At 39.1% G+C, this 114,447-nt stretch overlaps 5 protein-coding genes across 6 annotated transcripts; 3 read left to right on the top strand and 2 right to left on the bottom strand.

Annotated features, from left to right (window-relative positions):
* The first annotated feature begins 971 nt into the window (after positions 1 to 971).
* On the top strand, positions 972 to 12,950 carry stam (signal transducing adaptor molecule (SH3 domain and ITAM motif) 1). Its single transcript, XM_085438026.1, has 14 exons — positions 972 to 1,346; positions 4,110 to 4,194; positions 4,359 to 4,434; positions 4,630 to 4,725; positions 4,851 to 4,997; positions 5,675 to 5,765; positions 6,028 to 6,223; positions 6,552 to 6,646; positions 7,377 to 7,465; positions 7,640 to 7,727; positions 7,883 to 7,937; positions 8,062 to 8,215; positions 8,458 to 8,579; positions 9,063 to 12,950. The coding sequence occupies exons 1-14, from the start codon at positions 1,307 to 1,309 to the stop codon at positions 9,292 to 9,294; spliced, it is 1,566 nt and encodes a 521-aa protein (XP_085294152.1). The 5' UTR covers positions 972 to 1,306; the 3' UTR covers positions 9,295 to 12,950.
* A 1,939-nt stretch (positions 12,951 to 14,889) lies between these two features.
* Positions 14,890 to 21,592, top strand: tmem236 (transmembrane protein 236). The gene is made up of 4 exons (XM_085438024.1): positions 14,890 to 16,736; positions 17,324 to 17,396; positions 18,258 to 18,381; positions 20,618 to 21,592. Exons 1-4 carry the CDS (start codon positions 16,483 to 16,485, stop codon positions 21,244 to 21,246), a joined length of 1,080 nt encoding a protein of 359 aa, XP_085294150.1. The 5' UTR covers positions 14,890 to 16,482; the 3' UTR covers positions 21,247 to 21,592.
* An 8,170-nt stretch (positions 21,593 to 29,762) lies between these two features.
* cacnb2b (calcium channel, voltage-dependent, beta 2b) lies at positions 29,763 to 68,114 on the top strand. 2 transcript variants are annotated; one of them, XM_085438706.1, is made up of 13 exons: positions 29,763 to 30,856; positions 55,127 to 55,192; positions 57,181 to 57,303; positions 58,069 to 58,208; positions 59,080 to 59,141; positions 59,240 to 59,265; positions 60,486 to 60,566; positions 60,654 to 60,712; positions 60,845 to 60,954; positions 63,115 to 63,266; positions 63,440 to 63,535; positions 63,783 to 63,956; positions 65,928 to 68,114. In XM_085438706.1, the coding sequence occupies exons 1-13, from the start codon at positions 30,809 to 30,811 to the stop codon at positions 66,690 to 66,692; spliced, it is 1,902 nt and encodes a 633-aa protein (XP_085294832.1). In that variant the 5' UTR covers positions 29,763 to 30,808; the 3' UTR covers positions 66,693 to 68,114. The 2 variants fall into 2 exon arrangements, with proteins under 2 accessions (XP_085294832.1, XP_085294834.1); XM_085438708.1 differs by lacking the exon at positions 29,763 to 30,856 and adding an exon at positions 40,156 to 40,965.
* Positions 68,115 to 70,627: 2,513 nt separating this feature from the next.
* On the bottom strand, positions 70,628 to 87,538 carry LOC146687493 (macrophage mannose receptor 1-like). The gene is made up of 32 exons (XM_085438793.1): positions 87,423 to 87,538; positions 86,844 to 87,200; positions 86,511 to 86,681; positions 85,774 to 85,929; positions 84,866 to 84,976; positions 84,485 to 84,622; positions 84,218 to 84,394; positions 83,788 to 83,942; positions 82,822 to 82,935; positions 82,287 to 82,402; positions 82,003 to 82,151; positions 81,715 to 81,914; positions 80,755 to 80,876; positions 80,506 to 80,578; positions 80,275 to 80,428; positions 79,912 to 79,950; positions 79,502 to 79,665; positions 79,320 to 79,384; positions 78,074 to 78,174; positions 77,796 to 77,938; positions 77,546 to 77,651; positions 76,326 to 76,450; positions 76,113 to 76,160; positions 75,891 to 75,926; positions 74,461 to 74,563; positions 73,653 to 73,885; positions 73,288 to 73,453; positions 72,942 to 73,109; positions 72,738 to 72,854; positions 71,776 to 71,937; positions 71,386 to 71,409; positions 70,628 to 71,309 (listed from the first exon to the last, which is right to left on the bottom strand). The coding sequence occupies exons 1-32, from the start codon at positions 87,484 to 87,486 to the stop codon at positions 71,095 to 71,097; spliced, it is 4,272 nt and encodes a 1,423-aa protein (XP_085294919.1). The 5' UTR covers positions 87,487 to 87,538; the 3' UTR covers positions 70,628 to 71,094.
* Positions 87,539 to 89,091: 1,553 nt separating this feature from the next.
* On the bottom strand, positions 89,092 to 107,537 carry LOC146687492 (macrophage mannose receptor 1-like). The gene is made up of 31 exons (XM_085439533.1): positions 107,461 to 107,537; positions 106,220 to 106,551; positions 105,812 to 105,982; positions 105,515 to 105,670; positions 104,646 to 104,768; positions 104,066 to 104,203; positions 103,791 to 103,973; positions 102,600 to 102,754; positions 101,840 to 101,953; positions 101,092 to 101,207; positions 99,406 to 99,554; positions 99,117 to 99,316; positions 98,803 to 98,939; positions 98,475 to 98,547; positions 98,165 to 98,318; positions 97,980 to 98,018; positions 97,254 to 97,417; positions 97,082 to 97,143; positions 96,509 to 96,609; positions 96,127 to 96,272; positions 95,912 to 96,020; positions 94,695 to 94,819; positions 94,110 to 94,133; positions 93,685 to 93,787; positions 93,189 to 93,421; positions 91,927 to 92,092; positions 91,659 to 91,826; positions 91,461 to 91,580; positions 91,196 to 91,366; positions 90,879 to 90,908; positions 89,092 to 90,785 (listed from the first exon to the last, which is right to left on the bottom strand). Exons 1-31 carry the CDS (start codon positions 107,535 to 107,537, stop codon positions 90,535 to 90,537), a joined length of 4,290 nt encoding a protein of 1,429 aa, XP_085295659.1. The 3' UTR covers positions 89,092 to 90,534.
* Between the last annotated feature and the right edge of the window lie 6,910 nt (positions 107,538 to 114,447).

The following is a 114,447-nucleotide window of genomic DNA, read 5'->3' as shown; positions in this document are numbered from 1 at the left end:
TGTTTGTTTGTTTGTTTTTTGATATGTATGCTTTGTCTAAAAAGTGAAAAATGCATAAAATAATAAATACTGACAATAATACCTTTTTTAAGATTATATACTTGTTCTAAGCACTAACAAAATTCTTAAAATGTATAATTTTTTCAAAAATATACTTGAATTATATATATGCTAATATTGGTGCCAGTTTTATTTATATATATATACATATATATATACACATATATACACTTTTAATTAAACTCAGTGTGCTTTCCATACATTATAAAAACATTTTTAAACTGTATCTCGGTAATGTCCTAAAGCAATTAACAACTAATTATCAACTAAACAGAACTTTAACATAGACACAGTTGTGTCTTGACTTTAGGCATCTTGGTCCAAAGGACAAGACAACAGTGATGCAAAGCACCCTCAGCGCATTTAGGTCCAACTCAGGGAATAGTTAAAAGATTTGCACCTCTCTAGAGAGGTCCACTTGGTCTTACTGAGCAAGTCAGAGATGTACTTGAAGAGCAAACCACTGAGAGTTGTATGAACTAACAGAGATTTTAAACGTAATCCTGGGTGGAACCAGGACCCAGTGAAGACTTCAATATTGGGGTAATTTGATAAAGTTTCTGTTTCTGTGTAGGGATTCTGGATGCCGCTGCTTTAAACTGATAATATATCCAGTAATATAACTGGATAAATATCTCAAATATTTCTTTCTTGTCTCTGTTCAATTTTAAAAGGTTTGTAGACATCAAGCAGTTAATGTCATCTGTGCTAGAATTACATATTGGTTAATGTAGTTTAGTTTAGACCACTGTTAATTACTTAAATTAGTAATTACTCATTTATTGCTTCACTTACGCCACACAAATCCTCTTAACTACAAGATTAAAGTCTTTATGTGTTACTCATTTTCACGCGCTGCAGCCTCACAGTCACATTTTGTCACGTGATCGACATCACCTGACGATGACATGTTATTTTTTTCTATGCCAAGGACAATTGGTGACTTATGATTCATTCTCTCTAGTTTGCAGACAGCACACAGGGATGAACAGTAGTCCGACAGGGAGTGTTAAACTGTAGAAGCTTATAACCGTTTATTAAATACAGTGAGGGCTCCTTCGATTACCCAGAATGCCCTGCTTGTTGCCGTCTGGCGAAGGAGTGACTGTGTGAAAAGAATCAGTTAGCTGCCTTTGATACCCATTAGGTTGTCGTTACTATGCATTTGTATTGTATGAAATAAGAAAAAAGAGGGAAAGAAAATATCTGGGAAAGGCGAAATCTGTTGTCGTCTATACACCAAGCGATGCCTCTCTTCACGACTAACCCCTTTGACCAAGATGTTGGTGAGTAATCACAACTGGAGGCTGTTATTAGCAGGCTAGCTAAGTAGCTGTGACCAAACAGCTTTGTTTGTGTTCTCCAGCTGTGGGCAACATTTCACTTAGCCACTGGATATATATTATTGGTATATGGGTAACGTTTGGTACATACTGTAGGTTGTGTAAACTGACAACCTGAAGCCCATGATATTAATTTTGATGTCTGTTTTGCTTGTTTTTGAGGAGCATAGATGGCTAGCTTGCTCCCCTATCCTATGTGTATATTTAGCTAGCAAACAGCAAGTGACCGTTTGGCGAAAGCATCCTAAACTGGTGATGTTATTCTCGAGATGTATTACGTGTATTATTTAAGTCAGGCCAACTCTTAATGAAGGCGGAGACACAGGCTTGTCATCGGATCACTGAATTGAGTTAGCAAGCCATATCACTGGCTACCTTTATGTATCCCATCTTCTGTTAACTAACCACAATTATGTGCTTGACCTCTCACAGTGAGTGGAAGTGAAAGAGGATGCGGAGCTATGGGAAACCACAGAGTATCGCTGTATTTCCTGTCGTCTCTTTGATCTTTGTCGAGTGGTTAGCCACCTAATTTTCATGTAGAGCGTGTAGTTTTCATATAGATGAAAAATACACAACACCGTTCACTTGCACAGCCCCATACACAGCCTCAAGCCCAAACCCAGCAGTAAATGCTGTTTTGATCAAACAAACCAGCCTTTAACTGATCGTGCTCTTCTGTTCCTGGCTTTTACTACTGTTGTGAGCATCTGTTACTTCACTATACTGTTTTGTATGACATGACAGCAGCCAAAGTGCTTTACAGGCTCACATAGTCAGTCAACATAATGAAAAATAATAAGTGGAAAAAAACGTCAGAAATAAGAATAAAAAACATTACTAGTCAACTAAAACGGGTGGAAAAAAGACATTTGCAGTGAGTGTGATCAAACCATGAGGGACCTCAGACTTAATTAAAGCAAGTGTAAATAAATCTTTAGAGCTGATTTAAATCATCAGCTGTTGATCAGATTCTTATTTGGGGAAGCAGATTATTCCAGAGCCAGTGGCAGTAACCACATTTGCCTGGTTGCCTTTAGCTTTCAGTCAAGTAAGGGGCACTGAGAGAAGTTGTTGGGATAATGAGTTGGTGACCTACAGACAAAAAAAATATCTGTTGTGAAACTCATTTATTGGAAACTTCACAGACAGCCAATGCAGTTCAACTAAAACAGGAGCGATGAGCTATCTTTTCTTTGTACAAGAGTCAATCAGCTGCGTTTTGAACCAACTGGAAAGCGTGGAATTGGGCAATCCTATATACAGAGAATTGCATTAGACCAGGTGAGATTTGGTAAAGGCTTGGATAACAGAACTGGCTCTAGCAGTGGTTTTCACTTGGTAAAAGCTCTCCTTCACAACATTCCTTTGATTGCTAAAATTCACGGAATGTCTCATAAAAACACAAAGATTGTCTGGTTAAAGGACTATCTGCCTCACTGAGGATGGTTGTGTAGCTTGGGGGTCTGAATAAAATAACTTCAGTTTTTCTTAGTTTCTTTCTTTAGTTTAAGGGTTTGTTTTTGTTTTTTACATCTGTGATTCCAGATCTTCCAAACATTCAAAGAGGTTCTTTATGGTTTGAACACAGTCAGGTGTGGCAGGTAGATAAAACTGGGTGCCACATAACAAGGATAATGAATTTTGGCTTTCTGTCCATCTCTAATACTTCCAATCTTGTTTAGGGTATATTTAGGGTATATTTTTCTAATGCTTCTTTTGTCAAGAGCAAAAGAAGCAAAAAAAAAAAAAAAAAACACTTTTTAATGTACTTATTACTTCCCAATTATTTCTTCTACTTCCCAGTAACAGCAACTGATGACTCATGTTAGAAAGCAATGTCAGCTATTTACACATCTTATTTCCATTCCTATGTTTATACTTGGAATACACTTAGCTCTGTAATAGACTGGGACCCTGTCCAGGGCTAACTTAGACTCTTGCTCTATGACAGCTGGGATAGACTCCAGCCCAACTGCAACCCTGAAAAATCAGCGCTGTTGATTGCTATGTGATGCCACTGACTGATGTTTATTATTGGCTAAATATTATTGGCACAACATTCAAGAAGATGTTAAAATGTTGTCAGACAAAGCATTTTAACATCTGTTTAATCTAAATCTAAAATGTTCTTGTTAAACACCTTATCTGCTCAAAATTGCACAAGTGGTACTTGGTAAAACATGAAGCTGCTTCCAAGACCAGAGGAGTCAAACACACAGAGTAGATGCAAGACTAACCATTTCATTTGGAAGGAAAACCCCAAAAACACAATTCTTAAGTGGCAAATAGAACCCACTGCTGATTGAAATGCACTGATCCTTAGATAAACTTCAGGTGAAGTCTTCGCAGATCATGAGCTGTTAGATTGTGTTCACTGTAGTGCGGTAGTGTTGATGGGGCACTTCTCATATATTGTCAGCCCTTTGTATCTCATCATGTTTATGCTTATGTGTAGAGGAACATAGTAATCTTGTTGTTTTGATTTCTCAATACCAAACATGATCATGAAAAGAGGATTCTCACGGACCGTTTACAACAGTGATTCTTTTTTTTTTTTTTTTGTAGGATTACAGTAGCTTTATTACTCCTCTACAGAATTCCCATGTCTCTTCTTTCCCATCTCTAAATACAGTCATGCAGAAAAAATATGCTTTTGCTGTAAAGACTTCTTCTCACGCCGGTTGGTGTTCTTCTTTCCTGCAGAGAAAGCAACCAGTGAGATGAACACTGCTGAGGACTGGGGCCTCATTCTGGACATATGTGACAAGATAGGGCAGTCACGCACTGGGTCAGTTAACTTTCCTCATTCTGAGGCATACCAACACATTTCTTTTATATTTTTGAGTTTTGGATCATTAGAATATATATTCAAGGAAGTCTAAAGAAGTTTAAAAGAAGAGCTTAATATAGCTTAACCTTCTCAAACCTTTGAGTTGTGCTGTTCTGTTCCAGGCCCAAAGAATGCCTCCGCTCTATAATGAGAAGAGTGAACCACAAGGACCCTCACGTAGCCATGCAGGCACTGACTGTAAGCAGACTCTTAACAAACAGCCATGTTTTGTTTATGTTTGATAACTTATTTCTTAAATGACACTAAGCTATAAGCTAATAAAGTAACCACATTTACTCTTTTATAAGTGATAAATTACGTATGTCAAAAGTATTTCAGGTGTTTACTTACTTCATGAGGTTCATGAAGAGGATGTACACTTTGTCTTCGCAGCTTCTCGGTGCCTGTGTCTCAAACTGTGGGAAAATTTTCCACTTGGAGGTGTGCTCCAGAGAGTTTGCCAGTGAAGTCAGTAATGTCTTAAACAAGGTGTGTGGTAAATTTCACTTTCTTGTGTGTTGTCCAAATAAGCCACATTAACTATGTGGGATTTCTTCAAAAAGGTTCACTTTTGATCCGTGTTGGCATAAAATGCTTTAATGTGTGTTCTCCAGGGCCACCCCAAAGTCTGCGAGAAGCTGAAGGCCCTGATGGTGGAGTGGGCGGAAGACTTCCGCAATGATCCGCAGCTCAGCCTGATCTCAGCAATGATCAAGAATTTACGGGAACAGGGTGTCACGTTCCCTGCTGTGGGCTCCCAGGTTGGTATATGAGTATGGTGGTTTATACCCCACCCCCACAATTGCAGTGGATACATACCTGACGTAAGTTGGAAAATGTTTACTGTTCAGAATAAACGCTAATATTAATGTGAGAAAAACAAAAACTAGGAAACAGTGTAGCGACTCCTGTTTAATGCTTTACTATCGCATTTCACTCATTAGCTAACAAAACTGAAATGATGTTCGCTCAACAAGCATCATCTTTACCTTACGACAGGTAAGCTAACATAAACATTCCTGTAAAAACATTAATATAAACAAGGTATCAAAGCGACACACTAACTTAACTCTCTAAAACTGACCCACTCAGAGTTGACGTCACAGCTCCAGATTGCTGACGTTTTACATTCTGGTGCACTGCAGTCGTGCTGCTGTGGAAGGAAAAGCTCTGCTTTGACAGTCTGCATTCAACTTTGTTTTCTGGGAAATCCTTTAAAATTCCACGTCGACGTGTTTTTATAGTCTATGTCATCAATTATGCCGACGAATCGTTGCAGCGCTAGTGGTTAAGATCAGAATTTTAAGTTCTGGCTCATTCTATTTGTAATGCTAGTATCTCTCTTGGTTTGCTCAAAATCCATCCCCGTTCTTTTATTCTTTTGAGTCATGAGTGTAAGTCATTATTTATGTGAAGCACATGATTATTGTCTTCACAGGCTGCTGAGCAAGCAAAAGCAAGCCCAGCTTTAGTGGCAAAGGATCCCTCCACATCAACAAACAAAAAAGAAGAGGAGGATTTGGCCAAAGGTAAAGAGGACTCTATCAGATAATCAGAGCAGTGCACAGTTTTTGTAAAGGACTCTTGTATAAAGACTCTTTTTAGTATTCAGACACACATAGAAGTGCATTAGAAGCATGTTCATTAAACACATTTTAACTGTTGTTTATTGGCTTTGAAAAACTCCCCCTGTTATTGTGGATTAATGAATTGCAGATGTTCCACAAGGTTTTCAAGGGCAAACACACAATCACACTCTTGTGATTATCTTATTATCTCTCTTGTGTGCAGCTATCGAGTTGTCTCTGAAGGAGCAGCGTCAGCAACCGCAGACCTCAATGTCGAGTCTTTACCCAAACACCTCCACCCTGCTCTCCTCACACAAGTCTGACGGCAGAAAAGTCCGTGCCATCTACGATTTTGAGGCTGCAGAGGACAATGAGCTCACCTTTAAGTCGGGAGAAATCATCACTATCCTGGACGATAGGTGAACATTTACACAAATATAATCAAGAGCACACAACAAACCAGGACTTTCAGTATATAATAGTGAGCAGATTTCCCGGGCCTATGTTGCGTTCTAATTTGGATGGCTGTTCTCTTTGAAGCCTTTTTGAAATGCTCTTTAGAAAAGCACAGAATCCATGAACTCAAAAGAAAAATACGTTTTAAACATCACATCTATGTATTCATGCTTTAAAGAGGTCTGGAAATGACTTTGTAAAATGCCAATGAAATTATTAAGGATTAAATTCAATTACTAAAGGCAACATTTTTCTCATAATTGAATGGGCTTTTTGTTTTCTTTCTCCCAGTGACCCAAACTGGTGGAAAGGGGAAACATATCAGGGGGTGGGGCTGTTTCCCTCCAACTTTGTCACTGCTGATCTCACTGCAGAGCCTGAGATGAGTGAGTACACACACTTGAATCATTGCTGTTTCTTTGGGAGCCCATTTAGTCCATTAGCAGCATTGCTTTATAGATCTGGGAGTGTGATATCCAGAGAGCAGAGTGCAGTAAGAGACACAAAATAGGTACTGAAAAAATAACACTGCCTAAATTTCTGGGAAGGAGTTCAAGCAGTGTGTGATCAGCACTTTCTCCTGCTGATAATCTTTTCTTATGTACCAAATCTTTTTCTGGTATAATTACAGAGCCCTCTGAAATGCAACATTCATATTCATATGTTGGTATCTTGATGCTCTGTTCTATCTAATTCATTGTTTCCACAGAAATGTGTAGTCTTAAAAATTTATTCTTGGGAGTTTTCTGGCTTTTTCATCACATCCACTTTTTGTTGGTTAAGATAACCTTTGTTGTTATTGCTTGATGATTGTATGGCTTTGTCATATTGTTGATTCTGTGGGTTTGCATACTGGGTATGTACATCATGCTGTTGCACTTCTACTGCCTTCATGCTGTGTGCCACCGTTTCTTGTAATTCGAGTTAAAGAAAAACTTTTATCAGCTCGTAACTTCTATTTTTATCTGATATCTGTTCCTGTGCTGCATGCTTCTATCAGAGCATTACAGGCGATCAAGTTAGTTTGTTCTTATCTCTTACGTTTGCGTTGCTGACCACTGCCACTGTTGTGTTGTTTTTCTCCTGCTGCATCTACGGCTACTTGAAAACCCACAGTGAAGACGGAGAAAAAGACAGTACAGTTCAGTGAGGACATTCAGGTAGAGACCATAGAGCCCGAACAGGAGCCAGTGTACATAGATGAGGTGAGTGCTCTGCTGTGTGCGCTTTCTTACTCAGATCATTCAGATTTATTAAGGTCACAAGTTTCTACAGTAAATAAAAAAATCTCTTCCAGTATAAGATAAAAAACTTTATTACTTCTGGATTAAGTTGTGAAATGATCTCACATCTATCCGATACTTATCACATCTTCTCAGGACAAAATGGACCAGTTACTGCAAATGATTCAAAGTGCGGATCCAACAGACAACCAGTCTGACAGTGTTGAATTATTACAGCTTGAAGGTAATTTTCATTCACTTATTTATTAATTTCTTATGCAAAATATGAGTATATGGAAGTGAAAGAAAACTATTTAATAACATTGTACACATGCTGCATTTTGGAAAAGGTGGATTTCTGTCAGCCAAAGAAAGAGATTTAAACAATTTTTTCATCAGGTGCCTGCAATCAAATGGGGCCCCTCATTGATCAGAAGTTGGAGGATATTGACAGGTACATTGTGTTGATGTGGCGTGCTTTATTCATAGAAATTCAGAACATTGTAAGCTCAGCAGAAGCGAATAACATGCAGAAGGTGTTTGACAAGATATGGATTGCTGATTGTTTGTATCACCAGGAAGCACTCGGAACTGTCAGAGCTGAACGTGAAGGTGATGGAAGCGCTGTCTTTATATGCCAAGCTGATGAATGAAGATCCCGTCTATGCCATGTATGCCAAGCTGCAGAGCCAACAGTATTACATGCAGCAGCCTGCCAGCGCCGCACAACAGGTGAAGTCAATACAAACTTCTTTTTTTTTTTTTTTTTTTTTTTAAATTTGAGAAGCAGCTACATTCTGAAAGGGAAGTACCAACACTGGGAAGTCTAAGACGCTTGGAAAGAAAAGATAGATTACCATGAACCTGAATGATTGAGAATCTACACAGACAACATTAGGTGTTGTCATTTTTTCAAGGACTTTAAAGCTGATTGAATATTAATATTTACTTTATGTTTATATTTGTCACCACAGGTCTACCCTGGTCAGCCTGCATCAGGTTCATATGCCATGAGCAGTGCTGGGGTGCAAGGCTATACCGTTCCTATGGAGCAACTTCCTCCTGGAACTCCCATTCCTGGTCAACCAGTTCCCAGGTGAGTTTGAGGTTACCCACGGTCCTGCTACAGCACACAGTACAAATACTAAGATTATCAGTTTCCGCTGTTTATCTCCTCTCTTTTATGTGAGATGAAAAATGGCAAATACATTTAAATGCTTAATTAAATTCACGTTTCACTTATTCTTTAAGTTATTTTTACATATGGTAAATTTTCCGCTGGTATCAGAGGCTGTTACTCAGCTGCAGAACCAGGCTTTCACTTGTTCCAGCGTTATAGACGAAGCCTTCTTAAATACCTGAACAACTTCTGGTTTTTCCTCATTGAAATTGAATCTTGGTTTCCACATTTTAAATCAAAGTATTTGCTGTACTTGAAATTGAAAGCAGTAATTTCTCACCATTGAGCAATTCCTTACACACCACAACAGTTCTACTCTTAAACAGACAGAGGTTTACTAGTGTTAAAATAACTTGATGTAGTATAATATTCACTTTTTCCCCATCATTCTTTTCACAGTGACGTTCATATGTACATGGGCCAGCCGCCTGTGTACACTGCAGCTCCAGGCGGCATGGCACCAGCAGATGTTCAGTCCTACCAGAATCCAGCCAGCAACCCTGGCCCAGCACCATGCACAACTCCCGCAGGCATGACGCAGACCGCAAACTACAGCGCTGCCTCTGGCGTGAGCATAGCACCCTCCACAGATGTCCCACAGGCCCCCTTCTCAGAGAAAGCATTGTTATAGGGCCACCGGAGCTCACTGATATCCTCACAGGCACATATGCACTCTTACATACAGACACAACCACACACTCACAAAAAAACAGACCTGATCAAATAGTTATAGTTGAAAATGTGTTTTTATTGCATAAGTTGACACCAGATCAATTAAAACACAATTTAAACAGAGTAAACTAACATTGGCATGTTTTCTGTTGTATTCAGCCGATATACAGTCAAAGCTGCAGTGCAGAACTTTAATTTCCTTCCTCTGGCAGTCAGAGTAATTAAACAAAAATATTATTTGATTTTCACTGGAAAGCATTAACCTGTTATTTGAAGATTCATGCTGCTGTCAAATGACTGCGCATATGTCTAGCAGACGTTTGACATACTACTTTTATATGGCGGAGTTTACACTGGACTTCCATTTATTTTTTGAAGGAGTTGGAGAGTGTTCATTGTTGTTGGCTTTCCGTGTTTCTCTTGTTTATACAAGCATCAAATCTCACAATACGAAACGCTCTACAAGCCTGATGCCAACTAGATGCGAGTCTTTATTCTTCTGTTTTTGTTTGATTTTGTTGGTTATGTGATTTTTGGCTTGCAAACAGTTTCTAGGTGCAGTCCCATCATCTTCTGGTGGTAGTAGACACTACATCCTACCAGGTGCTAGTAAAATAAGGGAACAATGTATTTTAGGAAAAGAAATAGTTGGATAAACTTTCTTTTCTTTTTAAACAACTATTCAGATAGCCAGAAAGATCGCATCTTTCTTTTTTAGATCTTAGTCTCTCATCTGACTGGTGAACTCTTTTCTTTTTTTCATCCAGAGTATTCAAAGAAATTAGAAGCGTAAATCTACTAAGGATTCAGTTTCTATCTGCCATACGTCTAGCCCAACTCCAACTGCATAGCTCCCAAAGTTTAGCTCTGGCTATTTCGCCACACATCTCACATTTCAAACTTCAATAAACTGCAAAGTTTAGAGAGTTTTATCAGGTGCTAATAGCCTTGACTATAGCAGACATTCATTTTTATGCAAAGGTCCCACACTCCAGCTTTAAATACACAGTTCTGCTTCTCTTACCAGTAAAGAAGTGATCATGGGGATTTATTTAAAGAGCTCACACTACACTGAGTCACAGATATAAAAGTATGGAGCGGCTTTCAGTTTCCATCTCTCAAGCCCGATCACTTCAAATCTAGATTTGATAGCAATACATGCATTCAAATATTTTCTTGTCACATGCAAAACCATTATGGCATTAATTGCTTTGTATTTATTTCAGACTATTGAACAATTATGGCAACACTGAGTTACAAAACATTTTTTTCCAATTAGTTCCTAGAAGAAAAACTAAAACTTTGGTGCTAAGAAGTTGTTTTTTAGTACATATGGAGTTAAATTTGCATGCATAAAAGGGTTGTTTTTCAGCAAAACAAATACTCTTTAAATATTAGATTCTCTCTTCCAATATTTAATGCTGAAGCTTGACTTCAGAATATGCCATTAGTTTTGTTTTTTTTCCTGTATTATTAAATTTAATAGTTCTTACACAACAACTTAAAAATAAGAAGAAGAAATGTCAGTTTCCCACTTCTAGCTAGCTATTTAAAAAAATGCAATTACTATTTGATCAAGTGTGAAATATATGCACACACACACAAACACACAGCTTCACACCACCCTCAGTACACACACTGAGACTGCACACACACGATGCACACTACAGGCTGGCATACAGCAGCGAATGCACATACAGACACAGCTGCACTACTTGGTTCACGTATCCTGTAGTAGTGTGTGATCATTTTCCTTCATTCACACACTGACATAGAAATAAAATGACAGTGTCCCACAGCTTTCTCACCCACTTAAACAAACTATAGTTCTAATCATGTCTCAGAAAGGGGTGTCAACTTTTTTTCTTCTTCTTCTTCTTTTTTTTTAATTAAAGGACTTTTGGTCTGCTGAAAACATCAGGATACTCTTACATTCTGTATATGTTGTCAAATTTTAGAAGTACTGAAAACTGAAGCCACTTTGTTTTTGGAGAGAAAAGAAAGTAGAGGAACTGAAGCATGCACATAACTCTTGTATATACTGTACTGAACTAGTAGTGAAGCCACATGATGACCTCATGGGTGGAGCTGTATGCTAGCACAGCTCCGGCTGTTTCTCTCAGCCTTAAAGGCGAACTCTGCAGTCGGGATTTTCCAGATGTGTTGAAAGGTGTCGAGCCAAAGAGCACAAAGTGGTTGCAGGGAAAAAGTGTCTGAAAACAAAATGGTATATTTCTTTATTTCTATTCTTTTTGCATTGTTTTTTTTTCCTCTCAAAGAAACAAGACTGACTGCTTAATTCATACTGCAGAGTTTTCCTTTTAAATCGGGCGGTTACGCATCTTTTTTGATGGCTTTGCTTTGTACCCATCAGGGGCTGTGTTAGCAAACCCGCACCACAGACTTGGCTACTAAGTGGGAGAGCCCCAGTGTCTCCCCAGTGTCTTTAAAGCATTTCTTTAGTTAGTGTTGGAAAAATAAATGCTTATTTTTTTCTTTTTGTAGTACGTTTTAATTCATGTTTTGATTATTGTTAAGATATTTTAAATGGAGAAGCAGTGAAGGATGTATGTATTCAGAGAATAGATCAGGATATGTAATATTCTGTCTAACTTAGTTGTATATTTAATTGCTTACACAAGAACATGGACATTTCTCTCTGTGTTTGATACATGCTTGATGTACTGTAGGCTCAAATGATAATGTAAAAGCTGACTGAACCCCTCCATGCTTTTCAAACCTGTCCGTTAACACTAATACAGATTCTACCTGAAGGTGTCTCTGATTCTGAATATTCAGAGTCAGGATTTGTAAACGGCTCTTTACCAAAGTCTCCCTAAGCTAAACAGTTAGCGCTATGTAAGTCATTCAAGATCAAATGTACAGGTCTGCTCCTCATATCCTACCGTATTCACCTTATTCTTCATATTTATGTAATTTATATTGCTTCTACTCGGACAAAGCCTTTGGGAAAGAGTTCATGTTTACAAAAACTGACTGGACTATAAAAAAGGAAACTAATTTATCTGTTGTATTTGACATCAAATGATGTTACATGAAGGAATTATTAAGAATTGTTCAATTTCTGGTGAAATTAGTGTGTTGATCTAACAAATTGGTGTCGTTTAAGTTTTTCAGGAGGTACTATGTTTCAAACTTCCTACTTCTCGACACCACTGTGAGATTACAAAGCGACTTGTTTTAAGCTCTGTACCTCCAGTTCCTTAATTGAGCGCTAGAAAGATGAGGAATATTTTTTGTTTCTTTGTTTTGTTGCCTTCAACTAAAATCAGGAGCGAAATGGAAAATTAATCTGTTTGTTCAAAGAGGGTTAAAAATATCAAAGTAGCAGCTGTTCTGGGACCATAGGAGCCAGTTTATTGTCACGTATCATCCAAATGTCACATCTTGTTGCACCCCCAGAGTTGGACTGTAACCTGATGTGTTTTTTTTTGTTTTGTACAGGACTGAGATGCTGCCATTTTTTTTTTTAGTTTTAAAGCAACATTATTGTAAAGGTTCCGTCTAAAGGTGTACCCTGCTGTTTGTATGTATTCTTTTAACCATACTTATTAATTGGTATTCACAATAAAACCAGGCCAAATGTACAGAATACTAATGACTTCACTTGGCTTGATATTGTGTTCATATATTTATGCAAGTAAGAGTAGTCCTGATTATCACAGTATGACACACACAGTCTGCGTTATTTATAGGATGATCCGTCCGTCATGTTAAGAAGTATAAACCACCATGAATCAGTTTCACCTGCTTTGGTGTGACTCAGTGTGACAACAGGTGCAGTGATTAGGCAACGACCAAATAACCCCTCCAAAACAGCAAAGACTGTGCAGGTGGTCGATGCAGACTGTTGCTCTCTCCCTGCTGACTGATTTTTCTCTGGTTTTGCTGCAGCTGGTTCAGGTTGCACAGGTAGTCTCCCAGCGCACTGCTGTGTCTCCCAGCGCAATTCCCAGAGTGTGGAGGACAAACCAGGAAATGGGCCTGCAACTGCAAAGAGAGCTTAACAGGGAAGGAGAGGGGGTGTAAACCCAGCAGCAGGACTGGTATTTGTTTGTGTGAAAAAGAGCGCTGCCAGAGTTCTAGAAAATGACCTCAAACAGGTTTATGAAAGAGACTCCATCAGGGTGTCATATTAGAGATGGACCGATCCGATATTACGTATCGGTATCGGTCCGATACTGACCTAAATTACTGGATCGGATATCGGAGAAAAATAAAAAATGTAATCCGATCCATTAAATATCACGAAAGCACCTCGCAAAACTTGCAACACGCCGTAACTCACCTCAGGTTAGCACGTCGGAGCAGTATGCATCACGTGATAGAGCAGCTGTGGCATGCCGGACCTGTCGGTGGTCTGGATAGCATTTGGAGCTTCGCTAGCAACCTGGCATTTCATCTCTGACAAAGTTATCCCGAGAGAAGTACAGCAAGTGTGTAAGTCCATCTCTGAATGTTTGTAAAGCATTCCCACGTTAAGCTTAACAAGCGACTGCCTCTCGCTCTCCGGCTGCTACTTCAATCGTGAAACTGCTTAAATGATCAGCTGATCGGCTTTTCTGTCGCGAGTCCGTGTCTCTTGTTTGTTTTTGGCCCACTTTGCACCAGAAAGAGGAAACCAGCGGCTGAACAACAGCAGAACGTTTAAGCTTGATAAGCTGTTGTTAGAATGTATTTAATATTACTTTCTACACCAGGATCTTTTTCTACGTAGCTGACGCTGGTAACTGTGCAGGGGCGGATCTAGCAAAGTTTAGCCAGGGGGGCCGATAGGGCATGAACAGGGAAAAGGGGGCACAAAGACATACTTTTCTTTCTTATTCTCATTTAAAATGTCGAGCTTTTAATAAATAATTATCTGACACCCAAAGTTTTAATTTGATGTAAAATGAATAGAAGTCAATTACTGTATATAGTGACTATTAAGTCTAATATATACCCTAGTAAGCTATAGTACTTTTTACTTTGGGAAGGTACCATCTGTGCAGTCTGCAATTTTGTTGAAGAAAGATGTTGAATCTATTTAATATTTCTTGAAAAATAATTGATTTCTGTGCATTTTTTTTCACACTGCATCAAATTAAGGTTGATTACGTCGATTAAGCATCATGAGGTGGCGCGTGAGGGGTGGTTCCTTATTTTTTATTTATTTCTTTTTGTTGTTGCTGGGAGTTGGAACCCTATTAGTTAGGTTGCTTAATATTTACGCTAAGTACTCTTTAAAATACCAGAATAGGGAGGATGGTGTAGGTCTAAGTTTATTAGATTGATCAGTATTGCTGAACTATGAAATATTTTTTTTGTATACAGGTATAACAGAATAGCTTTAGTGTAGTTGTTGTTTTAAACTTGAGTATGAACTTGCAGACTTGCAAAATGCAGCAAGATATTTTAAAAAACAGTTTTGTTGATTAAAAAACACTATATCGGATTCATATCGGTATCGGCAGATATCCAAATTTATGATATCGGTATCGGTATCGGACATAAAAAAGTGGTATCGTGCCATCTCTATGTCATATAGGTCAATGCTCACAGCTCAGCATCATGCAGCTTGACTGGTGTTTACCACTGACACCCTGTTCTCTTCACAGATGAGAGCAGGTTCATGCTAAGCAGATGTGCCAGATCTGAAAAAGAAACAACACGTTATGCTTTCTAACTGGACAGAAGAACTTTTATACTGTGATGATTGATGCTTTAATGGTTAAGTTTTTGAGCAATTTTGTTTAATTGTTTACTGTTTGTGAGACTTAAGTTTTCCTCATGCAGAAATACCTATTTGGTTGATATAAATTAGACATAATGGACATATCTGTTACAACAGGTAAGACAATATTTTACAGTCTCTGTCCTACATGCCCTCTGCCTTTAACATAACACAATGCAAGGAAGTTCTCCCAAAATTACACAAGCACCCAGGATATTATATTCATATCATACTCACCAGTCAAAGACAGGCCAGCCAAACTTAAACTCCTTAAGCTCCCCCCAAACCCCTCCTACAATCATCCCTACATGATTGAGAAACTTGGAAAAACTAAATGATTATATAGTTTGATTTCCTTTCAGTAAGAAACTAGAAAATTGTCCTCTTCCCTGCCACTAGGTGGAGTTTGGTGTATGTGTAAGCAAGGCTGTAAGCGTGTCACTGTGATTTTAAATTGAATTCAGTTTTATTTATACAGCGCCAAATCACAACAACTGGCTTCTTTAAATGCAGTAGGAAGTAATTAAGTTTTATCTGGTTGGGAATTTAGCGATGGAAAGGTATACCTCCGTTTCAGCTACACACACACACACACACACACACACACACACACACACACACACACACACACACACACACAAATCCATCCATGGTTTTCCAAATGTTAATGCTTTATATATCAAGAATGTATTTCATAACTAAGTAATTTTTCTTTAGAGAAAAGCAAGAACCTAGAAAATCCTTCTTCTTGCCACCAGGTGGAGATCTGAGCATGTCTGAGCAAAGCTGCATGTAGCCTTGCTGCATGTAGCCTTTCAGCATGTCACTGTGATTGTAACTGCAGTAGGAAACTATTAAGAATAGTTTATGCTCACTATAAAGGTTTATCTGGTTGAAATTTTAACATCAACTCACTGTAAAATTATATCTGCAAACAATGTGTGTATTACTGTAAAAAAACAACAACACATGGGTCAAACAACCAAATATCTTAAGATAACACTTTTAGGATCCCACCTACATCTCCTCTTCGCATAAGGGAATGCAGTGAGGTTCTCCAAAACTACACAAGTATCCAGGATGACACATTCCTAAAAATCCTCCATATTCACCTGCGATGGGCATTTAAAAACAAATGTCACTATTCCTTTTTGGAAGGTGTGTACAATTATAGCTCGGTGTAATCTGCCCCTGTGATATTATAGGATGGGAGATCTCTTCTTTGTCACCCCCCATAAAAAAAAAAGACAAGCATGATCACCTCATTACCTCAGCAATAAAATAATACAGCCTCCAGTGCAGTGTAAGCAATGTCAGTGTGCAGAGTCCAGCGTCTCCACTGGCTCGTTTTTAGGAGATGATTGTTAAAGTCTTAAGCTCTGAGTTCAGATCAGCGACTGGTAATCCAGCACCATGCCCTCGGGGAAGAAAGTCAAGCTCATCCTGTATGAGATGCTGCAGTTTGCAGCACTGATTGTACCCATCTTTGTAATCATGGAGAGATTTGCCAGCCTCATATACAACGTGAAAGGACGGGATCAGACAGCATACTGGCTCGTTGTGGCGGCTTCTATCGCCTATGTGACCTCTGTGACCTTGCTGGTGTGGGCTCCTGTCAGATATATGACTATTAAGCAGCGGCGATTCATCAGAGAGGTCACGCAGTGGTGAGTTGAGGCTTTTGGAACGTGATAAGTGACAAGCTTATCGTTTTGTGTGTATAAACATAAACCGAGTCTGTGTTACCTTAAAAAAAAAAAGAATAAATCACATCTTAAATGTGAAAAGTCGAGTTTACTGAGTAAACTTTAGTTCAGTTCTGTGATTTGCTGCTACAGTCTTAAATTGTCTGGTATTACAGCTCATCATTTGGTAGTATTTATTGCAACTGAAATTACAGATCAACTATTTTAACTATTAATTATTAGTTTAATGACTCTTCTCTACTAAGTGCTACCCCTAATAATACAACCTTTTAGATCATGTAAGTATATTTATGCCTTAGAAATGAAGTCTTCCCTTACTCTCAAAAGGGAATATAAACCAAGTGAGCATAGATAACAACTGTAATTGAGTGTAGCTGCTGTGTTATAGATTAGAATTATTAAGCTGCATAAAACTGAAAGACTGCTTCAAAGTCTTTTCAAACACAAATTAAAAATCTAAATATAAACTCATGCACTTGTTAAAAAAAGAACAGTTACTCTTCATTATGGGATGATCATTATGTAAATGTAAGCTGTGTTTTTTTCAGGAGACCAACAGCAATGGCATATCTCATCCTGTGCACATTACCGTGCTTTGCTATCCTAATAGCCAGCTCCAAGGTAATGTCACCAAGACTGATTGATCTTGTCACTGAGGAGCACTTGTTGATGTTTTGTTCAGTCATGCTCTGACAGGGTCCTTGAAGAGGCATACAGAATTTGTTGTAAACAGTCCATTAGAGGCCACAGTATTAAGACACTATAATTATTCACTGAGTGAACAGCGACATGCTACACTGCACCACAGAGAAAGAAAAGCATCCCTTCTCACGGACTCACCATGATCTCTTGAGGTTTACTTATTCAATGTCAATCTACAGGTAGCAAGAAGTTGTACTCTTGTACAGTTGTATTGTATTCTTTATTAGGTAATAATATAGTAATGAAGTAAATACTACATGTTTGTACACCTATTGTTTTTGCCATATTGTCAAAGAATTTGTGAGAAGGACTTTGGCAGGGAAAATAGGTCCCCAGTCACAAGACTGCCCTCCCTCTGAGCTATTCAGTAACCTATAGTGAAAACAACAGGTTGTCCATTAACTTAAGGTTTGATGCTATCCCCGACCCTAAAAAGAAAAGATTTTTTATTCCTACATTACACTGTGTCACTTAGTATTTTATTGCTGTTCCAACAAGAACATAAATAAGCACAAAGATGTTTCTCATATTTATTCACCCAGTGTTTCTTATTTTACGGGCGTAAAGATGTAAATCTGCAAGGATAGGGAAGTAAATCCTAATGGGTTCATAAAACTTGGAATGTAGGCGCTTCTTTCTCATTGGAGACAAATGTTACAAAGACTCTCAGTTTCATTTTTTTCCCTCACTTTATCCTTTACCATCCTTTACCAGTGGAACAATGAATGAATACATTCATTGTTCCACTTATGAGTATTTTCTATTATTGTGAAAACACAGGTGCAGGTGGACAGAGGACAGACACTGGACAGTTTCTCTGAGTTGCCAGTTTCCCTGGTGCTTTTCTTCCTCATCTGGGTGGATATCATTGAGAGGATTCGACCCTGCAAACTCATGGGAAAATGTAAGGCTTGAATTCTTCCAAATCTTTTATGATTATTGAATATTTTTGCGTCACATTTCATCTTCTGCGGGAGTGGTTATTTAACTGAATCCATAGACCTTTTGCGCTTATTTGTAACACTTTATTTTATTGGTTTGTTATTTCATTAAAGCAGCACAGACTGCAAGCTAGTTCAGAGAAATATCAGTCACTTCACTCACATCAGATTTCAAATCAGAATCAGAATCAGAATACTTTATTAATCCCGAAGGAAATTAGGGTTACAGCAGGCAGCACGCTAATGGCGCATGCGCACTTACAAAGGAACCTTCTGACCAAACTTTACACAAACATCACATTGGGAAGACATGTCAGAGAGGTAGGCTGATAGGAAAAAAAACAACAAAAATACATAACATGAGGTGAGAGGAGGAGAAAAAAAACTCCACTCAGACTGAGCTCCTAGTGGGAGAACAGTTTGATAACAGAAAAAAACACCTCAGCACAAAAGCACATGACTATCAATACACCATAGAAACACAAGACAAGCAACAGGGGCGGGTAAAGGGTAAGAGAGAGCCAGTGTAGACAGCGCATCCGGTCCTGCAGCATGTCTGCGCTGGTCCAGTCGACCGCCATCTTCCCCGGGAGGGGACAAGCATCGAAGGCGTTTGGAAAGGGAGGGGGAATGAGTGTGTATCAGTGTGTATGGGTGTGTGTGTGTGTGTGTGTGTCCAGAGTTCAGCTGAGACAGTGTCCTTCGCCCTGCTAGGCTAAGTAAACAGTCTTCCAGCCAACCCAGGTGGCCTTGTGTAGGATAGGAAGAACAGTCTAAGCACAGTCTGTTATCAGGGTGTTTTTGTTCAGCTCCAGCCTTGAGATCACAGCTGGCGCCGAAGTGGTAGCCGCATGAAGTGATGGTGGTTTTTACTTTAGTGCGAACAACTCATGTGAATTTCAAAGCAGTTCTAACAGTCCGACACTGGTCTCTCAATCTCCTGTTGGAGAGCCGTGAGCTTCTCCATGATGTTATCAAACTTGCGCTCCGTGATGTTGTCATTCTTGTGCTCAAAGAGCAGATTCTGAGAACTTCTCCAAGATGTAATCCAATTTTCGCTCAGAGGTCTTATTCTGAGTGTTCACGGCAGCCGTAAGCTTCTCCAAGATCTTATCCGTGCTGCGCTCAATGAGCCAATTTTGAGAACTCACCATTAGTCCCATTGATTCAATCCCAGCGGGCAGCCTTGTGGGGTTTTGAACAGCCGATTCCACTTGCTTTAATCTTCGATAAGTCAGGGCCAAGCCAGCTCCGATCAGCAAGAACCCTGTTATCATGGTTCCGAATAGGTAGATATCTTCAGCACTCAGGCTCACCCGAGCCCAGACTTCTCGTTGAGAGAAGGGTGTCAATTGCATTCAGGGACCAGATGATCAAATCCATAATTCCTCTTTAGGTTTTTGAGAACAGACTGTGAGAGAGTGTTCCAGGGAAAAGTAATACAAAAATACACAAGACTAGACAAGGATACAAGAGGCTAAGCAGGGAAGATAAGGGGGAGAGGAGAGGAGAAAAAGTCCAACCGCCTTGGCCAAGAGCCAAAGAGGATGATAATAAACACACCCTTCCTAATTTAGCTGTTTAGTCAGCTGCAAAATTTTCCAGCTCTCCCTAATACATCCCTGTACCACTGCTACATTGCGTCAGTGCCTGATTCTGTTTATCTAGACATAGCATTTTCAGTGGGAGAAATGTTTCGTCACCAAGTGACTTGACTCGATTTATAAGGTTGGGGAAACCTGCAGTCAGCTGAGACAGAAGAAACACTTGAATGAGTGATACTTGAAAATGTTTCTACCACTGAAAACTCTACATCCAGATGAACAGAGTCAAGTTTTTGGGACTTTGGTCATAGACTTCCTGTGCATTTTCTAACCAGTGAATACAACCCACCTAAACAGCTGGAGAACACAAGAGCACAAAACATTGACCAAGATGACAAATTCTCCAAATTCAAATCATGTATCTGCTAAATGTACAGTAAGAAGCCTGATTCATGGAAGCTGGACCTTACAGTCTACAGTAAAACCTAACACTAACCACCTTACCCCGTCACATGATTGTCGTTACCTATGCTAAAGATGATTTTTCTTCTCTTATTTTTAAAAAATGATTTAAAAAAAGACAAGTTCTCTTGTTATTAGCTAGTCTTTCGGATAACCTAACTTATACAGAAAAATTTGGTTTTGTCATTTATAGCAGACAGCTTAGATTCAGACTTTGACATATCCGGCCCTGTCCTCACCCACATGGAACCAGTGACCACCGTATCAAGCCAGATGAATCCTGAAGAAGGCCAGAACGGTGTGACCCAAGGCCAACCAGAGGCCAAAAATGGCAGTCCCTCTAACAGATTCCACGATGTTGCCAACTCACCACCAAGAACACGAATCACCAGCACTGCCTACTTGTACTCCTCAACCTCACGCCCTCTGTCGTACTCGGGTCGCCCGAGCATCCTGTGGAAAAGGGACGGAAGGTCAGAAATATTTGTGGATAGTTTCCTTTTCTGGTTTGACACTGTGGAGATGGTGAGAGTGGCAGGACTGCCCTCAGTGTTCTACTCAGGCTGGGTGTTCCCAGTCTACATCCTCGCCTTCCTCTCTACTCTTCGTATGATTATCACACCTCACAACCCCTTGTTGTCTTCTGCTGGATTTGCTCTTCAGGACTTCCCTTTCTTTGTTTTGCGGGTTGCTCTGATTGCTGTGTTTGGCTTTGTAACACCCTTCTTATACCCATTAAAAAATGTCCTGGTAAGCCTAGCTTTTATCTATTTCACATTTCTGACCAGGCTGAAAATTTTTAGACATCACAGCCTGTTTTGAGGAGGAGTGGCACATTCTGTTGTTGATGAAAAAGCCACTTGGACTGTGAGTATTTCGACAGTTGGTCTTCATGTGTGGAGAGCAGCATCAAATCAACAAGATGCTGGTGCTGATGATGGCGAGCAGCATGTTTGAATTTTTCTGGCTTCTAATGCATTAAAAGGACATTCAAACCAAAGTGCAAAAATCATTCCGAATTTTGTTTAAAAAACAGGTGTACAGATGGAAGTATAAAGTAAGCCAACTCTCATATTGATTAAAATATATTTATTGGTGCAAATGTTTATCTGCTTAGTTTTGTATTTTAACTCTAAATTTGTTTACATTTCTTTTGAATAAAACCTTGAAAAACAATCCTTTATGTTGACACTGGTGTATATTCTGTAAATACTTCAAAGCTAATCTGATTTTATTTATTTGTTAAAGGAGACAAAGTTAGGTGGATTGACAGTGGTTTGATGCGCTATATCAGATGAAGAACACATGATTCTGAAGTGAATTCAAAGTGTAATTTTCATTGTGAGGCCCAAAGAGATTCATTTCAATTCAAATTTACTCATATAGTCCCAATTCCCAAAACAGTCAACCCAAGGTACTTTATATTGTAAAGTAAAGACCAATATTATAGAAAAAACCCCAACAAATATATGACCCCTTATGAACAAGGACTTGGCGACAGTGGGAAGATAAAACTCCCTTTTAACAGGAAGAAACCTCCAGCAGAACCAGGCTCAGGGCGGGGCGGCCATCTGCCTGGTTGGAGGTGAGGAGAAAGAGAAGAGAGCAAAGTGAAACAGGACAAAAAGCAAACTATGGAGAGAGCACCAGAGTGTAATAACTGCTAATCATTAAATACAGTAGTGGTATATAAAAGTGAAAATAGAGTTAAAATAGACAAGTAAAGAAGTTCATCATGGGAAGCCCCCAAGCTGCCCAAGCCTATTGGTTCAGTCCAGCTCTAACTATAATGACATTTTTAAGCATAAGCTTAAGAGAGTGTTTATCTCCCAAATTTAAACTAGGAGCTGGTTTTATAGCTGCTTAATTGGTGATCCTAAAGTGACTACTGGTGTGAACATGGGCATGACTGACTGTCTGTATGGTGTTAGCCCTGCGACAGATTGGTGACTTGTCCAGGTGTATTTGGCCCTGCTACAAGTGAGATATTCTTCAGCTCCCCTCACAACCCAGAATTAGATTAGTGCAAGAACATGGATGGACAACCCACTCAAAAATGCAACAAATAAACAAATGAAGGTAAGTTAACTTAGAAATAAATAACTGTTCGGTAAACTTTCTGGGTGTGTCAAGTAGGTGATAAGCATGATGATTTCAGACAAGGTAATTAAACTTGTGATTTAAGAGCTGATGCTTTGTCTTTGCTCGATAAGTACAGTTTTATTATACAGCATACTCACCTGGACATCCTTTATAAAATATCTTGTTTGTTCAGATGAAGTGGCTTACTGCTCAATCTTTGGGAATTTGTCTCAAGAAATTGTGTGGCAGTAATGGTCAGATAATTAGTGCCACAGGGCATCCAATCAAGAATTCTCATAAACAGATGGTTAGTTTGTTAAAGGCAAAAAGTAAAACATCTTAACAAGTATCTGGGCTATCAAGAGCTTCCAAAAAGATAAACACCATTCTTCCAAAAGATATGCTGTGCTTCTAAACATTGTTTGAGCATTTGATTTTGTTGGGATTTAATAATCGTGGAGATCACAGCATGTGATAATCATTTTCATGGTCCACAAAATCTTTGATGAGTCCTTCTAGGCTACAGCTATTATCCTCATCTGGCAGAAATATCCACACAGACCACACAGATTAACTTCCTCCTGAAGAACGTCTTGCCACTTGGCAGCCATTTCAATATGCCTGTGGGTAATTATTTGCACACTTATTTGAAGCGTTATCTAAAACAGCTTTGAATTCAAAAAGGGCCAAAGAATATTTTACCATAAGTTTTGGGAATCATCAATATGGTTCTTGGCAAATGTTACACAAGCCTTTGTGTTCTTTTTAGTCAGCAACAGTTTTCTCCTTGGAACTCTCCTATTGGAGAGTTGGCAAAGTACTTAAATAGAAGTATAAATACTGCTGTTAAAAAACACTCCAGTAAAAGTTAAAGTACTGATTCAACTTATTTACTCAAGTAAAAAAGTACTAAAATGTACTCAGAGTAAGAAAGTAAAAATGAGCTCTTTCGAGGATGTTTCTATTTTTGTGCAAAGCTAACTGTGAACCTAGTTGCTATATTAGCATAATGAGAAAATAATATCACTGGACTCTGTGGAAGAGTTCCATGAGGAGGCTGTGCATTGGTGGCATTTATGAAAGAACCATAACATCCATTACAATAACAATAACATTGGATGAAAGGGAACAACGATGGCTACCTTTTGAGAGTAAAATGATGGCTGTACACCAAACACTGTGGACACAGCAGCAGCAGTTTAAACTTTTAAGATCAATTTTTCCCCTGCTCCCACTCAAGCAGTTGAGCTGTCTCACTCTAACCTCCAACATTGCGTCCCATACACACCCATTATAAACTCAGAAACGGTGACTGGAACTGAAGAAAAAGTATAAAAGATATTAAAAAGATAAATACAACCTGAATAGTTCAATGTCGTGGCTTCATTTTACAGTTTGAATGGTGTCTGTCGGTCAATGTATGTGGAAGTAGTTAGAGTTGAAAGAGGAGTAAGTTGAATGAGAATTTGAATTCTCCCATTGAAAATACACTGTAAATTTTTGTTGAATAAAGTTGAATAATTTAAAAAATATATAAAAGTTAAAAATGAGAAAAATACAAGCACACATGTCTAAAAGAAGAGGAATCTAATGGTGGTTGAATGTTTTTTCTAAGTTGAACAGTGTTAAAGGAGATAGCGTACAAGAAATGTACTGAAGATGAGAAGTAGAAGAACAATACTGTGGATGTTTAATCAGCATCCATACTAATTGTATTGGAGTGGATCTTAGCATCATGGGCTAAAATTCAAATGAATCTCTGCTACACTTACCTAACTCTGACAATGAAACCACAGCCACTGTGCACAACTCACACACTATTCTTTACTTTAAATTTATCACAGCTGAGCAAACTAATGTGTTTATCCTGCACTAACCTACAGAGGATTTTAATGCAACCTTTAAGTAGCAGTTAGTCTACTTCAGTTTGATTTGCAGCATGTTTCACAATATGAAAAAATGACATTTAAACATTTAAAAGCATGAGGACTTACACATAAGCTTTAAATTTCCAAGTTTATCAAATCTCACTGAGCATCCTTACCTTTAAATCTAGCCTTTCTTCTTCCTCTTCTGTCCTCTTTCTTATCTTTCTCCATCTCTGAGTGAAGCTCTTTCTTTTCTCTCCCTGTGAAATACAGCAGCTGGACCTTTAGCTAGCAACACACTGTGTAACAAGCTACACACAAACAGTTTGTGTGTTTGCTGATGGTTGTTGAGCTGATAGAAACGTTACATTTGAAATTACCGGCCACTTAAAAAAGTCACTCCCTTTAAAAAAGTCAGGACTAGCTAGATGCTGAATTACCGCAACGTACAGACACCTGCAATAATTCGGGTGTTGTGGCAAAAACAACAACCCCCCCCCCCCATTCCTCTTTTAGCCTCCGACTATGCACCATCCTCTGGTGATAAAGAAATGAACAGGATTGCCTTTCATGTGTTTCTGTTTAGGCTTGGTTTGATGTTTGGAGGCTCGACCCAAATGCGTTAAAGCAAAAGAAACAAGCCTGTTTTAAAAATACAGATATTTGTTTAAAAATGTAGGAAGTAAAAGTAAAAAAGTACTCAAGTTGAGTACAGATACCTGGAAATTATGCTTAAGTACGGTAAGGAGGTATTTGCACTTTGTTACTTCCCACCTCTGTCTATGGATCCCATTTTTGTTCAGCCTTTTTATATATTGAATCATGAACTCTGACCTTAACTGAGGCAAGGCAGGCAAGGGCGTCCTTCTGGGCCTATTTAAGTGATCTGGCAGCTATCAGGCCTGGGTGTGGCTAGTACATTTAACAGTGGAGGTGGGGATAGCTTTTTCCATTAATAAATAAAATTCTGATTTTAAAAAATGCATTTTGTATTTACTCAAGTTATCTTTGGATAACATAAATGTATTTGATGATCTGAAACAATTAAGTGTGGAAAAAAATGCAAAAAAACTAAGAAGTCGAAAAGTCTTGGATTTTATGTGCTGCCTCTTCTGTCCTTGGATGTCACAAATTAGCATTTCCCCTCTTCTTTTGTTTATAGCATGAAGGCATAGCGGTAGTTTATATGGTTCTATGGCTGTATAACTCAGTGGACTGGAACCTTGATATGCATGTGTGCATGTTTCTGTGTGTATCTGTTGTTGTGACACAACAGAGAGCTGTTGTTGGTGTTTACTGTAATCGGCAGTCCTCCAACCGGACAAACCTGACAGAATTATACCCATGGTGCATTTGGTCTTTGTTCCTCTGATGCATGAGCCGGGGCTGCAGGACTAATTGTTTAAGGGAATTTTCAAACCAGCAACTATTCTCGAGTGAAGAAAGGAAGAAATGAATGGATTCAGCTGAATTGCTGCTGATAAATCTGAGCTGTAAATCTGTTGCCACACTAAGAGAGAAGATTTGTTGAAGGTGTTATTAATGATGTACAAATGACAGGGCAATAGACAAGCAGCTTGGATTCACAGTGAGGGACCATAGCTGGCCTGCTTTCATTTACCGGTATGGAAACTAAAATTATCTTCCCTTAATTTCCCCATAGCCACCATCAGCCTACTCTTTAATGATTCATATTATAATCTGCAAGAAGGCATTAGTGCAGCTCGAGTGATTATGACCATGTTGCAATACGTCATGTTGGCAGGATGGAGAGCACTTTTTCTTTCCCTTGTGACATTGGTTAAATGCTCGAAATGATCAAAGCAAAAACACAACAGCCTTGCAATAAGAGACTAAGATCCACATTCATGGATGGAGAGTTCTCTGAGGCAGGCTTTCATTTATTTATTTATTTATCTGCCATCAAATTAACCCATCAAGTCTGCTGAGAGAGAGGCTTTGCAATAATTCTGGCATTTTAAAATTCATATTCAGCACAGTGAAAATAGTTTTTGTTAAGTAGTTTTGTCTGGCTTGAAAGTCCAATTTCCTTATAACAGGAGGAAATAATCTTCTGCTCGAAGAAATATGTGGTCCAGATAGTATACATGGAAAGTTTTTTTTCATACTGCCTCTAAAATGGTGATTTTTTTGGTTGTACAATGTAAAGACATATTCATTTATGATTTTTAATTATGTTTAATTTAATTTTATAGATGCATTTAGAGGATGAATCACAGTTACTTTGACGCCACAGGTCTATACAGTTTCTCTGTGCCTGTGGGTTCTTAATCCAGTGTCCAGAAACATACATATCAGGTTAACTGGTGAGCCTAAAGTATCAAAAGATGTTAATGTGAGGGTGTGATAGACTGGTGACGTGTCCAGTTTGTACCCTGCCTCTTACCCAGTAATATAGGCTCCAGCTAGTATAGGTGCCATCCCTCTGAAACCCTGAACTGAATAAGTCGCTAAGAAAATGGACACAAAGATTCAGAGAATCCTCGCTGTGCCAAAACAGCCAAGCAATGAAGCAATCAAGAAAAACTGGAATTTCAAATAGTTCCATTCATATCTTACTTTACTATCTGCAAATGTCTCTCAAAACTATATCCAAAGACTTTCCTTTATTGACTAGTTTCTGATGCACAAACTGCAAATAAAGAAGTTCCTATTTTACCCTAAATCTTTGTTGAAGCTGTGGAAAGAAAAATCCTGCTCAGCGCAGCTACACAACAAGGGCGTAAGCTAGCTGCATAGCCAGTTATATTTCCTCCCTTTCTGATGCTGACCACTTTTCCATCTTTAGCCCGTGGCGATTACACTGTGTGGATTGTGTTAAACTGCATTAATTTTACCATTGTTAAATGTGCTATGAGTGAGTATTTATCAATTTCCTTTTTTTTTTAATTATATTTTTATTGAAGAAAAAAAAGGGACTTGTTACAATAGAGTGCATTGACATTATTTAGTCAAAAAAAGAGAAAAGGAAAATAAAAAAAAACAAAAAAAAACCAAAACCCTTTTTCTTAGTCCTTTTGTTTTACATTCTGATAGCAAAAAAATAAAATTAACTCATTGGCTTGACAATGTGTTACATAATGCAGCATGTTTAACTTATTTACAAAAACTACATTAGGTACATATAAAGTGGTTAAATCCAACTCCGCCAACACTTGAGGATTGGTTTAATGTGGTTTTTGAAATATTTAAAATGGAAAAATTGACATTCTTTTTAAAAATTCGGAAAGACAAATTCTACAAAATATGGAATAAATGGATTAGTTTTGTGTCCCCCATCTGCCCTGAATTTAGGTAAGACCAGCCCTGAATTGGTGTATCTTGGTGTATCTCCCATGTATCGTACAATGTCAGGTTGATTATTTATCAATTTCCACTGCTGCTAAACCAAAATAATTCAAAGAATGGATCAACACAGTTTGTCATTTTCAAGTTAACAATTAAGACTGTAAACTAAGAGCGATGAATCTGCTCTTTGCATTTTAATCTCAAAGAATGAATGAAAACTTTGGACTTTAGCCTGGCTTTTGCGTGAAGCCTGGTAAATGTCTAATAAGCTCTGACTTTGGACACTCACGTTAAATCTCTGGTTTGCTCATTGAGAAATATTGCTGAGTCCCATTGTGTCACGCTTTGAACTGGAAATTGTTACATGCATTTGTTTCATCTCATTTGGACTATTGTAATTCTTTGTTTTCTTGTTTATGTAAGGCCTCCTTGGAATGTCTGCAGGTTGTCCAGAATGCTGGTGCTGGGCTTCTGACCAAGTCTTCCAAGTACTCGCATATCACACCTCTGCTGATCAAGCTGCACTGGCTCCCTATTAAATTCAGAGTCCACTTTAAGATCATGACTTTGACATTCAGTGCTCTGCATGGTAAAGCACCACCATACATCAGAGATCTTTTACATCCGTTAATCCCCAACAGGTCCCTGAGGTCATGTGATCAGGGCTTGCTGGCTGTCCATCATATGAGGCTGAAAACGAAAGGTGACAGAGGCCCCCAGACTCCCCTTTGAGTTTGAGATCTCTGGACTGGTCTCATCCTTTTAAACTTGCTTTTGGTTATTTTTTTGTTTTTATTGTTTAATGTTTTAGCTTCTGTGAAGCACTTTGTGATTTTTTTCTTGAAAGGTACTATACAAATAAAATTGCACTTGCTTACTCATATGGAGTAATTCCCAGTCATGAGGGCTGGGTTATCTTGTGATTCTTAGCTGTAGTTTAATTAACACATTACAAAACTTGTGATAGTACCCCAAACTATTCCTGCTTATATCTGTAAGCAGTCAAAATTATTTGCAGTATATAACCAACCAACAAACCAACAGTCTTGAGAGACGCAAGCAGCTAACCTTAGTATTTAGTCATATCACCCACTGTTAGACTGCCTGAGGTTAAAAACTGGCAGGAACAAACTGATCAAACTGTGCCCGACTGTTCACATGTTAAATATAAAGCTCAGACTCAAAAATACTTCTGACTAAACCGACTCTTTCAAAACAAAATGTTCTAAATATGATTATTCTGTTTTTGTTTTTTGTCGTTGTGATTTTAATTAAAAATATAAGTCTTGATATTTCATCAGGTAGAGTCCAAGATCAAAATGAAACATGTCAGTGTGCAGTGTTTTTTCTGCCTTTTGGGTTTTTTGCTCCCACAATGCAATGGGTTGTTAGAAAACATGGATAAATACCTGTATAAAGATGTATTTATATTAGCATGGTACACTGTTTTGCATTTTTACTGGCTTAACTCACATTCATTAGTAAATCATAAAAGATTTAAATCTTTTAAGTTTGGGGGGGTTTTGTCTATATTTGGACTGTACCATCAGCAGTAAGTTTTATTTATGAGTTTATGCAAATGTTGCAGTTCCCATCAAGGATCTTCCACACTTGTTTTTGCATGCTGATGTCACTTGAGCACTTGACACTTGCTAAAATCTTGTCTAAAGTGGAAATGGATGGTAATAGTACGGATAAATACACAGATTTTCCTCTCTTGATTTCAGTGAGTTTTTTTAAAACTTAATTGTAAAGTCTTCATATTTTGTCACAAATGGAAACAGAGTAATTTCCTGTACCTTCTAAGCCCAGTCTCAAGATAACATGGAAAAACCCTGACATCGGAGGGAAAATGACACAAAAGGAAGCAATGGCAAAGAAAGAGAGACAGAGAGAGGATATTGTGGAAAGAAAAGAGGATAATACGATAGAGTGAGAGGAAAAAAACAGATAACAGAGAGAGATGGCGGGGAGGAGGAAAGTTGGGGGGTGGTGTTTAGGGAGGGGTGAGGTTTTGTAAATCGGAGAGGCTGGAAGCGCATTTGAATTCAGGCTGTGTGTCTCCTGCGCTAGCCGAATGTTACCTGCTCTAGCATGGCAACAGAGAGAGGGAGAGTGGTGAGCTTCAGCTGCAGCCTCCACACACACACGCACACACACAAACACACGCACACACACACACACACACACACGTGCATGCACAGCAACAACAGGAGTGCGAAGAGTGACTCAGGTAAGCAGGAACGCCCCTGATGGAAGACGACCCTCGAGAGAGCAAAGCAGCGTGTGCAGTGAGAGGGAGAGATACTGAAGGAGGAGCCATAGAGCTGGCATTTCTTTGAGGAGGGAGAAAAGAGGAATCACGCTGAAGCTAAAAATCTCTGAATCTGCACTCCCAGGGTGGGCTTACATTGAAGGATAGACAGGAAAAAAAAGAAAGATGGATGTGGAGCGATGCAAGTGCTCTTATTGGACAATTTTGTGAGGCTGCAAAGCACTAAGGGACACAGCAGAAAATGATATTTAGTTTTTATAGCAAGACCATTCGGAGGGCTTAAGCCGGGGGGAGGCTGAATGGGAGGTTTTTAATTTTTTTGGACAGGGTGAGCTGGGACAAAAAAATGGTTCAGGTTTGGTAAACACACACAGGATGGGAAAAGAACCACCTGTCCTTCTTAAGATGAGGTGAGCGCACATTAACAGAAGCACACACAGAAACCTCGCACACACTCTGCACATCACACCGAGTCTTCAGGACAGTTTCGCAGGATTCACGATAGATTGGATCCTTGCTCCTCGCAAAGTGCGTGACTTTGAAAATGCTTTAAGACGTCTGCCGTCGGGATCCCCTGGATTCATCTGAGGACTCAACTTGTGAATAGAACCAGCCACTAAACTCCCAGGTGACTCTCTCCTGCGACAACCTGTGGACACAGAAGCTCGGCTTTTTTTTTCTTTTGTGGGATCCCTCCCCCTAAGAAAAAAAAAAGAAGCAAAACAAAAAAACTCCCTGATGAGCTTGCAATTAGGTGGATCACCTGTCTCATGAAGATCCTGTCCTGAAACGACCCATCCCGGAGGCTTCATCAGCCTGTCCCCTTTTCTCCCCCCAACTAGATGTCTTGATGTATTGCTGTGGGCTGGGACACTGGCGGAGAGTGCAGTCCACCTATGTAAGTGACCATTACAGCATCCATCCCATCTTTTTGATCTCATAGCAACATTGGAGTTGTTTGGTGGTGTGTGGATTTATCGTATACTTTTGCAAAAAGAAATGCCGATGATGCATTCATATTTATATCCAGGGTTGTCATTCATATGCAACGAATAAGCATGACAGAATTACTGCCTGCAAGCAGCTGTGAGCATGAGTCTTGCAACCTTTTATTTGCTAAGCTGTTCATTTCTCAGTAACAATAAGTTTTCACCTGGGCTGCATTTTACCAGATGGTGAAAATGTCAAACAGCTCAGCGTATTGACTCCAGTACAGGACTTAATAGCACCGTACCAAAAGATGGAATATCAGGTAATGGAGAGTTTCCTTTTTTTCCCACCCAGGCAACAGTTTGGTCACTGAGCAAGTAAAGTAAACAATGTGTGAAAATTGTCTTCAAAATTAAGATGATTAAGTGATACAACATGACAGTTCCCGTCTTCCTCACATCGTATGTCCTGGCTGAGAAGCGGAGGAGGACAGAGAGGTGCTGTTATCTAATTGCAAGTCAATTTTACTGTCCTCTCAATGACAGAGATGAGAAGGGAGGACAGTTTCCAGCCTCTACAGCGCTCTAATCCACCTGTTTTTCTTTCTCGTGCTTTTGCCTGTCATCTAACTCTCTCTTCACTTGCCCTCCTATCTCCTTCTATCCAGTCTCTGTGTATCCTCTGTTTAGTTGTGTTGTAGTCGATGGAGTGAGAGTTGTGCATTGTGCGATGGCGCTGACTGCAGAGCACCCTAACCACATTCCTACATGAAACAGGCTTACTGTCAGCCCTCAGCACTCAATAGGCTGTCAGCGCAGAGCCGCGCAGATTACCACGTACTGTAGTGCTGCATGTAATGTGTGCCCACCTCAGCAACGAGCCAGGAAAGGAGCTTACAGACTCGAAAGGCATGGCTGGGTAAAAGCAGTGACACATCCTCCCGACATTCAGCGTAGTTTCATTGACATGTGTGTGTGTTTGCAGGCTTAGTTTAGCACCTAGTGTTAAATAAGTGCGTGCAAATATAACGAACTAAGACACAGTTCTACAAAATCTCTTCTGTAGATGCACTCACTCTTTCTAATTTCTGTGCAGAAACTACATTACTCATGCATTATCTTTACTCATGTTGCTATGATACATTATGTGTCAGGGTGCTAATTACACTTGAGTGAGTGAGATATAAATACTTTTATAATAAATAAACAGGCCGGAGGCTGCTGGGCCAATAAAGGTTGGAGAATAAATCACAGAAGTCACCACCTCAATAATCAGATCGATAAATAACCAAATAAACATGTTCTAATATACAATTTCCATAATCGAATGTTCTTTGTTATTACATTTGTCATAGTATACATACAGTAGCATAGATTTCTGATTTAACACAGAATATACATTCTGACCCAAAGGATTCTGAGCGTTATATGTTGCTATCCCCAAATGCATGTTTCAGGGAAGGCCTTACTTATTTTAGCAAGATAATGCAATATCTTGCATTATTTTTAAGAAATTTGAACTGTTGTAAACTGTTTTAAAAGCTAAGTTAAGATGAAACATCCAAATTCTACTAACAAGGCTTTGGAAATATTAAGTGGTCGATTTTTTATATTTTGTCTTTGCAGTCACCGTTTTAAATAAATATATATAGCAAAGAAACTGAATCATTAGTCAATTTAAATTCTTATTTTCACTGTGTTGTAGAATAAAGCTGGATTGTTTTAAGTGCTCATCTGGCTCTAAGAAGGAGGTTATGGGCATCTTTAGATATCAAACAATTCTCTCTGTAGTGGCTGCCATTTTTTACACTGAGAGTCACAACAGCTTAGCCAATAGGTGAAGGGCAAGGCATGCTTATCCCCATTACGCAAATGTGATAAAACCTTAAAAACACAAAATAAATTTCAGGAATCGGTTTGTATGTTACCTAAAATTCCCTATTCTTCCCTCTCCACTTAAAGTTGGTTTTTTTTAGAAATAAAAGCATTAATTTAAAAGTATATATAATCAAAACAACGATACATACAAAGAAATGAAGGGAACATTTGATCATCAGTGTAACATAACGTCAGTTAAACTTCAGGTATTTCTGTCTAGGAACCACTTCAATCCACAGCTGCTTTGGTGCAAATGGAAGTGACAACAGGTGCACAGCAGAGGCAACAAAAAGACAATCCCCCACAAAGGAATGGTTTCTGTTTTTTTCCCTTATTTCCTCATCCCTCCTGACTGATTTTTCTCTAGTTTTGTGTTTTGCTCGGGTTCTTGTCAACACTGGTAGCATGAGACGGTAGCTGTATCCCATTCAGGTTGCACAGATATGGTAGCTACTCCAGGTTGGCAGAACCACACGTCCATTTCCAAGGATTTCTGTGTCTCCCAGCAGAGTCTTATAACTTTCATTTCATTTATTTATTTATTTCACACTTGGTACAACAGTTTCCACAGTTAGTTCTTTCAGACAAACCAACCACACTTTTTATCAGTAAAGCACTGCAACTGTGGGGGAGATACCAGGAAATTGGCTGTTACACAGGAGGCACACTGCTAGACCTAGAGAATTACTTGCAGGAGGGTACTCATGCATGTTCCTGCCCAAACTGTTAGAAACCAACTCCCGATGTCCTTTAATGAGACCTGTGCTCACAGCCCAGTATCGTGCCCATTCACTTACATTGACATTACTTTTTTCATTACTGTACATTATCTGAATGTTAGCACGACATGAGCATAATATTTTGTTGTTTGGCTGCTTTAACCAACCAAATGTCATTTACCAAAAAAAGGAACCCATTAACAAATGAAACCTTGAAAGTAAATGTAAATAAAAACACATTTAAATAATAATTCCACTAGGGCTTGTTTAATGCAAGGACACATCATCATTCATTCATTATCACATTGGTGAAATTTTAAACTGAGGGTTGTGGAACAGGCAAAACGAATGCATGTTAAAGTCATTTTTACATTTGAGCTGACTCGTGTGGGTTTTGATATTCAAAACAAGGGGAATTTAAAACCAGCTCTGGCAGAGAATCAAAGCTTTAAATGATAGATGTAGCAGCCGTGCTTTTTGCCTGGATACTCCTGCTGTAAACTTGAACACTCACATGTTTGGGGCTCGCTTTTTTCACTTTATGAGATCTGTTTGAACAAACAGATAAAGTCACTTTTTTTTATCTGTGACACAGAAGTTTCTGTTTTTATTTCTTCTTGTTCACAAGTTCTTAAGTGGGACTCTTCCTCATGCTAATATAATCAAAACAGATCACAATAACAGTGCATATTTACCGGCTCTCACACATGCCAAGATATGGTTTTGTTACAGCATGTTTCCCCTTTTTTAGTCCAACAGCATTTCTGAACATTTCAAATTATATTTTTACCTTTAGGTTTATTTTCTGCACAGAATCCAACATTAAACATGAACTCTTGGCTTCTTTTTTATATTGCAGAAGTGACTCTATAAGGACCACAGATCTATACTGTGCTAGGGTGGGCATTGATTATAACGTTCAATCAAAACCTTTTGGATTTGGTGAACACGCTGCAAGCCGTGGTTGGTATTGACTTGTTTCTTCACTCATGCTGCTATATCCTCCTTCACTGGAGGCGATGGCATTGTGATTCATACTCGAGTATCTCTTCAGGCCAAAAAAACCCTTCAGCTCAAATATAGTTCTTTTTTTTATGTATTTAAACATAGATGCACTGTTCACTGAAGGAGAGTTATAATGAATAAATTATTCGAGGTCATTTGGTCAAATCAATACAATATTTTTTTTAATAAAAATATGAAATTATTTTTGACGATTGTTTGTTTTTTTAAGAATGGGTGTTACACACAGAGTCTTACACAAGAGTCTAATAGCTTAGTGGACCATAAATTACTAAAGACAGAAGGAAGCAGTTTTCTCCCAAACATGCATCTCTGATGTACACAGGCTAGAATGCAAAAAATGCTATTTGATGTTGTTAGGTGGTGTCCTCAGTAAAGGCCCTTGGATACCACTATGACTTCCTGCTACCTGGGTAATTTCAGATTTAACGCTGAAGTTGTCTGCAGCATGAAGTTAGTTCAGTTGTTACAGGGAATATCACCACAGTAATGTAACACGCCCCCTAGTGGCAGGTCGACTGACAGATTATATTTGGTCCTGAACAGACCAGTTAAATGATAGTGACGACAGGTAGTGTGGTAGGATCGCGCTATATGTTGGCTCTTCAACAAAAATCATAAAATTACAGTCTTTCTTTAACAAAATTGCGTATGAAAACTTACACAATATACAAAATTAAATCACATAATGTGGCCAAGCATGATGGTGCGTCACACACGGACCCATACTGTGAACATGACCTGCTCCAGAGCAGGTTAGAGTAGGAGGTTCTTAAGCTTTTTAATACCATCAATTGTTGGACTATCAATGAGAAATATAATTCTTTTTAAAATTTGACCACAGTTGTATTTTCAGCTATTAATATATGACCCAAATTCTGGGCATCTATTTGTACTTGCTGATCTCGTTTCAGATTTGCACATAGTGGCCGAAGTTTGACCTCAGCTTTTATATTCTTTCTTTCTTTTCTCTCAAACAAGTCTGCAGCTGAAAGCATAAAAACTACAACTGTTTTTTACACATTAACTTAATGAAATACTAAAATATTATCCATCAGGTTCTCCTGTGTCTTAATTGACAGAGCTGTATTGCTTTCAGTGATACTACCTGTTAAACCTCTTCATGCCTATTATCTGAGCTGTACTCTGAGGGTCACTGGGTCGCGGTATCCTTGTATGCGGGATTTTTAAATGATCTTTTCAGCCACAGTCAGAAAAAAACGATGTTTTCTACTTATCACAGATTCCCCAGCATACAAAGAGAGTTTAAACTGAGTTTCAGTTTACCAGAAAGAGTTCTTTTTAAAATATAAAGTAAAATAAATGAAAGGTCTGGAGGTCTGGCAAAGATGAACTAACAAATAAAGCAACAAAAACACCAGGATCAGCATTCCAAAAGGGAAAGAGCAGGGATCTGAGGTTGCTGGAGATAGCCTCCTTTAAATGTGGGGTTACACCACCACCCTAAGAAAGACAGAGGAGATGAGCGAGGGAGGAGCGAGGGAAACAGAAGAGAAGAAAGAAGGACAGAAGAAGCAAACACAAGGGGAGGCTGCATATCACTGTTATCACTAATAATTGTGGATACTACTAAAAATCCTGTGAATGTTTAGTAGTATCCACTACTATCCCCATAGTATCCCGGAATTACGAATGTTTTCAACATTCTTAAGTTGTTGTAATTCCAGGGAGCAGAAAAACAAATGTTTAAAATCCAAACTGCTCGCCTTAAACAAATAGGTTTGCTGACTTTTACTTAGACTACAGTTGAGTGCTTACCTGCACATGTATTACATGTATTTTTAATGCACTTGACTGAGTTCAGCATGTGCTGTGGATCATATTGTGCTGTGTGTATCCAGTAAATGTAGCCAGATTATTCACACAATGCATGATTCAATACAGCAGTGTGAATGAACTGCAGAGTCTCAAAATAAGCAGCAGTCAGCAGGTTAATGGTCTGACAGTGAGCATCGGTGCGCGCTGCCTGTAGTCCTCTCTCTGCATTAGGTGTTCAGCGCAGTGTGAGCAGTGGAATTTTCATCTCAAGATTTCAAGACTCCCGATGAACTTTACTTTCTTATAGTACTCTCACTGCTGCCTGCTTTAGCAGGTTATGAAGAAAAATGAGATATTTCACAGCAGCCAATTTAATGTTTCCTCTTTAATCTCACACGAGGGATCAGTAACCGACTCTCACATCTGTGTCTTTGCAGTTCTTTGTACTACTTCCTCCACTTCATAACCTTCTCCTTCCTAACTCACTCTCCCTCCATCTTAAAACACTCACTGCCCTATCCCTCGTATTCCATTGTCAGTCTCTTCTTTCCCAGTTGTAAGAAGGGTGGGATTGGCATCAGCATCCAACCACCAGCATCGCAAGGATGGGGGCATCAGTCCCTCCTAAGTTATTCATACAGGTTTCATGAAGATGAAGCCACTGATAAAGAGAAGGAGCAGTGAGACTCAGGTGGACGAATGAAAGAACGTTCTCCATGTGCTATTTCTGCCTCTGAAGGGCACTTTTGGAGTCATCCTATCTTTGTTTCTGTCTCACTCCCACGCCTCCTCCTCCTTCTTGACTGAGTTTTGGAGCATGTTCTGCCGGGTGTGATTGGAGGGCAACGCTCCAGGCAGAAGTAAATCTGGTGAGGGTTGTTGGCGCAGGGGGAAACAGAGGATGTCAAATGAAAATCCTGTCTCCATCTCCAAACGGGCTATCGCGCTTGAAGGTGGACTGAGATCTGGGTCTTTGTGGATGCTAAGCTTATCACGAGCCGGGTTCTTGACCTTTTCACCTGCAAGTCATGTCAAAATTGCTCAAGAACAAAAATGTGTCCTGGGTGAGTACTGCCTGTCTGGTAGGCTGATGGGGGGAGGCAGATTATTTCAGCTCAATGTTTAATGCTTCTCAATTCTGTCAGGCTTATCTGCTTTGAAATTTGTCGTCTACGGTTGCATTTTCTAAGGAATGATGCGTGTAGAAGTTTCAGTATATCAGAGTTTGGTTTGTATATTCAAAAGACAAACTCACTGTCGGTGATGCTTCTTCTGCACATCTGCTTTGGTTTGTCCAACAGCTGTGTGGTGATAAAAGGCTCAGCTCTTCTTCAGCTTGCTTTGCACCATCCTGCCGTGTCAGTCGTACACCGTCAGAGCATCAACTGACAAAAACGTATGAAAAGACACTGACTGGGCTGAAATCGATGAATGGAAATAACTGTAAAGTTCACTCTGGGCTAACTTGTGTTCACCAGGCTTCCAGTATTGATGATTAAAAATTTTGGTTGTGTTCACTTGTTACCAAAAATAAAATTTTCAGTCTTTTCTTATCTATTTATTTATTATTTTAGTTCAGGGGAGGTGTGTGGGTTTGTGGACATTGGGGAGGGTGGAGTGTCTAGTCTTGCCTGAAAATTATGCATGCTGTCCATCTCTGGCTCAGCAGTCCCACAGTACCGGCCCCAGATTGACAGAACACACACACACAAAGGTTAAAAGAAGCTTATTGACAGGTCTCTGTTTATGTATGTGTAAAAGCACATGTGCACATGAACTTATGTGTGGAGGAGTGGATGACAAGTGAGATGAAAGATGTGTGCTTTATATTTCTGCATTTTAACACTAAAAAAAAAATAATCTGTGACTATATATATATATATATATATATATATATATATATATATATATGGAGAGAGAGAGAGAGAGAGAGAGAGAGAGAGAGAGAGATAACTGAGTGAAGAAGTCTACAAAATTGTTTCTGTCCAATGTCTCAGATTAAGTTAGAGTAGTGAGTTCTGTCAACTACTTTTTCTATAGTGAATATTTTGATAAGTACATTTGTTTGAATATATGTTTTTACATATGTTTTTACTGGGTATATGGCAGCAGCAGAATAAACTAGTTTTTATCTCTTTTAATCTGCCAAACATTATTCTAAAGGCTTTGATAGTTCAGGGAAAAAACAAGAAAAGGTTAACGTTATCCTTGTCTGTAAGTCCAAAAAATATTGCGGTATTATAGAGAGTATAGACATGTTGCACGTAGCTTTTGTGTCTGATAAGTGAAACCAGTGTATGCTGTAGAGACTGTTATCTGTCTAATGGCCAAAATTCTGGCCAATTCTTTTGAAGAAATCTGGTTGTATAAAAAGTTCTGGGAAAAATAGCTCGTGTCACTTGATCTTTGACCGCTGTGGGTTCAGTTTCTATTTTCAGTTCTTACTTAATACAACATGATTTTCATTTTGTAAATTATGGTCCCGATTAATGTGCAGACAGAAAGTAGTGTTTATATAGAGCTACAGTATGGTACACAAGTCTTGAGCTCATTTCTTTATATTTTACTAGGAAAATGGGAAATCGGTGCAGATTGAACGGCAATGTTTGGTGTGACTAGCTTTATTCTTCATCACAGCTTGAAGTCTCTTAGGCAACTTTCTTGTCATTTCTTGAAGTAGTCTGCAGGAATCGTTCTCCATGCTTCTTGAAGGACATTCAAAACTTTTTTGGGGATGTTGGCTGCCTTTTGTTCCCACTCTGCTTTACTAGTGTACAGTCTGGACTTTGGGGAGGCAAATCCATGTCTAAAAGTGCTGCACATTGTCTTTTTCTGTCTAATTTATTGCATTAACAGCGCATTTGAATCATTGTGATGCTGAAAATTGAAACTGTTGCCATTCGGACGCTTTCGAGATGTTATTGCATGGTGGCTCAAAATCCATCTGTTGTTTTCTGAATTTAAAATTCCATCTTGCCAAAATTCCATTTGGCAAGATCCCCCAAACTACTGGCTTAAATGCAGCACCAAACCAGGATGGAGCCTCCAAAGTGTTTTGCAGATGTCTGTCAACACTCACTGTCATATCGCTTTCCTGACCCCCTCTGTACTGATGATGATTTCAGCCAAAATTTTCACTTTGTTGGAGTGTTTCATTGGCTCTGCAGGGGAACCTCCTCTTGCTTGAGGAGATTTAAGGTGTCACAGATCAGAGTTTAGTAAAGGCCAAAGTCTGTTAGACCTCAGGTGACTGCAGCTGTCTGACCTCTGATCAGCAGCATAGATATTGACAAGGACAAGAGCTGTGTGTGTTTATGTGTGTATAGAGCCCAGATGTACATCTGACCCAGGATTTATTATCATCTCTCCATAGAGTCACAACCTGGATCAGCTGACTACAGGTCTGCATTTTCTTTTCTATTCTCAGTTTTATGTAACACTCCCATCTTTGTCCCTCTTCTCCTTATAAGCTCTCCCTGGAGATTTTGGTACCACATGCCCATCTGCTCATGTCCCCTGTCCAGCTGTCCAGGTCGCAAGCCATGGTGACAAATGGGCCAAACACTGTTACTTACCTTTAAACAGTGGAAGAGGAAGTATACATTTTTTTTGTTTGTTTTTAGGTCCTATGCAATGCGTAAAGACAGAATGATAAAATTAAATTATAAACCTTTTCAAATCAGAGGTATTATCAGCAAAATAGTTAAGCAATAAAAGTAAATTGGCATTGTGTTCAATGATCTTTAATAAACAGCTATTACACTATTTAAAATGACGAAATAATATGGATAATATACAAGATAGTTAATAACTGGTTTGCAAACCTTCTGTCGATTTAGCTTCAAAAGAAGCAGCGTCTGTGTGTGGCTGATACTTGGCATCGAGTTTTAGTGGTGACATAATGACACCGAACCAATGTGATGAAAGAGTCTCTCTGCGCTCTCTGGATGATGAATTCTGTTTGTCTGTAATTCCATGCTGTAAATCGGGCGCACAATGGAATTATGGTCTGCGTGTTTTTTTTAAATTTCCATCTTTCTATTTTGGAGCCATGCCATTATAACACTCCAATTCTTGTTTTTTTTTTCTTTTTTTTCTTTTTTGCACACAAACCCTAGGAACACACGCACACACTAATCAGGGACAGCACGCACACAGGATGGATCCTGTTCTTTAATAAAAGGGGGAAAAAAGAAAGTAAGACTTTCCTCACTTTCCGTTATTTAGAACTCATAGAAAGCTCGGGTGGGTTGGAGACTTTCCTGGTGTGTTTGGTGCCCGAGGTCAGAGTGAGCGGTGTGCCGCGTAACAGATGCCGCACGGAGAAATAAGCCTTTAATACCCACAGGACTCGGGAAGGGGCAACTACACTCAACTCACATCAGCGACTTAAGTGAAACCCTTCACGCAACTCTCGCAGTCTCCGGTGGTGTCCTCGGCGTCGCGGTTCTGAGAAGAAATTGCATCCTCACGCTCAAACTGGCGCGCAGGGAACACGCGTATCTGTTGCACTGAAGAGCATCTTTGGAGTTATCCACCTGAGTGGAGGGAGAACCACTCTCATGGCATCCTTGCCCATTTGTTTACTGGAGCCAGGTGAATGGTGATTTGAAGTGGTCGTTACAGCCTTGGAATAGCGCTACAGGACACCTTTAACTGCCATGCCGCCCAAAAAGAAGGTAACATTTCAGATATTTCTTTTTCGTGCATATCTGTGCGCGTGCGCGTGTGCTGAACAGGAAGGGTTGGAGAATACGCCATCTGTTGCACTGGGCGTTAATCCTTGTGTGAGGCCTTTCCACATCGTTGCACTCGCTATGTAACAGCGCGCAGGGCAGATAGAGATGCATATCCGCATGCTTGTATCATGTCATATGTCCAGCTGAAAAACAGACTTCAGATAGGGTTGCAATAGTCTGTGAAAATCGAATGGATTAAATCTCTTCTCGAGCTTTTTCCTCTCATTTATGACTCTTGTACTCGCGGTGAACTTTGTGGCATGTGGTATTAAACCCCAAACTATGTGCTGCACCTGTTTGGCTTTCTTTTCACTTCACGTGTTGTAGCTGTAGAGCACGCCATCAGCAGCATGGTTTTGTGTTTCTTGCACATGCTGTGCAGTCCATGCATTGTTTTGTTTTAGTTATGAAACCAAGCTCCAGTTTGCAGTATTCAGGTAAACTTCACAGAGTGAGGCACCCACTTCTCAGTCTTTTAAACAGCTTGAGAGTGATGTAACATTAATTAACGATGTTAGGGGGTATTCGTTTAATATACGTTTAATCATTAGTCATATTGGTCTCTGTTTATTTATTTTCTAATATCTCATATTACAAAATACAGTGCCAGTATTGTCTGTCACATTTCCAGAAGCAACTATAAGAATTTCTTCTATATTTTGGTCTTTAGGTTCATTGTTTTTGTGACATACAGCTTTTCCTTTTTGTTTTAAACTGTGCTACTACCTAACAAAACACAAAGTTAGAGAAACAGAGTGGGCAGGGAGTGTGAGAGACAGTAGTTGCCGGAAAACAAAAATGGCTATAGGAAAGTGAATACCATTTGCATGGTGGCTAGAAACATTACTTCAAATACTAATGTTCCTCTGTAGCTGCAGAATATGTAAAATGAAGTATAGTTTAACACGCTAGCTGTAGTGGCCAAAATAATTGGAAATATACCTTCAAAGGTTCATGGATACCTTTAGAACAGGAGGAAGTGTTTGGACATACGCTTCTTGGTTTAACAAAGCTGATATTTTTCTACTTTTTTGGAGATGTAATACTAACACATCGCAGGAAGACTTTGGCTGGCCTACTCTCTTGGATTGCAGTGCTAGTTAGTGCTGGCCCACTGCTTGTTACTTAGAATAGGAAAAGCCTCTTAGTAGTTGTTACTGGGGCATTACATGCTGATACCTGCTCTCCTTCCAGGCAGGAAGGGGAGTAATAAGATGTGGAGCTGTGTGGAAAGTTCCAGAAGTATCAGTAAACCTGTTTCCTGTGAAATTGGGGCTGTTTCCAAATTTAAAATGTTATTGTTTGCATCAAACTTTTTGCAGTTTAAAAATAAAACAAAAACGACTCTATATTTATTTTATTTTGTGTTTAGCTTGATGTCAGGTTTTTGTGCTCATAGAGTGACGTTCCAGTGATAGTGGTTGCTCAGTACTTGTGCAATAACTAAGTGAGAAATGATCAGAACACCAGTGGCTGGCAAAATGATATTTTATAATCCCCACACATGCGCACACCTCTCGGCACGCCAGTTCTAATCACGTTGCATCACAGCGTTGTGCAGAGCAGAAGAGCAGAGAGATTTCTGTGAACTATAGATGAAATGTATCTATTACGGGGGCCCGGCAAGCCAGGATTTAAGTGATATAGATACGACAAATGCTTCTATTTTATGTATATCTGATGACTGTCAGGGAGCACTTGAGCACATCCAGTCGAAGCTGCAGTGTTGGCTGTCTGTGAGGAGTTTGCATTTGTCTCTCTGCCTCTAAATCCTGGATTGACGCATGCTATCTTAATCTCCTTACTCAAAGACAATCATGACCCAAAGAGAGAGAGAGACAGAGATAGAAAAGGATCCAAATACACATTGCGTCTTATGCTTATAACCCCCCCCCCCCCCCCACACACACACACACACACTCAATATGAGCAAATATCTTTTTTGTCTTTTTGTACTTCTTGATGAATGAGTAATCATTAACTGCAAAGTGATGAGACGGAGTGATGAGATGTTACTCTTTAAAGACTAACCAATATTGGATTAATGAGGATGATACAGACACAGATTTTTGAGGAAAAGAAATTTGATATTGATGTGTTGGTGGTAGAGGAGCTTCACAAACCGGTTAGCAGCTTAATATTAGGACACAACTGTGGTCCAGCTGTGATGCATGCTCTGCTACATGTGCTGCACACAGTGCTGATAGAGTTAAGAGTATTGCAAGCAGTGGAATCAGAACTGTTGTAATGCCACCTTTTCTAAATCACTCCAAGAGTATTTTTTCTGCAGTATGTTTTAATGTTTCCCACAGATTTAAGCAGCTACAATGTGTTTCTTGCAGGATGACTTCTAATTTCATGCCCAGGCATAGCAGAGCAGCGACCTGTTCTTCTTCATACGTTTAAAAAAAAAATTAATCAAATAATGTTTGTTAATTTCTTTAGTTGCAATTACAAACTGTAATTAGACACTGCAGGGTGATGAAATCAGAAAAAAAAGAATACATGAATGAAATGAAATCCTGCCATTAAATGTAGTTTGGAACATTGCTAATAAAGCAGGGAGTTTAGGGGTAATCCCAAAATCTTCCATACGAAACTGCAAGCCCATCTTAAACTGTTCAGTGATATTTCTTCTTTGTTGGTCTTTTTCTTTCTCTCAGCATGACATGTTGATGGCACTGACTACTACTATAAGTTCCCTATGTTTATTTGTTGTCCAGTGATTCAAGACTCTTTCAGCACTTTATACTAGAGCCTGAACAATTTGTTAGTGGGCTCATACTATTGGTCATATCGATCTATTTGTGTCATCATTAGTAATGACTGATAAATGATCTTGAAACACCCTTCAACAGTGAGTGTTGGCATTACATAGATTGTCCACCAGAGGGCGCTCTGCAACTTTGTTGTTCATGAAATGTGTTTGACTCTTCACAGCTACCAGCTGATCTTAGCAGAACCAAAGAATAACTACGCAAAAAATTAGAAGCATGACATATCCCATACTTACTGTACTGTTTGTTATTTCAGATTTTTTTATTATTATATTCTTTACTTTTGTGTGAATCCGCCCGCTCAATCTGCCTGTCACTTTGCTGCTGCAACACTTGAATTTCCTTCAGTGAGGGAAAATAAAGAATATGTCTATTCTATTCTATATTGGGTTTTCTCCACACATCAGATATCTTAAAAAATCCAATGTCAGTTGGAATCTAATTTATAAATTTTTTGCGTGTGAATCCTTTTTTTTTTTTACCCTCTTTTAACAGATTCTCCAGGAAATTAAAAAATCATGCTCCTATTCTTCTGGTTTCTAGAAATTATGTCCTAACAGAATTTCTAGAAGTATGGTTAAGTTGTGGGCTTGCATTAAAAAAGCTGTTGCCACCACGTGTTGCCAGAAACTTGAGTGTGCCTTTAAAAGTTTCAGAAATTTAGATGACGGTGGTGAAGAGCTTTATCTAACAGATGTCCATCCATTTCCCTCCATTTATCCAATTCAGAGTCACAGGGGCTGGAGGCTATCCCAGCTCTCATAGGCAACAGGCGGGGCGCAGGTCGCCAGTCCGTCAGAGGGCTCAAATAAAGAGACAAACAACAATTCACTCTCACATCCACGTCTGCAGCCAGTTTAAAATTTCATTTGAACAGTGGGAGACAGGCAGAGGATGCCCACCCCACCACTGCACCACCCTCTCATTCTAACAAATATGCTGTATCCTCTTGTGTGCTAAGGATGGGGACTGGTCTGCTACAGTATGTAAAACTCATTTCTCTTGTAACATGAAAATTAAGCCTACTCTCTCAAAACCCACTTACAACTAATATAGCATTAGTATTCAAACTATGGATGATCCATTGGCCACGTGGTTAGGACATTTCAGCTCCTGACAAGCTGGAATGTTGCTGGTTGTTATTCCTCTTTGCTCAGTATGGGCCCTTAAATATGTGATCATGTATCAGCCATCAGATTTTGTCTACATCTGTCTGAATTGGAGGAGCCATTAAGTTACTAATAATCTAATTTCTACAGTTTCTACATTTTTCACTGCAGCAACAGCAACCTTTTTTTACCCTTTATTTTTACTGGCAATATCAGCAGCCATAATAATGATAAAGCCCACATTAACAAACTATATATGAATTAAAATACATTTACCGTGGTACTGATTTACTGCCTCTTTTGATCTATAATTTGAGATCTAAAGAGATGTGATGCAGCCTTAAACTCCACAGACGGAGATCCGTGCCAAAGTAAAGATAGCTGTGCCAGCCCGGCCGTATCTGCTCTATGGTAGCATCAGGGAGAGGGCATGGAGCCAGTCTCCTTCAGACAGATGATGCAAAGCAGCTGATTAGACAGGGCTTGGAGAAAACAGGATCAGAACACTCACTGCATGCAAATGAACTGGCTGTTAATGACCAAGAGATACAGTAGCAAAGAAATCAGCACAATATACAGAATAGGATGTCAAAGTAAAAAATGAACAGCAGAAGAAGATGGGTGTAAGAGAGCTGAGTTCCATTATTCCTCACCTGCAGTAGAAAGATATTTCCAAGTGCTGCAACAGTAAGGCCGCTATTGTCATGGAAAAATATGGTCCTTGAGATACCTTCTGCAGCAACAGTGTCTACATAGGCAGTTTAGAGCATGTCAGTCAGGTATTTATATGCCTCTCTGACAGATTTTGTCCAACTAACCACACTGCACCCGTAGAGCCATGGCACTTTTATAGCTGAGGCCAAAATGAAGGCCAAATGTGAAGATGAGTGCAGGTCCCTCCATTGAGTAATGAGTAAAGGGTACTAGAAGTGGGATGGCAATATGTTTATCTGTGTGTGTCAGCAGTTGGGTGTGTGCAACATCGTTTGTGGTGGCAACTTTCACTCTACTTTCGCTATGTTTTAATGTATTTTGGCAGGTGCTTTAGGCAGGTGACAAATCAAAATCAAAAACAGAACCATTGACCTCTTTGGGGTATCTGATGGTGCTGTCTGTAGAAGCAATACCTTCTTCTAATCCATTTGTCTCTGTAGATGTAAGGATTGCTGCAAATACCTTGAGATGACTGTTATTGTGAATTCGTACTATATAAATCCTGAAATCCTGAACTGAAGTAAGATCAGCCTCATCCTGTCTGATCTGCAATACACGGCGTTCCAAATTATTATGCAAATGATATTTTTCTCTGTTTTTCCTAAATAGTCGATTCAAATGACAGTCGGCATAATTTTCGAGTCATCGACCAATAGGGTATAATTCAAATGTTACTAAACAAAACTCCCAATGAAAACAGTATGTTTTTCAAAAATAAAAAACTTAAAATGCACTGTTCCAAATTGTTACGCACACAGAGTTTCAAAAGATTTTATAGGCTGTAGAGAATTGAAAATGATCCTTTGTTGAATTTGCAGCATTAGTAGATCAATTTTACTGACACCAAAAGCTATTTCAATCAAAAACATCTTAACAGGTCAAGTTACATATTAACATAGGACCCCTTATTTGATAGCAGTTTTACAATTCTTGCATCCATGGAACTTGTAAGTTTTTGGAAAGTTTCTACTTGAATGTCTTGCAGGATGTCAGAATAGCCTCCCAGAGCTGCTGTTTGGATGTGAACTGCCTCCCATCCTCAAATTTTTTTGCTTGAGGATGCTCTAAAGGTTCTCAACAGGATTGAAGAAAGTGATCAGTCAGAAACTCCACATACTTTGCAGAGGTCATTTTCACACCTTCAGGGACCCTAAAGGGGCCGACCAGCTCTCTCCCTCTGATTCCAACCCAAAACATGACTCCACCACCTCCTTGCTGACGACGCAGCCTTGTTGTAACATGGTGGCCGTCCACCAACCATCCACCACTGCATCCATCTGGACCATCCAGGGTTGCACTGCACTCATCAGTGACCAAGACTGTTTGGAACTTAGTCTTCATGTAGTTCTGGGCCCACTGCAGCCATTTCTGCTTGTGAGCATTGGTTAGGGGTGGCCGAATAGAAGGTTTATGCACAACTGCAAGTCTCTGGAGGATCCTACACTTTGATGTTCGCAGGTCTCCAGAGGCACCAGCAGCTTCAAATATGTGTTTGCTGCTTAATCTGATGTATTTGTCTGGCAGAAACCTTCCTCATTGTGCCTTTATGGGCCACAAATGTCTTACATTATGGTGATCACGCCTAAATTTTGGTGAAATATCTAAGGTTTTCATTAGGTGTCCAAGGTATTCAACTATTTCACGCTTTTCAGCAGCAGAAAGATCATTTTTCCTTCCTATTTTGCTTGAAAATGGTGGTCTGCTTAACAATGTGGAACATCCTTCTTTAGTAGTTTTTCCTTTAATTGGGCTCACCTGGCAAACAAATGATCATAGGTGTCCGAGATTGATTTCAGTGATAAAAAGAGTCCTGAGACACAATTCCATCCATGAGTTTAATTGAAAAACAACTTATTTAATCTTTATGACACTTAAACACAATTTGCATAATAATTTGGAACGTCGAATAGTCTCTTCCTGGATGATGTCATCCATAGCACACTGAGTGGTTTGTATAAAGTGACTTTAAGCCTCTCTCTTATTTACAAGGCGTCACCTATAGCAGGAAGCTCCCACATTTAAGATAAGATAAGATAAGATAAGATAGAACTTTATTAATCCCTCGGGTGGGTTCCTCTGGGAAATTCGATTTCCAAAAAAAGCACAGCAATGACCGAAGTTACAGTTACAGAATTGTTATATATATATATATATATATATATACACACACACACACACACACACACACACACATATATAAATACAGAGACAAATATAAATAAAATATACAAAGGGGATAAATAGAATAAATAGGAATAAAAAATAAAAATACAAGTGAATTGCACATTTCAAGTATTGAGTCTATTGCACTGTTGACTATTTACAAAAAGTATTGCACAAGGTATTGTACAGTGAGGTGCAGAGGCACTACAGCTTAGTTGTTCCCCCCTCCTTTGTCCTCCTGTTTCCCCTCCCTCTCCCCTCCAGAGAGGAGTTAAACAGTTTGATGGCGTGTGGGACAAAGGAGTTTTTAAGTCTGTTAGTTCTTGTCTTGGGGAGAAGCAACCTGTCACTGAACAGACTCTTCTGATTGTTTATGGCCGTGTGCAGAGGATGCCCAGCATTGTTCATAATGTCCATCAGTTTCTTTAGTGTCCTTTTCTCTGCCACTGTCACCAGAGTGTCCAGCTTCATGCCGACCACAGAGCTAGCCCTCCTGATCAGTTTCTCCAGCCTGGATGAGTCCCTCTTTGCTGTGCTGCTCCCCCAGCACACCACAGCATAGAAAAGTACTCCAGCAACCACCGACTGGTAAAACATCCTCAGGAGCTTTCTGCAGATGTTAAAAGACCTCAGCCTCCTGAAGAAGTACAGTCGGCTTTGGGCTTTTTTATACAGGTGCTCTGTGTTGCATGACCAGTCCAGTTTATTGTCCACCCACAGCCCGAGGTACTTGTACTTGTTGACCACCTCCACCTCCTCCCCCTCTATCTGAACCGGCAGTGGACCTTCTCTGGACCTCCCGAAGTCCACAACCAGTTCCTTAGTCTTTGAGGTGTTGAGTTGCAGGTGGTTTGTGTGACTCCATGCGACAAAGTTCCTCACCAGACTTCTGTACTCCTCTTCCTGATCATCCCAGATACACCCCATGATGGCCGTGTCATCTGCAAACTTCTGAATATGGCATAATTCAGAGTTGTAGCAGAAGTCAGAGGTGTACAGGGTGAAGAGAAGAGGGGACAGCACAGTTCCCTGTGGTGCTCCTGTGCTGCTGACCACTGTGTCAGACGTGATGTCCTTCAGCCTGACGTACTGTGGTCTGTCGGTGAGGTAGTCGGAGATCCAAGCGACCAGGCAGGGGTCCACCATTTATGATTGGGCTGATTTTTACTTTCCTAAAGCAACTCGCAAGGGATTCAATCTCTTCCTGGGGATCTTCCCTCGTGTGAAAATGTGTAAGCCACTGCACTGCGGAGCTGTGGAACAGTTTATTGAGTAGGAATACAATAAATTGTATTAATGCCATCACAGTCATCAAATCTCAACCTAGTTAAAAACCCGTGCAAGAGTTTGGACTGACATGTCTGCATCACAAACATTAAAAAGGAAATAGCTTTAGGAAGAATTGTGTTTCGGGCAGCACGGTGGCACGGTGGTTAGCACTGTTGCCGCACAGCAAGAAGGTCCTGAGTTCAATTCCAACATCCGGCCGGGGTCTTTCTGTGTGGAGTTTGCATGTTCTCCCCGTGTCTGCGTGGGTTCCCTCCGGGTACTCCGGCTTCCTCCCACCGTCCAAAGACATGCAGCTTGTGGGGATAGGTTAATTGGATAACCCAAATTGTCACTAGGTATGAATGTGAGTGCGAATGGTTGTTTGTCCCTGTGTGTTAGCCTTGCGACAGACTGGCGACCTGTCCAGGGTGTACCCCGCCTCTCGCCCTATGACAGCTGGGATAGGCTCCAGCGCCCCCCGCGACCCTGAAAAGGATAAGCGGAAGTGAATGGATGGATGGAGAATTGTGTTTCTCCCTCCAGCAGAATTCCAGAGACTTGAAGAGCCAATGCCAAATCCCACTGAAGCTCTTGTGGCTGCATATAGGAGCAACAGCTTACTTCTTAATGTAAGCCCACACTATAGTGTAGCATGAAATAAAAACTGTCTGTGGTTCCTATGAATAGTTACACTTTGCTCAGTATCTCGTGAAAGCTGAAAGATGGGCAAAGCCATCCTTTAACTAAAAGCAATGGCTCAGAGGCGGGTTAAAAGGTCCAACACATTGCTTTTTGTTTAGTTTTTAGTTTTTGTTTTTATTTGTGACTCATCTATATTTTGTTTTCTGTATGATTTTACCGACACAGCAGCATCACAATTTTTCAAAAAACATGCTTGAAGCTTTACAAGTACCCAAAATGTGGTCTGTAGACTCATTGCTATCACCACTGATTTTTGCCCAGCTCAAGATGGTCTTTTGTGGTTCTGACTTAAATTCAAATTTGGATTCATGTCAACAGTAGAATTGTATCATTACTTTCTTAAAAGCTGGATTAAAGTAATATATCAAAGCCTGCTGTCTAAGTGAGCTGTGAGTGAAAAGAATTACTGTGGCGCTGCCTGAGAATGTAAAAGTCCTGATGGTTTTTGCTGTATGCAGTTTCAGGGAACTGGGAGTTGTGGGCATGCTGAATCTCTTCTCAGTATTGTCCTTGGGGGCTTTTATGCAGAGTTTGCACTGATGCCTTTCTCCTGTGATTATTCAGCTGTGGACAGAGCAACAACCAATTCACCATCACACATGAGATACACAGGGTGGTTTTAAAACTCTGTTATCATTACCATACTGTCATTTTTTCAGCCCTGCTGTCATAATTTTCATTTGCATTGTGTGGTATGTCAGTGAATGATGCTGGAGTCACAGTCCTATAATAAACTGCCAAGTGTTTGAGCTCTCTTCTCAAACTTAAGGCTCTTATTATAGTAGTTAACTGCCACAGGGATGAAGGCACCACAGATTTGTTCACCTTGGTCTTGTTCATTGAAGTGGAAACTCCTAGCCTTAGATGTCTTTTTTGTGACGAGTGAGATCACAGCAGTACCCGAGGAGTATCCAAGAATGCATGGGAGGGTACAGGAGGTAGTAGCAAATCTCCATACTCACACAACCAGAGATCAACCAAAAAAAAGTTTCCCCATATGAATATGAATGCTTTGAACAAATCACTATAGGATTAACTATATCCTTACCTTCCTAAATAACTATGTTTTACTTCTCTGGGTTTTGTCCTGTAAATTGCTTGTCTTCTGAAGTGGTATTAGAGCTGACAATGGGTACTCCATCACATAAATCCATTTAAGATGTGTCCTTTTCTGCTGTTTAGGGGGCTAGAATTTTACTAGTGTTAGTGCACTCATGTTTGTCCAATTAACATATTAATGTCTAGCCCAAACACTATATATTTATGCTAAAAGAAGCCAAAAGATACCCTAAAAACTGAGCTCTAAATGGTAGAATTCAAATCTTTTGCTGCTCTTTAAATATATTAAAAGGGTGATACTTCTTTCATCCTTTCAGCAGTTAAAATAACTATAAAAAAGTTATCTTCATCCAAAAAGCATCTTTAGTTTAACTAACTTCTGCTTCCTGTCTTTCATGCTGATGTTTTACACTGATGTTGGATTAGCATCTGAACTCCAGGGCAGCCAGCTGGCTCCTGGTGACTCGATGGTTCTGATTATTTAGGTTTGGGGATGGAGTCCATCTCCCCAATCAGATGCTCCTTTCCTAATGCACTCTCCTGGCGTGTGCTGAAAGAGCTGTGTAAACACTTTTCAGCAGAATAGGAGTCACCTTCAGGTAGCACATGAGAGAGCGTGCCTTTATTCCTTTTTTTCACGTCATCCTTGCCCTCTACCTTCCTTTGCCCACCTTCTAAGCCACGTAATCACAGTAATGGTCTAAAAAGATTCTCCAACAGGGAGAGAGAGAAGGACAAAAGAGAAGAAAGAAGGGGGTTTAATGAAATGATGAGGGGATCAGTTAAGGGTAAAGACTTTGAAAGAGTGGAATGAAAAATCAACTTGGAGTACCTATATAAGAGAAAAGTTTAGTGATAGAGAGAAAATACTGTGCAGGGAAGTCTGGGTATTATTGGTCAACAAAGATGCAGTTTCTTTTAACTCAGCTGATTCAATTTAATATCAAAAGAGAAAGGACTGTAACAACTAATGAACTAATGATTATCTATTAATGTGAAGATTTATTTTCTGAATTGATCACATCTTTAAAATCACAATAACACAATGAAACAAAAGCCTTTTTTTTAAACATTTAGTTAAATGTAATTTATCTCAAAGAAAAAGATCAGATCTTCACATTTCAGAGGCCGGGGCCAGATTATGCACAGGTTGGGAAATCTGAGAGAATAATCCAATAATTATGAGACACAATGAGAAAATGTTTCAGTTCAAGCAGGTACAGTTATCTACATGGCTTCAATGCAGCAACACAGTGAATAAAGTAAACCAGGCACAGTCTTCATCTGCAATAGAGTCTAGAATCACACACTGTAACTGTTATGCCAGACCACAGACATGTCCATTAAGATCTTCCCCACATATGTAAAACTCTTAAATAAATATGTGAATCAGAACTGTAAAGTAAAAGGTTACTTAACTTGCAATATTAATTACAATCTCTTTCAAAATTATATGTATATATATATATATATATATATATATATATATATATATATATATATATATATATATATATATATATATATATATATATATTATTGATTTTTGCTTCCTTTCTCTTGGAGAGCTCAACTCATTCTCGTAAAGTCATCAGCAGTAGTTCAGTGTTGCTTAATAATTCAGCGGGGGCGTTTTGTACTATTGGCTGGGTGACACTGGCTCACAGGAGAGCTGGGTGCTGTGCGACCAGATGTCTTTGCCAGGCATGGGTAAACAAAAATCCTTGCCTGGGCATAATTGTGCCCCAGGGAGATTTACTTCCTCCTTCTCTCTGATTTTCAATTTTCTGTTTTGACATTGTCTCTACTGCATCCACCAGCTTTTCATAACTGTAATGTGTAATTACCAGCAATCTAGTACGTTGATACGTTATGTCCTTGTGATTCTTTGATCAATACTTTTGTTGTTTCTCGAGTATTAGTCGTGTGTGTGTCCCCCCTTCCAATGAGCAAATATGTGCACATTTGTGCCACCACTGAATGTGCTTTTGTTTTCTCTCTGAAGATATTTTTCTTTTACTTTGTTTTCTTCTTGTAGCACTGTAGCGCTCTCAGTCGCTTCCCTCACGCCTCATGCTTTCCTTCCTCGTTGCAGTCCCTGCTATTCTCTTTCAATTTCATTTTAAAGCTAAGCCATTTTGGAGTTGAAGATAGGTCAGAAGTAAAAATTGGCCTATGGTAATGACATGGTGCATAATCCATCATCATAAGTGTTTCAGTAGTGTCAGTGTGCACTCATTTAGAATAACATGGAGAGGGGGAGCAGGTGGTAGAGTAAAGGTGTGCCAGAAAAAAAAGGTTCTTTGGGTTTGCACAGTGAGCCGCCTATATTCTCAATTACTTAAAAAAAAAGTCTTAATCATATGAACAGCCATAAACTAGTGGATTGTAGAAGTCTTCATGTTAAATGTTTAAAATATGTCGACATTTTCTTAGATTTTCGAGGAGGCAGGTATTGCAGCTGACTGCAATGTTTGCTGGAGAATGTAATTGTTCCCTTTACTGTGATCAAGTGGAAACACTGTGGGGTGCATTGCTCAGGGTGGGCAGCGGGCAAGCAAAAGCAACTCTCCATTTCACTTTGGAAGACGAGGAGTTGCAATTCCAGTTTTTTGCAGAAAAAACACTTTAGCTAGGAGTGGGGTGTGGATTCAATCAATCAATCAATCAATCAATCTTTATCTATAAAGCACTTTTCATACAAAAAATGTAGCACAAAGTGCTTTACATAGTTAAAAGCAGCCCACCCCACCCTCCAACTCACTCCCCAGACTCTCATTAACATAAATGATGTGAATACACACATATCTCTCCCCCCCCCCCCCCCCCCCCACACACACACGCACACTTAAAGAGTAAAAATTGGGCTTGCCATAATTGAGCTTATTTATTACTTCACCATTTAGCTGTGTATGATTTTCAATGTGTTAACAAGTCAAAGAGCATCTAAATGAAGCAGAGCAAACATTTGCAAACTAATTTTAATGTTTTAAATCATTGGTAGGGACCTAATACAAAAATCACTTTGTGCACCACCAATTTCAGATTAGATTTGAGAATATTGACTTTGACCCACCAAGGGCGCATGATCTAAATGCATCAGGCAGAGCAGACTGTCTTCAACAACAGACCTGATTTGCGACTCTGGGATGCGAGTGCGTATCATGAGTGCCAGATTGACGCGATGGGCTTTGCCACCTCCTGGCTATGACACTGAGAGCGTTAATTACCATGTCTTTGAGAGGACAATCTAATCTTAGGGACACATGGTGCATAAACCTGGGTGTCCCTGGGTGTCCCTGGGGGAGTTTGCTGCTACATTTTTGCAGAATTACATGCAAAAGTTTCTTGAAAACTAATTGATAAGTTGTTTAATTATTGCAATTATTGATCACATGATCAGTTTCTCTTTTGCATCTGTGTTTCCTGGGAATCAGCTATTAGTCGTTAGTAATAAATCCATATTTGCATTGATAGGACTGACCCAAGAGCAACTGGGACACAAGACAAGTAAGGTAGAATAAGAGAATGTTTTTCTGTTGCTCAAATTCTGTAAAAATAATATATAACATATTATGTCGTTTATGTTATGTTGTTTACCCGTGTAACTGATAGAGTCCATGCAGTTGAGAAGGCAAAAGTATAGGAAGGGACAGTTTATTGTGAGGCAATATTTTATTTACTGTAGTTTTCTTTTGTTTGGTTAAATTCCATAAGGGTTTTCCTGTTACTTTCATTATGACATTAGTTTTTTCTCTTGCTAAAACTCTGCTGTTTAACGATTCCTTTTTGGCTCTCGTTTGCTGAACAACTGCAGCTCTCGTTTTTTTGGAACACCCTACATGACTTGAATAGATTCGACTTTGACTAGGACAGAGAAACTTTAAAAAATAAAGTGCGACATGTCAATTATGCTGTTTGTTCGTCAGAAAGAGTGTGGCTAACTAATGACGCTGCTGAGTTGCATTACTGGATTGAATTTTAAAATATGAATGTTTTCCTTTCCACTACTGCAACATGTTTGCTCATATCTGATTGGTGGGCTTTCCTCTCTATTATTCTAAGGTCTTTATTTTGAATCCAGTGTTTTTGGAATTTGAACCATGCTTGGACTGTAACCCTGCTGCTGCTGCTGCATTGATTTAAATACATTTTAAATGTCTCATATGTCCTCCACTATGTAACCACCCTTGAAATGACTGCAGCAGAAAATATGTAATTTCTTGTCCTCCTTCTGCAGCATTCCTCTCTTGTCTTATTTACAGTGAATTGATCAAACTAATTGCTCCTCCTTTGTATCTCCTGCAGGGAGAGCATAAGGACACAGATGTCGTTGAGGAAAGAAACGCCCAGGTGCAGCTGGAGAAAGCAAAGGTACTTTTGCTCTGTTGCATCATGTATCACCTGATCTGACCCACTGTGGCTCTTACAGACTCATTTTTGAGAGAGGCTGCTCTCAAGGACATGATTACATCACAGACATGAAACACACACATCAGGACATTGGATTAGCGAAGCAATATTCTTCTACTGAAATGAGTCATCACAGTCTTCATCCTTGTCGTTCCTTTATGTGCTCACTGCCAGGAGAAGGATGATGACCAAGGATATTGATTATTGCTTCACATAAATTACAATACTTTCATCTTCAGCCATATGCTTTCTAGCAAGATAGCAAAATAACCAATTTAACTGACACAAACTATATTGCAATGCAACAACATTTAAATTTGATATGTGATTAATTACTTTGCCATCAGAACAACAGTGGATATGGAACGCCAGGACTGCCATAATGAATTAATTAAATACACCATTAAATAATTAATTAAATGTGGCAATAATTAATTAAAATGTGAAATACATAAATAATTAATTAAATGTGTCAATAATTAATTAAAATGTGAAATACATAAATAATTTATTAAATGTGTCAATAATTAATTAATTACATGTGTCATAACTATTTATTTAATTAATTAATTCCAATTTTAATTAATTATTGCCACATTTAATTAATTATTTAATGGTGTATTTAATTAATTCATTATGGCAGTCCTGGCGTTCCATAAGTGGAACAACATTTTTCTGCAGTGTGTATATAATAAACACAATATGTAGATAGTCAAGATGAGGTAAAACGATTGAACCTGCTGGTATTATACTATGAATGTAATATCATATGGTTATCATTTTTAAGTCTGGCTTACATACATACAATCTGCGAGGTTTTCCTTTTGGGGCATAATCACAATTAAGGTCATTAGAGATGTGATTTTTTTAAAGCCCCAGTTGATAGCAGACTTCCTCTCTTTTGCCCTTTAAGCAGACCCTGCTGATGTGTTGTATATTAAATTAAATCCTCCCCCACAGATTTAATGTGCTCCCACTGTTGCTTTGTAATTAAGGCGGCAAAGACACCCGACCTGTCACCTGCTGACCCTGCAGCCTCTCCCACAGTCTCTAATCTTTCCAAAGTGGAGTAATTAGCAGCTTGAATGACAAGCCACTGACATTTGATTCTGATTGGATTACAACACCAACCTTCGGTCAGGAGGAACCATACAGTAGTTACAGTGCAACAAAGAAGAAACAGCAACAGGTCATTTTTCCTAAGCATAAATTAAACATATCCCTTTGGTGGAAGAAAAATCAAACAAAACATTATCGTGTCCTATGACAGTCAGACAACAGGAATTTAATCATCAGTAGCTTCGTCTTATACAGCTGAAATGCAGAATCTTCCAGAATTTGTGTCTAAGCTATATTTCTAAAATATAGCACTTCACATTAAACTTATACTTGTTTTCCTAACATCTGTCAAAAGGTTGATTTATATGTGCATCAGGCCACATATTTGTGTATGTACACAAAATGCTGGCAACACAGCCAATTGTACTTGACACAGTTATGCAGTTTAGCCACACCCCTTAATTAAAAAAAATGTAGAAAAGGGAGAAAAAATTGATAAATGTTATGATCTAATGATGTTAAAACACTGGAATGAAGTCAACATTCTGAAATTCTCTAATAGTTAGTTGCAACTTCACATACAGTAAAATAGGATTGAATATTAATACAAGGATAAAAGATCAGTGACTTGTTTGGTCGTACGTTACAGCTTGTGGTATTATCACAGTAACTCTCTTTTCTTGACTAATGGTTGTATTTTTAACTTTAACCTACTATTTTTTTACTTACCTATTATTACTGACCTAATTCATTAAATGTCATATTTATAAAAGTTTAGCTTTTAGCTTTTGTAAAATGGAATACACAAGGTTACTCTCTTACCCTGATGTAGATTGTATTGTATATAATATGATTTATTAGTAATCATAACTCCTGCCTTGTATTCCCAGTACAAGCCTGTGGCATTTGCTGTACGATGCAACTTCTCTTACACGCCAGCAGACGATGACAACGTCCCTGTACCAGGCCAGGCTGTCACTTTTGAGGCCAGGGACTTCCTACATATCAAAGAGGTTTGAAACAAACACAAATACACATATCATGCAAAATTACAAACAGTACAAATGGGGGTTGTTAAAAGGACCTAACTGACAGGGCAGAACCAGACGGATTTTAAAATGAGAAGCAAAATGACAACAAACTGATGGAATGTAACCCAAGAGACGGAAAAGAAATCCAAAGAGGAGAAGCAACACAACATCCCAAATTGTCCAGATAGTGGCGTACTTTTGGTGCATTCTTCTTCTTTTCGCACATTTTGAAATGGGCTGTGGTTTAGCTGATAAAGCTATGGGGCGATCGTGGCTCAAGAGTTGGGAGTTCGCCTTGTAATCGGAAGGTTGCCGGTTCGAGCCCCGGCTTGGACAGTCTCGGTCATTGTGTCCTTGGGCAAGACACTTCACCCGTTGCCTACTGGTGGTGGTCAGAGGGCCCGGTGGCGCCAGTGTCCGGCAGCCTCGCCTCTGTCAGTGCGCCCCAGGGTGGCTGTGGCTACATTGTAGCTTGCCATCACCAGTGTGTGTGAATGGGTGGATGACAGGTTGTGTAAAGCGCTTTGGGGTCCTTAGGGACTAGAAAAGCGCTATACAAATACAGGCCATTTACCATAGCTTGACACCTGTTAATTAAGATTTGGGTTAATCTTTAGAGACAGATAACATAAAATGCAAAGCTACAGTTGCTAAATTGGACCATTAACATCATCAGATAAAAATAATGTCACATGAGAACATCAATCTTTAAATGTCCGCTCTTCTTTTTTTCTTCTGAATGAGCAGAAGTTTAACAATGACTGGTGGATCGGACGGCCGGTGAAGGAGGATGGTGTGGTGGGCTTCGTCCCCAGTCCAGTCAATCTGGAAACCATTCTTATCCGAAGAGAAGTCCAAGCGAGGAAAGCTGCCAAGGCATTAGCCAAGTATGTACATCGTGATGCTCTTTCATTTCCTTCATGAGGGTTTTTATGCAGGAATTTCAATGCAAAAGTTGTGTTTTAAATTGACCACAAATAAATAAAATTGCTGGAGCAGAGAGACTTTGAGGAAACAGTGTTGGTTCGAATGTGTATACACTGATACTTTTGGCACAAAGACGAAAAAAAAACAGGAAAGGTTGTGATATCAGCCTGTCTGCGGGTGGTGGCTCGGTAGCGGACCTTTTTTAAAAAACAAAAAGACAATTCTAAAGTCTTTTTACTGGTGTGGAATAATAAGTTTTCAATTTAAAAAAATTATCAACCAGACTGGTAAACAAGTTTGCTGTAGTGATATGCAAATAACATTTTGACTTAAAACTTGTATCATACACTTTCCCAGCTTACTTTTTAGTAATTTAGTGTGTTCATGTATGAATGACATTAGTTATTTTATGTATTTTATGTTGTTTAACTTAAGTTTGTTTCATGTCATCATGTGTGGTAGTAAATTATAACGGAGATGACTATATTTTCCTTTTGTTACTTCAAAAGGTTGCACCCCCACCCCCCTCACCAAAAGGCAAAAGCTCATTGATTGACACAGTTAGACTGTAACACATCTAAAGAATCTTAAAAATGTTGCTTTGGTGGAAACTGCGCTGAACCACTTTGAGGAATTTGCCCTCTAAGCTTCATATATTTGTGTCTTATGCTATAAATAGACACACAGTCTCTAAGCACCAAAATCCTTCATTGCATAGAAACATGGTGGTCTATTTTTATCATTACTAAAGCACTGAAATTCAGAGTGTGGTAAAATCAGCGTTTGGTTGTTGCAGACTTAAACTAAATCAGAGATTTCCTCTCATTTTAGCAAAGCTGCATCTCAGGTAGCTCAAGATATGAACTCGAAGAAATATACTCCTCCATCACAAGGTCAGTATGTGCATACAAGGGAGTAACAATAAATATGTTTACTTTTTTATTCATAATAACTGTGGAACGTGTGCGATTTTGTCATTCTGCACAAGCAGCCAATCAGCAGGTGAAAAAGAAGCCGGTAAGTGACGAAAGTGTTTACACTCTGTTTACATCTGTTTCAGCCCATCGATCCTCATTATAAAGAACACTGCTTTCTAGAAACACAACAACTGATTTTATCTTATTCATATTTTCACTGCATACAGTGAATTCTTGAATGCAGAAGCTTTGGTTTTGTCTTGTGTACCATTTTACAAATGTTGTTCTAACTTTCAGACTAAAGCAAGGATATGTGTGTTGTCCATTGGACTGACAGTGTCAGTAAAACTGGCTGTCATGATTCAGCTGTGTATAGGCAGGAAGAGGACCCAAAATGCAGAACTCCCAACACGTGGGAATAACTCAAAATTCAGCTTTATTGCTGACACACGGAAATAATACAGGACTAAACTAAGCTGGAAAATATAAACTTCATCAAGAGGCACACAAGGAAACACACAGCATGAGGGACGACACGACACTGACGCAGAGAAACACAGGGCTTAAATACACTGGGGAATAATGAGGGGAATGAGACACAGGAGGAGAGCACAGCTGGGAGAAATGAGACATGACGAGACCAAAGGGAAGCAAAACTAGAAACACTGACATGAGACACAGACCTTCAAAGTAAAACTGAACTCTAGACACGTAAACTTAACAGAGACTGGGGAGGCAGAACATCGAGACCTGAAATGTAGGACAGAAGGGCACAGAGTTAACACCAGGAAACCAAACAACAAAAACTAAGAATTAGAACTCAGGAAGTACTACAGAACCAGGGAGCTAGAAATACTAGGACAGAAACCAAAACACAAACAGTCATAATCCATGATAAAATCAAAAGTAAAAGTACAAAACTCAAAACACTGGGTCACCGATCCAGGACCGTGACACTGGCCAACTGAACTTTTGACTTGCATTTAGATCACCTTGGTATATTACGGGCTAAAAAAATAGCAACTTAGAAATTCATGAACTATCTCATATGACCAGCTAAAAAGTGAGAACAAAATCTAATGCTCAAAGTGGTATTAATAACATGTTAATAAGTTATTCTTCTTTATATGTTTAAGCATTTGAGTACAGCCAAAATTGAGCTTGTGATCATCATGCATTATCAAACTTTGAGGTTGTTCATAAAAATAAGATCATTTTAGCCTTTAGATGATGGGTATAGTGGTTCCTCATGTAGCTCTTGTTTCATAAGCAAAAATCTAACTTTGGGGGATTTTTGTTAATTTTTTTTTTTTGCTACAGGGGGAGCAGGTGGCTATGTATGATGTAGTGCCTACAATGCGCCCTGTGGTTCTAATGGGACCATCACTGAAGGGCTTAGAGGTGAGCTTAATTTGACTTTTGAAGAAATATAAAACTCTAGTATTATTTGTTGAATTTGGAGTAACTTTATTTGTTTCCCTCTTGTAGGTAACAGATATGATGCAAAAAGCACTATTTGACTTTTTAAAACATCGATTTGAAGGCAGGTAAGTTCTGATTTAATTCTTCACATAATCTATCACATAATTTATTTGAAAAAAAACAACAACCCCAAAATAAAATAAAACAACAAAAATCATAACTGTGTAATCATGATTGTTATTTTGTCTCTGCTCCAGAATTACTATTACGCGGGTAACAGCAGATATCTCACTGGCAAAACGATCCATCCTCAACAACCCTGGCAAAAAGGCCTTAATGGATCGCTCCAACACCCGCTCCAATTTAGGTATGCCGTCTGTCATCTCCAGAACAGCTTCCCTGGTTGACATTCACAGCATAAAGACAACTGAAGCAGTAGTAGCAATAAGAAAATAAATCAATTACAAAAACAGATGGAGAAAATCATGACAGCCACTCAAAATGCATCATATATGAAAACACAATGTCCCAATTTAGCATCTCTTCCTCTGACATGTCAGTGTTATGGCTTCCCTGCACGCAAGTTCAACCCCTCCACCACCCCAGCATCCACCTTCTGGCTCCAGGGCATGTTAACTTATCACTCTAATGTGAAACACATAGTGATAAAGAAGCATCCCTATGAGCTCAGAGCATGGACATCAACCTTTAACTGTCTGCTGCTGTAATGAATCAATCATTTCAAACGACAGTGGTCTGACTACACTTCTTTAATTGTTTAAGCGTTCTGGGACTCACTTTTTTGGTCTCTGGTGGCAAAAAACTTTTGGAAACCTAATTAGGATAAAATAGGAAACCAATACTGTCTGACCCAGGTTTGATATGATGCTTGCTTTACCCCATTAACACAGTGTGGCTCATGCTCACAGAGTTTGCTTTTATATATGGTCCAAAGATTATTCCAAATTCATAATGTGAGAGAATAATTTATCCATTGCCATGAAGACAAAGAGTTTGAAATGAATAGTTAAATATGACAGAGACTCAGATGAGAACACTGACATCAGATCTGCGTAAAGCAGTCTGTTGTCTGTCAGTTATGGTTATATATTGACTGGAAACTTACTGTGGATTTGATGTCTTTGTCCCAGTGACACTGTGCACTAGGATAGTGCAAATCTCGCCTTTTCCTAGAAGATTAAATATTTGGTATCAGACAGAAGCGTGATAAAAATTTGTTTGGTTTTCTCTACTCTTGTCTTTCCCATTGCTGTCTCATCCCAGATGCTGCCGGTATGTATTGACTGAAAGCACTGGTAGTCCTTGTGTTTTTGAATGCTCCACTTTCCTTCTCCTATCATTACCTCATCACATCTGTCTCAGCTGCCACTTTTTTAACACTCTGTATGTATACAGCCATTGACTTCTGGACTTCACTGTCATTAAAATTGAAATCGACTGTTATTAAGTTTCTCAGTTTGCTGGGTTGAGAGATATGCATGTGCTTCACTGTTATTTGTGAACACTATAACTCATTAAGGACAGAAGCAGCCACATTTTCTGTATGCCCTGCTTCACGCTCCCTCTCGTGGCCAGTCTTTAAATACACTCCCATGAGTGTAACAAGTCTTACTCACCGCGTGGATTAGCTCACCAAGAAAATGAAAACATCCATCCATCCATCCATTCGCTTCCGCTTATCCTTTTCAGGGTCGTGGGGGGCGCTGGAGCCTATCCCAGCTGTCATAGGGCGAGAGGCAGGGTACACCCTGGACAGGTCGCCAGTCTGTCGCAGGGCCAACACACAGGGACAGACAACCATTCACACTCACATTCACTCGCACATTCACACCTAGTGGCAATTTGGGTTATCCAATTAACCTATCCCCACAAGCTGCATGTCTTTGGACGGTGGGAGGAAGCCGGAGTACCCGGAGGGAACCCACGCAAACACGGGGAGAACATGCAAACTCCACACAGAAAGACCCCGGCCTGATGTTGGAATTGAACTCAGGACCTTCTTGCTGTGCGGCAACAGTGCTAACCACCGTGCTGCCACAGAAATGAAAACAAATAACCTTTAAAAGAAGTTTTATTAAGCATGGCATGTTTTTCATAAACACAGTTTTTAATCTGCTGATGTGTTTTGTGAAGTGAGTGTGCGTACCTTTTGTTTTCTATATTAGAAATGGTATAGCAGAGAAAAGATGACAATAATTACAAATAAGCACATATCCTAGAGTGTCTGTGGTTTTGCACGTGACAGTGAGATGTGCTTAAAACTAATATTGACATTTATTTTTTGTACATTATCAAGCCTGAATGACTCCCCATAAAATATATAAAAGTATTGTCTTGATACAGTCTTGATAAGTCACTGGTATGTCTTGATACACATCCGGAACCTAAAAACAAGTTATATTTAAGATGCGTTATTGTTGTACATGTTAAAATGTTTAATCATGCACAGAGTAACTTTCCTGGATTTTAGATGTTAAAGTCTTGCTTTTGCTTTCTGGTGTTGCAGCTCAGATCCAAGGGGAGGTGGAGCGTATCTTTGAGCTCGCCCGCAGTCTGCAGTTGGTCATTTTAGACGCAGACACCGTCAACCACCCTATGCAGGTGTCCAAGACCTCCCTGGCTCCAATTCTTGTCTATGTAAAGATCTCCTCACCAAAAGTAAGCTTCACCGGAAAAGACTGTGGAATCCGATGAGACATGATTTTTCTAAACGTGAACTATTTCAGTTCGTTTAATGTTTTGAACTAATAATAAAGAGAAACTTTAAAATGCAAGTCCCTTTTTTCACTTCCTCTTTTATTCTCCTCCTTCTCTTGATTCCTCACAAACAGGTGTTGACAAGACTGATCAAGACCAGGGGGAAGTCTCAGACCAAACATCTCAATGTTCAGCTTGTGGCAGCAGACAAGCTTGCTCAATGTCCACCAGTGAGTGCCATCTAGTGACAGATGAGAAAAGTTGGCAGAATTGTGACTACTTTAGTGCATGAATATATACTACATGTGTTATTTCCAGTGGCACTGCTGAGGGCCCAACAACAACATATCTGACAATTTTGGTGTGCCGTTGAAACATCATTTAGACCTTATTTGTGATTCTCAAAAATAACCACAGATTTGCCCTTGTCTCCTGACTGTTACACACTTTTCAATTGAATTTTTCCATTTCCTGTAGGAAATGTTTGATGTCATCTTAGATGAAAACCAGCTATCGGATGCCTGTGAGCACATTGCTGATTACCTGGAGTCCTATTGGAGAGCCACTCATCCGCCAGAGATGGAGCCTGCCAACGCAGTGGTGGCCCAGCTGGCTGAGAATACACTGCCTGCCAGTCCTACAGTAATACCGGTACTTAAAACACAAACAAGACATCTGACTATCCTATAAAATAGTCAGATGTCTATTCATATTAATGTACAGAATTCACCTGCTTGCTGCTACTGCTGCACATTCACCCAATGTATATACTACATATATATATATATATATATAGTGATCGATGTAGCGGTTCCGAATGACAGCAATATCAGGAAGAAGGAACACGAGAAGCTGGAGAAATACCAAGGGCTCAGAGAAGAGCTCGAGAGGATGTGGAGGGTGAAGGTAATGGTGGTCCCCGTGGTAATCGGAGCACTAGGTGCGGTGACTCCCAAGCTAGGCGAGTGGCTCCAGCAGATCCCGGGAATAACATCGGAGATCTCTGTCCAGAAGAGCGCAGTCCTGGGAACAGCTAAGATACTGCGCAGGACCCTCAAGCTCCCAGGCCTCTGGTAGAGGACCCGAGCTTGAAGGATAAACCGCCCGCAGGGGCGTGCTGGGTGTTTTATATATATATATATATATATATATATATATATATATATATATATATATATATATATAATGTTTTTCCTCTACACCCCCCCATTTTTTTGCACATGTCGAGGAGCGTGTCAGGCTACATTTCACTGTGTGTTATACTTGTATAACTATGCATGTGACAAATAAAGAACCTTGAACCTTGAACCTTGAACAAGTACAGAGAAAAACTACAAAGAAAAAACAGATGTAAAGTCTTCCTTTCATCTAATCTCATCCCATTCATCTCATGTATTAGAAAGACAGCTGAGTGTGGAAAATAAATGTTTGAACTGTGAATAATCTCATCAGAATTCATCTAACACTTTCATTTCATTTCCTCTCATCGTACTTCACTGGAAAGTTGAAGAAATGAGATAGGCTTACCTCTGGTGAGTGAGATTTTTTCAGACTCTATCTTCATTCCCGTGTAGCAGTGGAGATGAGTAGTTAGTACCATGTTTATCATGACTATAGTGTAATCTATGTAGAAACAACTTAATAGTGCTGTGTAACTTCCTGGGAAAATGACAGAAAACAGAAATAACACAGACTATATGAAGATAGACTAATACTGTAGTAGATACAAACAAAAGGCAATAGTTGGATTGATAGGCTGACCTACTTTTATTTAATTAAGTTAGTTATCCCAAGCTAAGGCTATCAATTAAAACACATGTACTTTTCTTCTCTTCTTTGATGAATCTCTTAACATTTGGTGAAGTTGCATTTCTTTTTTACCATTGTCCTAACTGATTAAAATAAATATTTGTGGTGCAAACAGTTTAATATGTAAATGATTTAAAAAAGGAGTGTTGACTATGGAAATCAGGCTCATGCTTGCGCACATCTATACAGTTTCAACGATTGAGCTTTAAATAAAACAGCACCATTTCTACCTTTGTGCATATACTAAGTTGTAGTTTTTACAGTAAATGTGGAAACTTTGTCTTTATTCACCAAACTGAAAATAGTTTTTTGAGGACAAAATACTGACAAAGAAAATAAAAGTCAAACATCAAAATAAATGTCTCACAGATCTTTGCAATACTTATTAAACAGTCGTGACCTGTAATGTAATGGAGGATTTAAGCTCTCCACCCTCCACTACATGCAAAAATAAGATATCTGTCAATTACAGCGACAGTTTTGACCAGATCATTAGATATAAGAAGATAAATATTATTCTAAGATAAAATGATGGTTTCCATCATGAATGACCATTTTAAACCAGTGATCCAGTTATACTAATGTAATCACAATTATCTTTTAATTCATGAGAATATTTCGTCTAAAAGTCATATTTTTAACTTTTTTGCCCCAATTACCATTTCAAGTTCTATAATTTATAATACAAAAAGAACTTTCATAAAGATCTGTCCATAAGCTTTTCCTGGCCTAAATTTGTAAGATGTATAATCTGTGATATAATGGTTATATTTAGTCAGAAAACACTATGTTTTTTCTTTCTTTTTTTCCTAGGATGAGCAGAAAAGCAAGAAGTCAGGTGCCCCTAAGAGGAAAGGCTCACGGGAGAACCATCTAGACCATGAGCCCCCTTCAGTCCCGGCTCAGGAGCAGACCGCTGAGGAGGGCCAGAGAGAGGAGGAAGAGCGGCTCCTGAAGACTGAGCCAAAAAGACCCCAGCACACCCACCACCATCACCATCACCACCACCACCGGCGGACGGAGCACCACAGCCACGTCCAGCACAGCCAGACTTCAGGTGGCATGGAAATACAGTCGAGCAGGGATTACGCCTCAAGGCCTCCTCGAAGGTACATGCCCGAGGAGAGGGATGGCGAGGTGGACGATGTCCTAAAGGAGGACGAGGAGGAGATTTACTGTAACTTCCGGGTTCATAACCACCATCATCACAACAGTAACCACCAACACCATCACCACCACCACCAACATCATCGTGGAAACATCCAGCCATATGTTGGGGAGGACTACGAACAGGAGCACAATGAGCGCAACCGGCAGCACAGACATCACCAGCATATTCCACCACGGACACACCACACAACGGATCACTATACTGCACACAACCATCACAGCTACCACCACTACCCAGGCAGAGACCGGGAGAGAGACAGGGACAGAGACAGGGAAAGAGAAAGAGACAGAGATAGAGACAGGGATAGGGATAGAGAAAGACATAAGGACAGGGATAGGGATCGAGGTAGAGATAGAGATAGAGACAGAGATGCTCGACAGTGGCACAGAGATTCCTATATACACTAGTGACTGTTGTTTCTACTCCAGGTTGATGCATGGAATTATGCTTCTCACCTTATAATGCACTAATGGGCAGGGCAGGTTATGTCTTCTTTGTAGTCAATGTTTCTCCTCATATTGCATTTTTTAAAGATTTACCCTGTCCCACATGCACACATCTGGTTCTTTCTTATTTTAGCTCTTGTAAGATAAAATTTTTTGTATGTTTTATCCTAAGTCTTACGGCTCCATACGTGTTTTGGCACAAACAGTGGTCAAGGTTAAACTGCATCAGAACACTCATGACTCGCTCTAGTCTAGCGTTCACGATAATAATTTCATATATAATTTCAGTATCCACTAAGGTTACTTTTTTAATTTGTCATGATCACAGCAGCCAATAGATTTGTCTGACCATCAGTCAAATATCGAAAGATGCTCAGTTTACAGTAATTCAGAATAGCAGCAACAACAAAAAACATGTATTATGTTTTGATTCAGTATACAGTAGCTGTGACATCAGACTAAAATGTTTTACTGTGACTTTGTTTTGATATTGTGAAACATTATTTTGTGTCAACTTGGTTCTTGAACCAAACAAAACAATCAGTTTGGAAATGTCACTTTAAGCTATGGGGAACTGCAATTTGAATCTTTAACATTTTATTGCCTAAAGAGTAAATTTACTAATGTATAAAGTGGCAGGTTAATCAATTAAACGAAATCATTAGTTGCAGCCCATTAATGTTTATCTCCCTTATCAGACAATTAACTAACTCATTAAATGCACAAAATGTGAAAGAAAAGTTACAACAATGAATGTTGTATTTTAGGATATTTTCTTCTACATATCTGCACAGTGAGATTTTTTTGTCTGATCAAATGTTCATACAACTGTGGCGAACAACTGACTTGTGCATTTCAGTGTCACATCTTCATTTAAATTGGTGTGTCCAAAGACAAGTTATTTTAAACACTGTTATGAAAAGTCAAACTATTTTTCTACATGATTTGAGAGTGAAGTCACTACTTTACTTCCTACTTTTTACACTGGTGTACAAGCATATTTACTGACTTGTGTTTGCTGTGTCTGGAAGCATGAATAATCTTTTGGTGACACTGACCTGTGCTATATGCTGGATACTCTATGCATCTTCTTGTGATAAAATATATTGCTTGAATACAATCTCTATGCATTTGTACATACTTCATAATTGCCTTGTTAAGTAAATGTAAGGAGAACCAGAGAGCCTCTTGCACTGTTTGGTAAGACTTTGGTAGAACCACAGACTTTAACAAGACGGGATTGACTCTGTTCCTTTTAAGACTTTTTTTTTGGCTATCTTTGTTTGTTGGTTGGTTGGTTTTGTACAGCATTCAGAAGTTAATTTCGACAAATATGCATTCTATTATTGAAAACCATTAAACTGTAAAATGTGTTAAATGACACCACACTCAATAATTACTGTCCACTGAATCTATCAGCGAAAGTTTTTTTCAAGATGAACTCAAGATCATCCAGCAGTATTGCAAGAGAGAAACAAGGTAACTTGCCCGAACACTTAAGGTCACGGGAACCAAGATGGACAAACATTTAAGCAAGCTCATATATATTTTTCATTTCATTTAAAACATCAAATAAACCAACAGAAAGCATAAATTCCTATCGCTACACTTTTCCTGGGTCTTATGGTACAACCACTAGACTAGGTGCCAAGAAAGAGAAAAGCACGACTTATAATTTGTGTTTTGCTGATAAAATCCTGAGCAATATTGTCAGCAAATTATTTTTCCATTACAGTATTTGGAGAATTTTCTCTCAAGATAGTCGAATGGTTTAATGCACAGTATTTAAAGAGAAACAAAGTCAATGTAGAAAATGACACAGAAAACAGTGGGCACAATTTTCAGGTTCACGTGTTCCATTATAGATTTAATATGATAACGGTGGTGCTGCAAGAGAGTTCAATGTAGCTGTTGATTGTTTTACTATTGTTGTGTAGCATAACCTATAATATTGAAAATTGCAAAATAATGAGTAAAGTTTTAAAATAAATATGAAAGTACAAAGAATAATACTTACATCCAAAGTACAGTGGAGTAGAAGCAAAAGTAATAAATGTTGAGCTCATAAAAGAGGTCAAAGAAACAAAACTAAACTCAGGCAAACAACTGCAAACTTAACAAACCAAATGACTGCCCAAACAAACATAACTGACCTCAACAGGAAATGACACAAGGGTATATATAATGGCTGATCAGACCACTATCACACATGAGGGGTAAGTAAACAGAACACAATCATAAACCACAAAAACGATGCAGTACAGTCTAGTTTGTTAATAAACAAAGAAGAAAATCAAAACCACTAAGCCCTAAAATCAAATATTTAATCAAATACAAAGCATAGCAACATGCATAGCTCTAATTTCAAATTTTTTATTGGATTTGTTGACAGATCTGAGAACTGAAAGCTGCATAGAATTATGTTTCATAAGTAATAAGAGTAAATGTGAAGAAAATCATAGAGGACAAACTGTGAATCTTCTGTGAATTAGATTTCTTGTACCCATCTATAGTTTCAGAGTTCCTTGATCTACGGTGCAATTGATTTTATTTGTCTTGTTTCTTTTTTGGGTATCTTTAATGTTTCAAGCTAAAGTTCACCTAATATAAAGTAAACAATAGAACAGTTACATTGCCCTACAATGCATGTTCGGTACATTTTCCCCATTGTGAGAAAGTGAGTTTTCTTTTTATTAAGTATTTTCACTGCTTCAGAAACAGAAACACTTGAATAAATTATTGCTAGTTTTGGTCTAAAACATGTTTTTCGGTCGCTCCTATGAATGCAACAGCGTATAATTTTAAAGCATCATGGTCTCTGAAACAAAACCTTTCATCAGAAGAATTCAATTACTGTTAGCGGTGAATAAACCAAACCACTTTTACAAGTTATTGCTTTGTTTTTGGAAAAGAATGATCACACATTCAAGATAAAATGTGTGGTGACCCACTAGAGGGCTCCACTCACACCCAAGCTGGGAGGAAAGATTCTGCTGTTTTGGCGCAATATGCTCAGTTCATGTTTGGAGGTGAATAAAGTTGGAGTGTAAAACTAGAGCTCCTGTGTCGTGTGTCACATGCCTCCATGAATGTTATTTTCCATTTATATCCAATGAAGAAATACTAACCTAACCAGTAGATAAATGTAATGGGTGTATAAAATAAAGCATTTTTGCTAGTTAAGTGGTCAAAGGAGCTTGCAAAGAAAAGCGTCTGGAGTTCTTCAAGTTGCTTGAAGACGTTTCACCTCTCATCCGAGAAGCTTCTTCAGTTCTAAGGTCAAATGGTGGAGAGTCTCAGATTTAAACCTAGTGGGAGAAACCCCCCACAGAGGGACAAAAGGACCCCCCGATGATCCTCTAATCGTGTGAGCAAAGGTGTGAAACTGGGTGTGGGTCCCAATCAGCCAGGGTTTCGGGTGAGTTCATTGTGAAACCTGGCCCCACCTTATCATGTGAATTCCTGAGGTCAGATGGCCCAGGATGTGAGTGGGCGTTCAGGCGTCTGGGGAGGGAACTCAAAACTGAATTATAGATGGCAGAGAGTTGGTGTCGTAAACCACCGCCTCTGTTCAAAGATGGTCACTCACAGTGGACATAGATGGCTTCTTTCACTCCTCTTTCAAGCCATCTCTGTCCAAAATGTGAACATTGGCATCCTCGAAAGAGTGTCCTTTAGCCTTTAGATGCAGATGGACTGCTGAGTCTTGTCCTGTGGAGGTGGCTCTTCTGTGTTGTGCCATACGTTTGTGAAGTGGCTGCTTGGTCTCTCCAATGTAGAGGTCTGGGCATTCCTCGCTGCACTGCACTAACTAGTGTAACCAGACATTATGCTCAGACATTGTAAACTAAGCAAAGGAAGTACTAGAATAAATCCGATGAATCTTTTGGCAAAAGTGAAACCGATATTTTATTCTTGTAAATAACTTTAATCAAATTGTTTCATTTCCTGTGATAGAGGTCTTGTGATCAAGATTTCAAAGACAAAATGGATCAGTAGGACATGCGACAGTATTTGCATTATTTACAATCAACTACACATCCCAACTTTGGTTAACACACAAAAATCAATCTACATCTATCCATGTAGAGCTATTCTAACATTTATATTTGTAAAAAATAAAAATTAAAAATTAAAAAATGTATGGATTAAAATTACTGATCAGTTATCTTTTAATTGGGAGTTTTTATTATTAAAAAAAAAACACAAAATTAAATATCAAATAAGATTATCTAAAAATATGCCACTTACTGCTAACTGACTAAATAAAACAAAATTTTCTAAATCAGAGCTCTATTAGATTATGCAGGTATACACATTAAACAGTTAGTTGTGAGTTCCCATCATATGCATTTGATACCAATTAATTTTCACCCACCACACCAGCCTGGACCTGTTCATTGTTAAAGAACATCGGGTTATCAAAGGTAGTTAAGTTTTCAGAGATGGACTGGCAGATACCAGACTTTTTCAACAGGAAGATGATGATGACTATCCCTATGGCAGTCACAGTAATGCCAAGCAAAACCTCCAAAACCATGTGGCCATTGGCTTTAGGATCCTCTATAGAAGAACTTGCTGTATAGATTGAGCACATAGATTAGTCCAACTAAATTATAAATGTAAGACAAATATAAAAAAAGACACAACTTACCAATTGTTGTTGGTGCTTGTAATACTAAAAAGAAGATTTAAAAAAAGATAAAAATTTCTGTGTCACTGCAGGGACTGGTACTGTAATGCTAAATCAATTGAAACTAGTGCTGTCTCCGTTAGCGAGTTAACGCGGATTGCCCCGTGTGAGGGCTGCACGGTGTCAACGCGTTAGCGTGGTTAGGTTGTTAACGCATTAGCGCCATGCAGCTCCTCCCACATGGCGATCCGCGTTAACTTGCTAACGGAGAACCGCCGCGTTAATGCGGTTATGGTGTTAACATCATTTTAACAAGATTAACGCTGACAGCACTAATTGAAACATGTTGTTAGGTGTATGTGTTGCACATTTGTGCTATTACAAAACCATTTTTTAAATTTCTGGACTTACCTTTAGGTGCTTTACAAATAAATCCCTTGCTACTATACACCCTGCCTGTTGTCCAACTCCCATCTAGAGATGCAATTGCTCCATAGGTTCCAAAACCGCCAGGCTCATTTGGACCCCAGTTAATGAAGTCAATGGCTGTTTTATCCAACCATTTCCACAAGCCTAGAAACAAACAGAATTTCTCTTTTGCTCTAGTTCAGTTGCAAGAAAACTGGTACTTTATTTTTACTCTTGCAATAGGAAATATGTATGAAGGGGAATAACTTGAAAAGTTACATTAATTAGCCACTTCAGAGCAGTAGAAGTGACTGAAAACACAACACTAGCACCTTAATGCTCCACTACCAAATGTTCATAGTTGTGTTTGGCAGTTTGCTTTTTTCCCCTCCTTCTTAATGGTCAATAGGTGACGAGTCATCGGTAGCCAAAAGAAGTGTGGATGTCTAGAAGTCTGAAGTAATCACTGAGTTTGTCTCAATTGTTTGTTTCATGTCTTTCTGAATGCAACATGAAACATTAATCATTTGGGGAAATTTGATCTCTGGGGATCTGTCCAAAGGCTGGTCTACCTTGTAAGTAACAAGTCACTGCAGAGAGTCCAGGAAAATCACTTTCTCAATCACAGCAACCTGTCACTAATCACATGTTATATTAAAACACTAAGATTGTGTTAATTAACACTCAGCTTGAATCTTCAGCATGGGACCGAATCAGAATCAGAGAAACTTTATTTATTGCCAAGGGGCAATTAAGATACAACAGAGCAGCATGACATTGAAGATAAGGACAGGGTATAAACAGCCAATAAGAATGAGATAATAAATACACTAGCACCAGACAGACTAACCAGATATTTTATGTCACGGTTACAATTACAATTTTCAGTTTATGTGTTCTGTTTTTATTTATCTTCAAGTATACATTAATATTTTTCTATGAAAGAGTGGAAAAAATGACTGTACCTTTGTGAGTCTGATACATGCCAATCCAGAAAAGGGGTTGGCTGTCTTTAAAGACTAGCACGTTGTTAAAAATGAATCTTTGCTCAGCAGGATTTTCAATGCTGGTTAGAGTTCCACCTTGACCAACAAAAGATAAACAAACTGTTAAATCCAAACACAGCTGATGGACTGGGAATTTGCATTACACCATTCCCATATCCTTACCATATCTTATACATAGTGCAGATGCATCTCCCCAGTCAAAACTTCCTTTGACAAAGAGGTAACAATAACCCTTGAAGGGTATCCAGGTATAACCAGTTCTTGATGCTGGGTCGTCAGGGCAATTTCCTGGAAAACTGACTGATTCTGTTGACTCTGTTGGTGGAACATCTGTGAATTAAAAAGTAACCAGATATATAGTTTAAATCCAATGAGCATTCAAGCATCTTTAATTGGTACTGATATACAATAAACAAACTATGTCAGATCTAAAATAGGGAAATAAAAAAAAAAAGTTCATAGCACCAGAAATGTAGGATCGCTTTATCAGATTTTACATGAGCCCTACCTGTAGACTTCATACAAACACTGGCCATGTTGTGAGCACAATCAGCAGTCTTCCATTTTCCATTTTCATTATTCACATACACACAAGATTGTTGCATTTCTGGTTCAAATCGATCCCAGTTGGAAAAGGTCATTTCCCAGCCGTCAATAGGTCTGAAATATCCAGTCTGAAGGAAAAAGATGAAGATGATATATAACATGCTCCATGCTTCACTGCTTCACTGGGTGAATGGGTTAAATGCAGAGTGTAAATTCCCTACAGGGGATTTATTAAAATCAGGTACATTAGCAAAACTAAATAATTACGCAAACATTTACATTAGTAAAGTTACAAGTAGATTAGGTGAAACCATTTGTGTGCTGTACCTGCTTTTTGTTCAGTCCAATCCACAAAGGACCTTCCATTTCCAAAGCCATCAGCTCAACATAGACCTGTGACCACTCATTTCGCAAGCTAGCCAGGTTAGCGCCATCAAGCTCACAGTACTTTTTGGCTGAATCCCAGTTCATTTTCTGAGTAACAACTTTGATTGAATCATTAAGTATTTTCACATAGCCATTGTTAGCTGTTGGTTCAGGGGAGTCTGGGAGAGATGGATCTGTGCACAGTAAAAATAAATAAAATGGTTAAAAAACTTCAATTTTAATTTGCTTCATCTATGTCTGAAGGCTAGAATATTGTTCTGCTTCCGAGAAGAAATTACTTATTTGCCCAATTGTGACACTATTCTGTTGGAATAACGCTAAATTAAAAAACAAAAAAAAACAAAACCTGAGGAGCACTATGAAATACTACATTCAAGACAAATAATACAGAGCATGAACTTAAATCATCTCTTAAATTCAAAATAAAAACTCAAAACGTTGATTTGAAGACCCAGGACCATGACACAAAATGCACTGATAGTTAGTCAAACATTTTTTTCCAAACAATATACTAACTTCTGTGTTCTAATGTGGCAGCAATACAACACATTCTTGAACATGTGTAATTAGCTCATTGTACTCAGTTGGCCTCCACAGTCACCAGATTTCAACCCAATAGAGCACCTTAGGGATATGATGGAACAGGAGGAGCTACATACATAGAGCTACAGCATTTTTCTGATGCACTACAGTATAAAAATACAATTAAATAAATATATATAACAAGCATTTGAAAATCTTGGCTCACCAAGATTACGAAGACAAATATATCCATTTTTGTCACTGCAGGACCTTTGGTCCCATTTCCCAATACCAGTGGTACGATCAGTTGTCATCACAGCACATCCTCTCTGGTGAGACAGACAGAATAGAAATAAAGAAACTAAGGTTATATCTGGATCTGTTTTGCTGGCCTTACTTTCCATATTTATGGTTTGTGTTTATTGCCAATACACTACTGTGAACAATTTCTTTAATTCATTATTAACCCTTATATACTTTTCAGGTCAAATTTGATGTGTTTTGACATTTGACCGGAGAAATGTCCTAAATGTCATTATTTTATTATGACATTTGATGACTAAACAAAAATAATACTACTTTAATTTTTTTTCCTTTTGGGGGGGGTGGGGTGTGGTTATTTATTATGTTTTGAATGTTGTACAGGTGCTACGAATTTTTGAACATTGAAGCTGTTCCAGGTCAATGGGGGTGTCAAATTCATAGGCTGCATCCTCCTGAGGCCGCATTTGTAGGCCGATTACATCACAGCGACGTCACAAAGGCTGTCCAAATTCGTAGAATCCTCCAAATGCAGCCGCCAAATGCGTCCTCCTTTTCCCCAGATTTGAAGGATGGGTTGGGTGTATCCTTCGTGGCCTACCATATCCCAGAATTCATAGCGCAGCCCAGCCAATTCCAGTTTCCAACAATGGTGGCAGCTACTAGTTTTAATATTACTCTTTTTACTCTTTCTGGGTCACAAAATAATTTTTTTTTTACATATTTCCAGGCTTGAATGTAGCTGTGTAAACTTCAAATATCTGCTCGGTTTATCAAGATATCACATATTTGCAAAAGTGCTCCGACGTTTTTTGGAGACGTCTGTTACCCACCAGCTCGATAGCTAGCCAGGGCGAGAACAGCGAACTCCCGGCACATCGTTTTCAAACCCCCTGCGGTCTTTCGCTACTCATGTTAAACACGAGAGAAAGGGACCTTCTGGTCAATAAAGGATTAGGCTGCACAGTATCTCTGCTGTTCCTAGGACTGCGTTGTTCTAACCTGAGATCTCGTATGTTGTTCCTGGGATCTGACGCACATACTCGCCAAGTTTGGGGGTCACTGCCCCGGGTGCCCTTGTTACCACTAGGACCACTGTTGCCTTCACTACGGGTGTCTTCCACTGCTTGTCCACAATACTATGGCTGGTTGGTTAGCCATCACCAGTTTGCCTGTCTGTATCTGGAAGTCCCAGACTTCCAGTTATGTGATGGATTGCTCATCCATTCCAGATAGACTATTTATCGTGCTAAATTGAGCTTTATTCAAAATTATTATTGTATCAATACTATGATGGAATTCTTGGTCTGGATCAAGATATAGAATACAAATAGTATGCAAGGGTAAATAATATTAACTGGGTTTTTTTCAATGTGGCATAAGGAGAGTAGTTACCTTGGCATCTCTTGAGAAATAACCACGATGATCTCTCTGCAATGAAAATTAGGATATGAACTAGAGTGATATTTGAATATAAGGAGAAAGTATATTACATATAATGACAATTAAATAAAAAGCTCAATGTATCATGTGCTAGAATCATTAACTACACCAGACCTTTCTGTGAGTTGTAACAAATTAAGTGTTATTGCACCTTCCAGTTAAATAATCAAGTACCTCATCCTCATCATCCGTAAAAAACATCCAGTGCCCAGTCATCTGCAACTGAAGACTGGTACGTTAAACATGCTTAACAATGCACAGAAATACAGTGTATACAATTCAGATGCATACAAATGACTATAATGCTAATATTTTTTTGTTGTGGTAAAGTAGGGGGAATAACAAAACTGACAAGGTTAAACTTCAAGTACACTGATGACCACTCACAGAACGCCAGTTGGTGTACCGCACTGGTTGTCCATTGGTCCAGTAAAATGAATAACCAAGCAAATAATGTAAACCGATCCAGAGGTCTGTTGTAGGCGCGTCCAACATTTTAGAAGTCAAAAACACTAGAAATAATATAAAAAACAGACATTGTTTTGTGTTTGTCACAAATATATACTTATTTTGAATTTCATGTTAGCAGTTTAAATTAAGAAAATGGTAGGACAGGGCACTGTTGAGCACTGTGTGTCATCATTTACATTTATGGTTTTACATTATGGAGCCCTGCTCTCAAAAACTTACATAGATGTAACACTGCCTGTGTAGCTGGATTTAAGAAATAAGTGCTTAAAATTAAACTTTAAAAACACGTTTACTGCCATCTTCTGACAGTATGGAATGTTACATGACCAGTTTGGTTGGTTGGTTGGTTGTGGTCAATAGACTTAAATTAGTTTATGTTAGCTAACTAGTAACAGAACCAGTAATTCAAGAGAAAATAAAACTAAAAATCAGTTTAAGGGGATCACTTTTGTGCTGTCCCTGGCTGCAACTGCAACAAGGAGTTTTATGTTAAGAGACTGAGGATATACTGTCCACTTTTACTCTCCATTTTGTTAGCAGTGAAAGGCTGTATGCTGTTTGGCTAGCTGGACTGAAGCAGGAAAATCCACCTGTTAGCTGTAATGTTCAGGCTTAGAAAGCACTTTGTGAATGAGGACAGGGTGGAGGAAAGTCTCTGTGAGTCAGGTGACAGGTGGCTCACCAGACCAACAAACTGGAGTCAGTAAATTATTTTTCCTTGTCTGGCCAAGTGTATCCAGCAGCGCAATAAGCTGACGTGATCAGCACTATTTTATGCAATAAAATAGTCTCTTGTCCTACACACATCTAGACAGTTTACATCACAGGTTACTACATGCACATCACACAAAAGCATAACTATGTTTCTTAATGAAGCATGATTGGGAAACCCATCAGCATGTCTGCAGGGAAAATGTATGCGATAAAGAAAAGCAACCAAAAAACTGAGGGGATCAGAGGAAAAGATGCCAGACTTTATGGACACACTTTCATGTGTCCACTACATATTTTTCCTGGTAACATAAAATACATCTTTCTATTAGTATGACAGAGCATAAAAACACAAATAATGAATGGGTTCAGACTTTTTGACTCCTTTGTTATAAAAGAGAATGTATAATATAAAAAGGACAAACCTTGTACATGCTTTGAGAGAATAGAGGCCAGATTTCCTCCTTTGTTTTTGCATTGTGTTCTTGCTCCTTCCCACGTCTCTAATTCCCTGCTAATGATGCTGTAACACTGTAGTTGAAAAATGATCAGCTTGTGATACTTCAGATTTGCTCATTCTTATGCATAACTGTAGTTTTTAAAATGCAGTGTTATAACGCACTCATGAGTTACATCACATTTCTTTAGGAGACAATATTTAGGAGCGACTCTGACCTTTGAATTAAATTTTTTCCAGTCCTGTGGGCAGCCACCCTTTGGAAGAACAGTTGGTACCACTGAAATGTGCTCGGGCATTGAGCTATTGCGTTTACAAATGAAAGAAAGCTGAAATCCACAGTTATAATCATGCCAGAACCCTGTGAGCCGATTCCAAATATAAAATATTTTTTTGTAATTGAAAGAATAAATATGTAGATAATGGACTTCATTGGTGTTTTATACTCATGTTAATATTTGGATGAAAGCTAGTGAAAATGTATCAGCTTACTCACCCCTAGAGGGAGTAATAGCCACACAGTTCTCGTCATTGTTCTGGAAGTTGGGTTGATTTTCACTCCACGCTTGAAAGACGACTGGAGAATCATCCATCCAGCTTTTTGAAACACAAATTTTCAAAAACATAAATGTGCATACCTTCTACACTCACTGTGTGTTAGGAACAATTCAATTCAATTCAAAAATCTTTAAATAGTGCCAAATCACTTCTCATTAGGATGACCAGTCTAAACTATAGGATTTATCAAAAAAGGAAACTTCTAGTTTAGTTTTAAGTGTACTCCTAAAAGTAAAAAAGAGTTTCCACATCATGAATCAGTATTCCCATCATGTAATGGCTGCCTCCATCAGGATAATGAGCCATGTCACAAAGCTCAAATCATCTCAAGCTGGTTTCTCGAACTTGAAAGTGAGTTCACTGTACTCAAATGGCCTCCGCTGTCACCAGCTCTCAGTCCAATAGAACACTTTGGGATGTGGTTGTGTGATTTTATCATGGGGAAAGAAAAACAGCAAAAGTAAGAGAGAATTAACGATGATGTTTATCAAATGTGAAGCGTAGTTTCGAACTTTTTTTGCTGCTGGTTCAGTAAATTTTGGTTGGATAGTGACAAAACCCTGACCGACATCTCACAGATTCTGATGCCTAATTTTCAAATTGCAAATAACACAACACAGTGTTCAACAGGTAATATCGGCTATATGTCAACTATTTTTGTTAAGTTTCTTTCTCTTTTTACATTTTTATGTAATTTACTTAGAATGAGAATTTGCATATTAATGTTCAAGGTAAGGAGCTTGGAAAGAAAAGCGTCTGGACTTCTTTAAGTTTCTTGAAGACATTTCACCTCTCAGCCGAGAAGCTTTTTGTGGAGAGTCCCAGATTTAAACTCTGTGGGAGTAACCCACCAAAGAGGGACAAAAGGATCCCCTGATGATCCTCTAATCACATGAGCCGAGGTGTGAAAACGGGTGTAGGTCACAATCAGCCAGGGTTTCGGGTGAGTTCATTGTGAAACCTAGCCTCACCCTACATGATTGGGTGGGGCTAGCCCATTGTTCATTAAGTAGTGCTGCTTTCAGTCATTATGCAAATGTACTGTTTATGAGGTTGGTGAAACCTGCAGTCAGCTGAGACTGAAGAAGCCACTTGGACATTTCTCCCACTGAAAACGCTCTGTACAGATGAACAGAATCAACTTTTTGGAATTTACTTAGAAACATTATTTGTTTTATACTCACGCAAATGTTCCATCAAGATCTACAATGAGGCCAATCCAGTAAGGGTGATGACCTGTGTCTTGTATCTAGCCCAGATATGTAGAAAGGAGGCTGAATCAGAAATATTTAACTTGTAGCATGACCTGAACTTAAATTCTGTGGAAATGGATGCTAGTAGTGTAGTACAGTATGTTGCTGCTCACCAGTTTCCATAGAAAGACCCTTTCAGCTTCACTGCTGATAGTTACCAAGTCACTATGCCTCTGCTGACAGTACCGACGAGCATCTTCCATGCCCATCTGATTTCTGTTAATATAATACTGATTCCTGTTCCATTCAAACCACCCATCTGATGTTTTATTATAGCCTGGAAATAGATCAAAACTTGCAATATGGATTATATTCACTATAACTGTTGTTTTTTTGATTTGTTGTTTTTTTAGGAAGACATAGTGGTTGTGTGGTTGAAAATTTAGTGGACTGAACAACAGATCAGCTATAGGTTTTAAAAAGTTAACCCACAATTGTAAGCTTTATTGTGCTTAGAAGAACAAAAAAAAATGGAGATAAAGGTGATTTTCTTCAGGTTTGATGAAAAAAATGCCAGACTTACTTGGAGTGACGGGGTCTGGAGGCGGATTTGGGGTCATTCCTGTATTGTTATAAAATCATTTAAAAACAGTGCACTGGACAGAGAATTCGAGGTTCTGCAACACAGCTCTAAGCAGAGAATATGTTAAGAAATATGACTGTGCATCCTAGTGTTCAAGAACATGGGTACTAAACCAAGAAATTGTGCATATAGGAACAAACCAATCTGTACACAAAATCAGCTCCCAAATAAAGATTTTATCAATAGTTTGATGTTTACTCCAAAATCTGAGGACAATAAATCTTAGGAAGACATTGTGTGAAAGTTACTCTCACTGAGTTCACCTTCAACAAATGCATAAATGTGTTTGGTTAGCAATTTCACCTGCACGGATCTGGCACAGCCATTCGCTGTATTTCTCACAGTGTATGTCACTCCAAGATTGTCTTCTGAATATGCGCTCTGGTTTCATTTCCACACAAGACTCAACATTATTTTTATTGTTTGGCTCTCCAATCTTCCATTGTTGGAAATTTAGCTTTAAAAAGAAGGAAACAATGAAAAAAAGTTATTTAATTGCATCTTCTGAATAATGCATAAAAATGAACAACTTACTGGAGTTCCGTCGCTCCATACATAACCTGTGTCAGGATCTGGGGCACTAAGTCCAATCCAAGCTGCTTGTAATCTGTAATAGAAATTTACATTATTGATATAAACTTAAAAAATAATTGTTAGACATTTTCCAACTCATTAGTTATCTGTGGAAGAACTTGCTAGCAATTATTATTATTATTATTATTATTATTATTATTATTATTATTATTATTATAACAACTAGTTCTATTTTCTTTTATACTGTACCTAGGTTGTACGGACTGAAGCTCAACAGAACTGTGGATGCTGAGCAGGTCTCCTCCGATAGCCCTGCAGTAATCTTTGGCTTCAAACCAGGTCTTCTTTTGTGTAGAATACCTATCAAACAACTTAACACCAACCGGCATAAAGATGCTCAGTGTGATTTGGTAATGTCAAGGTCACAGAACTTTTATATACTGTACAAAGGCTAAGATGTTGTATTCACGTGGGGTGATCAAAAGGTTACTGGACTTAAACATTAAAAAATATTACCCAATTAAATTTTTGTCAGGCTGCTGTTTTTAAATTGTTTTCTGGAAGTGCTGTTCTGATCATACACACTGTGCTCTCTGCAGTTTCAACATAGACCTTAAACTTGCACAAACAGCAAAAAACAACTTCTGTTTTAAATTGGTGCAAATGTCTTACAAAAGGATCAACACAGCTGATGGGAGCTGGGTCTGCTGCTATGACTGAGCAGTTTTCTGCAGGTTTTAGCTGAACAGTTTCCAACCACAATGACAGACTGCCGTGTGAAGAGCGAGACCAGAATTACCTGAACTGTAGCCTGAAACATGGTGTATGCTAGCATGCTAGCGTACACTACTATAGCGAGCACTGAAAAACACAGTGGCACTTTGGCCGTACCAGCATAATCTTTGCTTGCCAACTTGAAACATTCCCAATTTTACCTCACTGGAACATTGTCCACTTCGCAAAATGTAAAATTAATTTGAGTATCACAACTGCACTGCAGAGTTACAAGCACAAAGGAAGATCACAGGACTGCAATGAAGTGATGTGAAAATAGAAGCTGGTTTAAAAGGAAGATTTAGCACATTTAAATCACTTTTATTGATCTATACTGGGAACTTTTTGATGACCCTTCATATATAAGTATATGATCTTGTCTTTAGTATGAGTTAGGACAACCTGATCAAATTAAGTTTTTCCTTGAGATTGTACCTTAAAACACCGGTTACTAAACCCCAGGCGAGTCCAGCCAGATGCACACTCAGGAGGGAAAAGAGTGGGTGGTGGAGGGGTTAAAACTGCCCCCTCGGCTAGGTGCTTACAGATGTATTTCTCCTTATTTGTGCAGGGCACCACATCCCAGAGGCCAGCAAAAATCCCAGTTTTCATCGCAACACAACCCTGTCTGTTCCCTTTCATTGTCAGAGAAATAATAAAAAATTTAGTTGTGAGGCTATGTTCTGCAATGTCTTACTGACGGAGTTAAATGTGTCACCATACCTGGCATTTCAGCATTCCAGTGTGTGAATCTCACTGAGTCTGTGTTGGTCCATACAAATTCTTCAGTATTTTTCTGGTTTGAAAGCCCCAGCCAAAAGTGTTTCTCTGGTCGCATCCCCACCAAACTTACAAGAAATGCATTATCCACCCTGAAAATAATTTCAAGAGTACAGCCGTTTAAAAAGCTTCAAAAGTTGATGTGATTATTTATGTTTGTTTTTCGTTCACATTTTGTTTTGTGCACTCAAAACATATGGAATAAAGACATGTAAAACAAATCTTACCCATTTGAAACATCAGCTAAGTAAGAAAGGGAACCTTTACAGTCATCTTTAGCTTCATCAAATGTTTTAGTCTGTATTCCTATAAAGTAGCAGTATGAGCCGTGTCTCCTCCACCCCTGGTTTGATGGAAAAGAAGATCATGAAGAAACACTGTAAATGATTCAGATTTTTAACAATGACAAGGAAAAGGAGATTTTTTTTTTAAAGCTCAGTTATGGTCAGTTCTTATTATGACCCAGCAGCTGTGTGGGGCTCCCACGAGTAATAATATGGAGCTTGAAATGAGTGAACAGGTTCAACAGTATTTGTCAAACATCGGTCATGTTAAAAATGACTGTCAACATGCTCAAGCAACCCAGTCCACTAACTTTCACCTAATTGTCTCATTGTACGAAATTATTCTTTAGCTTTAAATTTTGCAGAAAACAATATTCATTTAATTAAATAATCATTATTTCATGCAACCTCAACCCCAACCTAATAACTTCACAATTCTTATGGTTTATTTTTTAAACAAATTCATAATTATACCCACATTTTTGCAGCCTGTGTTTTGCTCCACTTCCTCTCCAGATGGTCTTAAGGCACTCATCTTCTTACAAATAAAGCCATGTTGCTCCTCGCATACACGATCTGCCCAGTTTCCATTCTGTAACAAAGTACCATAAGTAGATCTGGAAGTACTGGTATTGGTATTTTTTAAACTTTACAAATTTAATGTCATATGTTAATGTAAATATTTATTGTATATGCTGTGCATTGTGTGTTCAGTATAGTATGTTGGAAGACAAAGACAGTGGTACAGTCTACAGTGTGCTTATGGACTGTTATATTTATTGCACAAAAGAGAGCGCGCTGATAAAGTGCAAACTGCATCCGGGACAGAAAAAAATGTATAACGCTCCTGACACAACTCACGCTCTTAGCAAACACCTGCACAGAAAGCAGATTGACCCCAATCCGGCAGGCAGAATTTGAGCTTCAACAGGTAACAAAAGTAATGAGAAGATGATTACACTGATCAGAACAAAGAAGGGAAATAACTCCAACATGCACAAACATCTGACCACACAGTGTGCACTTAATTTGCATGACTATAATGTTTTTGATATACTGCTCAGCAATGGTGGTGACTCTCAAAGCAGAGCCAATGAGAACCCGAAAAGAATTGATAAGAGAATCGACAAGTAATCGAATCAATGAGTAATATTGATAATGGAATCTGAATCACAAAATTATTATCTATTTCCATCCCTAGTGTTCGGAAATGCTCTACAGCCTCAGGTTGTATTGTATTGGTTATTGAATATTTGAGTTACTGTTGTCTTCTCAAAGTAGACAAAGCTGAAAGCATTCATCATCATTTTTGTTTTCCATTCTGATGCTCTGTTTAAACTTCAACGGCTCCCTATAAATGCACTGAGTTGCTGCCAAACTGCCTAATAAAGTGGCCAGTGAGTGTAGATTATGTGCACCGTATGCACTCGATGATGCTGCGTACCTCTCCACGCATGAGAACACAGTCTTTTATTTCAGAAGACACAGCTGGTTTCCCAAACTCCCAGCTGGTGAAGGCGACAGTCGAGTGGTCAGACCAGTCAAATAACCCCTCTGTCTTCCTGTCATTCATTCCAATCCAAAGCTGATCAGTGGATGCTGCAGACGTTGGTTAAAAACAAAAGGACATTTTTGTATTTTTCCAAATCTACAATTGGATTACATGCATGTTAGAAAACATGTTCCATACAGTTTGCTTGTTTTTATTCATGGTTGTAAATCTTTTGAATAACCTCAATGGTCTTTATATTTTTCTGATGTCAAAATATTGATTCAAGGAATAGAGACCAGCACCTGAGGATTTACAGGGATTTTTTGTTTTAATTATTTGTTCCTTAACAATGATCCTTTTTTAAATAAATATCCATACATACTATATCCAAGCTGAGAGATGATGAAGCTTTGGTCCTCCACACTGTGGATGCTCACTAAGTCTCCTCCATCCTGGTGGCAAGCTACCTGAGCCTCAGACCATGTTTTCTGAGCCTGATTCCTGTGGAAGCAGTGGCCATTGTAGTGTATCCAGGGGTTTGAACAAAAACCTGTCCCAGCTGATCATAAATAACAAAGTAATAAAATAAGTGTTGAGGAATATTTCAGTTATGCTATAACCAAAATCTGAAGAAAATTTTTTTATTTACCTCGTGTAGGAGCTTCTTCAGCCTCTTTACTGTAGCAGATGTAGCCCAGTTTATTGCTACAAGGTAAACTTTGCCAAAGGTACCGTACACTAGGATCAACAACTGCACAGTTGTATCCCGGATTAGGAAGTGGATGTCCTAAACATGATGATAGATATACTTTACATGTTAACTCTACAACAGTCTTATACCGGGGCTCCAATTTCTATCTTTCTTTTTGCAGATGCATTTCAGTTTTTTTCAGTTAACAAATTGTATATTTTCTATTAATATGTTTTATTGTTGCTGTCATAGAGAGTCAGGCTGTTCTGCCTCTTTCATGTCTTTATGCTAACTTAAACAGCTGTTTTACCAGTAATCTGCTAGAATATATTATATCACCTGAGTCCCATTTCATGTAACGGTAAGGCCTGCCATTTATCCATTTCCAGCCATGTTCTGGATCTAGGATGAGTCCAATCCAAAGTGTATTGCCCCCTTTCCATAGCAGTGCTGTTGGAGCCATTGAGTACAGAAATGAAAAAGGAAAAATGTCTTTCACTTTGCGTTAAATAAATCTCTAATTGTAACCTCTATCATCCCTGTTGGACAACATCTCCCACCCCACGCAGGAGACTCTGACAGCACTGAGCAGCTCCTTCAGTGGCAGTCTGCGGCACCCACGATGTGGGACGGAGAGATTTCGCAGGTCTTTCCTCCACACTGCTGTCAGACTCCACAACAAAGACTTCAACTGATCAAACACACACATCCACACATGTGCAATAGCAATAACACTAAGTGCAATACTCTTTCTGGCATCGTTGTATTATAGTGTATATTGTGTACATTATCTTATGGATATATTATTCCAGTGTTTTTTTCTTCTAATTTTTCTATGCAACTTTGCACTGTCCACTGCTGTAACAAAACAAATTTCCCACGCGTGGGACTAATAAAGGTTATCTTATCTTATCTTAACAATAATCAAAACTAGTGTTGATGTTCTTTTTTTTAAATGATGGGGGGAAAATCATGTAATTCATAACACAAAGATAAGAGATAAGAAAAGATAAGATAAACTCTGATTAGTCACACGTGTGAAATTTGTTGAGTCACGACAGAAAGTGGACAGTGCAAAGTTACAGGGAGCAACAGTCAAGAAAAACAATGGAATAGAATAAGATAAAAAGAACAATATACTATATAAAATAGAATAAAATACTATGTTTGGATACATATACTTTACAGGAGTTAAAGTATGCACATAAATACATGATCACTTTTTCAGTGTGTCCGAGGCAGATTACCTGTGATATAAGCCTGCTCGTGAGGATCATCGATGCTGAGAAGGGAAGCTCCCTGCTGTTTGCAGCTGACTTGTGCCTGGTGCCAAGTCAAAGCTGACTGTATGTTAAGCTGGTAATACGCTCCCGTTGTTGGGTGCATATTCCAGTCTTCCTTGGCTGTATATACAAAATGCATATATGTTTATAAGTCAAACTCATTTTAGATCATGGGTAACTTTAATCTTTAGTGGGCCTAACCAGTGAAACTCAACTTTCCTTCAATGCAATTCAAATATTATAGAAAAATTATCTTTTTTTGGGGGGGGGGGGGGAAACAGCTTTTCTGTCATTTAATTGTTTTTCTATAATTTAACGACTTTGTTGTAGTATGAATAGAAATAGTGATTGAGTCATGATCAAGGAAAACTGGGAATATAAGAAAAGCAGCAGAACTTATCAAAATACAGTTAAAAGTTTAAAGTCTATGCACTTCTTCATATTTTCCAGAGTCTTCCAGTGGGTTGTTTTGGAGTCTTTCCCAGGCCAATTCTGGCCCCGGTCTTCAACAACACTGGTGCAATAGTAAAGGTAATACTTTACTTCTCTAACTTAATGTTGATTTTTTGCCTCTGTTCAGCTATGGGAGTTGACTTAAGTTAAAAGTATATAATAAATCAGTTAATCCTTGTAAGAGCTCTGAAAAATAATTGTAGGTCTTAATGGTTCAATTATTTCCTTCAATTGGTTTCATTACTCACACATAGTTGGGCAGTACCCCCAGCGTTCGCTTTGATAGTTTGTTTCAACTGCACACCAAAGACGCTTTTCCGAGGAGTCAAATTTAGTACAGTCTGAATACCACTGAGTTTTGTATAGAAAGGGAAACATACACGGCCTTCCCGCTGCATTTCCACCGATGGTAAAAAGCTCTAAAAGGTCAAATAAACAAACGAACAAAACAAAGACTGTAAAACACATTTATCACAAACAGCTTTAAGACATAAAGCTAGGTAGAAACCTGTGCATCCATTTAATACAACCCTCTTATCTAAGAAAAATTGCATTATACTCTTTTTCACATGGCACAATACCTCTATAAGTTCTTGTGCAGGCACCACTGGATGTTCCAGAAATTGTGAGGTGGTTATTTGGTCCTGTTGTCCTGGAGAGAATGGCTGTGTTATCTGCAGTGAGCTCAATGTAAAGCTCCTGGCCTTTGAGAGCGAGCACTGTTTCGTTCTTGCATTCCCACTTTTGGAACTCACTGGCTTCATCGCAATCGTAGAGGTTTACTTCACTGCCCACACTTTTTCCCTGGACACCCAGGCACTTGTTCCTCTGCAGAACCAGTAGTCGATCACCAGTTGTCCAGCGAATGTCATTGCAGTGGTTATTTGTTTTTATCAAACAAAAACCAGTGCCCCTGTTAGTTAGCTGAAATGGTGAGTCTGTTGAAAAATCATTGATATAAATTCACTTCATTTCCATGACTGGGATTGCTTTTGGTGCCTCATTGACTCTGAATCATTTCACTCTTCTTGCTGACAAGAAGAGCCAAATGATATGCTGACATAAATTTACAGGATAAACATGCTCGTTTTAAAAACACAGAGCAGAGGAAATCAATAAAATCTGACAAAAGATTAAAATTAAAAGTTGGATTACTGTACCATCTGAAGCCAAACAATAAAATGTTTGGATGAGGATCACAAAGATTTTACAAGTTATCCTCATTGTTAGTATTCCTGCAATTTGTATTAGAAAACTTTATACATGCATTTCTTGCAAAGTGTTTAAGGCTTGTGTGAATGACTGTTGACCACCAGTCCTAAGAGTATTATTTGTTCTGTCTCAGAGGAACAAGGAGGGCCTTGTCGACTTCCAGTATTACACAAATTACTACGTGATTGAAACTGAGTAATAAACAAATCAGTGTGTGAAACAGGAAGTGCTAGAATTACAGTTACAATTATGTTGCAACAACCACACTGAGGAAGTTATGATATCCTTCTGTGAATGCTTGAAAGAACTCAGTGGACTTTCCATGGTTCTGGTTCTGTTAAACTGATGCACCGGTTTTTATCATTTATCCTGTTTAGTCTTTGCCCCCTACCTATATGATGGATGTACATGTGCTTTTCTTATACACTTTACATTAACAGTTTTGATACGTGCAATACAATTAAAGCTTTATTATAATTAAAACTCAACATTGAGTATAGCTGATGAATCAGTGTTACGTTGAGGAGAAAACACACAATGTAAGCCTTGGCTTGCAAAGAGAGTAGAGGAATTGTCTGCATGGCTGGAGAGTGGTTTTTATTAAGGTAATAGATTATTGTTTCTTTTGAAATGGTAATTTAAGCACACATATCTGATGACAGCCAATTACAGTCTAAGGAGCTTGGAAAGAAAAGCGTCTGGACTTCTTTGAGTTGCTTGAAGACGTTTCGCCTCTCATCCGAGAAGCTTCTTCAGTTCTAAGGGTCAAATGGTGGAGAGTCCCACGTCCACTGTGAGCAACCATCTTTGAACAGAGGCGGTGGTTTACGACACCATCTGTCTGCCATCTATAATCCAGTTTTGAGATCCCTTCCCAGACGCCTTAACGCCCACTCACATCCTGGGCCATCTGACCTCAGGAAATCACATGATAGGGTGGGGCCAGGTTTCACAATGAGCTCACCCGAAACCCTCGCTGATTGGGACCCACACCTGCTTTCACACCTTGGCTCATGTGATTAGGTAGAGGATCATCAGGGGGTCCTTTGTCCCTCTTTGGGGGGGAAACTCCCACTGGGTTTAAATCTGGGACTCTCCACCATTTGACCTTAGAACTGAAGAAGCTTCTTGGATGAGAGGTGAAACGTCTTCAAGCAACTCAAAGAAGTCCAGACGCTTTTCTTTCCAAGCTCCTTAGACTACGATGACCTGGATGACTGAGAACCTTCACAGACACAGCCAATTACAGTTATTTATCTTCTACAGCATAGTGGCTAATTAAAAATTGAAACACTGTTTAGAGGCCCTAGTTAAGAGGAAGTGGGTAGTGGAACTCTGAGAAATGAACCCTAACGAAGAGGAAGAAATCCAAAAATTTAGCAGCTGAGATGTCAAATTATAAACTGCTTAGTAGACAAAATAGCTGGGTAAGAGTGACAGTAAGAGAAATTTGCAGGTTTCAGCATCAAAACATTAATTGTGCCGTCATGTGAATATTATTGCCTGTTTTTTCAAACTGAATAGGTCTTACTTGCTTGTTTTATTAAGCATGAATCATGATGATATGAATACAACTTGTGTCAACTTATTGTCATGAATCACAGACAAAGAAGGTAGACAGGTTAAACAGAACAAAACTTTAATTCAGCAGGTTGAGCAAGTCCACAGCAAACAACAAAGCTACAAAAGCATACAAAAATCCCAAATGTTACAATGTTAGAATTTACAAGTTGATGCAGAAACTCAGAAAAATGCTCAATACCATTTTTGACAGCTATAGCCACTACTGTGGGACAGACTGTTAATCTGCCCAGGTTGTACCTTGCCTCTAGACCACCCCCAACCCTAAACTGGATAAGCAAGTGCAAATGGTTAAATGGATAGCCACTAACTGACATTTTGACTTTTTTTTTGCAATTTTCTGTAGGAAAATTTACATTTTTATGTGTTATGATGGTCTGTTTCTCTTCCATTGTTAATTGCCTTTTTCTTGCCATTTTCTTTAGCAACACACTACTTTCTGCAGTACAATACTGTTCAACCGATGCTCAGTTGGTAGGTACCACAGTGTATTGCAACACTGAGACAGAAAGGGTTGTAAGTAATGCAGAAAAGTTGGAACACCTGTAGGAATTAGTAGTAGCTTTCAAGGCTGGGTCAACCTCCATTGCTGCAGAACAGCTTTAAATTGTTGACTCATTTTGTCTTCGTTGAAAAAAGCCTGTTTGTATAATTCTGAAATGTTTATTATTTTTCAGTTTTGGTTAACCTTACATTTTTTCTAACCTCTGGCAGTTCATTACTTGCCTTTGTACCATTTCAAGCTATATATTGGACTTGAACAAATTTAATTGCAATAAAGAACTTGAAAAATTGGGGTATTCTAAAACTTTTGGCCGGTAGTGTATATAGTCTGAATATTTAAGAACTGGTGATCTACTGGAATTTTCCACACAACCATCTCTAGGATTTATAGAGAATGGTCTGAAAAAGAGAAAATATCCAGTGAGCTGCAGTTCTGTGGATGATAATGCCTCATTGATGTAAGAGGTCAGTGGAGAATGATGATGCTACTACAACTTGACAGGAAGGCAAGAGTAACTCAAATAATTTCTGAATGTATAACATGTAAAGCCTTGAAGCAGATGGACTACAGCAGCCTGTCAGCTTGCACAATAGAAGAAAAATGTTGCCTGGTCTGGTGAGTCTGAGCTCTTGTTGTGAAATTTGGATGGTATGGTTAGAATCTAATTTCAGCAACATGAAACCATGGATCCTTCCTGATTTGTCTTGATATTTCAGGTTGCTGCATGCATATATGATTGTTGACTAGGACATGCATTAAACTCCATTTACCCTACCTTTTATCCTAACCATAACTGAAATAACAAAAGCCAGCATTTATGTAACCTACATTCACAGAATATGATAATATGAGATGATTCTCACCTTTTATTTTCCAGTAAGCCATTATGTGCTACTTGCTGCCACCTCAGCTCAAATTTTTATAACATACTAGGAAATCATATGGGCCATGCAAATGAGCCCAAAATATTTAAATTACATACTGATTAAATCTCCAGTGTTCTCTTCTGCTGCATTCTCTACCAGTATACTGGTGTCAGCTTGCTCAGGCTGTGACACCCTACTACTGAAGAAGAGCGGGTTATCGAAGGTGTTAGGGGCGGGTAACTGATGACCAAATTTCTTGAAGATGAAGACAGCAGTGATTGCCACCACTGCAATCCCAGTAATGACTAACACAACTGCAGTGGTTATATAGACACGCTGATGATGAGGTAATCCAGTTTCTGTACAGAGTGAAAAAGTAGATGGTAATCAGCTAAAAAAAACATTTGTAACAATTTTACATAAAATAAATAGATAAAAGAGGTGTTACTTACGGGCTGGTGGTGATGGCGTTGGTAGTAATACTGCAAAAGAAAAAGAACAAATAAGATACTTTATAAAAAAAAAGTAGCTCTACTTCATTTCAAAGTAAAAATAAATTGTTCAAGATTCTTGTGGAGTAAACAGGCATTTATAAATGGATCTAATTTTGACTGTGCACTCAAGATTCTGACCCACAAGAGGTATTTCTTTCAGCTTTTGGATTCATATGACTGTGTTATGTATGCAGTCAAAGTCTTACAACTGATTTGAATCAGCATTATAAAAAGGAAAAAAAGAAAAACACTGCAATAAATAAAGATTACTTTACCTTTTGGTGTCTTGCAGATGTAAGGTCTATAATCCCATATTTCGACATCCTTCCATGTCCCATCTGATGTACTAATCTCTCCTGTGCGCGATCCAAAGCTCATATTAAAAGGTTGACCTTCAGCCCAGTTAGTGTAACCCATGGCTGTTCTGTCCACCCAGAGCCATTCCTCTGCAGGCAAATAGACAAAAAAAAGAGATGTAAAAATGTAATTTTTTTTCCCAAAATAATATTTTTAAAGAACATAGCAAAAATAATAAATCACCTTTGTGTTGTTTTTTAAACAGGCCAATCCAGAAAGATGTGAAGCCATCTTGAAAAGTTCTCAGGTTAATTTCTAGAAATTTTTGCTCAGAGGAATCTTCAATGCTGGCAAGCATTCCACCTTAACAAAACAAATCAGTTGTTAATGAAAACTACAGCAATTTATTGCATAAACGTGTCTTTCACATAGGTTGCCTACCATGTGCTACACAGGTGGTGGATGCTTCTCTCCAGTCTGTTTGCTCTGTAATAAAAATATAACAATAACCCCTGAATGGTACCCAGATATAGTTCTTGTTTTCTATTGTTGCCTCTGGGTCTTGAGGGCAAACTCCTGGAAAAATGGTTGACTCTGTTGGCAGCACATCTGTGAATGAGGTAATGTCAATGGGATCAATTAATTACATTCTTTTAAAACTGTGTTGTCAAAACAGTATCTTTCAAACTGTGTGTGTGTTTGGTCGTACCTGTAGACTTCATGCAAACACTCATTAGTGTCTCATTACAGTGAGCGGTTTTCCATTTTCCATCCACATCCATGTATACACAGCTTCTGTCCTTTCTTGGTTCATTTGTACCCCATCGACTGAATATTAAATGCCATCCATCAACATATCTGAAAGAACCATTGATCTGAAAGCAAAGATTAATGAGACAGCAGTTACCGATATTTTCTGGTTTTCAGGAATATCTGCCTTAGTAAGCTTAACTGCATGGAGGGTAAAACAGTCAATAAAAAGAGATTTCTTTCTGTTAAAACAGTTGAATTAAACTAGCATGGTGATCTATACTGCTTAAAAAAATCCTACAGAGGTTGCATAGGTAGTCCAGCTCCTTCAGGATGGCACATCAATATGTGCCATTTCCAGAAGGTTTGCTGTGTCTCCCAGCTCAGTCTCAAGAACACGGAGGAGAATCCAAAGAGACATGCAGTTACTCTAAGAGGTGCTGTTGCTCAACATGCCTTCCTCTCACAGAGAATCTCCCTGCTGGAGCAGGGATGCTGCACTGCCACACTGCTTATTTAATGAATGCCGAATTTAAGAGTGTTCTTGAGTTTGTTGGTGTTACGTGCAACTGCTTCTTTACATCACATTTATTGGTACCTTCCTTAAATGTAGTCAAGTTAGCCAGTGCTTTATAACAGTCAGCCATTTCCAACCATGATTGAGAGTACAGAATGTAAACACACAGTAACTTCAAATGTGTTTGCCTAATGCTGGAAGATTTATTGTCAAAAGGGATGGCTAGATTTAGCTGACATTAGGTAACAGGTTAATACTGGTCACTATTACATTAACGGACTATTATTGCGGCCAAAAAACTGAAAACCATCCCATTGGTGTGGTGCATTTCTAGCTAGAACGGAATCACAACATCAGCTAGCTCTAGACTTTTAATAAGAAATGTCAGCTGAGGCTGGCTCCATCCTCCAACATCCTTATATTGGATAATAAGAAGAGGATGGATCACAATCTCAGTTCAAATTTATCATGCAAAAATTGTGCTGGATAAATAACTGAATGAGTGGATAAATAACTGGACCAGTATATTTATCCATCAATGACAATTTCATTCTCATAATCACAGATTATTTAGTTAGATAAAATCTTTGTTGGAACAATTTATTGTACCCATAGGTAAGTTTTAGAATTTTTACCAGAGTCAGTTTCAAACTGGTTGACCTATTATTGAGCTATGTACTTTTTATAGGTTTTTATAAGTTTACCTGCACTTTGTGTAATCCAAACCAAAGAGGAGCCTTGAGATTCAGCGCCATGAGCTCAACATAAGCTTGCATCCACTCATTCCTCAGGCTAGCTAGGAGGGCATCGTCATTTTTACAGTACTCTGCAGCTTTATCCCAATTCATTTGTTGAGGAATAACCTTAATGGAATCATTGAGTATTTTGATGTAGTTAGTAGAAATTGTTGGTTCTGGAGAATCTGGGTGAGATGTGTCTGTTGAGGATTAGAATAGAAACAATTTTATTTATTGACTTTTTTTTACATAACAAACCTCTCTACGGTACTCTTAAAACTATTACAGCTTTTGTCAATGTGGAATCATACTCTTGATCATAGATTTTATATATCACTTATAGATATAGATATTAATTATAGGACTAAAAAAGTCAAAACATATTTTTAGTTGTTTTAGAGAGTCTGATGAAGCTGCAGCTGAAGTTGGGTGGCAACAGGCCTGGGGTTAGAAATGGACTCACCAAGATTTCGATGACAGATAAATCCATTGGTGTCATTGCATGACTTTTGAATCCATTTCCCAATACCAACCAAAGGCTTGGTATTGATCACAAAACAGTTTTCCTGTGGAAACAGAGTTGGGTCAACAGAATGATGCTATGTGGTGACACAGGGAATTTACATATACTTCTACATACAATATACTGTATTATTGGTTACTGTCTAATCATCAGAGCAGATTATATTAGGAAAGTTTTCTTTCTTATTTTATTTAAACATGCAAACATTTGAGTGCCCTTGCATAATATATAGCTATATAAATAACAGATAAATAATTAAATAGTAGTTCTGTCACTGTAGAACTTGTAAAATACAACAAGAACTGTAAACTGTCATGCCATAAAGTGTCACTGTACTTTACAAATAAGTTTTAAAAACTACTTACCATTTGATCGTACCAATACCAATACTGCAATGTAAACACAGAGATTTTAAATATTTATACAAGAATATACAGTTATAGATTATTTCTAAGTATCTGACCCTTCACAATAGGTAATTATATTCTGTATCTACATGGTGCAAGTACACTGCTCAAAGTTAAAGAAACACTTTTTAAACAAAGTATAGCATCGAGTCAGTGTAAGTTCTGGGATACTGATCATTTAATAAGCAGAGAAGGCTGTTAATTGGTTTCAGCTGATTTGCTGTTAATAACATTATCAACAGGTGCACTAGTGAGGCAACAGTGAGACACCCTCCAAAACGGGAATGGTTTACCCTCACATTTTTTTCCCTGCTCATCTTTCTCTTTGTTTTTTCACTAGTTTTGTCATTGACTAGAGTTAGTGTCACTACTGGTAGCATGAGGCCATACCTGGACCCTACAGAGGTTGCACATATAGTTATGGTTGTTCACTTTTAATGAGTATAATGTTTTCTCAGAAAGAGAAACACAATAATTTATTATTATAATTCATTCATTTAATTATTCATTAGTTAATGTATATATTTAGATTATCCCACGTACATTATTACCCAAATTGGTATATGACTTTGGTTGTCCATCAGTCCAGTAAGTTTCCCACTGTGACCGAAATAAACCAATCCACAAGTCTGTAGTAGGTGCATCAACCATTTGAGACAGTAGAAACACTGAAAATGTAGACAAAGATTTATGGTTGAGATACAGTGGCTTGCAAAAGTATTCGGCCCCCTTGAACTTTTCCACATTTTGTCACATTACAGCCACAAACATGAATCAATTTTATGGGAATTCCATGTGAAAGACCAATACAGAGTGGTGTACACGTGAGAAGTGGAATGAAAATCATACATGATTCCAAACATTTTTTACAAATAAACAACTGCAAAGTGGGGTGTGTGTAATTATTCAGCCCCCTTTGGTCTGAGTGCAGTCAGTTGCCCATAGACATTGCCTGATGAGTGTTAATGACTAAATAGAGTGCACCTGTGTGTAATCTAATGTCAGTACAAATACAGCTGCTCTGTGACAGCCTCAGAGGTTGTCTAAGAGAATATTGGGAGCAACAACACCATGAAATCCAAAGGACACACCAGACAGGTCAGGGATAAAGTTATTGAGAAATTTAAAGCAGGCTTAGGCTACAAAAATATTTCCCAAGCCTTGAACATCCCACAGAGCACTGTTCAAGCGATCATTCAGAAATGGAAGGAGTATGGCACAACTGTAAACCTACCAAGACAAGGCCGTCCACCTAAACTCACAGGCCGAACAAGGCAAGCCCTGATCAGAAATGCAGCCAAGAGGCCCATGGTGACTCTGGACGAGCCGCAGAGATCTACAGCTCAGGTGGGGGAATCTGTCCATAGGACAACTATTAGTAGTGCACTGCACAAAGTTGGCCTTTATGGAAGAGTGGCAAGAAGAAAGCCATTATTTAAAGAAAACCATAAGAAGTCCCGTTTGCAGTTTGCCACAAGCTATGTGGGTACACAGCAAACATGTGGAAGAAGGTGCTCTGGTCAGATGAGACCAAAATGGAACTTTTCAATAAAATTGATTCATGTTTGTATTTTCTTGCTAAAGTGCACCGTGGTATCAGTTCTAACTTGTAGGTATGCCAGAACTGCACAACAACAGAAATTCAGTGGTAATTTTAGCTACTAAGAACAGATATCTGCAATGACAGTAAATGGACCACATAAGAGGAGAAGTTCACAAGATCTAAATACATATTTGAGTAAAATGAAAATGAAACAAACCTTCCACCTGTCTTGAAGTAATAGATGCCAATTGTCCACCTTTTTGTTTGCATTTTTCCCTTGCATCTTGCCACGTTAAATTCTGATTCTTAAAAATTATGCTGTAACACTAAAATTGAAACATGAAAAAGATCAATATAGTGTTCCAAGCACTGAGAACATATCCCTTCAACAGTAAATAACAGAAAAATTAAAAGACATGAAAGATATCTGACCTTAGAGTTAAATTTTTTCCAAGGGGGTGGACATCCACCTTTTGGGGACACTGTAGGCACTGCAGCAGTGGTGTTTGTGGGAGTTGAGCTGCTGCGCTTACAAAAGGACGCATACTCAAGCCCACAGTTGGAGTCATGCCAGAATCCTGCTAGCCATTTGAGTATAGTAAATTAATCATATAATCAACTCGAATGATAGATTTTAAAAAATCACATCAACTCTATCTTTAATCAGTTTTGATATCACACAAGCCAGCTATCAGTTCTTGTAGTTTATGTAATAAGCAGAATCATGATCAGAATACATGGTTGTAGAGGTGCTCTAAAAACTCTCTATGGGCTCTTCTTGTTATGGCTATACCTATTATTTCGGTACACTCACCATTATGATGTGTCATGACAGCACAGTTTTCATCAAAGTTCTTGAATTCAGGTTGATTTTCATCCCACCTTTGAAACACCACTTGAGAACCATCCATCCACCTTAATGTAAAAAGACACATGGTTTAAATATGTCTGTAAAAACTTATATTACCAACACAGTCACATACTGGTTTAAGTAAAAGTACTCTTTGCCTTCTTCCTTTTAGTCACAGTTTTTTGGTTTTAGTTATAGTACCTGAATTAAGTTAGTAAGAAAGATAGCAAACTGGAATAGTAACTGATTCATTTTACAAATATTAATTAAAAGTTAAAGATCACAAACAGAAATGTAAATTAACCACAATTTACAGTTAATATGTATTTAGGTAGTTAATAGGTAATTTTGTCTCTGTATACTAGCCATCAGATTTTATATCAAACAATCAAGATATGATTAAATGAAATTAAAACTGGTATACTCGTACATCTGGCATGCTGCCTTGCACTAAGTACTCTCTATTTTTAACATGGTGTCACATAAATTTAAGTTTATTTTGTTGCATTTAAATTTTATAAATCAATTCATACTCACTGAAATGTTCCATCAAGATCTACAGATAGGCCAATCCAAGAATTCTGATAACCTGTTGAAATCTGCACAAAAGCATGGATGCATAGTAAAACTGTCTGTGTGGAAGTTTCAGTTTGTTCAGTTACACCTTACCCATTGCCTTGGTAAATCTTTTACAAATGCCATTGCCTACCTGTTTCCATAAAAATATCCTTTCTGCTTCACTGTTGATAGATACCAGGTCACCATGCCTCTGTCTGCAGAACGTACGAGCGTCCTCCATGGCCATCGCCTTTTCATTAATGTAATACTGAGCCCCATTCCATTCTAGCCACCCATCAGAGGTCGTGTTATACTCTGAGAATAGATAAGAAATGTGCATGTGTGTGGTTCTCTGGTTGAATTTAGGAAACTAGTACTATGTTAGGAAAAAAAAACCCCACTGTAAATATAGCTGATGAGCAGATTTTAAAGTGAACAATTTTTTAAGTAAAAAAAATCTGCATGTTTTTGATCTTATGCTCACACTACATAGTTCACTTTCTTCACTGTAAGTTTTATACTCATACTGTATCAATCAGGTAAACAGATGTTTTGTTTTTTTGTTTTTTTAACCAATATCTCATTATCTTACGAGACTTCAGAAGAGCAACTTTAGGTTCCTATTTATATTTTGGATTTGTTGTTGGGTTACATTAAACAATGTATTATATGAGTTATCATATATAATTCTACATGGCATTCTACAAGAAAAACAAAATTAATAATACTGTTTGGCCACAGATATTCGCCATGCAGTAAATCAGCATCCATTAGTTTCGTGTCAGCATAGTATGCCTCATGGCCTGGTAATCATAATAGAAAGTCAAAAGTCATGTAAAGATGCTGACCGCCAATGTGGTCAAATTCCTCAACATACCAGGGGTGACAGGGTCTGGAGCCGGCTTTGGGGTGACTCCTGTAAAGGTATAAAAACAAAATAGTGTTGAATTACTAGTGACCACCTCCAGCTTGACATTGTGAGAATACATGAGGCCGACAACAATAAATGTCTAGTTCAAAAATATGTTGCAAAGGAATTTTAGAACTGTGACCATGCTTTACCTGCGTGGATCTGACAAATCCAGCTATTGTACTTCTCACAGGGCACATCACTCCAAAGCAAAATGTTATCCCAATACACGGGTTCTACTTCAACACACAATTCAGCGTTATTTTTATTGTTTGGTTCTCCATCTTTCCAGTCTTGGAAGTTTACCTTTATACAAAAACAAGATAATTATTAATAGTAGTAGTATTTGTATCAGTTGTAATAGTAGCTGTAACATTATTAATGTTAATAATCATCATCTTGATCGTTATCATCATTTAGGCTACATAAACCATTGTAGAGAGTTAAAAACTGTAAACTCACCGGGGATCTATCACTCCATACATAACCTGTGTCTGGGTCAGGAGCACTAAGTCCAATCCAGTATTGATTAGGCCTATAATGGACAAATGTATGTTCCAAAGTTTAATACTTGATTTAGCACTCTCTGGAGGAATGGTGCACTAGTCTGCAAAAATATGACCATCATTGAACAATCATTGAGGATAAAATGGGGGTGGCTTCTACATCAGTAATTAATTACATTGTATATATAAAAAATACTGTATTTTTAATCTTTTGTAATGATAAAAATCTATACAAAACATTTTCATCTTATGTAGCTCTAACTGTAGACCAGAAAACACTATACCAATGATTGTAGATGTTATTGTATGTCCGTAGTAAATCAGCACCGCTGTGAATGCTGACTAGGTCTCCTCCAATGGCTCTGCAGTAATCTCTAGCCTCGTACCAGGTCTTTCTCTTTTCTGAAGCCTCTGGAAAGATCTTAAACAAAATATAAGAAACTGAATTGTGATCTGAAGCTTTGGTAATATTTGTACATTTAAAACTATATACTAAACTTGGGCAGCCATCTCTGTTTTTATGTCATCCCTATTATGAATAAGTTCAATAGAATTATATACACACACATAGGGAGAGAGAGAGAGAGACATGCTGCACCTTATAACAGATGCCTCTGGATTGCATCTTAATCCATCCATCTGTGCAGTTAGGTGTGGCAGTGGTTGGTGGAGCAGGGGTTAAAGCTGCCCCCTCTGCCAGGTGTTTGCAGATGTATTTTTCCTTATTGGTACAGGGCAACACATCCCAAAGGCCAGCAGAATGCCCAGTTGCCATAGCAACACAACCCTGCACGTGACCTTGTGTTATAAAAGAAAATGTTAGCTGTCATTTGTGAAGACACCTGCCAACTATAGTTTACATATAGATCATGAGATTGTTTCATTACCTGGCATATGAGTGTTCCAGTGAGTATATCTCGCGTAGGCATTGTTGGTCCACATAAAATATTCTCTGTTTTTCAGGTTTGAGAGACCTATCCAGAAGTGTTTCTCTGGCCTCAGCCCCACCAAACTTACAAGGAAAGTATTATCCACCCTGGAAATATTTACACAAGTTAGATTACAGACTGCCTGCAACTTGATACATTGGTGTGAAAAAGTGATTATCCCCTTGATGATTTGCTTAATATTTTTCCCACACTTAAATGTTTCAAATCATCAAACAAATTTTAATATTTGGCAAAGACAACACAAGTGAACATAAAATACAGTTTAACATGAAGGCGTTTATTATTAAGGAGAAAAAATCCAAACCTACTGTGTGAAAAAGTGATTGCTCCCTATTAAGCAGTTGGGCCACCCTTAGCAGAAACAACTTGTCATGGCTTTGTGCAGGCAGGCAGGAAGAGAGGACCCAAAATGCAGCACTCACAGAGACAGAAGTAACTCAAAATACTCAGCTTTATTGCTGGGAAGAAACTGAACAAAAAACTAACTAAACTGTGAATACGGAACAAACTAAACAGGTGGGCAGGCTGGCAAACAGAACACAGAGTGAAAGTGAGGGTAGAACACGACAACTAGCAGGGAAGACGCAGACACTAAATACAAGAGGTGAACAGCGCTAAGAGGAAACAGCTGGGAGACACAGCTGACGCTGATTACACTGATGAGACAGGGAGAGCACAAAGCTGAACCCACAGACATAAGGCACAGACCTACAAAGTAAACAGGAAGTACACGACAGACAGAGAGATCCAGACGAGACACAGAATTTAACAGACGCAGACTCATGAGCAGACAAAATAACACCATGGACAGACAGAAGGAACACAGAGAAGAGGGAGCACAGAATAAACACTGGGAAACCAAATAACAAAACCTAAAAACAAGAACTCAGGAAGTACTACCAAACTAGAAACCTGAAATACTAGGATAGAAACCAAAACAAACAGTCATACTTCGTAAATTCAAAAGTAAAAGTACAAAACCAAAAACACTGGGTCACCGACCCAGGACCGTGACACAACTGCAATCAAGCTTTTGCGATAACTGGCAATGAGTGTTTCACAGTTCTGTAGAGGAATTTTCACCCACTTGCCTTTGCAGAATTGGTGTAATTCAGCCACATTGGAGGGTTTTCAAGCATGAACCATCTTTTTAACATCATCCCACAGCATCTGAATTGGATTTAGGTCATGACTCAAATGTTTTAATTTGTTTTTCTTAAACCATTAAAAGGTGGACTTTTGGTGTGTTTTAGATCAGAAATGGATTAGATTAGAAATGGCTTTGAAACCTTTTCCTTTACCAGACTGACAGATGTTAGTGAACTTATTTCTCAGGTGTTTCTTTAGATTGTGGTATGGTGTGTTGCTTTTTCAGATATTTTAGCCTGCTTCACTTTCTCAGACAGGTTCTATTTAAGTGATTTCTTGATTCAACAGATCTGCCGGTAATCAGGCATGAGTGTATTTAGTGAAACTGAACACAACTTTACAAAAAATGTGGTTAATCACAGTTAATTCGTGATTTAACAAGAGAAATCAGAAGGGGGAAAACACTTTTTACACCACTGTATATTACCTTTTTTTATGGTAAAAATTTTAGGAATCATAAAAACTTTTTTTTACCCAGTTGAAACATCAGCTAAATAAGAGTTTGAGCTCTTGCAGTCATCGTTGGCTTCATGAAACGTCTTTGTCTCAATCCCTACAAAGTAGCAGTAGGATCCATGTCTTTTCCAACCCTGCATCGCAGAGAAACAACAGTTGAGGAACTATTCAAGCCTGTCGTTAAATGCTGTCTTTGTGTACATATCTTTTTGTGATAGCAAGAAGAAAGACCCCACATGCAGAATCACTCTGCATCAGTGTGACTACTTCAAAGTCAAAGTAAACTTTATTTTCATCTCTGCTATATACAGAACAGTATATAGCGAGACGAGACGACTCCAGTTACATTCAGTGCAAAACACAAAAATAAATATAAGAAGAGTAAAAAATAAATATACACTTTAAGACTAGGGTAAAATTTTAAATGTACAATTTAAAGTTTGATAATACTTTGTATTATCCTGAGATAGCTTACTCCACTCACTCCACGTGCTAATTTAATCAAGAGAATCTGCCTGCTTTTTTTTCTTAATTGTTTTTCCTATAAACAACATCCAAATACAATTTATTTGATTAGGTATCATATCCCACGTGTATGCTGGTTTCCCAGCTATTTCTTGGACCACCGGCACAAAAGTAGCTTTAGACATTGTGCCATTTGAAATATACAACAGCCTTTACAAAACAGAAACAGATAACAGAATGTGTGCATTCAGACCAACCAGATGCAGACATTCTTTGGAAAATATATGAAAGGTTCACATACAGTTTTGCAGCCTGCGTTCAGCTTCACTTCATCTCCAGAGGGTTCAGAGTCACTTGTCTTCATGCAGATAAAGCCATGTTTCTCATCACACACACGGTCAGCCCAGTTTCCATTCTGCAAGAATGAAAAGAACAAAATATATGTGGAAACTGAAATTAACAAGAGATAGACAGGCTGCGGTGCATATCATAAAACAAAAGCCTCATACTCTTTGATATGACTGGGTTTTTATTTTTATTTTTTTATTGTATTTCTTTTGTTTGTTTCAAAAATCATGTGAATGCGATAACTCAAAGAGGAAGTAACATAGGACTTTCAAATTCATACCATAGGTTCATCTACTAGCAGGCTGAGCAGTAGCAGGGCAGCTTCCAGAGAGTGCTAAATCATCTTTTTGCTGTGAAACTGATTTAAATTGCCTTCCTAACAATTCTACAAGAAGTTCCTGCATAACATTTCCTTTTTTATGTTTATGATGTTGAAACAATACATTTCTCACACTGTTAGAATATAGTGGAAATATGTGCTTATATACATATGTGCATAGAAGAGATTTAAAGACAGGTCCCAGACTAAACATGTGGCAAAGGTTTTGAAATTTACTTTGGCCAATATGTGTATACTGTATGTTGTGAAGTAAGGTGTGATACATAGCTGCATAGGTTTAGAGAGAGTGTTCTTTAACAGAACTGCATAGTTTTACAGAAAAACACTGGTGTGTCATAATCATCAATAATCACTCCCACACTGTGCACCTTACCTCCCCTCTGATCAGAACACAGTCTTCTTGTTCAGAGGTGACAGTTGGTTCCTGAGAGTCCCAGCTAGTGTAACTCACAGGAGAATGATCACTCCAGACAAACAGCCTCTCTCTCTTCCTGTCATTTAGTCCAATCCAGAGTTCATCAGTGGATGCTGCAGACAGAAAATAACATTAATTGTTGTATAATTTTCTTGATACATTCTGCTCATTTGCTACTTTTTAGTTGTTACTTTTACATCTAAATTTTAGACTGTTGCTAATTGTTGTCTGCCAGAATTGCTGGAAACTTTATCATATGTGAGATGTGCAGTGATACAGGGATCAGAAAACAACAGGAAGTGATTAAATGCTTATGAAGAGATAGGCATAAAGACCTGCCAAATTATTAGTCGATTCCAAAAACTAACAACTGACAAATGGTCATTATTATAAAGAGGAAGTCTACCTGTTGGCAAACAGTTGGAAATGACTATTACCTGTTGTCAGAGAACTGCATTTTCTTAAGTTGGAGGAGAGTTGTACATTGAAACTACAGCAGTAGACCTCTTTCCTAGGAAAAGATTGCTCACATTCTTATGAAGTGTGTAGCTATAAGATGTTCATTAATATCTGGGTTTGGTGTGTCTTTAACTTTTGAGTGTGGTGTTCAACCCAACTTAGACATTTGGAAAATAAAGGAGAGGCAACTTCTTATGACTTAAACACAAGCTGAAAACTTCCTGGAACTTTAGCAATAACTTATGTTGGTGTTGTTTCTGGATCAACATAATAATATTGGTCCAGGACTGAAATTGCAACTGACCAATCACATTGTTATGATGTCATAGCTTTTCAACTTGGAAAAGAAAAGGGAGTGGTTAGGATTAGAGTTGGGCATCAGTATGTGATCGTGGTTTGGGTAATGGGGTTAGGATTAGAGTTTGGTGTGCGATGTGATGGTGTTTCCACATCGCAACACTATGACATCACTGCAATGTGATTGATAACAAGCAACGTTAAACCTGGACAAACATTACTTTGGTTGATCCAGAAACATACCAACATAATCATATTAGATCGTGCCTCAAAAATATTTCATTTTAAAAGGGCAGACGTGTGGGGAAATTACCAACAAGATGGATATGAAGTCTTGTGTGAAGATTATGTTGAAGGAATGCAAATGGTGCTCAGAAGTTTTTATTGCCATACCATATCCAAGTTGAGAGATGATGAAGCTTTGGTCCTCCACATTACGAATGCTTACTAGGTCTCCTCCTTCTTTACCGCAAGCTTTCTGAGCATCAGACCATTTTTTTGTTTCATTACGATAAAGGTAAAAGCAGTGGCCATTGTAGGGGATCCAGGGTGCTGTACAAAATCCACTCTCGGGAGCTATGAACCAAAAGAACAAAAGAAGAAGATCAAAGAAATAGAGTCAATCAAGTTTTTTAAGAGAAGGGTAGAGAAAGGATTTTTTTCTATACCTTCAGTAGGTGCATCCAAAGGTCCTTCACTGTAGCAGATGTATCCCAGTTTCTTGTTACATTTTGAACTTTGCCAAGAAAACTGAACAGCGCCATCAATAATTCCACACTTATATCCTGGATTAGAAACTGGATGTCCTACAGAGCAGTGATGGTAAATGAAACTTGTCACTTATGAGATGAGACTCGGCAACTTTCCATTCACAGGATTCTCAAGATATTTAGAAGCATGGTGTGTATTGTGTATGAGCATTTTAGTTTTAGTGGAAAAGAAGTAAAGGCCTATGATTTCTACCCAAGAGTGACAAGGTTATGTGACACACAACGCCACCACAATAATTTAGCAGTGGTTGAAATTGCTGACCAGTAAAAGGTTACAGTGTGGCTAGCACACCCATGTGGAAGAAATTTATAAGAAATAGGGAAAAAATTATTTAATTGCTAACAGACAAGATTTCTTATATAAATAAAACAGATGGCAAACATGATCAAGATGAATTGATGAGATAATTTAACAATAGTAAGATAAATTATCATCAGAATGGTAACACAAGCTCCTGAAACTTGAAAGTAAACTTACCTGAGTCCCAATTCAGATATGCATAAGGATTCCCATTAGACCACTTCCACACATAATCTAAATCCTGGAAGCTCAGTCCAACCCAGAGCTTGTACTCCTGTCCCCAATTTGCCCCTAATAGTGCTGTCAGTAGAGTTTAACAGACAAAAGAGACAGAGAAAACAAAAGTTTACAAGTATAATACTCAAAACATAATCATCAGCTGGAGCAGTGTCTACAGTCTACAGACCACATATTACGTTATCATTTGTTTCATGGTTTTGCAAAATAAACTGTTTACGGCAATATTTTTTTAATCCTTTTGATGGTCACTGTAGTGGCTATATTAGTTTCTTAAAGTTCTCTCTTTCTCTTATATTTAAAATAACTACACTACGGATGGACAAGCAACTGTTTTTACGCGTTGTGGTTAGCAACAACGACGGTAAACCCAGCGTGCCAGAATATGCATAATATGTGTATTTTTAGGTGCTAAAAAATAAACCTTAGACTCAAACGTTAGAACAGGCTTTTCCCAGCAGCACGCCGGGTAATAAATACTCACAAAGAAAATGGTGGCCGTTACAACTTATGTCTAAACCCTAACACTTGACTCCAGGTACACAACGCCCAGCTGAAAACACTTCAAGCAAGTTGAGTGTCCCGAGATTCACAGAATTTACATAAAAATTAAAATTTTTGTGATATATATATATTTCGTTGTTGTGACGATAAATGTCTTAAATTGGAGTACAAAATTTTGGTCACATCGCATAGCCCTAACACAGTAACTTTAATGTTTCAAGTTTTAGCTATTTGTCAAACCTCAGCTTAAATGAAATGTTTTGTTTTCAATATATTCAGTGTAGTGTGGAGACTTGTCTCCTTACCTGAAATATAAGCCTGCTCATGAGGATTGCTGATACTGAGCAGGGAGGCACTCTGCTGTTTGCAGCTGGCATCAGCCTGATCCCAGGTCAGCGCTGACTGTGTGTTCAGCTGATAAGATGCTCCTGTTGTAGGGTCTTTGTTCCAGGTTTCTTTGGCTGTGACACAAACACAGTTAAGGTATTATAGTGTTACACTGAACTTGTACCTCAAGATGGCGTTCCTCAACATTTAAATTTGGATGTCCAGGTTCTGCTTATTACTCTGAAAACCTGTATTAGAATTTGTTGTGTACTTACAGTTAGTTGGGCAGTAACCCCAGAGTTCATGATCATATTTTGTTTCAACCGCACACCATTTACGGTTCCCTGGAGAGTCAAATGCAGTGCACTCCGAATACCAATTGCTTTTGTAAAAGAAAGGAAACATGCACGGCCTCCCAGCTGCATTTCCTTTGATGGTGTAAAGTTCTGAAGGACCAAAATAAGGAAAACATATAAGAAAAGAACAAAGAATAGCTTGAATAGTTTAAGCAAAATGATACTTATCATTTATCAACATCTTGTAATCATTTGACACACTATCTTTGCATTACAATTATTTTGGAACTAAATATGAAAATCTACAAATTTATTATGCCACTAATATTATTTCCATAAAAGTTATCATGAATTACTTTACAATGTATTTTTATTTATTTCATTTACCTGTATATGTTCTTGTGCAAGCACCGCTGGAAGTCCCAGAAATTGTAAGGTGGCTATTGGGCACAACTTTATTTGAGAGCACGGCTGTGTTATCGGCAGTGAGGTCAATGTAAAGTTCTTGGCCTTTGAGAGCGATCACAGTTTCATTCATGCATTCCCACTTTTGGAGCTCACTGGTTTCATCACAATCATACAGGTTTACTTCACTGCCCACAGTTTTTCCCTGAACACCCAGGCACTTGTTCTTATTCTGAACCAAAAGTCGATCCCCAGATGTCCAGCGAATGTCATTGCAGTGGTTATTTAATTTTACCAAACAAAAACCAGTGGCCCTGTTAATTAGTTGAAATTGGGAATCTGTAGAGAAAAAAATATTGAAAAACAGTACTGTTGGAGATGTAAAAAATAAAGAATAGGTTATACAGGATTATAGAGAAATAGAGGACATAACAATCTTACATATAGTACAGATAGGCAGGACATTAATTATGCACGATACTCTGTAAAAGGCTTAGGAAAAAAAATAAAATTAATAGTTGGATTACAGTACCATTTGAAGCCAAACAGACAAATGTTTGGATGAGAAGTACAAAAGCTGTAGAAGTTATCCTCATTGTTAGTATTCCCATTCCTATGTCTTATATTTTTATATGAGCTACTTGCACAGGACCTAAACATATGATTAGGTCCTGTGCAATGATTGTCGACCATGAGTCTTTATATATCCTGTCTTGCCTCATCATGATGAGTGATGTTTCACAAGAAGAAGGGAGGGAAAGTTACTGTGAATTTTGCTAAGGACAACTGAGCAAACAGTGTAGATAAATAACCTTGAAACTCTTTGGTTGAAATAGTAAAAGTAAAATATTAATTAAAGTTAAAACTTCACTTTATAGATACATGTAAGTGAACTCTCCAACTATGATAGATACAAACTCAAAAACTCAACATAAATTTGTGGTGTACAGTATTTTCCCTAAAGAAAACACTAACAATAAAAATACAGAATAGTTTGTCATGTAGTCATCTGAGTAGATATCGACATGAAGCTAGGATAGGTTTTCATCATCTGAGTGATTCATCAGTTGTGTTAGAAAGATACAGGGACTCAGATTGTGATTTAAGTGTTGCGGAGTTGCAACAGTTGCGGCCAGAGTTGTGTCTTCAGCCAGTAGTTTGACTCTGAGGGAAAAAATAAATCTTGTGTACCCCATTGCAGTGTGAGTGTGGTGGTCCCTTACTGGTCGATATTAGAGCTTACCACGTTCTGGTACTTAAGCCATTTTGGGCCGTACATAACATAAGCATAGCCAAACATGATTCACATCTGTTCCGGAGAGCAGCTATTACTGATAATTACAAGCATAGGGTAATTGTCATGAAACAGCTGGGGCAGGCAAGATGTAAGACCCAAAATGCAGGACACTCAGACAGAGGAGTAAACTCTAAGAGGCTGCTTTATTGCAGTTATAGGACAAAACTCCGAAAACAATAAACTTGCAAAAAACAAGCTAAAACTAGAAACTAAAACTAAACTCTAAGAAACCTGGAGACAAGAGACTAGGAGCACAGAGGGAAACACACACACAGCATGAGGGGGCGACACAACACTGACAGAGAGAAACACAGGGCTAAAATACACTGAGGGATAACAAGGGAATGAGACACAGGAGGAGAGCACAGCTGGGACTTATCACACTTGACGAGACTAAGGGGAGACAAGGCTAGAGACGTTGGCTGTATCCCAATTCAGGGTCTGCAGCCTTAAAGGCTGCATTTTAAGGCCGATTATGTCACCGCGACGCAACGAAGGCTGTCCCAATTCGAAGGCTGCTCGAAATGCGGCCCTCAAATGCGTCCTTAATTTCCCTGAATTTTAAGGACGTACGCGGCCCTTGAGGATCATTGAGGCTGCGTACTTTAAGGCTGCAGACCCTGAATTGAGATACAGCCACAGGCTGTGTCCAAATTCAAGGCAAGGCAAGTTTATTTAAATAGCACAATTCAACAACAAGGTGATTCAAAGTGCTTTACAGAGACAATAAAAAACAAAAACCAATAAAAAGCATGATTTAAAATGAAGCATCTGGTGGTACAAAAGTTAAATTGTTATAGTGGTTGTATTGTTAAGCAGTGGGCATCTGCATAGACGTGTTTTTTTTTTTAATTAAAATAATCGCAAACTAGCTTGTAAGGTGGGTCCCACAGTTTATCCTATATTACTGCTTCCATACAGCCAATTTTGATTTTTGCAAATTAACCTTTTTGTGATATGTTGTAGGGAACAAAGACCAAAGGGCTCATTTTATTAAAACAAGGAGAAAATGATCACCTCTTCACTGGGGTGAAGAATTCAGCCACTGTGGCATGGAGGTACAAGAATAAATCAATTTACACATCATATTCATATGAGTACAGTTTTATTAACCCTCATGCTATATAGCAGCGGTCCCCAACCATTTTTGTGCCATGGACCGGTTTAATGTCAGACACGGAGCGGCCTTTAAGGTGTCGTGGAAAAAAACAACAAAATAAAATGATAGGACCAAGACAAAAACTGTGGTATTTTGTAAATATAACAATAAATGTGAATTCACTGTGTAATTGCGCAACTTTATTAGCAGCATCCTCCTGAAAATGCACGAACAACATTGAGAGTAACATCTTCCTCTCTGCCCTTTAACGCTCTCTGGTCGCTATGGTAACGTGTAAATATTTCTTTCGAAATAAGAGACACAACTACAACACGGGAAAAGACCCAGGGAAACCGAATTAACAATAAAAACCCTGAAAACCATCAATTTCACAACCGAGCCTCAACTCTCACGGCCCGATACCAAACGACTTGGTATCGGCCCAGAAATTGTAAGGTGGCTACTGGGTACAACTTTATTTGCTGTACAGAACCTGTGATGTCCAGACGGTATTTGTCTTATGTTATCCTGTGCAAACTTTTGGATTTAGGGATTAACATAGTTGCCATGGTTTCCTCTCTTCTCCTATTTGTTGTGTGTGATCAGGACAATTCTGGAGAAGATGGGCCTGCAGGGGAAAGTCACCGCCTTGCAGGCCAGAAGACATGGGATAACTTGTGTTATCAAGAAGATAATTCTTAAGAACACACTTTAATAAATGTGCAATTACAAAGAGTTGTTTTGTTGTTTTTATTTCGCTACTGTCTACTCTTTGTCTACTCTTCCAAAATTACTAGACAGTCAAGCAATGGCACTGGATTCGCCACTGACACCAGGTGAACTCCAGGAAGCGCTAAGTATGCCCAATAATAAGGCTCCAGGTCCAGATGGCTATCCTGCAGAATTCTACAAAGAATTCTGGACAATTTTGGCACCAGTATTCCACAGAATGTTGCAGGAAATCAAGAAAAATGGCAGACTACCACCAAATATGTATTCTGCCAACATTAGTCTCCTGCTAAAACCAGACAAAGACCCTTTATGTCACGGATTGCCAGGGCAAGCCGTGTGGAATGTAGGAAGGACCCAAAAGGCAGCAGCTCTGGTGCAGGTGAGTGTTTATTAACAGGGGTGGGTAAGTACAAACAGCGGTGGCGACAAAACATGAAACTGGAAACCTAAACTGGGTAAACTAATAAGACAAACCAGAACGAGGATGCAGGGAGGTCCGGAGAAATACATATGGGAAGACGCAGGGAGACCAAGGGGAAACAACACAGACGAACCAGCAATTACTAAGACAGAAAATACAACTTAAATACACTCAGAGAACACAGGGAGATTACACACATATCTAAATGATATAAGTGCCAGTGTCCTCTACAGCGGTCTCACAGCCCAGCATAAAAGCTTCCTGTTGTGAGTCAGAACATTGTCAGGAATAGGGAAGGACGTAAAATTCTCAGTAAACAGTATCAAACTTTCTCAATTTATATCTGCTACTTCCTTATTGGGTTTAGAATTTGTAGTTTCAGATTTCAAACAACAGTGCAGATAACCACAAGCTGTGATTTGTACTCAACAATCTCTGTATCAGTGATGCTTGTAAGTTTAATGAAGTTAGCAAATACTTGCTCAATAAAATGGTTTTGAACATTTAACAGTCTGATAAAGAGAAGACTTTGAGCTAGTTGTATGTTCTATGTGGACCCATTGCATGTTTCCTCGAATCTCTGCATCAGAGGTGGCGAGGCTGAAGCTAACATGTCCCATTGAGCTTCAATAGCGGTAATTTTTACTCCCAAGTTTCAAAACAACATCTCTGGTTTTCTGTTGTAATAAACACTATTGTGTATACATGTCAAGACTATTAAGATTGCTGATAATGCACTCAAAGATAAAAACAGTTCTAATGAGTACTAAAATAAAACATGTTACAAATAGATCCTTGACATATGAAACTCTTCATCTACAAATAGTGTTTGATGTGTAAGTAAGTGAAAGCTGTCTGGATTTAGACTTTCAATTAGATCTTTGTCTTCTGTGACTTGTGTCATTATAAGTTTAAATTGGTGAACTACTGCTTGTAAAAACACTTCCGGATTGTTTCAAATGTTATGGAGTGCAAGATAATGGCTATTTTACCTCCCCCCCCCCTCTGTAGCAACTCTACCCTCTTCTGATCACAAGTGATGTACTTGTGCCCTCAGACATGTCAGAGTTACCGTCAAATAGAATGACTTGGCCCAGTGATTAATACTTATTCAAAAAGGGGAAGTTCCTATTTTTAAATGATACTGTGGAAAAAAAACTTTCAAGACACTACTGTCAAACTAATAATCTGTACTATCCAAATAGCATAATGGAAGTCACATTATTTGGAATCCAAGCTCCACAAATATCCTCTCCAAAGAACTTAATTGTTTAGGAACATACATCAAAACTTTATTTAATGGCAAAATATTGTAAAGGTCAGTTTTTACCAAAAAAGAACCTTTGCTAAATTAAAGCAAATTATATCATTAAAGGTCTTAAAAACTGTTAACCATTAATTTATCATCTCTCAGATGGTGTCAGGGCTCTGTGTGCGGGCAGGCAGAGATGAGGATCCAAATGCAGGACTCAAACACAGAATTGAAACTCAAAAAACCTCAGCTTTATTGCTGGCAGAAAAACAAACATGGAGTGAGGATGGAACACTGAGACCAAGGACACACAGGCATAATTCTGAGGGTAAGACGCGACACTGAGCATGGGAAAACACAGGGCTTATATACACAGGGTAGTAACGGAGGAATCGGCAACAGGAGGGAGACACAGCTGGGAGAGATCAGGGCTAACGAGACGGGGGAGCTAAGCTGCACACACTAACATAAGACAAAGACTTTCACAATAAAACAGGAAACATGAATTACAAAACAAGCATGCAGACTTTACACTGAGAGACAGACAGAATGACACATGGAATCTGAACTAAACTAAACGTGAGATATAACTGAGAACAAATCCTTAAGCACGGATAAACAGAAACAAGAAATAATCATCATCATCATCACTACGAGAAGAAAACAATCCATGAAGCAGAAATAAACCAAAACATAATAAACTCAAAATACTGGGTCCAACGGACCCAGAACCGTGACAGTACCCCCCCTCTAAGGGCTGGCTCCCGACAGCCCCAAACAAAAAAAAGCACAACAAAGCACCAGGCCAGGGCAGGCGGAGGGGGTCCAGGATGGAGGGACAGGCCCAAGCAAAAAAAAACAAGGAGCACCAGAGTCCAAAAAAACGCAGGAAAGCATATCAAAAACAAAACGAAACCAGAGCTCACCAAGAGTCTACAAAAAAGTCCAGGGGGCCGACCGTGCACACGGCAACGGTGGCGACGTGCGAACAGTTCTGGAGGCCGACCGTGCGGACGGCAACGGCGGCGAGGAAGCAGTTCTGGGGGTCGACCGTGCGGACGGCAACGGCGGCGAGGAAGCAGTTCTGGGGGCCGACCGTGCGGATGGCAACGGCGGCGAGGAAGCAGTTCTGGGGGCCGACCGTGCGGATGGCAACGGCGGTGGGAATGCAAGCCTGGAGGCCGGCCACGCGGAAGGCAGTGGCGGCAACAGAAGTCCGGAGGGCGGCCACGGTGGTGATGATGCCCAACAAGCGGCCTGGCAGATGACCGACAATGTGGAGGTGGTAGGAGGGGACCCGAAGGCTGCGTGGCCCCTGCAGCCCCAGGCGAAGCGGAGGTTGGATCAGATGAGGCAGAGGCTGAAGCCGAAGCTGGGCCAGGCGACGCTGAAGCGAATGCGGAGGCTGAACCAGGTGAGGCTGATGCAGAGGCGGGGCCAAACGAAGCTGGTGATGCGGGAGCTGGACCAGACGAGGATGAGGACGCGGGAGCTGGACCAGACGACGATGAGGACGCGGGAGCTGGACCAGACGACGCTGAAGCGGATGCGAAGGCGAAGCTGAAGGCGAAGCCGGACCAGGCGAAGCTGAAGCCGGAGCCGGACCAGGCGTGGGTGATGGGTGGAGACACGGAGGCTGCAGCTGGCGTGGATGGAGACACGGAGGCTGCAGCTGGCGTGGATGGAGACACGGAGGCTGCAGCTGGCGTGGATGGAGACACGGAGGCTGCAGCTGGCGTGGATGGAGACACGGAGGCTGGACCAGACGAGGATGGAGACACGGAGGCTGGACCACACGAGGATGAAGCGGAGGCTGGACCAGACGAAGCAGTGGCTGGACCAGACGAAGCAGCTGATGAGGATGCTGAAGCTGGGCCAGGCGAAGCAGCTGATGAGGATGCTGACACGGAAGCTGGGCCAGGCGAAGCAGGTGATGAGGATGCTGACACGGAGGCTGGACCAGACGAAGATGATGATGCTGATGATGATGCTGATGATGAGACCGCAGCGGGCGAGGATGATGAGACCGCAGCTGAAGGCTGGACGGGCTCCTCGGGCCCCCCAGCTGACGAGGCAGAAGGCTGGACGGGCTCCTCGGGCCCCCCAGCTGACGAGGGAGGAGGCTGGACGGGCTCCTCGGGCATTGACTCTGCTCAGGCAGTGACAGCCGGGTGCAGTCCTCAGCTGGGTTCCTAGCCTCCAGGGGTCCAGAGTAGGCTGAGGGCTGAAACTCAGCCTCTGGGGAGGCCCTGGAGCGCGTCACAGTCTCTGAACTGGCCAGCTTTTTAGGAATGATTACATTATCATGAGGTTTGTTGCTCTGCTTAGAACAAACTGATGAAACACAGTTCCTTTTAGATTGATTTGACTGAGCTTGTTGTACCGGGGTAGCAAGTGACACAGGGTGCAGGGCTAGTGGCTGCTGAACAGGAGGCTGAACTGAGGGTGACTGAAACAATGGTTGGGATGACGACGGTGGTGGAATTGGAGACTGAGCTTGAGGCCGGGCGGCTAACTGAGCTTGAGGCCGGGCGGCTAACTGAGCTTGAGGCCGGGCGGCTAACTGAGCTTGAGGCCGGGCGGCTAACTGAGCTTGAGGCCGGGCGGCTAACTGAGCTTGAGGCGAAAATGGTGGTGGTGGAGTTGGTGTCTGGGCTACAGGCGGCTTCTGAGCAGGAAACACAGGACACTGAGCTACAGGTGGCTGCTGAGCAGGTGACACTGGAGACTGAGCTACAGACGGCTGCTGAGCAGGGGACTGAGCTGAAAGCGGACGGGCAGCTGACTGAATAAACATAGCTCCAGAATAAACAGATCCAGACGGAACAGTCTTAACTCCTGGATCTGAAAAAACATCAGGCGCACAGTCTTCTGAACCAATGGGAAAATAGTCATTCTTAAAACGAAAACTCTTATTTTCCCGAACCGGAGAAACACGAGCTGTAGTGTTCATGTAGCTGGCGTTCGCAGCTTTGGGGGAAACAGTCTGTCTATCCCTTGACAAAAAAGGCGAATGAAGGGAGACTCTGTCACTCACCCTAGGCGGTTGTTTGAGCTGAATCCCAGGCTCCTGCTGGAGCTGTGAGTGCTGGCTGCGTGTTTGCTGCCTCCCTGTTGAAGAGGGAGCGGCGCTGGCGGAATGTGACGAGGGAGGACTCTGCTGTGGCTGCTCCTGCTGTGATGTGGAAATGCTGGGTGAGTCAGGCGGCACGATAATAATCCCTAACATCTTGTAAAAGGCTTGTGCAGGCGTGAGCTGATTGCTTGCAGGCTCGTAGTAATCCTCCCGGGACCGGCTGGAGCGTTTTCTGCGAGACCTGGGCGTCCGCGGGGAGGAAGCAGACGAGTGGGCCGAAGGGTAGGCTGCCAGCGAGGAACGGCAGCACGGAGGCCCTCCAAGCGCTAGCCG

Source organism: Copadichromis virginalis, linkage group LG18 (assembly GCF_057382275.1).
Source record: "Copadichromis virginalis isolate Kocher_CV1m ecotype Utaka linkage group LG18, C_Virginalis_male_GT1.1, whole genome shotgun sequence".
Classification (NCBI taxonomy): domain Eukaryota; kingdom Metazoa; phylum Chordata; class Actinopteri; order Cichliformes; family Cichlidae; genus Copadichromis; species Copadichromis virginalis.
This window is presented reverse-complemented; position numbering and strand designations above follow the sequence as displayed.

Coding starts and splice junctions, on each gene's coding strand:
- tmem236 (XM_085438024.1), top strand. CDS start 16,483: ATGCCCTCGGGGAAGAAAGTCAAGCTCATCCTGTATGAGATGCTGCAG. Junction 16,737..17,323: donor ATCAGAGAGGTCACGCAGTG/GTGAGTTGAGGC, acceptor TGTTTTTTTCAG/GAGACCAACAGCAATGGCAT. Junction 18,382..20,617: donor CTGCAAACTCATGGGAAAAT/GTAAGGCTTGAA, acceptor TGTCATTTATAG/CAGACAGCTTAGATTCAGAC.
- stam (XM_085438026.1), top strand. CDS start 1,307: ATGCCTCTCTTCACGACTAACCCCTTTGACCAAGATGTTG. Junction 6,647..7,376: donor CACTGCAGAGCCTGAGATGA/GTGAGTACACAC, acceptor GAAAACCCACAG/TGAAGACGGAGAAAAAGACA. Junction 8,216..8,457: donor CTGCCAGCGCCGCACAACAG/GTGAAGTCAATA, acceptor TTGTCACCACAG/GTCTACCCTGGTCAGCCTGC.
- LOC146687493 (XM_085438793.1), bottom strand. CDS start 87,486: ATGAGGATAACTTGTAAAATCTTTGTGATCCTCATCCAAACATTTTAT. Junction 82,936..83,787: donor GTGTTCTCATGCGTGGAGAG/GTACGCAGCATC, acceptor ACTTTGTTACAG/AATGGAAACTGGGCAGATCG. Junction 71,410..71,775: donor TATTTGTAAAGCACCTAAAG/GTAAGTCCAGAA, acceptor TCTTCTTTTTAG/TATTACAAGCACCAACAACA.
- cacnb2b (XM_085438706.1), top strand. CDS start 30,809: ATGTATTGCTGTGGGCTGGGACACTGGCGGAGAGTGCAGTCCACCTAT. Junction 57,304..58,068: donor ACTTCCTACATATCAAAGAG/GTTTGAAACAAA, acceptor CTGAATGAGCAG/AAGTTTAACAATGACTGGTG. Junction 60,955..63,114: donor CAACACCCGCTCCAATTTAG/GTATGCCGTCTG, acceptor CTGGTGTTGCAG/CTCAGATCCAAGGGGAGGTG.
- LOC146687492 (XM_085439533.1), bottom strand. CDS start 107,537: ATGTTTGGCTATGCTTATGTTATGTACGGCCCAAAATGGCTTAAGTAC. Junction 106,552..107,460: donor GTAAGCTCTAATATCGACCA/GTAAGGGACCAC, acceptor ACTAATTAACAG/GGCCACTGGTTTTTGTTTGG. Junction 92,093..93,188: donor TTGGATTACACAAAGTGCAG/GTAAACTTATAA, acceptor CTTTGCTTTCAG/ATCAATGGTTCTTTCAGATA.